This window comes from Hippocampus zosterae, chromosome 3 (genome assembly GCF_025434085.1).
Source record: "Hippocampus zosterae strain Florida chromosome 3, ASM2543408v3, whole genome shotgun sequence".
Lineage (NCBI taxonomy): Eukaryota > Metazoa > Chordata > Actinopteri > Syngnathiformes > Syngnathidae > Hippocampus > Hippocampus zosterae.
In genome coordinates, this window is record NC_067453.1 from 22,427,987 (window position 1) to 22,553,857 (window position 125,871).

General features: G+C 44.4%; 3 protein-coding genes across 3 annotated transcripts; all 3 read left to right on the plus strand.

Moving 5' to 3' along the window:
* The first annotated feature begins 1,237 nt into the window (after positions 1-1,237).
* LOC127597459 (high affinity choline transporter 1-like) lies at positions 1,238-4,696 on the plus strand. Its single transcript, XM_052060502.1, is given in 8 exon segments — positions 1,238-1,321; positions 1,463-1,618; positions 1,793-1,941; positions 2,088-2,234; positions 2,912-3,065; positions 3,210-3,427; positions 3,528-3,786; positions 3,789-4,696. Coding segments are annotated over 7 exon segments (1,389 nt in total). The 5' UTR covers positions 1,238-1,321; positions 1,463-1,485; the 3' UTR covers positions 4,118-4,696.
* A 3,210-nt stretch (positions 4,697-7,906) lies between these two features.
* igf1ra (insulin-like growth factor 1a receptor) lies at positions 7,907-99,675 on the plus strand. The gene is made up of 21 exons (XM_052060527.1): positions 7,907-8,980; positions 20,228-20,794; positions 71,026-71,326; positions 72,740-72,876; positions 74,148-74,292; positions 76,397-76,605; positions 76,682-76,808; positions 77,286-77,521; positions 78,241-78,408; positions 80,218-80,425; positions 84,797-85,077; positions 85,144-85,286; positions 86,629-86,794; positions 86,872-86,974; positions 87,844-87,914; positions 87,988-88,217; positions 89,335-89,439; positions 89,519-89,678; positions 89,790-89,919; positions 92,933-93,067; positions 97,094-99,675. Exons 1-21 carry the CDS (start codon positions 8,881-8,883, stop codon positions 97,587-97,589), a joined length of 4,218 nt encoding a protein of 1,405 aa, XP_051916487.1. The 5' UTR covers positions 7,907-8,880; the 3' UTR covers positions 97,590-99,675.
* A 1,273-nt stretch (positions 99,676-100,948) lies between these two features.
* Positions 100,949-109,146, plus strand: synm (synemin, intermediate filament protein). The gene is given in 5 exon segments (XM_052060474.1): positions 100,949-101,751; positions 102,437-102,757; positions 103,638-103,762; positions 105,084-105,163; positions 105,240-109,146. Coding segments are annotated over 5 exon segments (2,883 nt in total). The 5' UTR covers positions 100,949-101,271; the 3' UTR covers positions 107,117-109,146.
* The last annotated feature ends 16,725 nt before the right edge of the window (positions 109,147-125,871 follow it).

The window sequence follows — 125,871 nt, forward strand, 5'->3', positions numbered from 1 at the left end:
AAGGTTATGAACAGAATCGGTGACAAAAATGAGGAATTTCTCCATTTTGAGACAAATAATGTTTTTTTTTTAATCTTATCTTGTAGGGCGGCCTGTTGAGGTGTGGGATACTCAACCCAATGTTATATTGAGCCACATTTGACCTGAACCCCCAAGGTTTGATCTTTTCTAGAACTCACACGTTCATATTTTGAGAGCATTGTTTGTTTGTTTATTGAACATAAAACATATACAGTAATAGTTTGACAGAAATTAAGGTAGATAAAAAAGTAAAAAGAAAGAAATCAGTCTTCATTCAACACAGTTAGGTTCAAGGGAGTAGGATGAAGTAAAAAACTTATCTAGTCCTACCCCGTTATGTGTTTATATCTACTAAATCATTTTTATATCAATCAGAAAAGAAAAAGTAAGAAGAAGTCTCCATTAAGGCTCATACTTTACCCTTAACCGTGATAGTTTTACAACTTTTGGTTTGTATCGGGATTATATACATCCTCACCCTGGCACTCTTGGGAGTTTAGAATCATAGCCACTGTCACAAGAAAAAAAAAAGCTTTACGGGCGTAAACGGGACAGGCGTGTATGAACACAGAACAGACTCTGCAACTATTTTTCCCCTTGATCTCAAGCGTCAGCCCTGAGGCGTGGAAGCCTTTTGGTGTACAAATGTGCTGTCACACTGAACGGGTCTGGATGGCAACCAAAAGGAGGATTTAGTTCCCCAGACATGTTGCTGTAAATTGTAGCAGGGGGCCCGGGGGGGTACTTCTATTTTCATTATGTTGCTTCAAGGTGCTGCTGTGGGAAGTCAAACACGAATCACTCATTTAAATTGTGATATTTGATTATCTAAATTTGACGTCTTGAAACTGTCACACCCATTGGGTAAACCTGTTAACCTTTTGTTTGTTATATCGGTTGGCAGTGAGTGTTTGTAAAGCATGGCAGTGCATGTGGCCGGACTTGTGGCTGTGGGGGTCTTTTACGTGGTAATCCTGCTGACCGGGATCTTGGCCTCGCGCAAGTCAAAGCAAGTGGAGAAGAAATGCTCGGGCAGAAAGAGCGAAGTTGCCATCGTCGGAGGGCGCAATATCAACATCGTGACTGGCGTGTTCACCATGGCAGGCAAGACTTTTGTTTCATCTCACCTTGGTGATGAAGGAAAGTTTTTTTTTGTTGAGTTTTTCCACCGCTGACTTTGTTTCAATGTTTTCTCTCAGCAGCCACTGGATTTGGGGACTGCCGAGGCTGTTTATTCTCCATCTCGAGGTCTCGCCCTGGGCATTTGGGCCTCTTGCCTATTTTTTAAATTTTTTAACTGGTAGGTATCAAAAGAAAAGCATTTGTGTTTATGCAGGCGCAAAAGGAGGTTTCGCACAGAGCGCCATTGAAGTTGAGAGCCGCCACTGTTTGTTGTTGTTGCGAGAGACTTATTGGTCTTGTTTGTTTTGTGTTTTTCCAGCAGGGTTGTTTTTTGCCAAACCGATGAGGTCCAAACACTACTTGACCATGTTGGACCCATTTCAGGACCGCTATGGCCAATTTTTCACGACAGCAATATTACTTCCTGCTCTGCTAGGTGATATTCTGTGGGTGGCCTGCATCCTTGCTGCCTTTGGTTCGTAATGATATTCAAATGCGTTTTCACTCTCACTGTCAGAAGAAAGACGTGTCCCAGGTGTCCACTTTCAAAGCCGAACTTTGCAATTAGTTTATGCTCTCTGTATGACGGCAAAAGCGATTGTGCCACATGGACCTTTGATTAAAAATGAAGTTTTGATTTCCATTCCAGGGGGGACGATGAGCATCATCCTGGGTCTGTCATCGACAATCTCAATCCCGATCTCCGCGGCTATCTCCATCAGCTACACTTTTTTAGGAGGCCTTTACGCAGTTGTGTACACCGATATCATCCAACTGTCCTTCATATTTGTCAGTCTGGTGAGCGCTCAAGAAAAATGGACAGAGGTTGTGTGATTGCAGTGGTTCTTGAAAGGAATGTCAAGGCGGCCTTTGTTTGGAAATCCAGTTTTGTTTGTTTTTTCACATTTTGCTTTGTCTAACAAGTGTTTGTTTCTTTCTTGTAGTGGCTCTGTATTCCATTTATGTTTCTCAATCCTGCGGTGACTGGTCCCTCACAAATGACCAATTTCAACCAGTCAAACAGCCTGCCCTGGTTAGGACAGGTGAAGCTGGAGGACGCAGGAAAGTGGACCGATTACTTTTTCGTGTTTGTCAGATTCTTTTTATTTTGCCAGAAGTCTTCATATCAATGTAATCGATCGATTACACTCAATATATCATACACATTCCTCCCTGAGCCATCACCTTATCGTGTTGGAGGGGTTTGTCTGTATGAAAAAACCCAGGAGACAAGTGGTGTGGGGCTTCATTCCTCTTGCAGGGTTGCAAATGGCAAACAGGTCTAACGTGAGGGACCAGAAAAAGCCAACTTGGTCATAATTATCCCCTCGCGGCTTGACGGCTGTCCATTGGTTGTCACTCCGGTTGACGGTAGGGCGGCCTTCTGCTCAGGATTGCATCGTTTGGCTCACGTGGGCGATGACAGTGAGACCTGGAGGGCGAGACTAGGAAGAACGGCCCCTCTGATTAAAACCCAAGCAACGTTCTGTTCTTGAACTTGTGTGCTCATCACAGATTGTCCATCTCAAACACCATTTTCACATCTACGGTACTTTGAGGGTGTCCGCGTGTGCACTTGTCATCGACTAGCAGGAGAAAGGACAATCTGGGGTCTCTGACCTATCGTTCCGTTTGCAAAAGCACAAGGACAAACTTGAACTGGAGCTTAATACACAATTTGCAGTGCCCTTTTGCTTGACGTGCTTACGCGCATTCCTGATAAGAAGTGACATACTTGATGAAGTGAGCATGCTTATATGCGCTGTAGGGTTTTGGAGGACTGGCTTCTCAGGCTCTATTCCAGAGGATTCTTGCAGCATCCTCCTCGGCCCGGGCTCAGGTCACCTGTTTTGCTGCTGGCGGCTGCGCTTTTCTGATGGGAATCCCCTCGGTGATCATTGGAGCTGTGGCTGCATCTGCAGGTACACACACACACCCTACAACACTCCACGATGCGACTAAGAACATAGGAGGCAGGTGTCATCATTTTGTCCTGGATTACAATGATTTCTTCTCCATTTTTGTCTCTGTATGTTCCTCCTCCTTGCTCTGTCCTTCTCGGTAAGACTGGAACCAGACAGAATACGGTCTACCCCCACCTTATGAGCGTGGAGAGGCCGGGTATGTCCTGCCACTGGCTCTGTCCTACATCACACCCGCCTGGGTGGCAGTGTTGGGCACTGGCGCCCTCGCAGCAGCAGTGATGTCATCCATGGACTCTGTGTTGCTGTCATCTGCTTCCATGTTCACCCAAAACATGTACAAGTCAACCTTGAGAAAACAGGTGTGTGTGTGTCCCTTCGCGTGCAGTATGTGACTAAAACAGCATCGCGCAATGCAACACAACTTTTATGATATTTTCTTTCTTTTTTTTTTCACAACAGGCATCAGAAAGAGAGCTGAAGTGCACGATCAGGATGAGTGTGCTCCTGGTGGGCCTGGCTGGAACCGGTCTGGCCTTTAATAAGAGCAGCATCCTTGCTCTATGGGTACTAGCTAATGACACACTCTACTGTGTTGTGACACCACAGCTGTTCTGTGTGGTGCATCTTCTCTCTGGCAATTACTGGCTACGGTGCCTCAGTGGCTACGTGATAGCTCTGCTGCTGCGCTTCCTGAGTGGAGAGCCAGCACTCGGGATTCCTCTGTGCTGCTCTTCCCGGGCTGGAGGGAGGAGGATGGCGTCATCACGCAGTACTTTCCCTTCAGGACATTCATTGTGTTCATTTCTCTGGCGGTCGTCGTCTTCATGTCTTGGCTGTTCCAACTGGCCTTCTCTCGCCAGCTCGTTCCTCAGTCCTGGGATGTGTTTGATGCATTCAAAAAAAAAAGGGGAAGCAATAGAAGAGGAGAGGACCCCAATACCAATCTCCAAAAGACTAAAAGAATGATGTCTTTAATTCAGGTTATAGGCTCACGGTATCTGCCAAACCTGAGTTTATGCATATTCACGTGCACCTTCGTACTTATTTGATATACTGTCCATTCTTCTACAACGTATTACATATTGGAGTGAATGGGAACCCCTGATCTTTGGGCTGACACACAAAATATCAGGGCAACTTGTCTTAATGTGGACGTCCCCATTCAACCCACAGCCTTTTTCATTCACACACAGTTCTCAAGACTTTGAATTCCAACTGATCCATTGTCCACTCGATGTGATTGATTTATTCCTCAAGCGTAACCTTCTAGATTTTTCAACTATTTTAGGTGTTGTGCTCATTAAAAATTCACCTTTCCTGTGTGGAAATTTTTACTTTACAAAAAATTAAAAATTTAAAATACTGTTCATGTTTATACAGCGCTGGCAGTTTCGTTGTGTCACTCTGGGGTGGTGGGGAGCCGAGATGCATGGAACTGTAATGACTCAGATGAGACAGCAGAGGGCGATAGAAGAACGTCGGATGGGTCTGTACGAATGATGAAGAGCAAGACGTGGTGCCGCTGAAGCTTTCATAACACTATTTGTTTTTATTTATCGATGCTTTTTTTCCTGTTTTTCCACTACGAATTGGGAATCTTTATTTTTTTAATCAGTTTTATTTGCGTCTGCCATTGGTACTCTACCTCTCACATTGAGTTATAGGATAAACGGTAGCCAAGTGGTTAGCACGTTGGCTTCACAGTGCAGAGGTACCGGGTTCGATTCCAGCTCCAGCCTCCCTGTGTGGAGTTTGCATGTTCTCCCCGGGTCTGCGTGGGTTTTCTCCGGGTGCTCTGGTTTCCTCCCACATTCCAAAAACATGCGTGGCAGGCTGATTGAACACTCTAAATTGTCCCTAGGTGTGAGTGTGAGCGTGAATGGTTGTTCGTCTCTGTGTGCCCTGCGATTGGCTGGCAACCGATTCAGGGTGTCCCCCACCTACTGCCCGGAGACGGCTGGGATAGGCTCCAGCACCCCCCGCGACCCTAGTGAGGATCAAGCGGTTCGGAAGATGGATGGATGGATGGTTCTGCTCGTTGTTTGTTTGTTTCTTCAAACCACGTTGTACACGGTAACTGTGGTTGGAAGAGCTGGACCTGCGAGAGAACCTGGTTCTGGGGACTGTGAAGGCGTCTACGCCAGAGCATTGCTGCTGCACCTGGTCAGGTTCCGCTTTGAAAGGTGAGCTGAGACATGACTAAAATGTATCACTACAGAAGTTATTTGTGTGCCTTATCCACTCAAAGGTATTTGGCCAAAGAGAAAACAACATCCACACACAGTGGCGTTTTTCAACAACGTCTTTATCCACATGAAATATTTACTTGAAGTCACCGTTTGGTGCATCGAACACATTAAATGTCAATACCAACCAACTCCAAGTTTGTGGACAATACTCACATAGAACTTTGTGCTAATGTGCTTACGTTGCAACAAACCACCGGGTATTGGGGTTTTTTTTGTGCGCGGGAGACCTAACATTTTAGTATTCGACAAACTCAGACAAGAATTGCCGCAAAATTTGGATTCGATCGTCAATAAGTGTTTTTTTTTTCAGTCAGCTGCAGTAGAAGAAGACGTTATGCTCATAAAATGAACAATATTGACGCCGATCGTTCTCATACTAGTAGGGTGCGGTTGGCGTTGTCATATCCAGACATGTTCACATAAAGTTTGAAGATTGATTGCGATTTTATGACATTGAACGTCATGTAGCTTCTTTCTGTAAGCGTCCCAGTCATTTGGTTCTCTACAATACAATACAATACGATACAATACAATACAATACAATACAATACAATACATGCTGATTTATATAGCGCTTTCACAACAGCGGCAGCTGTAACAAAGCGCTTTACAAAACAGTTAACATAAAGTAAACTAAAGAGTTGGTTGTGGATTTCTGCAGGAAAAAGTCCTCACCAGCACCGATGAACATCCAGGGTATGGACATAGAGAGGGTGACCTCCTACAAGTACCTTGGTGTTCTTCTGAACGACAAACTGGACTGGTCTACAAACACGGACACCCTGATTAGGAAAGGACAGAGCCGACTCTTCCTACTCAGGAACTGAGGTCTTTTGGGGTTCAGGGGTCACTCCTTAAGACGTTCTATAACTCGGTGGTGGCTTCGGCCATCCATTATGGCATTGTCTGCCGGTCAGGCAGCATCTCAGCCCGGGACAGAAAGAGACTGGAGCGACTGGTCAGGAAGGCCAGTTCTGTCCTGGGTTGCTCCCTTGACACTCTGGAGGAGGTGGGCAACAGAAGGATGCTAACTAAGCTAAAAGCTATAATGGCCAGTCCCTCCCACCCCCTCCAGCCCGCCCTGACAGCACTTGGTAGCTCCTTCAGCCAGAGACTGTTACACCCGCGCTGCAAGAAGGAGAAATACCGACGCTCGTTCCTACCGACTGCTGTCAGGCTGATGAATAAAAAATAACAATCATAATAATAATAATAATTAAACTATGTGTAGGAAAATTGTAAATACTACTGAGATTTATCCATTGTGTTCATATTGTATTTAATTGAAAGATGTTTGTTGTTTTTTTTTCTCTTTCTCCTTTCTTCTTTCTACATACATTCTTGCTGCTGGAGGCTGTAAATTTCCCCAGTGTGGGACGAATAAAGGATATCTTATCTTAAAATAATAAACACAACACATAACATAAAACACGGACAGTCGTGCAGTCCTAACCACTTTTCCGTCACACGCTTTGTTGTTTGAGGCGGTTTGAGATGAAAGAGGAGAGAATCAAAGTGTCCTTTAACCAAAGGACTCAAAATGTGCACACGTCGGCTACAAGCTAAGTTTCAAAGTCAACAGGAAGCTGTAGCATCCATTGACGAAAAAAGAGATTGGTTCACTTCTCCTGTCCCATGGAAATCCATTTCAATTCCAAGCGGCGACTCATGGTTCTAAATACGCATCGGCGCTCTTCGCCAACGCTCCTCTCTCCTCATCCTCAACTTCAGCGGCCATCCATCCAGCCGCACCAACGCCAACTGTCCAACAGCGCTGACATAGCCACTGAACAAATCGGGATTGTGAAAAATGCTGCCTATTACTGGCGCAAAAAACACAAGCGCCCCAGGTCTGTCCAGCACCGACAGTCAATGGCGCCGACATTCCTCCCAATCAAAATCTGTGCTGGTACAGGCGTGCTGCTGAGAAGGCGCAACCACCAAGATACTGATACACAGATACTGCTCCTTTGACGAACGTCGTGGCCAAAAAGCGCTGAAAACAGTCCATTTTGATTCTACAATGATAAGTAGGTTTGTTTGTGTGCTATTTCTGCTTCAAGCTAAATTAGTGTTTCCAACCTCTTTTAAACTAACTGAGACAGTGTCCAACCTCTTAACAAAAATGCGACAAACTTTCTTGTGATACTAAACTACAAATGCCACAAATATTGGTGGAAACAATGATACTGAGACACAATCCTTCCGCTAGTGCGATTTCGTCCATCTACTCGTTACCCTGAATTGTCTAACCCATGGGTCTCCAACCTTTTTTGCCCCACAGACCGTCATTTGCGATCTCCAGCAGTTTTTTTTACTCATTGTGTTTTTAGCGTAATCGGTCACGTGACGCAGAAGCGTGGCTTGACGTGTGTCAAGCGTGACACAGACGGTTGTAACGGAGAATCCGGTAATTTTTCTGAATAAAACACCTTATTTATTCCGAAATAAATAAAACGGAATTAAGACAAGTTCTTTCTGTGCGGCCCGGTACCGGTCCGCGGACCGGCGGTTGGGCACCCCTGGTCTAACCAGTGAGGACAAAGAGCCTACTACAGTACTGCACGATTCCTCAAACTGGAAATGGAATGGATGCCCATCCCAATAAATGCTCAACTCAACCCTGACGTCTCAGCAATGGGAATCCATCCCTGCTGGGAGTGAAGTCCACGACGCTTTTTCCACCCGGCCACCTTTATCCAGAGCACTACGCGTGTGAGCGAGTTCGTGCGTACACTAGTGTGTGAGAGAGAAGCCGACTGTTGTTTACAGCAGAGATTCCACGGGAGACCCACTAACACACACACGTACGTTCTCACTGTGGGATTTTAGCAGCTGCAACGTGGACTTGTTTTCACCTCTCTCTCGACGACTAAAGAAAAAAGACGTCGGTAGCGGGAGAAGACGCGGTGTGTACCCACGCGTTCAGCCCCAATCTGTTGTTGCGTGGCACATTTTCCTCGAGCCCACCCTTAAACCTTCACTGGCACGACCACGACGGGCACCGAACGCCGGTGCTGCTCGCTTGCTTTGCTTCCTGGCGTCAAGTCATCCACCACGCGGATTTTTCATTCATTTTTTTTGACAAACAGTATCACCACACAGCCGCCACCCTTCTTCATTTTCTTCTTGGGTGTTTTTTTTTTTTTTGCTCCACGCGTCTACGAGAGATTTTCACGCCTGGCTGCTGATGATGAGGATGGTGGGGATGTGGGTCGAATTTAAGTGCTGATATATTGTGAATCGAACCCAATTCTTAGGCCTTGTTGTTCTTGGAAGAAGACATGGAAACTGAAGACGGGGATTACCATCATCATGTTGCTGCTCTCATAGCAGTCAGTGCACCTTGGAGGAAATAATACTAGATATTTTTTTTCACAGTATCATTTTTTTATATTTAAATTTATTATTTTATTATTTATTATTTTAAAATCCAAGTGGCCGAGGAGCCAACCCAGACATTTGGACTACAATTGTTTCGCCTCAATCGTTCCGGATACCAACATCCTCTTGGATTTATTGTTATTATTGTGATTTTTTTTTCTTCAAATGAAATAAGGAAGATGAAACCTGACAAACTACTAATGGGCAACAGCACTGTCTTGCTTTGGGCTGCGTTGACGACCCTTTCCTCCATATGCATACGGGCTTCATATGGTGAGAGTAAGTGTGCCCCCCCCCCACTCTATTTTTCATTTGATGTTAATCTTTCCAATTTAACACCATTAGTGAGTAAACCAGCTGGTGAGAAAACACCTTTTTAATAAAAGCAAACATCTTCAGTGATTAATGTCCTAAATATAAACATACATTTAAAGTTGATATTATGATTTTTACTATTATTATTATTGTAAATGGAAAAACGTGACGTGAAACGGAGCATTGGCTGGCCATGCGGTGCGTTCACTTTCCTGTGCAATCGTAGCAAAATTGTGCTTCAACGCGTGCAAGGTCGCCCGCGTTTCACTCTAACAGTGTGTTCCTATTATCAATATAATGACGATGTTTAGGATTGTCATGATTTGAAGTAGTCATGGCAATACGACACATTTTACATTGCCCTTGCTCTGAGAAGCCAAGGATGACTCTGCAACATGGATCTGAAGGTTACTGCCCGGACGGACCATGTGGCCATTTTGCTGCGTTCAGGGACACACATCTGCTCTCCCCCTCCTCGCACATTGACTAGATGATCTTAATGAGCAGATTCAGCCTTGCATCAATACCAGGTCACGTTTTATGTCACCAAAATTGACGCCATCCATTCTAATAATTGAGCCCACCCCACCCTGCACTTTCACCCAAAGAAAGATTAGAAAAAATAACACATGACTCCATCACTGTTACCTTCACTGTACTCCAAAGTCTCCATGTTGCTGCATCGCCCCTCAGTCTTGAAATTCGCATTTAGACCACTGCTTGAGAGCTTGTGTGTTGGGCAGATTTGTCATTGTAACATATGAGGATAAAAAAAAACAATACAATACAATACATGCTGATTTATATAGAACTTTCACAACAGCGGCAGCTGTAACAAAGCGCTTTACAAAACAGTTAACATAAAGTAAAATAATAAACACAACACATAACATAAAACACGGACAGTCATGCAGTTCTAACCACTTTTCCATCACACGCTTTGTTGTTTGAAGCAGTTTGAGATAAAAGAGGAGAGAATCAAAGTGTCCTTTAACCAGTGGATCAGAGACGTCATGCTCAAAATGTGCACACGTCGGCTACAAGCTAAGTTTCAAAGTCAACAAGAAGCTGTAGCATCCATTGACGAAAAAAGAGATTGCTAGAAATTACAAAGGTATTGTATGTTTATTGTATGTCATTGATTTGCCCCGTGGTTGGCAGTCGACCAGACCATGATGCACTCCGCCTTTGACTTTGATGGCATTGTTATACTCCACAGTCTCCACTTTGCTGCAACAGCCTTTAGCATTCGGGAAACCCTGATTCTCTGCTTTTGGTGTTGCGTGGGGCCTGTGATTGGCTGACGAGTAGTCTCCACTTTGCTGCAGTGTCCAAGCAATCTCTCAGAGTACTTGACACTCCCTGGTGTATGATATCAGTACACGGGGGTTCTTAGACCAGTGTTGTTTTAGTTGGAGCGCAAATTTTCTTCTGTCATCTTCTAGTCAAAAATGTATTTACTTGGCAACAAGGGTTAAGCGCAGAATTTTTTAAACATTTTGTTTTCCTACTCTTTCATTCATGTGCACATTCTGGTTAAATTGAATTAATCAAAAGGAAGCCTACGACCCGGGAGCACTGACAAGACCTTGGAAATAGGGCATGTAAAAATAACCACAGGTTAAAACAGATGTGTTTTTGTTGGTTGCAAGTGTGTGTGTGCGTGTTTGTGTGTGTGTTTGTGTTGGCATGTGAAGCCTTTAATTGGCTTCTGCTGTTCACACCACTACTATTAGCTGTTATTAAATCGATGGCCGCCCGTGTTTCACCAACAGCATCGCGGGGTCATTGGGGCACCTTTTGACGGATTTCGTGAAGCGCCCTAGTGTTCTCCACTCAATTATTTATGAAAAGGATACGTTGCTCCGGAAAAGCTAGAATGATTGTTGAAATAATCACAAGGTGGTTAGCACGTTGCTAGGCACTCCTGGTCACCTTAATGAGGGCTCCGAAATCAGCGACTGTTCTTGTGAACCAAAAGGCCACAGAAGCCCACTTTGCACTGTAGTCGAAAGGTCTAAAAGAGTTGAAATGGGCCGGTTTAACGTATTTCAGGTACACAGCAGTAAACTGCCACACTATCAATGACCAGACTTTATGCAGGTGCATCTCAGCAAATGAGAATATTTGACTCTACTTAATTTGACTTAATTTGACTCTATCATACAGTTCAAAAAGTGAAACTCGCATATGAAATCGTTTTACTATGCACAGAGTGAAATAATTGAATTTCTCATATTTTTGTTGATTATTGCCGACAGTTAAAAAAAAAAAAAAATTCACACAGGGAGCAATGAGATTAGCTTGGAAGAAAAACTGTCAAAATGATTTAGAAATTAGCAAAGAAATGTCACTCTGAAAAGATTCATGTATCTTGGAAAAGTATGAGTTTCACATTTTCACTATTTACCCCTGAAATAAATTGAATTATTGAAGATGCAGTGTTTCCTCACCCATTGTTGTTCACTATTTGTAAATTAACATAACCACTGATGTTTAAAAACAAAAAAAATTAGTTAACCTACCCATCGCTATTCGCTGAATAACTCACCATATTGCTGTTTTTTTACTCAGGCCATAGCCCTGTCGAATATAAAAATCAGCTGCAAGCGTTTTGTATTCGTGAAGTGAACAGCCCATTACTTGTGGTGCCCACGTGACACTCGAACGTAACGACCGTACATGACGGACATTGTTTTCATCTGTTCACCCTTCACAAAGTAAGCTGCTCTGTATAATTGGTCATTTGGAGCAGTTTTTTGACTGAACATCTTTGTGTGAATGTAGCGAAGCTGTTCAAGTGTAAAAATAATTCACTTCAAAATAAAGTACTCGAGTGCTCAGCGTTTGGTGTCCATGAAACAACCGCATCAATATGTAACAACAGAGGAGGCCGTGACATTCAACAATCTCCTGGGAAGAAATGGCCGAGTGAACTAACTTTGTTTAATTCGTAGCACACTGCCAGAAGGTTTAAAGCTTTATTTATTTTTACTCTTGTCTGACAAATTCAGTTTTGGGCTCACATGTCACACTCCCGGACGATGTTCATTGAGAGTCACCCTGTTAGTTAGCATGTCTGATTCTGACCGATGTGTTCAATACTGTGTGTGCGTGTGTGTGCGTGCGCTCGTGTCAGAGTGGGCACGTCGGTTGACGCCAAACGCTGTCCTCCTGGGGATGCCAGCTGAGCCTTTCAATGCTTAATTAAACACTTGATTTCAAGTGGAGCGTACGCCTCGCTCGGGTTCGGTGCGTCCTCGCCGCCACCCGCTTTTATGGACTGCGGCGCCGTGTGCAAGATGACTGCAAGCTCCTTCTCGTTGTGCCACATGAAAGCCGAATTATTGTCCAAGGTGAGAAGTATTTGGATAGAAAGAGTTTGGAAAAGGGGTACTGGATGTCTGGCTGGTAAATGAATGAAGGGAAACCCCTGGAGTTAATAATTATTGTACAGTGGTACCTCTACTTGCGAAATTAATTGATTGTGGAAGAAATTTCTTCACTCGAAAATTTTGTAAGTAGAGGCGCGTTTTCCAGGTAAATGCCCTCATCCGTTCCAACACCACACACCCCCAAAAATGTTTTTAAAGCATAAAAATGCATCACGATATGTAGCAAATACATGTTACATTTAGATTATTGCACAATAAATGAGAGTTGTGCACAATGTAAAAAATAATAAAGAATTTAAAATGATGGTGATTTAACTTTTAACTGCATCCTCATCGGGGTTTTTTTGCCCTCTTTAGTTCATGTTCTCTCTCAGAAGTGGTTTTTGTGTGGCGTTTTGTAAAGAACCGATCCAAGGACTATCGGAACGCCTCGTGGCCCAAGAGGGAATGACGAGAACACTGCATGACACATATATCTACAAGCAAACACATTTAGTAGAGGTACATCTTAGCCAATGGGATGCCAGGTAATAGCCAATGACAAAGCAGCTATAAATATGTTGTGTTCAGAGAACTCGGAGCTGCGACTAGCAGACCATCCTGTATTTTTACCTTTTGTTCGTATCTTGAAATTTCTTTCATAACGAGGCAATATTTTCCTGTTGGGGCGTTTCGTAACTTGAACATTTCGTATGAAGAGATGTTTGTCAGTAGAGGTACCAGTGGACACGTTTTATTATGCTAGTTATCGATCTGAAATTAATTTATTTTGTTTGGGCAGCCCTTTTAGTTTTAAGTTCAGTTAACTTCATTTGACTTTTCGGGTGGGAGAGCAATCATTCATAAAAAGGGATTAGTGAAGGGAACTGAGGACACATACCTGAGGTGCCCCCATGTTCAAGATGAGAGTTGAGATGTTGTTACCCATCCTGACCTTCCAAGCAGGATGCGATAATGTTCACAAATCAACACAATATTTTATGTTCATGTACCATTACTTCCATTGCACAGATCTTTGTCGTGATCCAATGGCGTACGAAATAGTGATTGAGTAAGACATGGAAATATTTCACATGCGTGCTGGCCTTCCCGACAGATGGAGGATCTTTGTCGTGCCTGCTAGTGTTATGTTACTGTTTTGGGTTGTGGTGTGGGCCGTGCGAGCTCCCCCCATGCCCTCCACCCAGTGTTTGAAGTGAGGTCCGCTGAGGGGAAGTGACCCAACAGACCGGCGGTCAGATGACTTCCAGTATGCCGAGGATTAGAGCCAGCTGATGTGGCAGGTGTTAAGGGGGTTTGATGGGACGGGACTGTCCGTCATGACATTCCCGTTACACGTCCGCTTCTTGGCCTCTTCCTTTTCGGTCACGTTCTTAAAAAGGATCAAATGGCCATGTGGTACATGTGGCAATCCACATGAGCGGCTTTTGCACTCTTTTCGAAATAGGTCCTGCATGCTTTCGCGCTTTTGTCAGGCGCTGACGTCACTGCTCACGCCAATTTGGAGGGGGCTGTTGAACTCATTTTCATCACGGGCCACATCATAGTTCTGTTTTGCCCCTGGTAATGAGAATATTCCTGAGAAAGTATCCGTTCCAACACCACACCCCCTTTTTTTCCCCTCTTTGTATTTTAATTTTATTCTTATAATATTCAGCCCTTACACTCATGTACAACTTTATTTAGTGATACCGTGGTAAACTGTTTTTGAATAACAACAACAACACTCAATATACTGTACTTTTTCCATGTTGGTCACCATGGAACAGTATTAGAGACAGGTGGCTCTCTCGTACGGGAGGCTCAGTGCCTCTCGGTTTGTCAAAGCATCAGTAAAATTTGTTGCTCCTTGCAGAGGATGAAGAATAAATACCTGTGAGTATTGTTACATTGTCGGTCTACATGTGTTGCAACACTGTTTGTGTTGAGATATCCATTGCTTGAAAGGTAACCGTGCGTCCACACAAATGCAAAATATTAGCCCGTGTATATGGAGTTTGCCATATTATGTTGGCATGAAGGTAGCTGAGGCAAAATGATTTTATATAACACAGTGGGGTTTTTTTTTTTCTCGGAATACATTATTTTGAAACATTACGATTTGATGCTCACAATGCATCTTCATTCTTATAACATGACTTTTTCATCCCAGAATTTTATGACTTATTTGTAATCCTCATGCCAATACAACCTTTTCCGTGCAACGTTACCATATCTTTTTCGGCATGATTACGACTTTTATTCTTTTAATATACAGTATAAAATTTAATATACAGTATAAAATACAGTATTACCGTCAAAGTTCAAGTTTAAAAAATGTTCATTATAAATGATTACATTTTCCAGTAAAATGACACCTTATTCTTGTATGACTAGGATTTCACACTTTTAATAAAACTCCACTCATAATATTAATATTACATCTTTTTTTTCTTAACTGTGTTCATAATATTTAGGATTTATCCTTGTACCAATTCAACTTTTTTTTTTCAATGTGTTGTCAATGTCGGACTTTTTCTTCACATTTCAACTTTATTCTTGAAACATTAGTTTCACTCTCAGATGTTATTCATCTGTCATCTGCTGGTTTTTTCCTCCCAAATGCTTTTTTTTCAACTAGGGAAGGAAAAAAACCACAAACAATCACAGTGATCAGAAGTTGTTGCCGCAGGCTTGCACCTTGACAACATCATTTCCGTTGTGAGGTGCCCGAAAATGAAGGGCTGTGCTTGAACTCAACATGACGCGAGAGAAGAATGCGGCTCCTCATCTCGCCTCACTTTCCAGCTGCATAGGATGCAATTATGTGTTTTCCCAGAGTGCTCTGTGTCAGCTGCGTGATGACAAACAGCAAAACAATTTTGCTGTCTCGAAGTCTATATTTGACCCCGAGACGTCGCTGGCTGCAAGGGATACTAATTTAGTATAAAAATAGCTCCCCTGTTTATTAAGATTCATTAAGTCATTAAGATTGCTTGTGATTAGCGTGACGCGGCGGGTGGGTTTACAAAAAGGGCTTGTGTTTGTGATGGACACCGGAGTTTGGAGGAGGAGCTGCCGAGGACTTGGGGTCAAGGTTTATCAATCGTAAACATGAGCATACAGATCTCATTACTCCCAATGCGACGAGACTGGCATGTTTACCCAGTGGTGTGCGGAGCAAAGAAACGGGACACATTCAAGTTCTTCCAGTTTATGTCAATGAGGAGTCAGATTTTTACCGATTTAAATTTTTTACCATTATTTACAACAATTTTTGTGATATTGGTTATGCGAAAGGTGAAGACGGTGCGGAATTACTGTTAGACCATTCAAGTCATGCATTCTGACGGCTCATTTAAAATGTTGATTAATTTCTAACTTTTTTTTTTTTAATGTACATCCTGACAAAAGGGACATTTCAAACATGCGGTCCATTTTAGATGAGCTCGGGCTCAGAGAAGGCGACGGTGTTTCTGGGTGATGTTGATAAATGGCTTTTGCTTTGCTTCGTAAAGTTTTAAGTTGCATTTACGGATGTAGCCCTGGACTGTATTTACGAACACTGGTTTTTGGAAGTGTTTCCGAGCCTGACGGATCGAACGTCACGGGCATTCCAATCGTGGTTTAGATTAAAAAAAATTGGTGGGAAAAAAACCCCAAACTAAAACATTTCAAAGCATATTGGGATCAGAAGTTGGGAATTTGCACCGCTTTTTTTTTTCATCATAATTCAGTTGCTCCTCACCCCCCACCCCAAAAGCGAAGGTTGGAAAAATTGATTGGACCTGCGTGCGGCCATCACAAACGCCTGTAGCCTTAAATTCTTGCCTCTTCCATCCCCGTTTCAAGGAAATGATTGGAATTCCTTGTGGCTAACGTGCCTAATGAGGGCGGGGAAGAAGGCGGGGAAGATTCATCCTTTCCCTTTAGGATTCCATTCCAGCCACCCCCCCCCAAAAAAACATGTAATATCACCGCTTTTTTTCCCCCTCAACATTAGGATTTTATTGTCCTCACATTACAACTTTTTGCTTCTCAAGTTTATTTTTGTGCTTACACCCTTGTAGCGATGTTTACGGAACCAACGGAACTTGTCTCTCCAGGCACCACCTTACAAACATTGTCATTTAAAATACTATATGGAGGGTAGCGGTTGTTTTTATGGGAGGGTTGGGTGGTCCCTTACTTTTTAGACGTGACGGCCCGGTAGTCCAGTGGTTAGCACGTCGGCTTCACAGTGCAGAGGTACCGGGTTCGATTCCAGCTCTGGCCTCCCTGTGTGGAGTTTGCATGTTCTCCCCGGGCCTGCGTGGGTTTTCTCCGGGTGCTCCGGTTTCCTCCCACATTCCAAAAACATGCATGGCAGGCTGATTGATTGCTCTAAATTGTCCCTAGGTGTGAGTGTGAGCGTGGATGGTTGTTCGTCTCTGTGTGCCCTGTGATTGGCTGGCAACCGATTCAGGGTGTCCCCCGCCTACTGCCCGGAGACAGCTGGGATAGGCTCCAGCACCCCCCGCGACCCTAGTGAGGATCAAGCGGCTCGGAAGATGAATGAATGAATGTAAAACCATCGAAATGTTGAATGGCCTTCTCATATTAGTACATGTGCACATCAAATTGATGGACAACTGAATTGACACCCTGAACCGATTGCCAGCAAATTGCACAGCACACATAGACAAACAAGAACCATTCACATCTCAACTTTATTGATCGCACATTATAATGACACATTTTAGGACAGATTTGAGCAACAATCATGAAAGTTGACACACTTGATTTGTTTTTGCGGGCCACATCAAGTGATGAAAAGGGGTGAATCTGGACCCCCGGGCCTCGAGTTTGACACCTGTGGTTTCGTTTATATCGGTAAGCCCTCCCGATAGCGTCTCGCCCAACTGAAAAGGTCTTACTCGCACCATGTAGACTCTCGAGCAGACTGGCGGTGTCCAAACTGTGGCTCGGGGACCGCTTTTTAGCCCGCCATCTATTTTATAGCAGCCCGTGGCTGACACTAAAAATAAACTGTGATATGAGCTGGAATACAATTTAAGAAAAAAAATCATTAAAAAAAGGGGGTGGGGGTGTTGGGGTTGAGAACGTTAGACATATAGCTGTCGAAAAAGTAGGGGTGTCGAGAGTATTTGACTGATGGATAAACTTTTCTGGACATGCAAAAACACCAAGACATTTTCAGCGACTAACAGAATTTCTCTTCAACAAAGTGTGGAGAGCAAAGATATGTAATTCCTCCGCTTTCTGCTTAGTGTCTCGGTTTTCTGTATGCGGACTTCGAGGGGAAAACGTTTGAACAGCCCCTCTCTAGCTGCTCCAGAATGACCCCCCCCCCCCCCACTCCGAGTGTAATGGCCTCATCAGGAATTGTGGGGTCGGGGGGGGGGGGGGGGGGAAGAAGATTTCTCTTTACGAACAAACAAAATTAGCCTTTGTTTGTGAGGGGTTTCATCCCCTTCCACATGTTTTTACCCTCCGGCTCGGAAAAACTGTAAAGGAAAAAGAATTTGAACCTGGGGGCCTCAAGTTTGATTGCAGCGAGTCAGTCGGACTCGATGTGCTTTTGTATGGGAGGGGTGCTTTCGCTCTTAAAGCAGTTTAGCGGGAAATACAAGCTAATTCAGCTCATTCAAGTGCCGGATAACAGACCTTATGTTTATGTTGACGTTGTGTGTTTTGACTTGATGGCATGGTGAGGTCCAGTCGCTCTCCTGGGAGAGACACACACACACACTTGCTGTGACACTGTGCAGCAGTTAATCCTTCATAAGAACTTAACAGGTTTAAGCAAGTAGCTCATGCGTCGCCGGTTGTTGAGCGCCGACTTTCGACATGTGGTTAAACAACCCGAGGCGCTTAAATCTTTTCTTTGAATCTTTCGTAAATGTTGTTGATACTCGATTGCTTGATTCTTCTTTTATTTCTGAGTAGCCGTCATATTTTCGTTTGAGCTTCAAGAATCTTAATGTAGGTGGATTGTACAAATGATTTATTTCGGGATGTCCCGATCATGCTGTTGTGGCAGCCGAGTCCGAGTCAATTCGGTACTTAAAAATGGATGCACTTAAAAAAAAAGGGCGCCAGCGAGCGGCATTGGCCACCTTCAAAATAAAAGCGCCATAACTAATGCATGCACTGAGGGGGCATCACTGTACTTTAAAGCTCACTGTAATGTCCTCACATATGTGAACGGAGAACCGTAGTTGGTGCTTGACCGGCTGGCCGTAACTACCGCTTCCTCACCAAAACCTCAAGTAAAAGCCAATGACGTTATGAGAAAGCAGTCCAGCGTTAATTCCCGTGTTGTAATCGATAGGGCCAATGAAAAGGGAGACTCAATTGACATCCATAATGAATGGCGCCTTTTATTGCGAAGATATTTGTGTGCTCGAGTGTTTACGCGATGCCTCCGGGCACGGCGGTGTCAAGTGACGAGGAGCAATTTGGGTCTACTTGTCGTCCGAAATAATCAACTGCGTGTGATGCGGAGCGCTTCGACAAGTTTAACACATCAATAATAACCACACTTTATTATTCTGATGACTTGCTTCTTTAATACAGACCACCAGAAACGTAATCTGACCCTAAAGGTTTTCCATTTGTCTCAATGTGTGGTTTACTTTCTCTTTGAGGGAATCAATTACTGTAGTCAAGGTAATGGCAGTCCTCGGGCGGTGCCTTCAGTGGGGGGGGGGGGGGGGGGGGGGGTGTCTGACTCTACTGGCCTAATCCACCCCTTATAATACTAATAATAACATACTAATACAATAAGAATAATGATAAATAATATACAAAAAAATCACGTTAGCAATCTGTAGAGAGAGAGAGAGTCTCTAATCTATGCATCCAGCATTACTGAAAAGAACAGTTTCTAAATGCGGTTAAAATGAAGAAAAATGAATTCCAGCACAGATTTTCAGAAAACATTGAATTGAGATTTTGTCAGCAAATGATGCAGTGGCGGCCGATGTAGCATTTGGGCCTTGAATTTTAACACCTGCAGTCTGAATGAACAGTCCCAGAAAATGGTTCGGATTAAAAATGATGCTGATCCAACGCAGGGTTGATACAATAAATGACACCCCACCTTCAAACGATTTAGAATGATCAATATCACTCACTCAAACTGCAAATGTATCACAAACTATGTTCCCCGAACACTTTACTCTCCCCTTTATTAAAATAAATTGATTACATATTGGGGGGGAAAAATGCACCAAAAGTGCTGATGCTTTTGCACAATCAGGTGAAGACTTTCCATAACTTCCAATGATAACCCGGGCCAAACTTGGCACCCCCCCTGCCATACAATCTTGACTCTCAGTCAAGATTGTATCACTTCATCTTACTTCCTTGACACTGCATTACGTTCCTATTAGGCAATCTTGCAATTTCAGAAATGGCACTAAAACTGCCAATAAGTCATCTCTGTAAAGCACCTTGAGTTCCATATTTTAATCTATGAAAAGTGTTAAGTAAATAAAATTGCTGTGAGCTGCTGCAGGCCACAACTCCTTTCCTAGACACTCAAACACAGATTAACAGGCCACCGCGGCGCCGAGCATCATTATCTAGATCACGCCCCTTAAAGGCACACATCTAACACATGAATACTGTGCATTGATAACGCATGACAAAAGTAGCTCCTTTTTATTTTATTTTTCTTGATTTTAAAAAAGACATCTAAAAAAATGGATGTGCTTTGACTGGATTAATGCCATTTCAAGCGTTCTAAACTTCAACTGCTCAAGAATTCATCATTTCCGCTGATATCTGTCCTTCATCGTCCATTGACACGTGCTCCTCTCTTGTTTTGCAGTCTGCGGTCCCAGCATCGACATCCGGAACGACGTCAGCGAGTTCAAGCGCTTGGAGAACTGCACTGTGGTGGAGGGTTACCTGCAGATCCTCCTCATCAAGACCAACAACAGCAAGACCAAGAACCAGGAGGTGTTCCGCTCGCTCAGTTTCCCCAAGCTGACCGTCATCACCGACTACCTACTGCTTTTCCGCGTACCGGGCTTGGACAGCCTCAGCACGCTGTTCCCCAACCTAAGTGTCATCCGCGGACGCAACCTGTTCTACAACTATGCCCTCGTGATCTACGAGATGACCAGCCTGAAGGACATCGGCTTGTACAACCTGAGGAACGTCACCCGCGGGGCCATCCGGATCGAGAAGAACCCCGAGCTGTGCTACTTGGACTCGGTGGACTGGTCTCTCATCATGGACGCCGAGTTCAACAACATCGTGAGTGGGAATAAGAAGGCCAAGGAGTGCGATAACGTTTGCCCCGGCATCATGGAGGACAACCCCCTGTGTCAGCAGACCAGTTTCAATAACAAACAGGAGTATCGATGCTGGACCTCCAACAGATGTCAGAAAGGTAAGCGCCGTTTGCCGGTTTTTGTTTCCTACGATCTCGGCAAACAGCGACGGACAAATCCCTTCCAGCCGCGCCGTGTTTTCCCTTCATTTCCGTCCTCGCCTCGCCAGTGCAAACATCTGCGCTCTGTTCATTATAGGCATTCCTCGTTCCTTTGGATTCCGGCTATTTATGGAGCGCGGCGGTATAGAGCCGCAGGTATTAGAGAGGCCTCCGCCGCTCTGCCAAGAAACCAGCTCGTTTACCTGTCTGGATCTTCTCGGTTAAATATTTGCTTTAGGGAAATGTTTTTTTTTCTTCCTTTTTACGATTTATGAAAGGGGGCATATTGAAGTATCCCGTGGAGGGTCATCCCTGTTTTAACTTTGGCCCAGTGGTGAGGTCATGTCTTCAGAGGAGGGGTCAAATGACTCCCCACCTATTCACGGTTCGCTTTTAACACATTTTTGTGTGTGTGTGTGTGTGTGTGTGTGTGGGTGTGTGTGTGTGTGTGTGGGTGTGTGGGTGGGTGAATGCAATTTTTTTGATGAAACACTCACCCCTACGCAGTTTCCATTAAATTTTTGTGCCCTTTCTGTAAAGCGCTATGATGATTCGAAATGACACCAAAGAAATCATGATTGTGTCAAGCCTAATTTCGGTATCTGTATCTTCTGGAATATTTATGGTTTGCACTACTAGATTGATATTGAGAATTCTCCAATTTGGGGTTTTTGGAAGGGCTCATTTGCAATTCATCCAGATATATGGATGACATTGAATTACCTTGACTCTTGAAAAGTTCCAAAAAAAATCAGGCCCTGTCTCCGGTTTCACCTGTCAACAACAAATTGGATGTACCGGTACATGCACATAATAACAGGCCCCGTGAAAAAGTGTCAGTGGCTCGTGTGTGTAAATTGAATGGGATGTCAAGCATTTTGGTTCGAAGAAGCCATCTTGGGGGAAATTCCAGGGTTTTGTCCTTTGAGAGAAACCCATGAGGAAATTCACGCAAACGAGCCTCAATCAGAAGCACGTATCCTCCATGAATGGGCAATGCCACATTCCCGAGCTCTTTTGTGGCTCCATCATAGCTTCCAAGTTAGAGTTGATTGAGTTGCCGCAGAGTCTTCTCTTCTCAGCATATTATGTTCCTCTTCCTCGACTTGCTTCCTTTGGCCACCCATGCACTGTTTGCAACATTGTCTTCCGGAGGTCAGGGATGATTATTCAAGCGTACGGGGAGGGGCACGCACTTTTTTTCGTTTGCACCATAAAGAGGCCAATGGTGGTTTGTTTTTGTTTTTCTTAAATTAGGGGTCCTTCTGTCTAGTTTCAAAAGCCTTTATATGCAAAGAGTCATCCATTTGGATCCACTAAAGATTCTTCACAATTTTTATTGTAAAGCATCGCCAATCACAAAAGAGTTTGTTGAATGAAATCGTAATATCTAATGTCTCACATATGTCAAAGATCAATTCCAGAGAGACTCATTGAGAGATTGTTTTTGTCTGCAACTTTTGTCTTTACCTTGGTCTCCTTTTCCTCTCACGTCCATCATGCTGGGAAAACATTTCTGTCAGAGACCTGTTTACTGCTCCCATGGTCGGTTGGGAGTCACAAACAACCATCCCCCGGTCTTCTCCTCCACGCAGCCCTTGGAACAAAGAGTGGAAATCAAGCTAGCGACCTTTCCCTAGTGACTTCCCCAGTGGGTTCCCTGCCGTATTTTATCGTGCTTTCAGTTGATTTGTGAACGTGGTGGGCTGACCCACGTGCTGCTATTGATTGTTTTCATCCATAAAACATTGGCCACGGAATTAAAAGATTTACGTTGCTTGAAAATATATATCTTGTTTGAAGTCTCGCCTATCCGCAAACTGCGACCATGTTGTCACTGGTGCTTTTGAGTTAACGCGACCTTGGAGTCCCGTTGGTTTCTTCCGTCCGGGAGGTGCGTCTGGGTTGTTATATGGTGAAACCCTGTGTTGTTTTGTCACGCAGGAGGATGTTTTGAAGAGAGTTCTCAGAGGCCCGGGCCAAGGTCAGGCTAAACACATTCATCTAGAGGGGCCTTGAAGTCGCGAGGCCGCAGATAAAGATTTGAGGGAGGGACACTGTGGGAAACTGAGAAGCAGCCGAGGAAGACACTGCGGCTTTAGCTTAGCAGCAACAAAGCCGTATTGTGATGTTACAGGCCGGGTGACATATATTTAGCAACATAGTATGGGGAGACTTTCCCTTGAAGGAGACCTATTTTACATGAATCAATTTCCTTAAGTGTGAACTGAACGCTTTGACTTGTGCCTGATGAATATTTTTTTTGTGAACGCGCTCATCCTCATCAAGAGTGTCAGGTTTCGTTAGATTTCCAGGAGGAAAACGCCCGGCTAAGCATACGGTAAACGAGCCTTCATATGTGGGGGGATATAAGGACCTCATTTGTAAGTTATTTTGCAACCCCAAGCCATGGAGCCTCGCGCGTCATCAAAATGAAAACCATGATGGTAGCGTGGAGGAGAAAAATAAGGCCGTGGCGGTTTCCTCCCTCGGGGAATCTCTATTTGTTGCCGACAAATAGTAAGGTTAGCCACCATTTGTTTGTCCCTGGTCGGCATAAGACATTAGAGCATTTTTCCTTTTGGTTTCGCGCAAGGGGGCGGGGCGCGCTTTGGTTTCAGGTGTGCCGTTGTTTTATGGTCGCCTGAAGACAAAGTCGGCGTGTGTGACAGCTTGTTTCTTCCTACATTATATTAGCGCTTGCACAATAAAGACAACTGTCCCGTTTTTGTTTGAATTGCGCAATTGAAGGGGCCCTGACATGAAATTCTCTGTTGAGGTTTTTGATCATAAATGTGTGTCCCCCATTCTAAGTCCCCAAAGTTGTGAGAAAAACAACCCGTGTTTCCCCTTGCCTAAGGCTGTTTGGATCACCATAGCTCAAACAGTCCTATCAAATGGGCTGTTTGTCCTTGCCGTTTATTTAGCCATCGAATATCCCTGAATAACTCCCAAAGCATGTGTTTGTTTGTGCCAAACATTTTGCTGAGGACTGTTTCAGCAATTTGCGTCAATATGAATGTGGATGAGCAAGACATATTTCACTCACATTGATATCAACTCTCTCTGGAACAACAAGTAAACCTGTCCAAGTCTATTTTTCAAATAATTTCCTTCAGTCTGTGAAATATTGCCTTTGAGTCGTTAGCTTTGGAGCTAACAGCCCGGTTGATGCAACATCAATGCTAGCTGAAAGCTGGTGAGTAAGTAGCACGTCTTGCGTGACTCCTTCCCAGCCCTGAAAGGAGAGAACAGAGCTGCTTCTTTACAAATGTATTTCATGATGACAAACACGGATGTGAAAGACTCAGGCGCACCTTAGCCCCAACCAACTCATTTTGTAAACAGAAGCCAGCCATGCCCACCAAAATCCGATCTTGATCATGCTAGGCTCACAGTAGACCTTACTGGTGGAGTCTGTAATTTTGCAACAAGGCAGAATTTCACTCCAAAAAGTGTTTTGATCTGGTATTAGGGCTTCTGGAAGATGGTTATTGTCGTCGCTGCAAACCTCATGTAAGGGTCCCTTTAAACAAAGAGCATGTAAGCAACACATTGTTTGTCATGAAATGGTAGGCTGAAACGTTGCAACTGCCTACTAGTGTGGACAGAATGGGTGGCAACAATGGTGAAATGCCAGTATTCTGACGGAAATGGCTCAACCAAAGCATAAAAATAAAACCCAAATTGCACTTTGAACTACCTTCTGTCGAAAATGAACGCTACCAATTCCGCATGTCCCCTTTTAAAGCGAATTCCATGTGACAAATGTAAGGAGGAAAATAAACAGTCGAAGATTCCTTGGGGCAGCCGCTTTAAACACTTCATATAATGGCCTTCTCCTTCCCGCACACGGACACGCACGCACGCACGCACATAGCAACATAATTGGCTTATTTTTCTCCGGTGCAGATCCTTCCTTCAAGGGCATGCGGGGGTTTTCCTCGTCAATACGGTCCAGCGTCCTCTTTAATTACACTCCATGAGGCGAGGAAGCACGCTGTCTGCCTATATAGCACACTGCCGTAGCCTCCGGCCTTCCACAGCTCATTCACGGCAAGTCTGCTTGCCACATGTTTGTCCACTCACCAGACAGCACGACACTTTTCAGAAATGATGGCGGGCACACTAAGGCGAGTTAATGTTCTAACCGGGTGCTGGACCTTTGTGGGAATGTTGTGCGGAGTGGCTGTGGACTGACAAGGCGTGTGAAAAGAGGCTCAAAGGGGGGAAAATGTCAGACAAATGTCAAGTATACCCGTTCGACAATAAGCTCTCGCCAACGCCAAGCACTCGTAGGAGTGAAAACAGCCTCGTAAGAAAAGAAATCCTTGCTCCCAGTGCCTCTGCTTGTGCTTGTCAGCCGGTGCTCTGTGTCTTCCTGCTGTGAAAATCCCCAAAGTTGTGCAGATAAAAACAACATTCGAGCAAAAAAGTCAGGGTTTAAAAAAAATAAAAATAAGTCATCTGTAAAATCTCCAAAAGTTGTGAAAAAGTTGTGAAACGGCCACAAACTAAAAACCAATGTAATACAGGTTAAAATAAAACGACTTGTCTTTGAAAAATAAAAAATAAAGGTTCTGCGATGCAAATCATGAATTGCGTTGTGCCTTCGGCTAGGCATTTGACTTTTCATCCATTATCCGAGCCACTTCTCCACACGAGGGTTGCGGGCATGCTGGAGCTTCGGCACGGTTCACCACGAACTGGTTGCCAGCCAATCGCATAGACAACCTCTCCCACTCCCACAATTTAAAGTTCAGGTAACCTACCATGCATGTTTTTTGGTGTATGGGAGGAAACCAGAGTACCCGGAGAAAATAACGCAGGCATGGGAGAGAACTTGCAAACTCTTTTAATGGCTGGAAAGAGTTAAAAAAAACAAAAGAAAAAAAAAAACTTGTCGCAAACCATCACTCCCCTGCTTGTGTCTGTGATTGTCTTTGTCAGTCAGCACTCTGCTGCTTCCCCTCGCTCGTCTCCTCTGCACGCTTCTTATCAGGAGCTGTTAACATCTCCGCCTGTCAGATAGCGCTTGTCCGAGCACTCTTCATCTCCGCGGCGCTGGCCGACTGGCTTGTTTGCTCAGGCCTTGGATCCTCTGACATTACATGCTGTTTGCTTTGAGTTTGGAGTGGGGGGTTGGGGACGGGGGGGGCACCAGGAAGTCAGGTGGTAGGGGGGGGGGTGCCCTGATTAAAAAGTGTCTGGCCTGCTTCAAATAGCCTTTTCAGGTCCTGTTTTTGCCTCAAACGAATCCTAAAGCTACATTGTCGGAAAGTCATTCACGATTACACGGGGCCGCTTCTCAGGGCGGGTTTCTCGGCAAAACCTTTTCGCATCCTTTCGGCCACAGTGGTCCTTCATGAAAATGAGTCAATTTCCACTTCAGGAAACTTTTGTTTATTTATGAATTGATAATTCACCACCACAATTAAGAGCATTATATGATGAACCAACCATCCATCCTTTATTGGGATATCTTCCAAGAAATCTCTGTGGTGGTCTAGTAAGAAAAGGTGCTCTTTTTACACAAGGGAGATGTTTAATGCTTGACTTTTTTGGTTTGTTTGTTGTGTATGTGTCTGTGTGTCCTTGTCTTGAACCCGAAATGAAGTCTCTACAGCCTTAAAGCATTTTGCAGCCTTTGCTGTTAAAAGAGCCGTTGCGCTGACCCGGGAGAGTTTTGTTCATGTTTATGTCTTCCTTGCCAGAGAGCCACTGGATATCTCTGGGCTGAGCGCGTCGACCTAACGTCATTTTATAGTACGGGAGGGATTTTTTAAAACATTCTTTTAACAGTCGGAATGTGTACTGTCTTGTTTTGTGTTCCATATGGAGACCCAAATTTCCCCCAAATTATCCAGCAAATATTTTAGAGTTGCAGAGATGATGTTGGTAATTATCTTCGTCTGTTGTTTTAGGAATCGCATTTGTTGGTGTTTTTAGCACACTAAAGTAAGCAGTGCTGTTAAAAAGAGTTACTGGAAAATGCACCTCGAGGAGCCAAACTGAGTAGTACTTGTTGATGGATTCATGGGGCTTCCACATGATTTATTCTCGCTGTAGTGAGACTGGGCTCCCTTCATGCCTGTTTTAAAGATTTCGTGATCTTGGAGGTGTTACGATTTTTATGTGTTTACGCTTTGCTGGAATGGGAGTTGTTCAGTCTTTCAAATAGGATTCCCATTCACTGAGTCGTGAGAGAATACACAGCCTGGGCTTTAATTCCGGTCAGCTATTTGCTTTTTGACATGCTGTTGCCGCTGATGATGATTATTGCTCTCATTTTTAAGAAATGTTACCAGATCCTGTTCAATCGTGTCTAAGTGGTACAAGTCATTCTTTACTGTAAACTCTTTAAATGTATGTATTTTTTATAAGTTGAATATTTTGCGGCTAAACATTGTTGCTGTGTTTTGGCGATGCAGTATTATACTCCACAGTCTCCACTTCTGCAGCTGGCCCTTTGTCTCCTGCTCCTTATTGCAAAGTCAAAACGGGACACTGTCATTCTCAGTTGTCCTCATTTGTTGCCATTTCTCCTTCCAACCGAGGCATTGAACGCTGAGTGCTTTTTCTCACGTCTATCGAGCCACCGTAAGTCTGGCGTGCTATTTAAAACCGAGGACCCCCTTCATAGTTGAAAAAAGGAGCATCATTGGAGTGCAGCGTAATAACAATGTCTTGACAGACACTCGTCTTAACTATGAAGAGGAATACTACTTTGCTAAAATCATCTGAAATTTCCAACAAGGAAACGTGAGAATGAACATCCGATGGCCCATTCATGCAGCGTTTGCACTCTGCTCCATTTAGTCGGCGGCGTGGGCAGCCTGCCAGCATTAATACCAAAGATCTTCCGCTCCATCATCCGCGCCTGCCACCTGACAGACATTTGACCAATTGGATCCATCGTCTTCTCCTGGCGAGGCCTCCTCTTGAGATGAGGGGCTTTTTTTTTTTAACACACAAGTGAGTCATGCAAAAATTATAGCGTTTGATGCGTATGTCCTCCTCTGGTAATTCTCACCTGGCAGGGCGATACGCCCATCTTGATTGAGTTCTTTAACCCGAGAGATTCCATACGATGAGAGAGAAAAAAAAATGGCTAAGAAAATGTCTTCCCCTATTGATGTTGACCCCACACACATCAAAATTTGCCAAACTAATGATGAAACTGGTCTAACGTTGACTAGTTTCCGAGCAGATCAGGCAACCCCCCCCCCCCCAAAAAAAACAACAACTCTTAGAGCAGGATAAAGGTTCAAAATAATCTTTTCGAATCATCCGATCATCAAGCCTTTGACACTTTGATGCGATGGGGCTAAGAATACTCAAACTTGGCCGGATTATCAGTGTGTTTGTACGCCGCCATCTTGTATTGGGTTTTGTCCTGTTTACAGTCTTGCAAACAAAAAAGGGAAGATGTCCATTTCACATGGTTTATTTTGACGCCCGAAACCCAACAGGGACTTGGAAGGGATCAAGTTTACAATCCGCATTGGACCAGAGAAATCCAACTGTGTTGTGAAAGAACTCTTAAATTCCATTGTGACATACAATCCTCAACTTAAGTCACTGGTACCACAAAAAAAATAAAATAAAAAAAATATATATTCTAGACCCTTTACTTTTTTGAATCTGTCCTTGAGGTTTCTTAGTCATGTACTGAGTAGATCCATCCATCCATCCATTTTCTGATCCGCTTTGTCCTCATAAGGGTCGCGGGGGGTGCTGGAGCCTATCCCGGCTGTCTTCGGGCAGTAGGTGGGGGACATCCTGAACCGGTTGTCCATGTCGTACCACTCACACCCATAAATGTGAGTGCAAATGAGAGGACAGTCCAGGAAAATAACCAAGTCTTCAGGGCTGTGGAAAGCAATTAGAGAGGGAGCCCCCAAACCAAGTCCCTCCGACGCGTGTCTCGGGAGATCAACACCACAACACATGCATGTTTGTTTATCAGAGTGGTCTGGAGTTGATGTGAAGGCTGAATGGTGACAGAGGAATCCTTTTCAGACGCTTCACCATGAAAACGCAGAAGAAGAAGAAAAGAAATGCTACTAAACCCCTCAGCAGAAACGGACTTTGGGTTGCTTTTGGGTAATGTTTGAGTTTGATGGCATGTTAGCGAATCATTTTCGATGACACAGTTATAAAGTGTGTCAGAATTTGAACAGCGGGCCTTTTCATGCAGATGATGCAGTGATTACTGCTGCTTTTTCAACCCTATAAATAAGTTCGTTCAACGGTTTGATTAGCCTGTTTTCATTTTCATGTCTTAACTTGAACTTGACCTCGCTTTTAAAGACCCCGCAAAGGCTCGCACACAGAACGACTGTTTATTTCACACCCCTGCACCCCCCAACAATCGTTGCCTACTGCAGGCATCCAGTCACCGCGGTGCCATCTGGTTGTGAGGCGCTGAGGCTGTGACTCATCCTACTGCTTTCACCACTCATTCACAAGACCGCTTGAATCGCATAACTTCCTGTCGCGGAGTTGCGGGGGCCCTTGGCGGTCGTTCTCAATCCTGCTTTAAATTGCAGGAAGCACAAAACGCGGCGGCAGTGGGCTGGTGGGTTTTATTTGTCGTCCTCTCATCATCCGTGTCCATCCTGACCCCCCCCCCCCCCCCTCCCCAGAACCCAACGCATACTTTGCTTTCATCTAACACACTCATTCACACATGGCCGGGCCAACTTGACTGTGACATAACATGTCTGTGCATGATTTCTGAAAACAGTAGTAACGAAAAAAAAAGATCAATACAATCGGTGTATGTGTGTGTGCGTGTGTGGTTTGTGTGTGGTAAGAAGATTTTGTCGCGCTACTTGTGGTTGAAATTCATTTCATTTCTATAAATAGAATCTAGCAGAGTATGTGTCGATAGGATATGTCTGAATGTGAAGCTCTTTTTAAATTGCTGCTTTGTTTGTGAGCTACAGTTCAGCCAAGAACTATTTGCGGAATATTTCAGGCTGAGCAGGGAGCAATGTCTACTTAAAGATGTCACTCTGCGTCATCTCTGATGTGTCACAAACCTCAGAACACCGAGACACCCCACCTATTAAGGCTTCCTCCACTGTCCACATGTCGTTACCTGAAAATAAGCTAGCCAAAATAGCAATAAATCACTCCGCTAGCCTCTCCTCCTATTGTAGGAGTTTGACTGACATGATGGTGGCTCTCGGATAGAACTTTATTTTTAATTCAGTGTGTCCTGACGTCCTCTTGCCATTGCTGGCCGGCATGGTATGGCAAGTGTTTTTGTAGAATAGATGAATCTGAAGTGGTGCCTGTACCGCGGTGTGCTAGCTAGTGATTTACTCTTTAGCATCAGCAGTCACTAGCATTGACTTGTGTGTCTCTATTGGACGTCACTTTCACGTGAATTATTCATCACTGAAACACGAACATACAATGTCTAGTGTTGTGCCCGTTGTGGTTAGCGCTAAAGAATTTGAACTTTGGGCCCTGCCTTGGGATAAGCGCTATTGAAAGTGGTTTAACATGAGTTTAGTAAATGAATGTTTGTCCAGTTCTTAATATCAAATCAATTTCACCATAGTCAAGCTTCTAACTACTGTTATCACAATCACAAGATCAACGATTTGGCAAATTTCATGGATGCCCATGATTGTGATTGTGATTGTGATTGTTTGCAGTTACGGGGAAGATTGTGCATATGTGAAGGAATTGCTCTTGGGCGATAGGCTGCATGCATTTCCAAGTCAGAAGACTATCCATAAAATAATCCTTTGTCTAATGTCGATCAAAATGACCTTCACCTCCCCCTTCCTGTTCCTCTCTAGTCTTCTTGGGAGGGCTCCCTCGGGGGTCCGGTGCAGTTGTCAGCGCACTTGCTAATGGGCACAGGTGGCGGCCTCCCCAGCTCTTTTGGCACGGGCATCATCTCCTTGGCCAGCCGCCTCAGCAAGCCAGTGGAAAACAAACACAACAGAGTTACACCAGTTGTTCCTTTGTGGGAGTTGGTGGTTTTGCGGGGATGCAGGGGGATGTTGAGGTGGGAGGCATCAGCTCTCAACTTTGAAACGTGTCAAGTACTGCTAATGAGCCAACCATTGTTCTTTTCCGTCCGTGCCTTGAGTCACAGAGTGATGACATGCTGCCCGTCATCCCTTCCCGGGTCCAAATAGGGGATGAGAGCTGCGGTGATGTTTTCACAGTGGGAACCTTCGCAGCTGTACTGCACCGTGCTGCCGCCTGACAACGGCTTGTTACTGTGTCAGATAAATATAGAGGTCTCTGGAGGTCCAACCATCCCCTCCTACTGGAGCTCCTCTGCCTCATTTTAATTCCTCTGCATCTGTTCGAGCAGACCTCAGTGCTTCCTGGCATTTTACAACACAATGTGGTTACTACTCAAGGGGCGCCTGGCAAAAATTTGGACTTGCTGTAAAAATTTTAAATCCTTAAAAAAAACGATGGCAAACATGGAACACTACTCCAGCAGGGGAACATATATGGAAGTGAAGTGTTCCACCTGGGTTGAAACGCACTCACACCTGGAACGAGTAGACTTGAGGTCACTTTTCAGGCGGGTTTGCACTTGCCCTGGTTGCTTCCTTTCCGTCGTTTCACTTGCCTGACGTGACATGACTGATGTCGGACCGGCCCACACCCAACACGCAAACATCGCCATCACATTCCAGTTTTTATGACCTATTCGATGGTCTGTAGGCAGATGGATTAAGACAGGAATGTTGTCAAATGCTCAAAGTGGTGCCTTGCTTTTTTTTTCCAGAGAGGAGGAAGTTGCATAAAGGCAAATTGCCTTGACTGTTTTTTGTTTTTTTTTTCTTTCTAACCCGTTGGGTTTAATTTATTGTTCCTGGGAACATGACTCTTGTGTTTTGTTGACACAGGAAGAGGTGATTCGGTTCTTCCGGAAAAGGCATGCGCTTGCTTGTGGAAAGCATGTTGTTTTTGCATTCCACCTGGCTCCCTGTGTAATGCGTGCTATTATCCTCCTCCTTTGTTTCTTCCTCCTCCAGTATGTGGGATCGTGGTGTTGATGCTTCTGTGAAGGAAAGCCCCTGGAATTTTGTCCAATTTCTGTTTTTCTGTTGTTTTTTTTTAACCTTCAAGTTTTCTGTTTGCAGGAACAATTTTATATGGACCTCATACAGTCAATTGTGTCAATGTTCATTTGTTCCTTTGTCTGAAGTTTTTGCAACCCCCTCCAGTTTATTCCTATTTACTTTATTTACTATTTACTTTAAAAAAGACACCATACTTTTCAGTAGAGTGACAGAATTCCGAAAAGGGGGGTGTGGTACTTGCAGCTTAATTTTTTTTCAACTTACAGTACTTCTAATGGGTGGGTTTGTTGAAAGCAAAAAAAACCCCAAACATTTTTTCCCAGATGTATACAATTTAAGGGGTGGAATTTGTGCTAAGAGCACTACTATGACCCTCTAGATTTTCACCTTTGGTCGTACGTATGTCAAGCACGTCGAAGAAGAGCTATTAGGCATGCTGGATTCTGTTGCCGCTCCCAAAAGAGCCAGTTAATTGGCATTGCGTGCGTCTGGAGTGCTCGCTGACGTAAAAAAAAATCAAATAAATAAATAAAATACAATAAAAGGCAAGGCAGCTGCCCCCTTCAACCCGGTGAGGGGGCTCAGAAAGCATACGGTGCAGCAGACCCGGAATGCTTTTAAAGTTTTTACACCTCTTTCTTCTCCGGCCACTGCTTTTATGATGAGCAAAAGCGTCAAGTGGTGATTGGCACTTTCCAGGCATTTTGGCCTCAGTGGAGGAAGTGATTCAGGGTTAGCTTTCATTTGAAGTCAAGGCGAAAGAATACTTGTTAAGGTGATGTTCTTTATTTTTGTTAACTCGGAGGAAGTAAAATTTAAAGTGGCATTATTATTCTGAATGCTTCGATTTCGATATTGTCACATTGATGGATGGATGATTGATCGAGAGCTTGACAGATAGCTGCGTAGATCATTGATGGATGGATAGCTCGGAACAAAGATAGATTTCACAGGTTTGCCCCGGGTGTAATTATCAGCTCCGGTCCCGACACGTAAATACACCTCCACAATGTCTGGAGGCGCACATGTCTGTTGCCGTGGTGACAGACACGTCCACACTTGGCCTGACAGCCTGCTCGAAAGTTCCGTTTGTCCCCAGCTGGCGTCACAAAAAGGAGCACGCACGCCGCCGTGTGTTTCATTGATCGTGTTGATTTATGGTGTGAGTACTCTTTTGACTACTGTAGGAATTGGGGCTGGGAAACAACCGTTATATTTCGAGGAGACCAAGTAAATCGAGATGAAACGCGTCTGCCACCACTTAGCTGGACGATGAGCCGCGTTGCCTCAAGCTTACCGTCAGTGACTCAAGGCGCAACATGAGGTACACCTCCATTGTCCATTGCAGTGTGGGCGAACCACATTATATTGTTCGATGCGTCAACAAAAACGTGCCTTTTATGCGGTGGCTGGCTTCCCCCATTTGAGGTTGACTCAGGGACTAGATAACCTATTCAAAAATATCTATGTGATAGATAGATATACCGTTACCATCGAGAAATTGAAACTGAAAAAAAAACAGTTCATGAATGTGAATTGTAAAATGATCGCTAAAAATAACTGCAATACAGTGGGTTTCAAAAAAGATGAAGTACGGTATAGCGGAGGTTCACTGAATAACATTTGCCAGAATAGAAATGACATTAATTGGACCTGTCTGCCCCCTTTGAGGCCATCACTGCATAGAAGTGCCCCGACAAAACAGGCAAATTTTCGGCAAGACTTAAAAAAAAGGGGGGGGCTCAAAAATGAATGATGACACCTGTAACGTAAATTAAACCTAAAAGGACTGTTATCATTTTTAAGAAAAAAACAGCGGAATTTTTTTTTCTGAAATATTTTTTTTTCCGGATATCATTACTAAAAATAAAACAAGAAGCATAACAGGTGGCCAAGAGATTTGGGGAAGTGTTTTAATGTATGATTAAAAGAAAAAAAATCTTATCATTGAAATAGGAGGTGCAATTTTCTCATGCGCTTGTGCTCTTTGTGCAGGTGTACCTAATATAAAAAAGCAGTATGAAATGCTTCTCCGTGTGTCTGTCTTTCTTTTTCCATTTGGTCAGGCCCGCAGACACGCCCGTTGCTGGAATGCGAGGCAGTTTTAACAGTGGAAATACTTCGCCGATGACTGGCCCGCTTTGGGGTTATTGGGCTGTATAGATTGAATCGGGATATTGGCAGCGGGCCCCTGAGGGAGACTCGGCGGCATGCTCTCTTTTTATGAGTCAACGGAGGAGGTCTCGCGCTGTCTGGCTTTTGCGGTGGACGCGGCTGCGCCTGGATGTGCAGACATGTCGGGATGGGCGGCGAGGAGCCTAAAATGGACAAGGGAGACCATAGGTGGAGGCGGAGCGGGGGGTTCTTTGGGGTCTGTCTCCTCTTGGCAAGCGAATTGGATGGGGTGAAGCAAAATACGCGCAGCGCGTTGACAATGGAGCCCTTTGTCCTCGGTCTGCATCGCCGCTGTAAAGTCTGTTGGAAATAGTTTCCAGCTTATTAAAACACTTCCAGACTCCAGCACGTTTTCCACTTAATCGCTTTGCATTCTCTGTCATACTCGTGTCGTGTGCATTGGGAGAGAGAGCCTTGGAATTTGTTTTACCTATTTTCACTTTTGGGTGCAAAGAGTCAGGCTGACTTTTTCGTCTTTTTTATTTTTGGGCCATTTACTCTTCCAAAATTTGAACCGATTTCTTTCATTGATCGTTTGGGGGAAGGTGAGCTTAATTACCAGCAAAAGTAGACAAACTAACACCTGATTGAACATTTCAGATCGACTGAAACAATCTGAAGTCGTGTAACCCACCCACCGTCTTTAAATGGTCTTTTTGGAGTTATTTTAGACTGCCAGTAAAACCTTACTCCTTATTGACACTGGACATTAAGCGTTCCATATCAAAATCTTCAAAAACACCAAAGCCAACATCGCGGTTCATTATTTCCTCCACTGACCGTAAAACGACGATTACATTGGCAGAGCCATTAGGTGTCCGTTGTACGATATTGACACTTTGCCGTTGAGTTTATGTGGGGAAGTTATTATTTCTGCCATCACCTCAGAATCAATAGCCGGGAAATAATGGCTCTGCGTTATTGGATCTATTGCTTTTCATTGCACATGGTGGCAGTCTTTACTGGCGTTAAGTACTCGTCTCATTTCTTGTTCCCTTTTTGCCCGAGACCTCAGGCGAAAGGATTGTAAATCTACTAATTGACTTTTTAAAGCGTCTCACTCCAGTGGATCCAGGCAGGAAGGAAGGAAAAAAAAAGTTTCGACTGGAAGTAAACAAGACATAAGGATGTTATTTACGTGAATGGATCCTGTGTTTTCACTTTGACAGTGAACAGTAGCTGCACAACTCTCCTGTTTTCCCCACTTCAAATTAGTATCGGGGTAAAAGACATGCCACATTAAACATCAGTTTGAATTAGTACATTTTAACAAACTACAAAAACGGAGGTGAATAAGGGTCCCTGTATTTTGTACTGTGTGCAGCCTGGCGTCAGGAGACATTTTTATTCAAGAGGAGTCTGAGAGCAACATTCTTGCTTCTGTAAAATATGAATTACGCAACAAATTCGACTTGTTTTCCCCATCCCTTGTACTGCCACTTGCTGTCGAGTGAAAATGACATCATGGTGCCTCAAAGGCTTGCAAAAGTCACATGACTAAACCCAGAAAACGAGTGAACCGTGATTGGCCGTTTTTGAGCCCTGAGCAACTGTGATGTCATTTTCAGTTGACGACAAGTGGCAAAATGGTACCTTGTCTTGATTAGTTAGGTTGAATAGAACATATTATTGTCAAGAAAATGGGTTACTTTACTTTCCTTTTCAAGTAGACAACGTGAAGGACACTAATTTTGTCACCCAAGTTTTCTATAAGGAGGCAATTTCATTTGAGAGGATATTGTGGGCAGCAATAAACCACGCTTCTGCGGCAAAATAAAACACTGCGGAGCAACACGGTACGCTAATTGTGTTATTTAAATTTAATCCGACAGAAGACTAAAGGCAGCGAGAGCACAAACTATTGTGATAATATGGAGACTCTGCAGAAATATGATACACCAATTTTGTGACCTTCGCGGTTGGTCACCCCCCCCTCCCCAAAAAAAATATTATTGGGGAGACTTAGGGCACCGAGAAAAAATGGGCACTGTGGCATCATTTCCTAGCGGTATGTATATATAATATATATATATATAATATATATACATACACACATATATTATTGATTTATTTATTTATGGATTTCATTGAAGAGGAGACTGAGGGAAGCAAGAAAAGAGACCACCGTGCCAAAGCGGAGACTGCGGCGCAACAGGTTCCACTCATTTTCCTTTTTTCCAAAGGGGTTAGCCAAGTTCATTGCTGCGCCTGGTCTCCCTTCTGGCAATATGACATTCTGAAGATTCCTGCGTCTGCGAGGGAGAAGAGGAAATGCACCAGTGAGAAAGAAAGCCTGGAAGACAAGGGAGAGATTATATGCTTAGATGAGCCACTGTCTTCCATATTGTCACGGTTTTGCTGTTATTCACTTATAGCTGTCACGGCTGCCTGGTGAAAGTATGCGTTGTTCCGAATACATGTGCGACATGCAGACGGTGGTTTGAGTTCAGGGCTTTGTTTGGCACAGCGCGTGTGAGTGGAGGGGGGAGAGGGTAAAGGAGGGTAAAAGGGGGTTGGGGGTGTCGAGGTTCCCTTCACTGTTTGGCCCACGCTGGGAGGATTTCTTGGAAGAAGGCCCTTTGTTTCCCAATCACTCGCTCATGAGCGAGGGCCATCTTTTCTTTGCCTGTCAAGTGCTCAGCCTGCTGGAGGTCCATATCGGAGTCTGTGGGAACGTTAGTCCCGTTGACGCAAAACGACAATTTGAAAAATGAAGAAGGGCTTGTTTGTAATATCCCAGTCCAGTAAAGCTGACTTACACAATATGTCGGAGTTATCCTACGTTTGTTTAAACGTGACGAGGAATTAATGCAATGGAGAAATGGGGAAAGAACTTCTCCATCCATCCATCCATCCATCCATCCATCCATCCATCTCTCCCAAATGGGGACATAACAATGCCAACCCTGCTGCCAACCAAGTCAAGGGGGACGGAATCATTTTCCTTGCTTAAATCTGTAACTGGGTTAGCTGTACCTTTCTCTGGAAGGTACAACTAACCCAGAAGTACACGCTTCGACCTGCTAATGCCTCTTTACCAGCATGGCTCGACTCGATGACACCTCTGCGAAAGTAAAACTTCCTATTTTTAGTGAACAATCAGCTGTTTTTTTTCCCCCTAAGCATGATTTTGTGACTTTCAAACTGCTGCCTTTTTCTCACTGGCCAACCAGATGTGTCACTGCCATCACTTGAGGAGCTAGCTTGATTGAAAGCATTTTAATTGTCTTGTACATGAAATGTGCAAGACAAATAAAATACAAATGAACTTGCCTTGCCTACATGTGACTGTAGGTCAACACAGTGAGCTTAGTGGGTCTACTTCACCCTTTGCGTGGGCTTGCACCGGGATCTCTGGCTTCCTCCCACATTCCAGAAACATTGCATTATGTTAGGGGTGTCAACCTCATTTTTGTCGCGGGCCACTTTGGAGTAAGCTTTTCCCTCGGCCGGCTGTTACGACAGTGAAAGCGAATAAATGTTTAATCATCTCTTCGTATAACTGATTTGAAATCACTCAAGTCAACTATTTGTTTGTTAAATTAGGTTTAAAGTTTCTTATTTTATTCCAGACAACGGTCTTTTTTGGTGACGTTTCTCTTCAACTCGGACCTGTCACGTTGTGCCCGAGGCTTAGTTTAAAGTTTCTTATTTTATTCCAGACAACGGTCTTTTTTGGTGACATTTCTCTTCAACTCGGACCTGTCACGTTGTGCCCGAGGCGATGAAAGATCGCCTCGTGCACAACAAAATAACGAGGTGGATCCCCAGGTAAAGCAGACACGAAAAGATCTTGTATGAACACAAAAAGTCTTTAATAACGAACAGAAAGAGCCCGACAGGGAAACGGTAACAAAAAACGCTGGTCAAATAAGGACCAGGGAAGAAATAAGGAAACAACAGAAAACGCTCGCAGAAAAACAAAAGGCGAGGAAGGTCTGATTAGACTATAGACTAAATATACAATTTTGGGACTAGAGAGAACGCAAGAATAAACGGCCACAAGGCTAGAAGGCAACGAGAAATCAACTATAGAGGTTTTAGCGCGAGAGAACAATGGCACGGCGTGGAATTCTCCGGCAGTGAGTGGACTGCCCGAGCCTCTTAATAAAGGCAGATAATCAACCCGAAATGACGAACAGGTGTGCAGTTGGCGGAGGGAAAAGCCCGCCCCCTGCTGGAAGACACGGGATGTGACAGGACCAGGCTGGCAATTTCGGCTGTCACTTCAGCCTTCATCCGAGCTGTCACTGCTTCCTTGTGACATGCCTTAAAAACAGCGTTTGTTGTTTGTTCCGTTATTGTTGAAGTGAATGTAACGGGTTAACAAAATTATTGCATATTTATTACACGTGACAATTTGACATTTCAGTACAGATTTTAGCAAGGATCATGCAAGTTAACAGGCATGATTTTCTTTCACGGGCCACATAAAATGATGCGGTGGGCCGGATCTGGTCCCCGGCCCTTGACTTTGACACCCGTGCATGATGTCAGCTTGACTGAATCGTATAAATTGTCCAGAAATGTGAATGTGCGTGTGAATCATTGTTTGTCTACGTGTGCCCGGCGATTGACTGGCAACCAGTCCGACGTGTACCCTGCCTCTCGTCCGATGTCATTTGGGATATCCCGCAATCCTAACGGGGACAACTGCTATGAGAAGATAGGGGATGACTCTGCCTGCAATATTTTCAACACCTGGATCATCAGTCTCCAATGGAAGCTTGACCACTTCATTGCTGACTCTCCTCGCCCCCCGCTGGAAAGGAGGACCCAAAGACCAAAATATGGGCAGCCAGGGAGCAAGAAGGCTCTCTTTGGTAAACGGAGCAAGCAAGCCTGACTCCTTTGGGCTGTCTTCACTGACCGTCGCAGCAAACCGAGAGGGCCAGGAGAGACTTTGCGGGTTCGCCGCGGGAGGTGGGGGCGGGAGCGAGGACTGCAGGACACCAGACGCGTACATGTGTCGAGACTAAGTGGGGTTAAGAGCCTGTTGTTGCATTACGGCCCTCAATTAGGGCGAGAGGGCAGTGGGAGCAGAGGGGATGAAGAACCCATCAAGCTTCGTCCGAACTACGTGCACTGACACGACCCGTGAAGTGTTCCACTCCCACGCACACAGGCAGACCTCTGAGCTATCACAGGCAATTAATGCAGTCATTCATCTTGCAGCTCCTTCTGGTTAGCACCAGTGGAAACATAGGCCGGGGAAACGGGGAAAGAGGACGACCAGATGATGAGAGAGAAGCTAACAAACTCCGTTCCACTGAGTGAACCTGTTCTTTTCCAGCCCAATAATGACGCCAGTGTTGAAGAAATTGCGCTGCTGAGGCACACATTACGCACGCACGCTCCTCTGCGTACGTGTGAAGGATGGCCGTGTGTTCACACAAGATGTGAAGGGTGCTAATAAAAACACAGTTAACAGTTTAAAAGTATTAAGTGATTTGGGGGGGGGGGGTTGCAAAACACTCAAGGCCTTAAATAATTCTTGAGTTTCATCGTTCAAAGAAAACCGACTCGTTCGATTGTTTTTAAATTGGAGTTGTTTGCTCCATGGGGGCGCAGCTCAGGGGATAGATTCATTGGTTTGCTTCCCCAGCCCATGTTGAAGTCTCCTAGGTGGAGAAGCACAATAGAAGTGAAAACCCATTTCCCATTTCATCATCGTAAAAACTTGAGCAGATGTCGATTGATTTGTCGGAAAGAAGATCCTGACTATCAGAAGAGTTTTGGCACCGAAACTAAAATCTTGAGAAGGTGTTTGCAATTGTTGACCTAGGCCAGAGGTCGGCATCCCAAAATGTTGAAAGAGTCATATTGGGCCAAAAAACTCAAAACAAAAAAATTAAAAGCCATTATAAGCCTTTCATGAAGGCAACACATCCTGTATGTATCTATATTAGCTACATCAGCCTATTATCAAAATGACTCAAGTTAGCTACAAATAACTTGAAGCCCTCGCTGTGAGACAATCATGTCAAAATATTGATCAGCTATCTCCTGAAAACAAAGCGTGATCTCAAATCCAAGGTCTTTAGCCGAGCATGTGTTCTTTGCTGTTGTTGTGATTGGATTTTGTCAGTTGGTAGGGCAGATGGGGAGGAGGGGCAGCGGAAGGTCGGGGCGCACTTTGGCGTCTCTCCGTCAAGTGTTTGGGTGTGCACGAGTGGCTTTTGAGTCTCTCTTTGGGCAGACAGACAGCTGGTCAAACAGGCTTAGGAAAGCAGTAGGCAGTAGGGGCTTTGACTTAAGCCCATTAGGGCCCTCTTTATTACCCGTTGGTCAACTGCCCCGATTTGAAAATTGTTTTTACGCTGTCGTCAGTGGTAACTCTGTGCTCTTTTGATTCGATGCTGCTTCTGAAGGCTTGTTTGGACACTCGGAAGCCAAACCCGAGAAGTGAAGTCGCTCAACGTAAAATGTGTAGGCTACTCAATGCCGGGTGTGGTGGAGTTTGTCATGATTGAGTGTGACAGAGTGTGCTGAGAGGGTGCGGTGGTGGTGGTGGTGATGGTGGTAGTGGTGGGGGCGGGGGGGGGGGTGTCATCGGTTGCTCTGTGGGGATGTGTCACGTAGCACGTAGGCTTGTGGAATGCTGGTCCACCATTCGCCTTGCTTTGCCTCATGCTGGGTGGCCCAGAGAGAGTGGAACCAGAAAGTTCTATAGCTTAGCTCTTAGTTAGCTAAAGGCCAGCATGAAGTTTTCATCCCTCAAAAAAATGACTCACTTTTGATTGAACACTTTAAATTGTTCGCAGCTGTGAGTTTGTCAAGTCAACAGTATTTATAGAGCACTTTCAAACAGCCATCGCTGCATACAAAGTGCTGTACTTGGAGCAATGTAACTTGCACAATAAACAGTAAGACAAGTCGATAATAAAGGTGGTAGAAAGCACCAAACAGTAAAATCAAGAACAAATCTAAGTCTCATGCTGAATCGAATGCCAAAGAAAACAAGTGAGTTTTGAGGAGGGCTTTGAAGATGGGCAGCGAGGAGGCTTGCCGAATGATCAAGTCAAGTCAACAGTATTTATAGAGCACTTTCAAACAGCCATCGCTGCATACAAAGTGCTGTACATGGAGCGATTTAACATGCACAATAAACAGTAAGACGAATCGGTAATAAAGGCGGTAGAAAGCACCAAGCAGTAAAATCAAGAGCAAATCTAAGTCATGCTGAGTCGAACGCCAAAGAATACAAGTGAGTTTTGAGGAGGGCTTTAAAGATGGGCAGCGAGGAGTCTTTCCAAATGTTCAGTGGGAGGTCATTCCAGAGAGAGGGACCAGCAACAGAAAAGGCTCGATCCCCTCTGAGCCTCAGTTTAGTTCTTCAGTGGGAGGTCATTCCAGAGCGAGGGACCAGCAACAGAAAAGGCTCGATCCCCTCTGTGTGGGAATGGCAGTTGGTCGATGCGTGCGCTGCAATCGACTGGCGACCAGTCTACTTGCCTGAAGTCATCTGAAATCATTTCCACTTACCTGAGACACGAACGCGGACAAGACTTCGAGAAAACGGAGGATTGCACATTGTCGAAGATGTGGCAAATCCTCCAATACAGACCTTGTGGCCGTTGGCGAGAATGACACAACATCTAGAGGGGAACAGACGTCTGTTTCCAAATACACATGACTGCCATTCAAATGACGGGAGTGTAACTGTATCTTAACACACGTTCAGATTTATTTCTTTTTTTCTTACTTTCAATCAGACTCATCGGAGTAGTCAAACAGACGACACAGACTGGAGCTGGAGCTCCATCAGAGTGCTCCAGTCAGTGTGTCTTCCCGGTAGCTAAGTTCACGATGGCTCCCGTTCAAGATCTCGTGTCCCTCAACCGCCAGCAGCGCTCTGGTGTATTTCTGTGTCTGGCTGCACTTGCCTGGGTCAATTAGATCCTGCTGGTGATTAAAGGGAGTGTACTTTCTGGGAATACCCACCAACCTACGATTTGAAATGCTGGCTTTATAGTTAAAATAAATCTCTTGAGCCCAGGGGATTGATGGTTTGTCATTTGGACCGCCGGTGGATCAATGTACAGTGGTACCTCTATTTACGAAATGAGTCTCTTCATATGGAATTTTCAAGTTACGAAACGTCCCAACAGGAAATATTGCTCCTTGTTATGAAAGAAATTTCAAGATACGAAAGGTAAAAATACAGTATGGCCTGCTGCTCGCAGCTCTGAGTTTCCTGAATGCAACATACTTTTACCATTGGTTATAATCACCTTCCTGGCACCCCATTGGTTATTATCATCTTCCTGGCACCCCATTGGCTAAGAGGGATTTCTACCGTATGTGTCTATGTATGTAGATGTATAGATAGATACATAGATAGATATGTGTCGAGGCAGCGCCTTTGTCATTCGCCCCTCGGGCCATGAGGCATTGCGATAGTTTTACGTAAATGTGAATCGGCCACCAAAAGTGTTCACCAGTCGGGCGATCGCTCACTATGCTCGTTTGCCTTGAACATTTTCGAAGGATTGTTCAAAGTCGACAAAAGCAAACGCACTTAGATCAGTTGTTTCCACTCAACTTCATTTTCTAGTTAAGAAATCTCTTCCAAAATGAATTCCGTAAGTAGTACTCTTAGCCCACTCGGGGCGTGGGGAGTGGCGATCTTGGCGATCAATCGTGTGGAGCCACGTCACATTTCGCCGCTTTCACCTGCGCTCGTTGTCCTTCAAGTGTGGTGGTCACGCTGGTTTGGATAGATCTGCTCCATGGCTTGGAGTAGTTCAATGATTGAAAGTTATTCATGTCGGATGAATGCCGTTTACTTTTAACGCATCGTGGAGGGACACTCCCAAACAGCGCGAGCAGAGCCAATGGCAGGTTGAGGTTCGATTGCCCTTTCAGACTCCCAATAGCATGCGAGGTGGACATGTAATCTAGGCATTGTCAGATCATTGCCCTCACATGGTCCTTGTAGCGGAGGCTGTTGTGGTCCCGGCTGCCAGCTTCGAGACAGGCCGCTGTCAGTTCCCTTAACATCTGGATCCAATAGTCGCGGCTCCCTCCTCCTCGTATAAATAGCCAGGCAGCCGTAACCACACTATGCACTGCCGCTTGGATGCTACTTCATTTGTTCTCCAGGCCAGCCCTTTTTTTGTTTGAAGATGCCATCTTAAGTACGGCCCGCCTTGCCACCGCTCACCCTTGCAGCGCATACTCCCGTCGTCACATCTCGACACGCCACCTTCTGAGCTCGCCGTCCCGAGCTTGTGGTGGGATGACGCACATACGCAGACAGAATGATGCCGGTTTGTACTGGGCTGTCGGAAACTTTGAGTGGTGTGGTGCCAGATTTGAATCCAGATAGAGTGGACGATGGGTGGGAAAGTCCTGCTTTTGCATGAGCGACAAAATGTGCTTCATGAATGACATCGTTATCATTGGCTGTTGTTGAAATGTATTGTTCCATAAGAACCACATAACACTCTGTTTTTTGGGGTTTTTTTTTAACCAGTGTGTGCATCCTGGTGACACTGTGTATATTTTAAGGGTACCCAAACTCACTCGGTTGTGGCCACGGGAAGAAACAATTTGGCTATTTTAGTTCGACGCATCCATTTCAGGCTAATTCCAGGGCTCGTACTTGGAACAACTTCTGCGAGGGGAATCTGCCCAAGTGAGCCCCTATCGGAAACGGGCCACTTTCACCGATTGACACAAAATTGGGTGGACGTGCCGAGTGCACAAAAAGTCTCAAAGACCCATGCCCAATATTTAGACAAGAATTCGCTAGTATTGATTTTAAGGAGCCCATTTCGGACAAATTGTACAACTCGTTACTTTGTTGAACTCCTGCTGGGAAATTTGATCTGATCAGAAGCAGGTATCCGAGACAGACGGGAGACATTAGATGGCAAAGCATTTCAAAAGATCTTTGATATTTGCTATCTCATATGGGGGAAGCGTGACATCAGTGTTTGATGTTCATTTGCGGGTGTCGCCATGATGAGGTCTTGGTTATTTATTTTACATGGATGTAATGCCACCCAAAAACCAGTTCCATGACATTTGTTCCAAGCAGAATGGTTTGTATCGGTGAAGGAGTGTGTTTATTACATTTTATTCAGGCAACATGTGCTACCATTGACGACATTCAGAAATGCAAAATCGCGGGCTGCATCCTTCCTATCTCGGCTGCGTGTGTCTCTTGAGTACTGGACTGTTTACCGTTTGTGTGTGTGTGTGTGTGTGTGTGTGTGTGTGTTAAGAAGGGTGGTGGTGGCTGCTACTTGAGTGAGGTTGAATTTGTCTGCTTATGGAGCACCACACTGCAGGCTGGTATGCAGGATTGGGAGGGGGACAGATGCATTAGCACCTGTGCACTCAGTCACCTCAAACCAGACACACAAACACACACACGCACACAGTGTAACACCCACGATTGCACCCTGTGGTGTTGCCTGAGTGGCTATGGCTTTCGGGTGTTGATCGGTTTCGGTAGAAGTCACAACGGTGCTACAGTCACTTACAGTGAAAGTTTGACAAAGTTGTATGATTGGGAGTTCTTCAAAGAATAAGAAATTCTCGAACAAACAAAATCATGGACTGTATATGGAAATTGTGGGAAAAAAGGTATCTCAGCTTATAGCTTCTCTTTCGAATTTGTCTTCTTCTTGTCAAATGAAACAACGTGAAAAATCCAACCTACCAAAAAGTCATATAAACAAGTAACATGAACATAAACGCTCAGACATTTGAACTTCTCAAATAGTTTCCTTTGTGGTAACTCCAATATCAATATCTCTTTGTCAGGAACTGAACAAACGGACATTTTCCAGTAAATGAAACGCGTATACGATGAAATTAAATCAATATTGAATCAAATCTCTTCTTTTTTAAGAAAATGCAACACGTCTTATTTTTAAGATGATTGCAGCAGCAATTTGATCAGTCTGAATATTATGCATTAAAAAGCCCAAGAACAATTTATTTTATTTTTTATTTTTGGGGGGTTCAAAAATTGCTAACCATGTATCCACTAGTCAGAGTCTAAGCCACATTTAAATGTTTGCGCAGTACGCACGCACATCCTGTCCCTTACATAATATGTGACCTAAAAATTCTAAAACAAAAAAACAGTTACAGATGTGCCGTTGCTTGAGTGTGATGAAAAAAAAAATGTGATGATGGTATTGGAATACCCTCACATCTGGATCAACCCTGGGGTGCCCCTGCATTGTGTCAAACTCCACGTGTGCAGTCTCATTCAATTTGCACCTTCCTTTTGTCCCAAAATGCACCTCCCAAAAAACCCCGCCAAAACAGTCTCCCTACTATTCTTGGACTACAAACAGCATGTGGAAAAACAAGTTCCAGCCTCACGTCGCTTTGAACGCGTGCCTCCGCTCGGCGTGTGATGTGGTAAGAACGAAAACATGGAGATTGCGTTCCAGAGGATGCAACTTGAGATTGTTGTTCACCCCCACCCCTGCTGCACTCCCCTCTTGCTTGGCCTCTTGAGGAGGAACCACCCTCTTGCTCTGCTGTGGGCCAAGAGGTTATCAGGTTTGTTTGAGGGGTGGTGCTTTTAAGGTGGAAGAGGACCAGGCTAGCATCGGCGGGCTTGGATGGATTTTGATGGAATAGGGACATAAATGGAAGAAATGGAAAGGGGGGAGGGATAAAACAAACAAGTCCCTCTTGGCACAGTGCTGCCCGTGACCCCTCAACCATGAATTCAATGCCACCAGCTGGAGTGAAGCTTTATGAATGAGGGTGGGCGGGGTGAGGAGGAGCCTGGGGTGGTCCTACACACGCAACACATACATAACACACATCCGGTGCCTGCTCACAAGGCCTTTGTGTGTGTTAGGGTTGCGTTCAAGACTACGTTTGAGGTGTTTATCTGTATCTGTAACTGTATCCATGCTATTCGTAATGATCCGCAAGACCCTATCTCACTCAGGTGCGAACAATCGGGACTGTTGCCGAGGGTAGGAAAAAATGCGCGTTCACGTCAGGGTTTGTCGGGGTTCATCTGGGTTCCTTCAAGGTCGTAAATGTTTGCAAAACGTTCACCAACAGTTTTGGTGATTTTTCTTGTCGCGAGGAAATTGTCAACATGTTCACAGTTCCTTAGCGACAGGAAGAAAGTACAGGCGAATGAGAACGCAACATTCGCTGCCTTCAAAAACATTGGGATATGGTCTTTAGAGTCCGTATTATTATTATTATTTATACTTTTTCCAGTAATTACTTTCTTCAGACATCTGATTGGCTACTCCAATTAGGGCCAGTTACCGTGTTTTCTGCACTATAAGGCGCACCTACAAGCTTTCAATGTTCCCAAAAGCCGACGGTGCGCTTTATAATCCGATGTGCCTTATATATGGATCAATATTCTCATTTCCTGGATGGAGTATTTTAAATGTTCATTAAAGCGCTTGATTACAGCTGCAGCGATTGTGAAAGCTCTGTATAAATAAAGCGGTATTATATTGTACTCCCTTTGACGTTGCTCCATCTCGTGGATGCATTATGCCACCGCATCCACTATTGTAACTTCTATTTTATACGCCTTATAATGCGCTGCGCCCTATATAAGAAAACTGTTTTAAAATTGGCCATTCATTGAAGGTGCACCGTATACTCCGAGGCGCCTGAAAGTGCGGAAAATACGGTACTTTGAGTCTCATTCATTTGCGCCGCATTGCGAATGCAAAGACCTATTCTAATAATATAGTGTCTGTGGAGTATAGACATATTTATAGATGCAGTATATATAATGCATGGAAGTGCATGATACAAATACAGTGCGTGTCGAGCTGCCGAGTCATATTGATCGTTGCAATCTCACCGCCGGCGATTTTGCATCGTCCGCCGCCAGACGCCGACAGAATGCGGCCGTCTGCATGGAGTTTGTGTTCGGCAGGTCTTGCCGCACGCCATGAAGACGCACACCGGAGCGTAGATCGTCCACTCCTCCCGCTTGGTTGAACCTCTGAGGTCGAACGCAATCCGGTCCGGGACTCATTTTTTTTATTCATCCATCAAATTTTTTTTTCATACTTGTCTTCAACCTGGTTGAAGAAGCCAGCTACTGGTGTGGACAAGTATTAGGACAAATTCAAATTCACACCTGCGTACATTTTAGAGCAGGGGTGGGTCAAATATTTGTGCTCAATGGCAACATTTCATTTTCTAAAACAAACAGATTCTCCCTTGATTTCAAGTCTGAAATTGTTTACACTCTAAAGTACTGAATTTCAATTCATATTTTCCAGACCAACTGCATGAGAGCAGCCGTGTGTGGGAAGGATGACGGGAATATTTTTGTTGTCCCCACTAAATTATTAACATTGAATCTATCCATGACTGGAATACTTATCTTGGTACAGCCAGTCAACTTATGAGAGCGAGGTCAGGGATATCGCAGCCTTGACATCGTCAAGACGATCCAAATCTCTCCCTACCCCCTCCTAACCTCTCAAACCTTTTACCGTACAACATTATGTAGCAGGTGCTATTAGGAAGTGAGTCATCTGTGTAAGTGATGAGCGCTGACACACGGCGACCGCGTGGACAGGACGCAACCGCCACACGCTGCTGATGCGCAAGGACATTGCTTACCTGAGGTGGGAGCAAGTCACATCTGTCCAAGTCATAAGTGAAATAAAATCAGTCTCCAGTCAATTTCAACTTGGGGCAAGCAAGCCTTAAGTCAAGTTTTGCAACCTTGCCCAGTCACAACAAATATTTGCACATTAGCCACTTGGCACTCGGTGCCTGTACATGGTTAGCGCTTACACATTCACAGGTCAGAAATCGGCCTTTTTGTTGTATATTATGTTATTTTAAACGCATAACCAAGAGGAAGCTTACGTAATGTTTAACCAATTTGGTTAGCGAAAGGTATGAACCTAATGAACCGAGCTTACCTGTCTCTGTGGGCGCAATAGTGATGAATGAAGTTAGAGGTGATAGTTGTTGTGTCGACTGAGATTCTCTTTTCCAGATTTTACCAAAACCGTGTCACGTTGTGCCCGAAGCGATTGACAGATCGCTTCGTGCACAACAAAAAATAAGGAAGTGGATCCCCGAGATAGCAGACAGAAAACGAGATCTTGTCAAAGAACAGAAAAAGTCTTTAATACGGAACACAAAATACCCGACAAGAAGAATAACAAAAAGCGCTGGTCAAATAAGGACCAGGGTACAAATAAGGTGACAACAGAAAACGCTCGCGGAAAACAAAAGCGAGGAATATCTGAATAGACTATAGGAATAATTTAAATACAATCAATAATTGGTACGACGATACAATTGCCAAAAGGCTAGGAAGCAATGAGTAATATTAATTTAGGTTTTACTTTCGCGAAGGAACAATGGCGCGGCGTGGAATTCTCCGGCAGTGAGATGACTGCCGGAGTCTCAAAATAAAGGGGGGTAATCAGCCCGAAATTACGGGCAGGTGTGCCGAATGGCGGAGGAGAAGACCCGCCACCTGCTGGCGGACGCGCGACGTGACAGTACCCCCCCCTCAATGGACGCCTCCCGGCGGCCTACCCGGTTTGGAAGGGTGTGCAGTGTGGAAGTCGCGCAAAAGGGATGGATCAAGGATCCAGGAGCGAGGCACCCACTGCCGCTCCTCAGGCCCGTAGCCCTCCCAGTCGACCAGATACTGGAACCCCTTTCCCCTGCGCCGAGAGTCCAGGATGGCACGAACCGTGTACACCGGGTCACCGTCGACGACCCGCGGAGGGGGCGGCGGCGTGGGAGGAGGAGCCAAGTCACTGGAAGACACGGGTTTGAGTAGGGAGACGTGGAAGACGGGGTGAACCTTCATGGTGGGTGGTAGCCGGAGCTTGACTGCAGCTGGGCTGATGACGGCCTCGACCTCGAATGGTCCAGTAAACCGGGGTCCCAGTTTCGCAGACGTGCCGGCCAGGCGAAGATCCCTTGTTGCCAGCCACACCTTCTGTCCCACCACGTACGAAGGAGCAGGGCGCCGGCGACGATCCGCGATCCGCTGGTTCCTGGTCGCCGTGCGGGACAACGCAGCCCGGGCCTCCTTCCACACGCGATGGGCCCGCTTAAGGTGGTGCTGCACAGAGGGGACCTCCACCTGCCCCTCCTGGGACGGGAACAGCGGCGGCTGGTACCCGTAGGCGGCCATGAAGGGGGACCTACCCGTGGCAGAAGAGACGAGGGTGTTGTGCGCGTACTCCACCCAGGGTAAGTGGTCGACCCAGGATGAGGGACGGTGAAGGCACACACAGCGGAGGGCTGCCCCCAGATCCTGGTTGGCACGCTCGGCTTGTCCATTGGACTGGGGGTGGTACCCCGAGGTCAGACTGGCCGTGGCCCCGAGGGACCGGCAGAACCGCTTCCAGACGCGGGATACGAACTGGGGCCCACGGTCCGAGACAATGTCCAGTGGAATACCGTGGAGGCGAAAGACGTGCTGGATAAGGAGGTCGGCGGTCTCCAGCGCCGAGGGCAACCTGGACAGAGGCACAAAATGGGCAGCCTTGGAGAACCGGTCCACGATCGTGAGGACGACGGTCCTCCCACGGGATGGCGGTAGGCCCGTCACGAAGTCCAGGGCGATGTGGGACCAAGGACGAGGCGGAACGGGCAACGGCTGGAGCAACCCCGCCGGGGGCCGGCGTGAGGACTTGCCGCAGGCGCAGGAGGTGCAGGCACTGACGAAGTCCGTCACGTCCCTCCGGAGCTCCGGCCACCAGAACCGCTGGGCGACGAGTTGTATAGTCCGGTTCACCCCAGGATGACATGCGACCTTAGACCCGTGTCCCCACTGTAAGACCTCCGACCGCAGCGACGGAGGCACAAACAGCCTCCCCGTGGGGCATTCTGCCGGAGCCTGAACCCCCTCCAGAGCAGCTTGGATCCGCTGCTCAATCTCCCACTGCAAAGACCCCAAAATGCACTGGGCCGGGAGAATGGCCTCCGGAGACCGGTCCTTCTCAGCGGGGTCGTGGAGACGGGAAAGGGCGTCAGGTTTGGTATTTTTGGACCCTGGGGAGTAGGTAAGGATAAAATGGAAACGGGTGAAGAACAGGGCCCACCGGGCCTGACGGGCGTTCAGTCGTTTTGCGGAGCGGAGGTACTCGAGATTCTTGTGGTCCGTATAAACTGTGAAGGGCTCCTTCGCCCCCTCGAGCCAGTGCCGCCATTCCTGTAGGGCGGCTACCACGGCCAGCAGTTCTCGATTACCTACGTCGTAATTCGACTCGGCAGCGCTGAGTCGACGGGAGAAAAAGGCGCAGGGGTGCAGCTTCTGGTCGACCGGAGAACGCTGGGACAGCACCGCCCCCACCCCCGAATCCGAGGCGTCCACCTCTACGACAAACGGGAGATCAGGGACAGGATGTTGTAATACCGGGGGACTGGTAAACGCCGCCTTTAGGTCTTTGAATGCCGTGTCCGCGGCCGGGTCCCACCTAAAGGGGGCCTTAATAGATGTAAGCCGGGTCAAGGGGAGCGCTTTCTGGCTGTAACCGCGGATAAAACGCCGGTAGAAGTTTGCGAACCCCAAAAAGCGTTGTAATTCCTTACGGCTTGTTGGAACCGGCCAGTTAGTGACTGCCTGCGTCTTGCTGGGGTCTGCCCGTAACTTGCCCTGTTCGACAATGAAGCCCAGGAAAGAGATGACGGGTACATGGAATTCGCATTTCTCTGCCTTGACGAAGAGCCGATTTTCTAGTAACCGTTGTAACACCAGCCTGACATGTCGCTGGTGTTCCTGCAACGACCGGGAGAAAATTAAAATGTCATCGAGATAAACAAAACAAAAAATGTTCAACATGTCTCTTAACACGTCGTTGATAAGATTTTGGAAGACGGCGGGGGCGTTTGTCAGCCCGAAAGGCATGACTAAATATTCGAAGTGACCTAACGGGGTCTTAAAAGCCGTCTTCCATTCATCACCCTCCCGGATGCGGACCAAATGATATGCACTGCGTAAATCAAGTTTGGAAAAAATAGTGGCCGTTTGTAAAGGGGCGAAGGCGGAGTCCAGTAATGGTAGTGGGTACTTGTTTTTAATCGTGATCTCATTAAGCCCACGATAATCCACGCACGGTCGCAGGGTCTTGTCCTTTTTCCCCACAAAGAAAAACCCCGCACCTAATGGTGATCGCGAGGGTCTAATGAGACCTGCAGCGAGCGAGCTGTTTATATACTCCGTTAGCGCCTCGCGCTCGGGTTGGGACACCTGATACAGCCGTGAGGTCGGCAACGGAGCGCCCGGCTGCAGGTCTATGGCGCAATCGTAGGGACGGTGCGGGGGCAAAGCGCGTGCGCGATCCTCGCTGAAAACCTCACGAAGGTCCCGATAGCAATCTGGCACTCCGTCAAGGCAGATAGCTTCGGGGGTTTCGACACTGGTTCGTTCATGTTCCCGGATGGCCGATCGTAGACAGCGTTTATAACAATATTCGCTCCAACTGCCTACTGCTGGGCGCTCCCAGGAAATTACGGGGTTGTGGGTCTTGAGCCAGGGCAACCCAAGAATGACCGGAGCATTACGGGACCGCATTAAATAAAAACGGCGATGCTCGACATGGTTACCGGAGAGGCGGAGTTTCAGTGGTTCTGTTCTACACGTAACTACCGCCAGGGGGCGCCCATCGAGATCACAAACCCGCTTCTTATTAGCCAACTCCTCAATACCACAACCCAACTCGGACGCGAGAGCTGTGTCCATAAAACATTCATCCGCCCCCGAGTCTACCAGGGCTCTAACCCGCAGCGACCGGGATTCCCCAAATATCTCCCCCTCGAGTTCCAGTCTGTTGGGATTTCCCGGCCGGGGGTCGATACGCCTTGGCTCGGGAGGTACTACGCGGGGTCGCGACTCACAGTACTTGGTGTAAGGGGAGGGCGGCGACTCCGGATGGCCGAGAACAGCGTGCGGACCTTGTTGGGCGCTGTCAGACATGGCCCGATCGCTGGGTCGACGCCTTCTCTCCTCCAAGACAGCGTCTTCGCCACCGAGCTGCATCGGCTCCTCCGCGGTATGCCGGGACGGGAACCGATCACCTCCACGTTCCCGGTCTCTCTCCCTCAGGCGGTTGTCTAATCGTAGGGAGAGATCGATCAACTCCGCCAGGTCGGAACTGTGGTCACGGGTCGCCAGTTCATCCTTGAGCTGGGGATTTAATCCATGGCGAAACAGCCCACACAGCGCTCGGTCTCCGTAGCCACTCTGGGCGGCCAATATCTGGAACTCGATCGAGTAATCCGCCACCGATCGCCTTCCCTGGTGGAGTTCGAGCAGCCGGCCCTCCGCCTCTCTGCCCCGCACGGGATGGTGGAACACCCGGCGGAACGCCGTAACGAATTCGTGGAGCGAAGACCGGAGGCTCGGCTTCGCGTCGCTCGTCACCATCGCCCATGACGCCGCCGGACCTGTCAATAAGCTCATGATATATGCCACTTTAGCGGCGTCATTAGCATAGACGGAAGGCTGTTGGTCGAACACGAGCGAGCATTGGTGGAGAAACTGTCCACACTGCCCGTGCTCACCCCCGTAACGTGGGGGGTGTGGAAGCGAGGACTCCCTCATCATTGTGGGGAATGATGCGAGAGCCTCAGAGGTGGTAGGGCGAACCACGGGGGGGGGGGGTGCTCCCCGTGTCTCTACCTGTACCAAACGGGGTTCGAAATTATCGAACCGATGAGCCAGCATGGAAACCGCGCTGCGGAGTTCCGAAAGGGCTTGGCCCTGCGGACTCATCTGTTGCTCTTGTCGGTACAGAGCGGACAAGATCTTTTCCATGTCTGCGGGATCCATGGTGGCCGGAGAATTCTGTCACGTTGTGCCCGAAGCGATTGACAGATCGCTTCGTGCACAACAAAAAATAAGGAAGTGGATCCCCGAGATAGCAGACAGAAAACGAGATCTTGTCAAAGAACAGAAAAAGTCTTTAATACGGAACACAAAATACCCGACAAGAAGAATAACAAAAAGCGCTGGTCAAATAAGGACCAGGGTACAAATAAGGTGACAACAGAAAACGCTCGCGGAAAACAAAAGCGAGGAATATCTGAATAGACTATAGGAATAATTTAAATACAATCAATAATTGGTACGACGATACAATTGCCAAAAGGCTAGGAAGCAATGAGTAATATTAATTTAGGTTTTACTTTCGCGAAGGAACAATGGCGCGGCGTGGAATTCTCCGGCAGTGAGATGACTGCCGGAGTCTCAAAATAAAGGGGGGTAATCAGCCCGAAATTACGGGCAGGTGTGCCGAATGGCGGAGGAGAAGACCCGCCACCTGCTGGCGGACGCGCGACGTGACAAACCGCAACCCTTGAATCTGTATTTAGTCTGAAAATTGCATTACGCACGTGCACAAATATAACTTTTCTTGAAAGTTGTTGCTTTCTTGTTTTTATCTTGTTTTATTTCCCAGTATTAACTTTTTTTGCTGAACGGAAGAAAATGATTCAAAGATCAGGTATTCCTGCATTTATTTAAACTAAACAAATGAGGAATAAGATTCGCTGAGGTCAAAATGTGTTGTGATGAACCAGAACAACAAATAATTTCTCAAAACAAGCCATTTTTGTTGTTTCCATTGGCCTCAAACACATTTGAGTCCAGAACTGGTCAATCCGAGTTTCCACCGTCCACGTCAGTCCGACTTGAGTCAAATCATCTGACTCAAGTTCCCCAACCTCTTGTTGTTTACACTTCATAACCGGCCTCCTCCCGGAGACGATTCAAAAGTCTTGTTTATGCCGCATTAGACACACTTCATGAAGCCAGTGTGTGCCTGCTATCAAGGCCACTCTTTCAACTTGTTTTCATCCCCTGAGGGGCACTCAACTTACTAGTAACTACTGTGATTCAGGTGTGCCGACATGGTGTCGCCTGACCCCCCCCCCCCCCCCCCCCCAAACAGGAATGTACTCCTGCAGGAAAAAATGCTGCCTTGTCCTTTTGATTCCCGTATGGTTGTCTGGTGAAGCACTCACAATGGCTTGAAAAACAGAACCTGAGATACACTTTTGAATTGAGATTACATGCTGGAGTTTGACCAAAGAGCATAAAGTTCTTGGAATGAGAACTTAACAAATTAAGCTCTTCCTGTTAGCTAAAGTGATTTCAATCATGATGGGTGCAAAATCATTCACGTGGGAAAATCATCAAAGCGGTCCGGCTCAAATTTTTTACTTGCTCTACCAGTGATCCACAAATTGGTGGTCAATAAAACCCGCCATGAAGCGGGCATCAGACTCGTGACATACTGGGGCACTGGGCGGCTACTTTTCAGATATTCTAATGTTGAATAAAACAAAAAACTAATTTGCTCCTAATTGCTCCTTGTGGAGGTGACTCACATGTTACCACATGATAACATCAAACTCCTGGATAAACAACGAGCTCAGTAGAGTACAGTGCAGCCCTGAAGAGGTGGGCCGCAGACTCAGGCACACACACTCACACACACACACACACACCACACACAGAACTCCTCGGAGGGGGCAAAGGGGCGCAATTGCGCCCTAATCAAACGTCCACAGGAAAAAGTGCTTGTAAATGTGGCTGTGGAAAAAAAAAGCCTGGAGTTTAAGGCGGCTCTTTGATGCCTTTTCTTTGGAGTGCTAGTTAAAGGATGTGTTCGCCTGTTTCCTGTGTTTACGCCGTCTCGCTGTGTGTATCTTTGCGTTTATGACTCGTGTGTGTAATTGATGGCTTAGCAATTGCGCGGCATGCTCGCATTCCCGCCATCCGCCAGCTATTTGCCCCCCCCCCTGCCCCCACCACCCCAGTACAAAGTGTGTGTTATGCACACAATCAAGTGTTCTCGTGCGACAATTGGTGATCCAGTAGGTGTAAATCCACTCAATGTGTAACTCGCCAATAAGAAATATTTAACAGCAGGTTAAGATAATATTGTGCTTTTAATTTTAGTATGACGTCGGCCCGGTAGTCCAGTGGTTAGCACGTCGGCTTCACAGTGCAGAGGTACCGGGTTCGATTCCAGCTCCGGCCTCCCTGTGTGGAGTTTGCATGTTCTCCCCGGGCCTGCGTGGGTTTTCTCCGAGTGCTCCGGTTTCCTCCCACATTCCAAAAACATGCGTGGCAGGCTGATTGAACACTCTAAATTGTCCCTAGGTGTGAGTGTGAGCGTGGATGGTTGTTTGTCTCTGTGTGCCCTGCGATTGGCTGGCAACCGAATCAGGGTGTCCCCCGCCTACTGCCCGAAGACAGCTGGGATGGGCTCCAGCACCCCGCCCGACCCTAGTGAGGATCAAGCGGTACGGAAGATGAATGAATGATGAATGAATGAGACTGATAAGATGATTAGGGTGCAGTGTACATTAACACAAAAAATATATTCTTAACATGTACAAAGACACACAAATGGTTGTGTGTTTTTTTTTCTCCTCGACACTCCTTGGATCTACTTGGGACCTGTCTTAGATCTACCGGTAGATCAGGATCTACCTAATGGGCACCCATGGTCTAGACGAAACGCGCATGAATAATGACTTGAGCATGGCAAAATTATCCGACAGCTTGACGTGGGTCCATGAGGTCCTGAAACGGTGCCACTAATGGTGATGCCAGACAGGTGCATCGGGAAAGCCTCTGCCACCTGCTGGACATTAACAGAACATGATCATCACACCGTTCAATGTAGGTACCCCCATGACGTTTATATGACCAAATGTTCAGGTGAGAAACGGAGTCTTATTCGGGTTGTTCAAAACCCGAATAAGATCATATTCAAGTTTTTGCGTGCGTTTATGGCTTTTCAAAACCTGGTGTATGAAAGGGTTTTATTGACTGCATGTCAACGTCGTCAATATGAGACGCGCCATTTGAAATGTACATGTCAACAGACAAGCCAGTCCCCAAAAATTGGATGTAGAGTTGAAATCGGAATCGGTGCACTTTGTCCCGCAGTGTCAATCCAGACATTCAGACGAAGGCGGTTGCATTCATGTATCCAATTTATGGCACACACAGTCTTCCTTTTGTTATTTGGCAGACTGCTGCTTTTGGGGTCGAGCTTCCGAGCCATAAATATAGCCTCCAGCCCGTCATTTGTGACTGCATTTGACGTGTAATTTGACGAGGGCAGAGACGGATAGTAATTAACAACACATTTGTGAAAGAAACTATTGTATCCAGGCTCAGCCGAGAGATGCAGTTTGCACGTACAGAATCAGCTCTGGTCGACACTGCAGTTTCTCTCTCTTTCTCGGCTGTGAGAGAAAAAGAATTATGTCTTGGAAACAATGTAAAAGGGAATAAGAGACCCTTGGGTTGAGAGGATGCAATCACAAGTTTGAGACTTATTGCCTCTGTCATTTTGGGAAGTTGTGTTTTAGCCCGCTGTAACTCAAAAACGACTTCACCGTGAAACTTTGTGGAGAGTTCAGGCAATTTGACAAGAAAGAAATATGCATTGGGTGATAGATTACACCTACATACAGAGGAACCACAAAGCGTCAAACACACCTAAGCTGGGACATTTTGAAATTTGACCAAAACATGCCTATAAAACTGCCTGAAGTCTCAGAATTTCATCCAAGATTCAAGCGTATCACAGCAGAACTTCTGCCTCACAGTTTTGAGGATCTGGGTTCGAATCTCGGCTACAGCCCAACAGTGTAGAGTGTGTATGCTCTCCCTATGCTTCCGTTGGTTTATAGAAGACCGAATTGTCCGTAGTGAAAATGAGTTTCTCTTTGCCCTGGTATTGACTGATGACCAGTCTAGCAGTCATAGTTTCCTGCTGACCTGCAACACTGTGAATCCTAGACCACAAGTTCGAGAGCGTGAGGGGATCGATTCGTGGTGTGTCTTGCTTTTTCAAGGGCTTTTGTGATTTATATGCACCATATAACAAATTTTCTAGTTTGGCTGGCCCTGTAACTTGTATTCGTATATTAAAATTCAAACTCTGACTCACACACCAAAAAATCTGTGTTCCTTAATCATGTTAACGCCCGCGAACGAGTTCCGGCTGCATCTTTCTATGGATTTTTTTTCCTTTTTAATTTAATGGCTTATTTTAGCTAGAGTCCAGTGTCACATTGTGGCCGAAGGTAGAATACTGGTGATTTATTGTGTGTTTTGGTGCTGTAAATTTAAAAATATAAAAAATACAAATATATGAAAAAAAGTCTCATTGTGGCGGATGCCGCATGCTAAACTAGCGAGCTTGCTGGGGAGACGGTCCCTTCGTTTGTTGTAGCTCGAGGAGGCAGCAAACTAACAACATACATCACACATCAACACAGCATCTTCTCTTTCTTCATTTTCTACTTTCTTTTTTTGGTTGGCTAATACTTTTGGTGCATTACCGCCACCTTCTCAGTGCGTGCGACAATATTAACTCATTCAGTACCAGCCAATTCTGGACCAAGTCTGAAAAGACGTCTAAACACGTCTTTGGGAGTGAATGAGTTAAATTAGTTAATTTTTTTTTTTCCCCAAGATGGCGCCCGAGTAGGCAGCCTTCGGCAAGTGCTCTTCAAGAGCCTTGCTTTTTTGTTCTTTTTTGCTGTTTTTGTCTTTTGTTTTGTCACATGTTGTTTGTTGTTTCATTGTGTGGACCTGATATGGACTGTTTTCAGCGCTTTTTGGACACGATATTCGTCAAAGGAAAAGTATCTGTGCTTGGTGTTTGCGCCTTCTCGGCAGCACGCCTGTACCAGCACAGATTTTGATTGGGAGGAATGTCGGCACCATTGACTGTCGGTGCTGGACAGACCTGGGGCGCTTGTGTTTTTTGCGCCTGTAATGGGCAGCATTTTTCACAACCCCGATTTGTTCAGTGGCTGTGTCGGCGCTGTTGGACAGTTGGCGTTGGTGCGGCTGGATGGATGGCCGCTGAAGTTGAGGATGAGGAGAGAGGAGCGTTGGCGAAGAGCGCCGATGCGTATTTGGAACCGTGAGTCGCCGCTTGGAATTGAAATGGATTTCCATGGGACAAGTTAAGTGAACCAGTCTCTTTTTCCGTGAATGGATGCTACAGCTTCTTGTTGACTTTGAAACTTAGCTTGTAGCCGACGTGTGCACATTTTGAGCATGACGTCTCTGATCCATTGGTTAAAGGACACTTTGATTCTCTCCTCTTTCATCTCAAACCGCTTCAAACAACAAAGCGTGTGACGGAAAAGTGGTTAGGACTGCACGACTGTCCGTGTTTTATGTTATGTGTTGTGTTTATTATTTTACTTTATGTTAACTGTTTTGTAAAGCGCTTTGTTACAGCTGCTGCTGTTGTGAAAGCGCTATATAAATCAGCATTTATTGTATTGTATTGTAAATGATTTACAATGACAACGGGATTGTCTTCCCGGGGCCCTGGAATGGATTCAAGGCATTTTATAGGGGGCAATTGATAATATATACTACTTGTCACTATATATACTATTTGTCACTTTTTGTGGGGTGCTGTGACCACAGATTTTTCTTATTTAAAATATGTGCCTCGGCCCGATGAATCCGAGGAAATGCGGGCTGCTCTTGTTTTCTTGTTTGAAGACCAAAGTTTCTAGCTGAGATCCCCATCCGAGAGGAGGGGAAATGGCCCCTCGGGCATGTGTTTACGTTCTCCCGAGTCTCTGCACTGCAATCTACCCCCCCCCCCCCCCACCGAGAGTCGCCCCGCCACTGCGGGGCCCCCTGTTGATGCACTCCTACTGCAGCAGCTCTGCCCGTTGACTTGCGTGAGGTCCGTAACGGTGCAAAGACAAAAGCGTATTTTCAAAGTCGTCCGCGACCTGGAGCCAGGAAGAGGAAAAGGAGGGGAGTCGAATTTGCCCACTGTTTTCAAACTGCGTCTTTATGTCTCTCCTGACCGAGCGTGCCATGCCACTTCACAATAGAGGCCATTGTTTGTTTAGCGGGCCTGAGGGTGGCGGAGGGGGAGAAAGCATTGGTATTTTGTTTCATTCCTTTCTGCAAGTCTTGTGTTCGACATGGTGGGGGCTTTGTATTTCCTGTGGTTGGGAGGGAGGGTGGAGGGGGTGCCCAAATCCTTGATTGAACTCTTGTCATCATCTTTTTAGACTCTGTGTGGCTTCTACTTCAGGCTTCATTTCTGAATTTTTGGGGGTCAGACTTGGGTATTCTGATCCAATATTGATTTCCGATATTGATCCGATAACAGGCAAACAAAACAGTCTAGTCTAATATTGGTCTCCATCCAAAATCTCCAAAATTAGCACTCGTGTCCAAGCAGTCCATTCCAGACTTCATAATTTGGGTGGTGGTCAAGGTACAAGACTTGTTCTCCTAGTTACAACCAAGTTATTGCAATTCTTAAGGCCTCGGTGTCCAGTGTGCATCAGCCCATGATTCTTTTTTCCGCCGGTAGTCCAGTGGTTAGCACGTCGGCTTCACAGTGCAGAGGTACCGGGTTCGATTCCAGCTCCGGCCTCCCTGTGTGGAGTTTGCATGTTCTCCCCGGGCCTGCGTGGGTTTTCTCCGGGTGCTCCGGTTTCCTCGCACATTCCAAAAACTTGCGTGGCAGGCTGATTGGACGCTCTAAAATTGTCCCTACGTGTGAGTGTGAGTGCGAATGGTTGTTCGTTTCTGTGTGCCCTGCGATTGGCTGGCAACCGATTCAGGGTGTCCCCCGCCTACTGCCCGAAGACAGCTGGGATAGGCTCCAGCACCCCCCGCGACCCTAGTGAGGATCAAGCGGCTCGGAAGATGAATGAACGAATGAATAATAAACGGTAATCTGTACATCAAATCACACTGAAGTGACCGTGCACACATTTAGTCAACCTAACCTACTACAAAACTACTGGTTACTCTAAAATGGTTCAATGATTTTGTTGTTTACGATGATACTAGTGCAGCGTGTTATACCGGAGACAAATTCCTTGTGTGTTCTACATACTTGGCCAATAAAGATGATTCTGATTCTGATTCTATCACTTGGTAGATCTTCTCCCGATCTTCAGACTAGCTTCCACTCATGGTGTGGAAGTGCTAAGATGTAAATTAATTGACCATTTAAAAGCTTGACTTTGTTGTGTAATTTCACATTTGATGGGTGGACAGGCACTCCAGAGTTCCAACTACAGTGGTGCTTTGAGATAAGAGTTTAATTTATTCCAATCGCTCGTAACTCATATCTCAAATCGTCTTTCCCCATTGAAATGAATGGAGGTGCTCTTAATCCGTTCCAGCCCCCCCCCCCCCAAAAATGGCAAAAGGGCGAAAAATTTTGAATACAGTTTTTGTCACATGTTGCGTCAATTGAATGGCCATTCTCTTGCTGCCTTCTTTGGCCACCTGAGGACAGTATAAAACTGACCGATGTTTATACTGTACAGGAGAGACTTCTCAGCTTGTCCTAGCTCCTTGCTGAGGATATCGAATATGTGACTGTGAATTCTATTTGCTGAATGTCAAAATATGTTGCTGCAAATTTTGTGTTCGAATAACAGCTGCTTAGTTATTTGTGGTATTTACAGATGCACTGTACTTCCTCTTTACATCCTGGCACCCGCCACTGACCATATGAGCACAGAGCGATTTTGTGTGGTTTGTTATAGAGCATTTTGGTTCCCTTCAAAACTAACGGAACTAACGGAATTGGGGGGGGGGGGTGGGGGGGGGCAGACCAACTTAATGATCCCAAGTGACTCAGAGCAGACAACTGTCGGTGCGAAAGCAAACGTCAACTTTCACAATGCAGTGCAGTATCATTAAGGGGGAAAGTGTTACACAAACACATCCACTCAGCATGGAGCTTCCTTCCCACCGGAACGAAACAACTCTCTTTTATAGTTTGCTCTTGTTTTTCTTCTCTCTTGCTCCTCCTCCTACTCGTTGAACAAGGGTGGCCATGTGAGCCGCTGAGGTCTAGAAGAGGGGGCCGGCCAAATGAAAGAGTGCTTGTGAGCCGTGAGACGGAGCCTGGGGAGAAAAAGACAGGAACACCCAGATCAAGTGTGTGGTGGTGGTGGTGGTGGTGGTGGGGGGAGACAAGGAAGGAGGCAGTGATCTCTGAAAAAACGAGGAGGTGTAAAATGGGGTTGGAGCCATGATGTCACCGGGACCCAATTGGAAGTGCGCACCATGGAGCATTTAAGGCCGTCAGCTGTCCGGCTGCATCCACACATCAAGTTACCTCGCGTGCATCTTTGCCAGCATTTTGACCACTCGTTCCAAAGACGTCAGCCTATAGCCGCGTAGATTTCATTGCTAGCCGCTTCAGCCATGTAAATATCGTGTGACTTTATAACCCGAGTGTGACACAATGCGAGCCACTAATGTATCGACCAGAGCGAGGAAGAAACGTGACACTCGACAGTGTTGCATAAAGCCATTACCTTTTAAAATGAGACACTATGTTGACCTTCTCTTTGCAGTCTTCTTTTTAGACACTTTGAGCCTTGTTATGGCGTGAAGTTTTCCATACCTAAAAGATTGTATTTTTAATCAAAGAAAACCCCATGTGAATATCTTCTGGTCTACTTTTCACCATGGATTGTGCCGCTCCGCAGTCTGTATTACGAATATTTTTTGAGGTGCTCGGGCTGTGCCCACACATGCAAGAGCAACTTAACTGAAGGAGACGCAACAGTTGCACACTGGACCGCGCAGACCTTAACTAGCTGTCATATTTGGCAGCGTCATTGCCCAATTACTAATAAGGCAAGGCTATCATGAGCCCAGTCTCTCATACTCCGTAATTACTTTTTACTGGAATTACGCCTTCATGTTGACTTTAAGACGTGTTTAATTTTACTTCCTTTTTTTTTTTTTTTTAACGGAAACAGTTCAATGAGACTCCTGGCTTTCTGTATTAAGGCATGTAAAGAATGAGGGGAAAGAGCAGATTATTGTTCAAGACTGACATGCATTTTACGCCACGGGTGAAATGGAAGCAAATTGGATTGCCCTTGGAGTGTGTTGGACCAAGCTCGGACTGTTAATTCCAGGTCTTGAATGGGGCCAATGTCAACAAGACCGCCAGCCTCCGAGCTTTAAACTGCCTCCACTGATTGACCATTGGAAGAACAAGGCTGATGTTTTTTCTTTTTTTTTTCTCAGAGAAAGACAAACTGCCGATGGGTCGCCCCGCATGGATAAGGCACCGTACGCTAAGCGCGTTGGATCGATACCTTGTCTTTTCCCTTTTCCGTGCGGGAGCGTTTTAACTTGTCAGACCATTCCACTTAAAAGGACGAGCAATGGCGCTTTGAGTACCACGAACAGATGTGAATGTGAAGCTCGACGGCCTCACATTAAGCACACTCGTGTTCGTTGCCTGGTGGAGATACTGAAGATGGAAGAGGATAATGTGAATGCACAGAACTGAGGTGGCAGACGGTCATGAATACAGTGAAAGGAAGGCTGAAGGGCGGGGGTGAGGGTGGCGGGGTGCACTGGAGTGATGCTTTATCGCCACAGTCTGCCTCCATGCACCAGCAATCTACCTTCTGTCTCCTGAAAAAAGGCTTTAGTTAGGACATGTAGAGACTGCAGTGGATGCCATCACGATGTTCCGTTTGAGACGCTGTCTTGTGTACAACTTTACCCTCCAGGGTCACATCTGTTTAGTTTGAGGTGGGGGGGGGGATTTCTTTGGTTGATGACATTTGTACTTATAATCATAATACATTTTCTTTGTGGGCGCCTTTCTAAGCACTCAAGGACACCTTAAAACAAGCAGTTAAAAACACAAATATAATGTTGCACCTAAGTCAGATCGTTTCATTTTAGCGGTAACCTAGCACTTGACCGAGAAGCGGGCCTTGACCCTGCGTCAGGTGTGACATACTGTCGACGGGTGTAACAGAGAATCCGGTCATTTTTCAAAATAAAACATCTTTCAGGTTCCGAAATGAATAAAACGGAAGTAAAGTTATTTATTCTGTCTGTGCGGCCCGGTACCAAATCACCCATGGACCGGTACCAGTGCTGGGGACCACTGGTCTATTCCACCAACGTATGCTAAAACAGTCCTAAAGTCAGAATTACAGTATTTGTATGAAAAATATTCCTTGGTCAGAAATACAAAAGAGGTGGCCCGGAGGTGCAGGGTTCGATTCCGGCTCCGGCCTTCCTGTGTAGAGTTTGCATGTTCTCCCCATGCCAGTGTGGGTTTTCTTTGGGTACTCCGGTTTCCTCCCAGGCTCATGGAATACTCAAAATTTCATCATTCATGTTGTTCATCGGTGTGCGCCCTGCGATTGGTCGGCAAACGGTTCAGGGTGTCCCCTGCCTACTGCCCGAAGACATGTAAGGATAAGCGGCACAGAAAATGGAACGATGGATAAATATGAAACAATCACAAAACTCAGAAGTATTTTTACGCAGATGCACAAACCAGTACCATCTGGTTTCGAAACACCGTATGTTGGGAATGGCGCAGCCTGACGACGCACAGCACAGACTGTTTTCAAGACACCCGAAAACTGTGCTTGATGAAACATTTTAACCTTTTTTTACATGTCGTTTCTAAGAACAGATGTGTTTATCCTGAACGCGATTTGAAGTTGTTTGTTCGGTCCAAGTGTTCGAGTCCACAACGGTCCACCAGACTCGTGGCTCTCTGAAAAGCTTGTTTGTTGTGCTACAGGTGCGTCCACAGCCAGGTGGCTGCAATAAAGTAGTCACGTTGTACAGTTCCCGAACAATGCAAATGTGAAGCCTGTACTCGATTGAAAAGCGCCGTCCTTTGTGGTGGTCTTCCTGGCTGCATTCAGAGGTGTGTAATTAGCGTGCGATTTGCCAAAGGCCTTGACGCGCTCTAAGTGATGCAGATAGCAAAGCGGCCCGCCGCCAGTTTTGCACCCCGACCCGGCTCCAGCCGTGCTCAAGTGCTTGCCAGGAAACACAGCGCATTTAATGAAGCAAATCTGGGAAGTCGGGTATTTTTAGAAGTACGAAGGAAACACCTCCAAATGTGTGAAAAAGAAAACGGTTCCCCTTTATGGTGCTTCGCTCATGCTTGGGGATTGAGTGACGTTCTGTGGACAAAAGCTTTGGAAAACCAGAGTGTTAAAAGATGCCAAAATGTCTGATATTTTTTGCTGCAATATCATGTATTTTACCGCCCTTTGTTGTCCATCCTATCCCCTCAAAAGTATTGACACCGATGCCAATTTCCGCATTGTCTCTGCTTCACAAGTCTTCGTTTTTCACCCATTCATAGCTCCCCGTATTTTGTGTTGATGACAAATCTTGTCTCAAAGTAGCTGTCCAAAATCCTGAAATGGGAAAAAAATTTATTCCATTTGTTTTGCCAGCCAGGAAAAACTTCAGCTGGCTCGTGAACCTCATAAAGACAAGCATTATAAAATTTGGATGAATGGATATTTTTGATCTGGAGTCAAACAAATGGTACTATCTTGAAAGTTGCATATTAGATCCAGATGTAAATACCTGGAAAGAACGGATTAGCCGTCGATCGCTTGCCGCATATTCGTCTTTTGATGAGGAGTGCATAGGAGGTCGACATAAATAACCAGATCACTTGCAGACGGCTTTCAGGTGACAATATTAAATCATTATTAAATAAAAAGGAGTTGAAATCTGGATCTGTAAAAGTCATGCCGATATGAATCTTCAGAATGAGGGCTATCCAATGTACGGTGGCCGTTTGCCACAGACGTGAGCGTGAGTGTGAGTAGCGTGACTGCTGAGTGGTCTCTGTCGAGGAAACTAGTCCACACTTGTGGACATTTCTGCCAAGTCAGACCTTCAGGGATTCACAAGTGCAGACTGTCCATGGAAGGCAGGAGCTTATTTTTAGTAGGACGAAAGTTGAATGCATTGCAAACCTTTTTATTAAAAAAAAAAAAAAACATCAACAGACAAAAAAAACAAACAATCAGAACGTTTCAATGCGGTAATGTCATCAACACTTTTTGCCCTTAGCAGCGGACGTGAAAAATGGACTTTCGACTTGTGTGCCAAGAATAGTTTTTTTTCCAAGCTCATTGCTTGAAATAAAGTCAAATTTGATTTCAGTTCTTAAAAAAGGAACATATTGTGTGATGAAGTGTGTTTGCTGTGCGACGGTGTTGATACCTGCATCCTGTTAGCGGGTGTATTCAAAGTAAACCGCTGTGGGCCCTGGCCTGAGGGTAGAACTTTGATTAGTGTGTGTGTGTGTGTGTGTGTGTGTGTGTGTGTATGTTGTTGTGATTGAAGGGGGGGAAATGCCACGCATGCCTGCACACACAGCACCAGCACATAGTTGGGTGAAAAACACATTGCAGATCTTTATTGGGCAGGCGAGTGGAAGAGACCCCGGCCACCTCAGGAAATCACATCATGATACATTACAGCAGTGCTTCACAACTTTATTGAGCCAAGTCATGTATTTGAAATATCTCCAGGTACACCCCCCCGCCCCCCCCAAAAAACAAATAAGTAAATAAAATCAATGGTCTTCTCCCTTGTTTGATGTTTAGTTTGACAGTCGACTTACAAGTCTAAGCCCTGCTGTATTTTGAACTGCTCGAGTGTGATTTGCTAATTTCCCACAGTGCACCTCTCGTCGTACACTGCGTTATAGTGCGTCACGTGATGTTGTTGATGTGATGAGGTGAAAAAGAGCATTTCAGATGGGATCCGTCTATCCTGAAACTCGAGCCTGGATGCGCAACTGAAGCCTCAGCTCTGATGTGGTTTCCCTTTGGCTCAGAGCGGAGGAAGCCTCGTCTTCGCTGGCTGTCTGGTCTGATGTGGTTTTAAACAAGTGCAACGGGGCGCCATCAACTGAGCGGAGGGGAGGGGGGGGGTTACCCAGGGAGGATTGGGTTGCCGGATAAGGATGTGGCCTGATGAATAAAGGGGGGGGGGGGTAGCTCAGCCTGCTGTCTGCTATTATATACCACTTTTTCTAATGTCCCACTTGTCGGCTACCAGTAACCTGAGCCCACCAGCTCCAGCAGCAAGTGGGGAGACTCAACGTTTTTTTTTCTTCCCGGATTCTTTCCTCCCAGGTTTTTCTTTACCCCCTCACTGAAATCTGTGTAAAAGCCGCGCTTAATCGCCATGGTTACAGCTCCTCCCTCCTCCCTCGTCTGCACTCAAATCTACCCCGACCAGAGTTGTTTACCACCTCTGCGCCAGACTCAATAACATGTCAGTCATTGGGATTAGACCCTCCCCCTGTCCGCCCTCCATTGGCCCCCACAGGAAGCTCCCGCCCTCGTTCCCTGACACCCGCCCACTCCACTCCGCTGCCGGCGCCCCTCAGTACGGCCATAGTCAAATATGATTCATTACATACTGTCTGTCTGACACAAGCAGGCCATGCTGAGCTTTTTCACCATTTTGAGGGGGATTTTCATTCGAGTAGATGAGTTTTAATCATTTGCTAAAATAGACGTCAGCCTACTCAGACTATGAGTAAGCACTGTAGTAGCTTGACAGTGGTGTGCTCGAGGAGGGCATCCAGCTGCAACACAAACCGGCCAATAGTATGAAAAGACACAATGCAAAAAGCAACAAATTGAAATGCACTGCTTATAGTTTGACCATGTTCACAACGTTGTCTGCATTATTGCATTATGATAGCAAAGTTTGGATGGATGTATTGGGTCTTATTTGAATTTGCATCAATATGTTATGCTGTGCAAAAAGCCTCATTGGTTTGAACCCCCTACTACCTGACGTTTTTCTTTTTTTTTCTCTTTTTTTCATTGTGTTTTACAGTGCATGTATCGACTGCAATGCCCTTTCATGTGGCAAAGGAGAGCCACAGTCAACAATACATTTTTTTCAGAAATTTGAATTTTCAAAAAAAAGTTTTTATACGATCTTTCTATATTGCGCCTTTTCACCTTTTGCAAGTGGGTCTAGATGGGTTCGCATATACTTTGAAATGCGTCCTGAAGTCTTGTTTTCAACTGCTTGTATTGCCGGGACAAGCTGCTTGTGTTTCTGTGTTGTTGTAGTAAAACATGGAATGAACATTCTCCGCAATCCGGAACATTGTGCATACCCTTCACATAGTCCGCTGGCGAGGTGAAAGCTTTGCAACCTTCCCTCACAATAAACTTTAAAAAAATCAATTAAAAAAAAGCGACATTCAAACAATACTCGACACTAGTCTCTCCCTCGCCCCTCCTCTTCCTCTTGCTTTCCTTTTTAATGGCACTTTGCGAAGACAGGCCTGAGGATTTGAGAAATTAACAAAATACATATACGGCACTTAAAAAAAACAATATTTGAAATAAAATTAATAATTGGGCAAAATACAGAGTTTTTTTTCAAAGAACTGTAAATGTACAGGATTTTTTGGCCTGTACAAATTGCCATTCCATCTCGGTCTAATTGAATATCCACTTATGGTCGTAAAAGAGAAGGATGCCACTTTATGTGACTCAGGACGTCTCTCTCCTTTGAAGCAGTGGAAAAGCCACAATGCCCTGGCCGTTTCCAGTGTGGAAATCGGGGCCGCATTTGGCTCGTCCATAAATAGAGAATTGTATCCTTGACACCGCGGCTTGTTTGGTGACACATTGAAACCGGGTTGACTTATATGGATTTAGGACTTGCTCCCTTTGTTCCGCTTTTCTTCTGCTGTGCATGTTTGGAATTTCTATCGCTTGAGGAATCTACGGAGATGACCCTGCAGTTAAAATAAATAATAAAAAAATAAGGGGTTGGGGGGGGGGGGGTCCTGCCTCCAGCAAAGGAGGCTCGTTATACTTTGTCTTGGCTGCCCTCTGTTGGTTGCATTCCAAGAAATGGGAAAAAAAAAAGTTTTGATCTGGCTGCTTTAAACACAAAGTCAAAAACACAAAGTCAAATTAAAGGACTTCTGATGGGATTTAAATTACGTGGACATTTTGTATGTTGGTTGATTATGATGGACTGTAATGTAGTGTAAGAATATAATAACGACGACAATGTTCACAGCATTCGACGGTTAACATTGCTGGAGCAACCTCCTTTGCCACTCAATCGTGTTCTGTGGGATCTTTTCCTCTTGACCAAGCTCAAGGTGGTCATCAAGGCATTGACCCAATCGAGATTGTGGTGACGACAAAGCTGCGGAGGAAACCGTAAGAGTCCTTCCTTCTGGGGTTGCATGAAAGCATGGCAGAGGATTTAAAAGTGCGCTAGACTACAAGAAGGATTACTTTGAAAAGGAACAGTGTAGTTTAGGTCGTAATTAATTAAATTTGAGTTATTTGAGTTATTACTTCTTTGACACTAGTCCTTGAATTTTTCTGAAATCCTTCCCTGTGGCATAACAATCATAGGCTTGTGTTGTCAAAATAATAGCTCTCAAAGCCAAGTAATGTGTGATGTAACAACCACAATCTTGAGTGGTTGAAAGAGAAACCTCCGTGTGGCATACCGATCACCCGCTCATATAATTTGAAAAATTGCTCAACGCTGTGTACGTTATAACAATCACACATCCATGCCATGTGTAGCACTGCACTCAGCGCTTGTGCGGTAGAAACACACTCTCAAAAGCTCTTTGTTGCATCACAGTCACATTCTTGTGTTGTCCAAATAGCTGCATCAGAACTACGTGTGGCATATCAACCGTGCGGTCATGTGTAGTTAAAAAAATTAGACAAAGTTATGCACAGCATAACAAACACACGTTTGTGTAGTTGAAACAGTCCCTCGCAAAGCAGTGTTATCCCACAAACACAAGCTCACGTAATTGGCTGGTACTGAATGAGCCAATTCTGGACCACGTGTGAAAAGGCGTTTAAAAACGTCTTTGGGAGTGAATGAGTATGTGTTGTCTGTCACATAGTCACGTAGTTGAAACAAATACTCAAAGCTACAATGGTCTATCAACCTCACACTCATGTAGTCGAACGAATCTTTCCCAAAACTACAGCAGGTTCGGGATAACAATCATACACCTCTGTCGGCAAAACAAACACATAGCAATGTGTAGCTAAACATTCAAACTCTTGTTGTTGAAACATCCATCCATCCATCCATTTTCCGGGGGGGTGCTGGAGCCTATCCCAGCTGTCTCCGTGCAGTAGGCGGGGGACACCCTGAATCAGTTGCCAGCCAATTGCAGGGCACACAGAGACAAACAACCATCCACGCTCACATTCACACCTAGGGGCAATTTTTTTAGAGAGTTCAATCAGCCTGCCACACATGTTTTTGGAATGTGGGAGGAAAGCCGGAGTACCCGGAGAAAACCCACGCAGGCCCGGGGAGAACATGCAAACTCCACACAGGGAGGCCGGAGCTGGAATTGAACCCAGTACCTCTGCACTGTGAAGTTGACGTGCTAACCACTGGACTACCGGGCCGCCCCTTGTTAAAACAATCACCCACAACAATATTTTCTATATTTTATATTAGACGTGGTTGTAGTCAAAACAGTCATGCATGGCATAACAATCATGCGCTCACCGATTCTCTGTGTGAAATAGGCATACTTTATATTGTTGGGAATGTAATGTAATGTAATGTAATGTTCAATAAGTATATAAAATAAGATCCAATCGGATGCGTTTGTAGTTTTCCCCCTCGTTTTGGAATTCCCCGTCTTTGCTATTCGATTTAACTCATGGTGAGAAAGAATGGCAATATCAGAGAAAACTGACAAGAGTTGTAGCAAGCCTTCCCTCCCGCACCCCCTGTTCCCGCTCCGTGAGGCCAAAGTGAATTTGACACATTTGGGAGTCGGCAGCATTGCTGTAGTGCACCGTCACATGGTGAAGCTGCACAGATGTTTTGTAAAGCTGCATGAAATATTCATCTGGCGAGATTAACTCGACAGCCGACTCTCATTTCAAAGGAAGGAAATGAGCGTGGTATCATTTCCGCTTTGTTTTGTGACTAGACGGGACATATTTTTACCCGATGACATACTTTCATCAATATACCCCAAGGATTGAGAAGTACTCGACCTACGACATCGCTTGTGAAACTGAACTGGCCTTTTTTTTTGGGGGGGGGGGGCTTTGGAGGTTGCACAACACCTGCGACAGTAATTGACAAGTGAAAGTGTGCCGCTTGGTGATGGACCGCCACCTCCATGACTGTAAATACAGTCCGTGCTATTCGTCTTGTTTAGGCTCACGTCATAATTTGCGTTACACTAGGTCACCCACTCTAGTCGCCATGGTTACAAAACCCATACTTGGCATTCGACTCCCAGTTGGGCAGCGGGGCTACCCCAAGGATTGTGAAGTACTTGGGTTGTATTTCCACTCATGGAGCTGGCGCGTCATCACCAAGTGGCACACTTTTACTTGTCGATTTGTCTCACAGCTCTTGTGCAACCTCCAAAGACCAAAAAAAAAAAAACAGGGACCAGTTCAGTGTCGTTCCAGTTCAACATTTTTTACAAACACTGTCAAATACAATGGTGTGTGTGCTATGTGTGTGTATTTCCCTCTACACTTTCACCAAGCCGCGGTTGTTCCGTTTTATTGGCCCTGTGGAGAAATTTGTCTTGGAATAATAACCCAACACCATAAACATACATACAGCAACACAAACTAGTCCCAAGGGAGGGGTTACATGGGGATGTGCGGTTACATTTGCGGCAATGACGTCTCAACTCTTGCCTTTCCCTGATGGTTGTTTTACATTCCGTGCAAAAAAGGCCTTGAGCAAGCCCCATAAAGTGCGCTATTGATAACGCCCGACTACGCTCCTCACAACAAACAAATGAGTAGTTTCTATTATTCATGACGCCTCGAAGCTCGATTTGAAACGCACGAGGTCATTGATTATTCCCCACCCGTGTCTGCAGGAACATTATTGCGTTATTTACGAGAGGGCAACTTCACCGACGTTTTAGTGTATACAATTACCTGCACACTTTTTTTTAAATTTACCTTCTAAAGTGGTGACCCATTTTATTTAAGAAAAGAGCAATATAACTTATGGATTACGTTGTCAACCTGCCGATATTTGGCTATTTCCTGACTATATTTACAAAAGAGGTTCTTGTGCCGTGATCTAATCTCTTGCCGCCGTCCTCTCTGTGTCTCCTCCAGTATGTCCCAGCCACTGCAAGCAGGCATGCACCGACAAGGGCGAGTGTTGCCACAGCCAGTGCCTGGGCAGCTGCACCGAAGCCAACAGTGACACCGCGTGCTCCGCCTGCCTCCACTACTACCACGAAGGCCGCTGCGTTCCCGACTGCCCGCCTGACACGTACAAGTTTGAGGGCTGGCGCTGCATTACCATGGACCTTTGCTCCCAAGTGCACCTGCCCAGCGATGTTCACTTTGTCATCCACGAGGGCGAATGCATGCCTGACTGCCCCTCTGGCTTTGCACGCAATGACAGCAACCGGTAAGGAACAACACCTTCACTTCCGCTTCAGGTGGTGCCCATTCGAACACGCCATGTAGCGTGCTCCTTGAATCACACACACACACACACACACACACACACACACACACACGCACGCACACACACACACACACACACACACGTCTTTTTCTTACCTAGCACTATTTAGGCAACAAGGCAGTCAGATGGGCAAATATTGAACCGATACTAGCCTTATTTCAATGTATCGATACTCATAAAGGATGCCGATACAAAAGCCACCATTACTTAAGGCAAAAAAAATTAATAAATCTGACATCAAATAGGGTCTTCTTTTCGTCATGTGCGACTGAAAGTCAGAATGGTTTTTGTTCATCATTATCTGTCATCGTGTGACTTAAATTGTTATATAACTAAAGTATTAGTTGTATCGGTACTTAGTATCTGTATTGGTGAGTATTCGAGTGAATAAAAAAGTGCTATCGAACATCCTAACAGTGATGGAGAGACCTTTTGTGCACGAGGGCCACATTTGGCTTTTAAAACAGACAAATTAGCTTGGTCATTTGTAGGCAGGGTGCAGAAATATTACAGTTAAAAGGGACTTCAAAATAACAATTTTTACTTCTACTTCTTTGTGTTTTATGATGACTCATCAAACTTTGCCGCAATGACGAACTGAAATGTTTTGCAATTCGATAGCATCCATGGGATGTGATCAATTCTTAAAGGCGTCTGGAAATGGCCAAAATGGTCGCTTCCACGCAAAATGGCGGACTTCATGTGTATTTTCTGGCATTACTTCTTGAGACCTTTTGGTGTATCTTCTCATGATCGACACACCTACCAAATTTCATGTAGCTGTGTGACACTGGAAGCAATGGCGATTCATCAAATTTTGTTGCCAAGCGGAACCAAACTGCAATGGCGCAAAATCAAAAGTTTTGCAAGTTAACATCACCCACCTGTCTAGTCTTGTCTCATTTGGTAGCATTCAGACATCTCGGGGAGGGGTTCACCTTTAAATGACCCCGGAAACTGCCATAAAGACCATAAAATGGCCACTTCAAAACAAACATATCTAACTTTCTGTGTTTATTCAGACATGGCTTCTTAAGCCTTTTTGGTGCGTCGACGCACGATGGACATGCCTACCAAATTTTCGCTTCGGGGGCCATTTTTTTTCTTCCAATATTTCACAAAGGTGAACCTGCTTGCAAAATTATCACACCGGTTGATACAAGTGTGAGGTTTAGCTGTGAACATGAAATAAATATATTTACCCGAGACCTTTCACATCCAAGAGGTTGGACCAAAGTCCTCAGAGTATGGGACAAAAGTTCCCGTCATATACAGAAAATATTAACACAATGACACCTTGCCCTTGGCCACTCATTGATCCCTCCGCTGAATTTCTGCACTTTCTCTTTCCAGGATGATGTGCAGCGCCTGTAACGGCTTATGCGATAAGGTCTGCTCAACCTCCATCATCGACTCTGTGAACGCCGCTCAGTCCCTGAAGGACTGCACCGTCATCGCCGGAAATCTGGACATCAACATCCGCCAAGGAAGTGAGTGAGACGCGGTCATCCCAAAGCCTGACCAGTGGACAAATTGTGCAGGCTGTACTCGTCTGCTGCAACTTTGTGTCCTTTAAGTTGAAAACAAAAATAAGTTGGTGTTGCAAATGCAGCTGCATACTTGACGAAATGGCTGAAAATCGCGATCGACCGGTAGCCCACGTACTGGTCCCAAGTCGATCACGAGGGTTGTCAGGGGAAATGGGGGGGAAAAAATGGTGGGTCTGTGTGCGAGTTATTAATATAAATATTTTTTTTGTTAGCGCATTCTATCAGTTTCACTTACACAAAAAAAGTATTTGGAAAATAAAATGTAAAAAAAGCAGGTCACCTTTAACCAATGGTGGCACATGATCTGCACCACAGGAAGTTCTTCGGTCCGAAAAGCGTTGGCCACCCCTGCTTTAGATAGTGTCATGTCCATTGGTTGACAAACTTTCACAAAGGGCCACCAATGGGTCAGACGATTAATTGAAGTGTCTTTCCTGATATCGATTTTAGCTTCTCTCACGCTTTAAAATGTTTGCTTCAAAGAAAATGAATTATGTGCAGAAAGGCGCATGATTCATTTTATGTTTAAGTTCCCATTGTTGTGAAAGTGAAGGCACCACCTCAAAAAAAATGCTTAGCTCGCCAAATACAAAAGCACCTGCCCTTTAAATATAGGGAAATAATCATTTTTGCACATAATGATTCAATCAAAATGTAGTGCGCACAAAAATGAACCTTAATAAATGATTCAATGCAACTGATTGAACTTCAAAGTTAAATACGACTAAAGTGTACTCAGGCAACGAGTTGTACCGATACCACACTTTGAGAATCCTCGGTGTAGAAAAAAAAAGAAAGTATAACATGGCAATTGAGCAATTCCCCACAATCAAACTATGTCAGTTGCAATTTTTTCAATGTTTTTTTTTTTTTTATTTATAGTTGGCGACTGCTGGTTTTCAATCAGGCAACTGTCGGCCAACCCGCAGGGCCACCTAATATACATTTGACAGTCTGTGCTACATGTATCATATGATTTCATTAGGATGACTCGTCTCATATGATGAAGCTTAAACACACGAGTGCCTAATTGGGCGTCTGCGTTGAGCGTGGGCGTCACAGCATCACAAGTCCCCCGCTTGTTGTCCTAATATGGCTTTCATGTGCTGTGTATGTGTGTGTGTGTGTGTGTGTGTGTGTGTGTGTGTGTGTGTGCGTGTGTGTGCGTGTGTGTGCGTGTGTGTGTGTGTGTGTGTGTCTGCGGTCCCCAGATAACATAGCGTCTGAGCTGGAGAGCTTCATGGGCCTGATCCAAACGGTGACGGGCTACGTGAGGATTCGTCACTCCCACACACTTGGATCCCTGTCCTTCCTCAAGAGTCTGCGTTTCATCAACGGGGAGGAGCTCATGGACAAGTAGGGCTTGTGTGTGTGGGGGGGGGAGGGGGGGTGCAATGAAGGGACCCGATTCTGACAACGTTATCAAAGAAAGTACATCAAGTTGTTGTCGATTGAGTGTTAGTGTGAATAAAGTACATCAAGAGGTCACGTTGACAGCAGTTGTTGGCGACATGAAAATGTTTATCAAAATGATTCCAGTGTTCCTGTGAGTCCTGGAAATTGTACATTAAGGTTTGAAGTGCCGACGTTTTAAATAGAGTGGTTTACTGGCCAGCAACGATTTCTTTTCATACTTCAAGCCATCTGACTGGCTCGCTCATTTGACGAATGTGAAATGATGAGTTAAATTACGTAGGAGGAGGCTCTCTCTTACTGTATATTTCTATTTGTTGTGCCGGATTTGCTTATTTTTTAAGGGGGGGGGTCTAAATCACACTGTGAAATACCTAAAATTTGAAGTTGTGTTTTTTGTATGACAATATTGCGAATCACTATCAGTTGCATTGAATGAAATTCACGCTATAAATAAAATTTGATTGCCTTTGTGATGAATAAGGAAACCCAGCACAATAAATTCATCATGTAGGGAACAAAGCCCCACAAAATTTGATGTAATTTTTACCAATTTATTCACAATCCTTACAGTATTTTTTAACCCTTATAAATGAGGTTTTTTTTAACATATATTTTTTGCATGAAGCTAAAGTAAATGACCAAACAAATGACACAAAACGTGCGTGTTGTTTTTGTTTTTTTAAACTACAATATATTTACTATATAAAATGAATTTGGTTGTCTCTCTCTGGTGCGAGCTTTTCATTGGAAAAGGACAATATGTGCATTAAGACGTAATTAAAAATGATTAATATAAAGCCTACATTTGCTTTAAAAAGTTTGAAAACAGCTGGAACTTGCTGCCTATCAGTCACCTCCTCACTCGGATATCACAAGTTATGAGAAGAGGATGTTTCTTTTTTTTTTAATGGTCAGTGGTGTCATGGGAAAGTCAGTTGCCCCCTTCGCATAGTCCCTCCCGGGGTAGAGTTTCATTCCGCGGAAGGCTTTTGAGGATGGCAGGCATTCCCTTCATTCCGCGGCTCTTGAGCTCGAGTATGTTCCAGGCAGTGGACGGAGTGAAAATATGACTGCATCATCTCAAGTCAACTCCTATGCAAATGTAGACTTGCACTCCATGATCTGAGTCTTCGGTGCTGCTGTTGCAGTGAACCAGAAAAAACGCTCAGGGAGAGGCCTGCACCAATCATGTCACACATGTGGAAATGCATTTTTTCCCCCAATACAATGCATTGCTATTTTTCGTTCTTAAAAGCGAACCACCTAACTCATTCACTGCTGTGGATGTTAATTTTCTTCAACTGGAAACTCACCATTTACTGCCACCAACTAAGCATGTTCGTCAAGTACATTTTTCACCGAGTAGGCTTGAAAGTGGGTCTCGCCTACCTCAGTGTAATAACGAACAGATGACACGGATCCCTGCAGATGGCGGCATATGATCTCTTTGGATTTGTGATCAGCACAGCTTCTGAGTTGAAGATAAAGATGAGGGTGTGAGTCGTTGTTTATGAGGAGGATAAATGCCAAGACGAAAGTTGAGTAATTGTTGCAACTTGATACTCGATCTTAGTATCTACTGTGTATGTATGGAGTAGCTATGTGTTGCAGTAGTTGGTAGAAAATATTTTTCGATCAATCAGCATTGGTCACAGCGTGTTTCACAGTTAATAGTCTTTTTTGTTGTTGTTGTTGTTGCTTTATAATTTGAAATGTCACCAAAGCACGCAATAGTAAGTCAAAGTCACTGTTCTGATTGACATGTTTTTTTTGTTTTGTGTTTTTGTCACAAGGAAGCTTTTTGGCATGTAATCAGTGTTTTTGGTCAAAACCACCTGTGGTCTACTGTTAATTCATAAAGAAGGAAAAACACTCGAAACAAACGTTCATGCTGTCATCGAACAATGTTGTGTTCATCCTGAATGCTCAGTCAATTTTGCAGCAAAATTTGGGACTGGAACTTTGATGACTAGCAGGGATTGAGTAAAATGATTCATCTTCGACAATATCTCCAATTTAAAAGTGCCTTTGTGTCTTGCATCAGGTTGTATTCCTTCTCTGCCATCAACAACCAGCACCTTCACAACCTGTGGGACTGGACCCAGCACAATCTGACCATCCGGGCGGGACGTCTCTTCTTCCGCCTAAATCCTAAACTCTGCATGTCCGAGATCCACGCAATGTGGGAGAAGACCGGCGTCCGGGACAAGCCGGAGGAGGGCGACTTCCGCAACAACGGCGAAAGAGCCAGCTGTGAGTTTTTCTGGCAACCCGCGACACGCGGGCAGTCAGTGAACGTCTCGCCGATCGCCCTCTGTTATCGTTGCAGGTGAAAGTCACATCCTCAAGATCTTGTCCAACAGCACGTCCAGCTACACCATCCGTCTGACATGGGAGCGCTACCAGCCGCGGGATTACAAAGGCCTTATCAGCTTCATGGTCTACTACAAGGAGGCGTAAGTGCACCAAAAGACGGCTCATTATCCTGTATTACACACTGTCATTACGTATAAATAGCTCAACATTGAGGCTTGATGAAGGGTTTTCGATACAAAGGCCCATTCTATGTTGGGACGGCATTTGTTTAAGCTTGCTTTGCATAACTATGCGCGTTTTGTTTAGTTTTTTTTTTTCAAATCTCATAATGATCGCCTTGGTATTTGCACCATCGGTGTTTATTTTCTTACATCCCGACCGTGATTGCTGCTCAGAATTTTGCCAGGGCGTCCTTAAGGCATGGAATGCTTTTTCTCCCCCCCCCAACCCCTTTTCCTTTGGCAGTGACAGCAAATACGCATTTGTAAATAATGAGCTAAGAAAAGCTCTTTCAAGTCGGATTGGTGTCTGCAGACATACCCTAGAATTAGTTTTATTTTCGAACTAAGGAACGAGCAGATGTCATTCGGGGCCGTGTTTTTTTGCTCCCTCGCCAGCCCTTCTCAGAACATCACCGAGTTCGACGGACAGGATGGTTGCGGCTCCAACAGCTGGCACACGGTGGACGTCGATCTTCCTCGGGACAATAATACTGACCCGAAAGTCGGTATTCACCACCTCAAACCCTGGACCCAGTATGCCGTTTTCGTCAAGGCCATTACCCTACGGGTGGAGGACAAACACATTCCAGGCGCGAAGAGTGACATCATATACATTCGCACGCGCCCATCGCGTAAGTCCCAGACACCACACTAACGTCCCACTTCTGTATGCTGCTATCACTCTTGATCAGAGTTTTCCAACTCGGGCCAACATTTTGTATTTGAAGAACCTCTACAAGTTAAGTGGTGGGACAACAAGAGACTGGAAGAGTCACAGAAAGGCATGAAATTGGATGTTCTCGGAAATGTATCGATTAATTCACATTTGGGTGTTTGTTTTTTCAAAACTTTGTCTAATTCTAGAAAGCTCATTGAGGTGAATTCCTCATTTTTTAATGACGTGCAAAGGAAATAGCACAAAAACTAGGACTGAACAAGTAATACATTAAAATCAAAATCGCAATGTATTAAAATGCAATTTCCAAATCGTAAAGTCTGCAATTTTAGTGAGAAAAAAACTGTAAGAAAACACAGTTTTGTTTCATTTGGTCATATGGCTTTATTTTTCATATGTCTGTATATTTTATTTAGAATGTACTGTATCTTGGTAAGTTCAGTACAAAAAAGTCTATCCAGTGTGTGTGCAAAATTTACATACAATTGTTTTATGAAACATATCGATTTATGTTTACAATGTACTTGTTAGGTCGAATTTTGTGAAGTCACCTGATTAAATACTTAAAATAGTGCAAGTCAAAATGCTTAGAAATGAATACCTCTCATTGAAGTAGATCAACTGTATGATATTAATTAAACAGTTGTTGGCAATCACCGTTCTTGTCCGCCGCAGTGCCAACAGTGCCCAAAGACCCCCGTGCCTACGCCAACTCCTCCACCAAGCTGCTGGTCAAGTGGTCGCCGCCGCTCTTCCCCAACGGCAACCTGACCTACTACCTGGTGCGCTGGCAGCAGCAGCCAGAAGACCGGGAGCTCTACCTGCACAACTACTGCTCCAAAGGTCATTTTGAAATCTCTTGTGTGACCCGATGAAACCCCAACGAAAGCAGGCCACACACATGCCACCGTTCAAGCCAATAGAACAGCTCGATTTTGCGGAACACAGGGGAGATGACTGACAGGCGTCTGTAAATCTGCAGTTGTTTTGAGTTACAGTTTTGTCGTTATGTTTGACCTTAGTTCAATGTCACTTGTAAAATGAAGCAGGAAGTCATGTCATCTTTGGTAGATGTCCCCTTGAAATGAGGAGATTGAGGAGCTTTGCCTCATATTCACCCAAAATATTTCTACCTCCTCCCACCTTGCCACTCTGATGATATAAGATGATAAAAAAATGATGATAAAAATGAAAGCCCGACATGCGGGACTATATTTATTTCCGTCAACAGTGGAGCCATGCGATGTCTTGCTTTGTACGCATGCATGTTCCATTGGCAGTCACGTTGAGTACATGAGTACATCATATGATCGGATTTAACAAAAAGTCCGAAGGCCCGGTTGCCAATTCACGGGTGGAGGAAGAGGAAAATATGATTCCTTCAGCAGACAAGAGACACTGCAAGCACTTTGAGAATATCAAGAGATACAATTTAATAAAAACTTGCATTCAAACAGACAGTCCAAATACAACCAACATGTCTGTTTCTCCTTAGGTGAAGTCATATTTACACACAATCAGGCATTTGGTGCAACTGCCCCCTGCCCCAATCTGGTCTTTCAGTAAAGTCATAATGTGTATTTTTCTAACAGGCAATATCATGTAAATTAGCCACACCGCTGCTCACAGTCACATTTTTGGAAAATTTCAGCTCACCAAAAATGTACTTGATTGTGTAATTTCCCACAGCCAGGCACTCCAGAGACCCTACTATTTGCAACCAAGGAATTAAAAGTCTGTTTTTGTTTGTTTGTTTTTTAATACTAGGTCCCCTTGAACATCCCTTATTGTGGCTGGCCCTTCTTTTGGAATAAGTGTCACAAAAAAAAAAAAACTAACAAAACACAAAGTGCAAAACTTGGCCAGACTGAATCCTTTGATGTCAGAACGCAAACTAGTGAGACTTTTGAGTCATATTTTCCCCTAAAGCTCCAATGGATTTCCAACTTGAATGGCCTCAGAGCAGGGGTGCCCACACTTTTTGGACTGAAGATCTATTTTTCGATCAATTAACCTCCCGGGATCTACCATTACCGGCACGCGCGCGCACAAATGCACGCACGCACGCCATGATGAGAAACAGCTTGAAACTGAGGCATGCGAAGCACCTTTGCAGCCTGTTAACTATCGTAGCTCACACGTACCATTTTCAAGTGCTAGATTCCTATTCTTTGCCCGTGCCCTCTGTGAATTGTACACGAAGCAAACTCTGAATGAGAATAATGACGATAAAAGATAGACCGCAACAGCTCTGATTGCAGACTGCTGAGCGCTATCAACTTCCGGTGAAGTAATCACGCACCATTGTAAATTCAAGATTTACCTGCTTTTTTTTATTTTTAAAACATTTTTTTGTGTGAAAATGAGACTGATAGAATGATTAGGGTGCAGCGTACATTAACACAAAAAATGTATTACTAACATGTACAAAGACACACAACTGGTTGTTTTGTTTTTATTCTCCTCGACACTCCTCGGATCTACTAGGGACCTGTCTTAGATCTACCGGTAGATCAGGATCGACCAAATGGGCACCCCTGCCTCAGAGACATTTTGACTTTAGGTTCGCTGTATCAAGATTTAGTAGCCCTGTCTATGGAACTCTTCCAGGAAACTATTGAAAAAAAAGCTACTTTCTCTCATCCAAACTAGATCTGAAGATCCCAATCCGGATCCCGGCGATGGGATTTGCCGATATGGAGGAGATCACCAAGCCCACCAAGTCGGACCTGTCTGGGCCCAAGAAGGGTCCATGCTGCGTTTGTCCCAAAACCCCAGAGGAGAAGGACCGGGAGAAGGATGATCGCGTCTTTTTAAAGCTCTTTGAGAACTTTCTTCACAATGCCATCTTTCTGCAGAGGTACATTTACAGTCGGGGGTGGGGAGGGGGGGGGATTGCTGGGAGCAGGGTGGAGAGCCATTCCGGGCAGGTTTCGAGAGTGCAATTTATCTGCCTTTTTGTTGCCATGACAACAGGTGGAACGTAAGTGCATTTGGACGTGGCAGATTTGGGGGAATAAACAAACAAAGGCGTTGACAGAGCTGTGATTAAGCATTCTGAAGGGACTACTTTGGCTGCTCACTCTTAAGATCGCTTAGTCGTCTTTGTTCTCCCGCAACAGCTACCGACATCTGTGCTGTGTTAACTTTGCTGGTGGCTGCGGCTGTGTCGCGCCATTTCAAAGCCTTCCGCTTTCGCGCTCTTCGCATTGACGTGGACAAACGCTCCAGATGTCTGCAAATGGCTTCAAACGATCACAACCTCGATGCACTTGTCGGTTAATCTGATCAGCGCTCAGGAGGTATTTTATAAATCCGTATTGTAAATGAGGCAGCCCGCACCACTAAAGATCATTAATCCAAGTCTCGTCCTTTTTTTTCTTTTCTCTCCCCCGATGTTTATTTGGAATTGGATCGATGTGGCTTTCAAAAAAGAAATGATTTTAAAAAAAGCTGACTTCTTATTGTAATGAACTTATATCTTCCACCCTGGCTGTCTGTTTGGATGTTTTACATTGTAGCTGCTCTCTTGGAGGAAAATTCTGCAGCTTGTTGCTCCAATCAGATCTCAACATTTCTAATGTTCATTTTTATTTTTTATTTTTTTGGGGGGGGGGCGGCTCCTCCTCCATTATAGTCTCAATCAGTTATACTTTCAGTCGAGGTGCATCACTTCAGCATCCTTCCTTGAGGTTAATTACTACTTTCCTATTAGCCAGGGCTTTAGCGCCATCTTGTGGGATCTGAGATTTTTATCGACACAGCAATTTTTTTTAAAAATGATTTAGTAACTTTGTCAATAGCAAACTGTGAAAAGATGCCCAGTGCACATTGGCTGAAGGGAGCAAGGGAGCAAGATGAAAGAGACACTGGAAACACGGAAAGCACCAAGGACAACATGAGTCTGTCACTGGTCTGTTACAAAGAAGAATTAAAACAAAATGGATAGATGGAAGTTAAGTTAGTTTAAATCACATTTGTTGATTTAAACTTAATATGGTTCGCTTTTTTTCTGTAACAAATATTCTAGATTTTGTTTCAAAATAAAATAGAATGTGTTGATTGGGGGCAGGGGGGGTGATGTTTTTATTTACCAAAATATTTTAACACTGTGATGCTGCGATATTTTACACCGCTATCCTGAATTCAATTCAGTCGGACTGTTTGTGTAATTTAAAGCCTGATCCCCAGAACTGTGAAGCAAACGCCACTATCCACCATTGAAAAGAAGCTAAATGGAACCTGACTGGTTCGTTGAACAACTCTCCGGGTGCATTTATCCAAACTATAGTGGGATTCATTGTCATCCTTTACAAGTGTGTGTTTCTTCTCTCAGCTCAGCTTCATGCATCTGTCCATTGGCAATGAATATTTTTATTTTTTTCCCCCTGCTGGGGCCTAGGCATTGTCAAGAAATGTACATCTGGATTGTAAAATAATATGGAAAGAGCCCCATTGCAGTGTCTAGTGAACTCCAGAAGACAAACACAAAGTAGGAAAAACAGACAAAGATGTTGGCTGCGTGCAACTCAGGCCGACGCAAATAATGTGTTCCCTGTTGGGCGGAGGTGTCGTCACGGCTTTCCTCCTAGGATTCCATGTCGTAAAGGTAGCGTCTTTTTTTTTTTTTTTTAAGCGGGTCATGTCACGACACTGGCGTAAGTAAGTCACTTAGCAGTAAGGTCAAGCGGCAGTCAGCTGAGGACTCGCTCATAACTGACACCATTAAAAGGGACTCCTGGTCCCACAACCGAGACGAAAATACAGTAGCACATTTGAATATATACTTCACTGCCCTGTTATATTTGTAGTGGCTTTCTCTGGATTCTACCACACCAGCTATAACTGCCAGGGAGGAATGTTTGCGTGTGTATGAGAGTGTTTTTTCCCAGGCATCAATCGTCCTCTTGTCTCTTCAAAGATGTACCCTGCTGCACTTGACTCGCGGTCATGTCAGTATTCCCAATTGAAAATCTGACAAAGGGCTCGTGAGGCAGGGCGGTGGCCGACTGGTTCCTAACATCGTCACACTTTTGGCTTCTAAATTGGGGGCATTTTGTTGAATTCCAGAGTAAGAGTGTGTCAAAGAACCATGCATTGATTTCACCTATAATGCTTAAAAAAATGGCAGATAATCCTGTTCAATGTCGGGAGAGGGTCCTTGAGACTTTCTCTCCCAAGGATTGTCACTGAGTGAGACGACAAGGTTAACAATAATATGATTTTTTTTATCCGAGGGTTCTGTCTTGACCTCGTCAATTTTCTCAGTGCCAGGATTCATATAACTTTTTTCCAAATGGTCATAAATAAGACCTTTTTTTCCCTTGAACAAATCATTTGGAGCCAACTGGCCTGCGGTGTTCACAGATTACTGTTAGCTCAGAGCTGTGCTGCTGTCAGGACCTGTTTGCCCTCCGTGATGATAGCCTCAACCTTGGGCTAGACGGAAAAAAATAATAACTACCAAAACTTTAAATTAAACCTGACAGAACAACCCAAAAATGAATTAATAACAAATGTAAATAATATTGTAGTGACATAATAGCACTAAAAATCAATAATATCAATACCTGATGTGAAAAAGACACTTGTCTCTATTAATAATATTACTTGTTTTTCACAGATTTGGAAGAATGTATGCCTCTGAGTATTGTTATTGTTATTGTTATTGTTATTATTACCGGGCTGTAAGTACTATATACTACACTTTTTTTAGCATGTCAATGCGATACTACATTGAATGTCAGCATGAGCACTAGCTAAAATGAAATTTCTTGTATTCAAAAATACAATATGTAATTCATTTTGTTATATGTTTAGTCAGTCTTATAGTAAATTCCAACTGGGGCGTCATTCAAAAGTTTAGAGCACATTCGAGCAGGGCACGATAGCATTTGTCATTTGCTTGCTAACCAAGCAACATGTTGCATTCAGGGTGCTTTCAAAACACAGGAACTTGTCACCACACCGCACGTCGTTCGGCACATTCATCTTTTTTTATTCGATTACGATGTTTTTATGATCACGAAAAGACCAAATCGAAATCTGGATTAAGTACCAATGAATCGCCCAGCCCCACCTGGCAGCTGGCCGGCTCCAGTCGGCCGTCGTTTCCATTCAGCCAATTCCAATTTGTCATTATGATTCAATAGCCTTCATGTTTGGGTTCCCCCGCTCTCCCCTGCTACCAAATAATCTGTCTGCCTCGCTATGATCCGTCTGACCTCATCCGGCTGCATCGCTCCGCAGGGAGTAGTATGCAGCATCTGGACAAATGGCACACAAGCGCGCGTACACGCACACGCACGCACACACACACAAACACACACACACATACTGACGCGCACATGTAAGCATGTCCAGCGAGATGTTTAAGCTTTGTCTAAAACGCTCCAAACAAGCAATTATGATTAGCTATAATTTGATTTTCCACAACAGTTAAAGAACCACAGTCAAAGGCAAGAGTCAATGTTCAAAATGAGAAAATAACATTCAAAATTAGAGATTAAGGAAATATTTGAAGATTTAAAAAGGACATAATGAATACTCCAAATAAAAGTGCAAAGCTTTTGATTTTTGAGACAAAACAAGGCAAGGTTGACAGGTAAAAAGTTGTATACATTCCTGACTAAAGTCATAATTTACGATGTACTTGATTGTGAAAGACGTGTTTTATCATGACGCAATTAATGTTTTAAAAAAGGAAATACAAAAAAAAATTGAAGACTAAGATTTCTGATGTTCAAGATCAAATCTCGCAAACAGTTTTTTTTCTTTTCCTTTTTACAATGTTTGCTTGATTTCACTTTTGTCAATTTATTTTTGTATTGTGTTCTATATATGTTCCCAAAAACCCCCCTCTGTTGCAATTTTGGTAAATGTCTTATTTTCTCACAAATGTTATTATTTATTTATTTATTATTATTATTTAAAAATTATTCACAAATACTTATTGCTGAGTCCACACAGGTGTATGTTATTACTACAAATTCAATCTAAAATGGTGAAAATGGCTTGCTGTCTTTGACGACAAAATGTTTAACAAGCATGCCGTTTTTGGGGTCTCCTGAAAAGAGTTTATTTTGGAGGTAAAAGAACTGTGCCCGACCCCAACGATATGTAACTTTATTTTCGTAAGATTATAGCATTCGTCTCGAAAACAAACGAACATTTTCCCAGAGTATATATTACAAAATCCTCTCCAATATTTGACTTTATTCTTGTTTTCCAGACCTCAAGAGCGACGTCGTCGGGACCTTTTCGGCCTGGCAAATGGCACCGCGACGCATGACGGCCAAGGCAGGGGCAATGGCACACTCGGCCTGAACAACACACAAGGGATCCCTCCGATAATGGAGTATCCCTTCTCTGAGGACAAGAGCACCTCAGAGGCTTTAGAGATCTTCAACTTGAGGCCCTTCACCGTTTACCATATCGACATCCACGCCTGCAATGAGGAGGTCGGCCACTGTAGCGTTGGCGCCTTCGTCTTTGCCAGGACCAAGCCTGCAGGTAGCAACCTATACGAATAAAAGAGATTTATTTCGATGTCACACTCACTTCTAATTTTGGGGAAAGACAAAGCCGATGACATTCCTGGCAAAGTGCTCTTCGAGAGGAACGACAAGATGGAAGGTTGTGTGTTGCTCCATTGGCCCGAGCCCGTCATGCCCAACGGCCTCATCCTGATGTACGAGATCAAGTACCGTTTGGGTGCCGAGGTGAGTCACGAGCCACGTTTAGTCAGTGGTGGTAACTCGCAAAGTCCTAATACTTGGTGAGCATACCTAAGCAGATTTTTCTGGACTCGAGCATTGATTTTTCAGAATACTCCCATCATTTGAAAATAGCTGCCCGTACTTTCTCCTCCCTACTTTGTTACTTTTTTTTTCCAGCCTCGGCAAATGATTGTGGGAACAAATGCACAAGACAATGCCTTAACTCAAGAGTACCCCAACCTATATTTTTTGTCTGTCACTTGGTTAATTTGTTTGTTTATTTAATTGCCATGATCTGAGGTCCACATAAGTTTCAGATATTTTTGGAAAAAAAAGAAGAAACCTTTAGTAGGGACCACAGATGGGGGAATCCTCTCTTCCAGAATCGAGGCTACGATGGAAGTTGTGTGGGAAACACATAGTATGGTGCCATACAATGTAAACTAAAACATCATTTAACATATTGTAGCGTAGCAAGTAGATGCCTTTGGGGAAGTGGCTCTTCTTCAGGACCTGGCCCTGTCCATCGTTGCAGAATTCTCCATAGTAATGCCTCCGGGGAAGTGGTCCATCCAAGATATTGTGAAGCGGCTTTAAAACAGGATTACGTGGGGTAACTAAATGCAAGAGTATAAAGATAAATCTTAAGTCAAGATCTAGATATACACATATACAGCTCTAATTTCCACAGGTAGGGCTTTCCAGTGTAATGGACCCGAATAGAGAATGCTTGAGAACCTGCGGATGGCGTTTTAACACTCTGAGTCACCAAAGTACCAGACCAGCATTTTGTGAGCCATGTAATATTTGTAATGTGTGTGTGTGTGTGTGCGCGTGTGTGTGTGCATGTGTGTTTATGAGTAAAATCAGAACACTCACAAGGAGCAACTCCAATTCTAGCACTTGATGTCATTCACTAGGCCACACCCCTTAGAGCAGTGGTGTCAAACTCATTTTGGTCGCGGGCCACATTGTAGTTACGGTTTCCCTTGGAGGGCCGTTTTGAGTTTTGGGAAGCCATATAAATGTTGAATCTCCTCCACATATTACATACACAGCACACAAAAAATTGATGAATAGCTCGTTTTAAAATCAGAAGTCAAGAAAAATGACTGATATTGCCTATTACATATGACAGTTTGAAATTTTGGTTCAGACTTTAGCAAGCATCATGGAACTTGACGTGCTTGACTTGCTTTCGCGGGCCATACAAAATGATGTGGCGGGCCACATCTGGCCCCCGGGCCTTGACTTTGACACCTGATGTCCCTAAAAACTCACAAGACCACGGCATGTCTCCTTTCTAAGCACAGTCTATCCCTTCATGGGCTTTTCTACGTTTCAGCCCGAGAAGCACGAGTGTGTATCTCGCGAGCAGTACCGCAAGCACCGTGGAGCTCGCCTCAGCAACCTGGGCTCAGGAAACTACTCGGCATGCGTACGTGCCACGTCTCTGGCGGGCAACGGCTCCTGGACGGAAAGCGTTTCCTTCTACGTGCCTCCGCCCAAACGTAATATAACGGTGTGAAACGGTCATGAGGAGGCCGGTATTCGATCCATACTGATCACTCTCGTCGTGTCTTTACAGGAGGCAATGGTGTGGCGCTGTATCTGATCATCATCATTCCCATCATTGTGATTCTCTTCATCGCCGGACTCACCACCATCCTCTTCTTTGTTAACAAAAAGAGGCAAGTATTTTTCATGGGCTCATCATATCCTCTTATGGTATACAAAGGGTATGAAAATGTTTGCCTTCAATGGCCATGTTGTTATTTATTTTATTTATTTAATTTTTAACAAGTCAGATTGTTCTGGTTCTTTGTACCTGTTTTTTGTATGTACAGTTTTTTTTTAAAAGAAATTGAGTACATTTTTATATATTTTAAGTAATGATTTTTACATGTTTAATATTTTTAATATGTAACAAATAATGCAAAATTAATACTTTCTAATTCCAAAAATTCATTTTGATTTCGTTTTTGACAGTTTGTGCTACTTTTTTTTTCTTTTAATTTAAGGACAAGTCAAGTCCAAAATGTTCTTTACAATAATATGTTTAATGTGTCTAAACACAACATTCGAGTTCATATTGTGTTTGTGGAATATTAATTAAGCAGCAAAATCCACTTGCCGTTCACTGAAAATCACATCTCAGTTGCTCAGGGATCAGGTAACGACTGATCCCATCTCACCTGTTTTCTGAGTTTGGTCATGTGATATTGGCAAGCTGAGCCGTGATTGGATGCTTAATTCATATTCCACAAACGCAATATTCATCAGAATACCGTCTTTAGACTAGTGGGGCCTAAAGAAGCTCTCCAATGATGCTTGTGTTTTTTCTCATTTTTTGCAAGCTTTTTTTTTTTGGACAGGTTCACGTGAGTGCTAAAAAGACTAGATAAGACTTTTCTCTCAGGCCCCGATCGTCAATCACATTTTTTCATTTGTTTAGTTTCTCAGTGCCGCTCAGTACCTAATGTTCCTGTGGTCTAGTCCAGCTTCTGATCGATTGCTGAGTCAGTCCACATTTAAACCATGTTGTGCATTGCGTCAAAAGGAATAGCGATCGACTGGGGAACGGAGTCCTTTACGCTTCAGTCAATCCGGAGTACTTCAGTGCCGCAGAGAGTAAGAAGCATCCTAAACACGTAAGATTTCCTTATTAGGTACGTGCCTCTGACCTCCTGCCTTGTTGCGACAGTGTACGTCCCGGACGAGTGGGAGGTGGCGAGAGAGAAGATCACCATGCACCGGGAGCTGGGCCAGGGCTCCTTTGGCATGGTGTACGAGGGCATCGCCAAGGGAGTGGTGAAGGACGAGCCCGAGACGCGAGTGGCCATCAAGACTGTCAACGAGTCAGCCAGCATGAGGGAGCGCATCGAGTTTTTGAACGAAGCGTCTGTGATGAAGGAGTTCAACTGCCACCATGTGGTAAGCACCCTGGGAACACCCTCCCCCCAGACCCCCTTCGAGGAAAAAAAAAAAAAAACGCCTGACGTTGGTGCGGATGAATCATTGTGGCGCGACTATAAATAAACATGACATCAAACGCGGAGTCTCAAGATGTTGCAGGAGGTCGGCGTGTCGCGATCATTCCAGTTTTTACAGACTGCAGCAAGTAGCAGCCTCCCGGAGATGTAACCCTTAATCAGGGCGATCTCTGATTCATCCACTCGACTGAAGACGTTTTGTAATGCACTTTGTCCGCGGAAGGATTCTCTTACAACTCTTCTCAAATGCTTGGGCTGTAAGAAATAAATCACAGGAAAATCGGAGCGCTGTTGTGTGCGGATTACTGTTTTTAAGACGCGTGAAGGAGGCGCGTAATTAACATTCATCCTTAATTTGGCAGCAGGCGTGATTGGATTGAGACAGGAAATCAGGCTTCACTGCGTCTTACCTCAAGTTAACCCTGATTTATCACCCTCTGCTGTACACTTGTACATCCCGGACCGGTGGCCACTAAATCACAGTATGCACACACATAGACCTACACACACCCCATATGGAAAATCTGAGTGGAAAACTGAAGGAAATTCTGAATGTGAGGCGGAAACGCTAAAAATGGTCCACATTGGGTCCATATGAAATACAACAAACACCATTTGGCCAAAAAAGACAACAAAAAAAAAACAGAAGAGCTCTTGAAGGCGGCTGCCAGCTAGGGTGCTAGCTATACAAACCCCGAACCGTAATTCTTAGGTTAGCTTAGTTTTGGAAAGCACCATCGGTACCACTTGTGCAATCCCTTTCTCACGACATTTCCCACTTGACTCACGATTGACCTTTTTCCAGTGACAAACGCAGGTACTACGAAAACTAGTACCTGCTCAGCCAGGTTTCTTTGTAACATCCAAGGATACACAACCAAAATCAACTGCTAGCATTCGCTGATATTGTTCCTTATTTCTGGATATTGTAGTATTGTGCTCTAACTTGACTGCCCTTTAAACCATGGCAGTTCCGTGCATCGGAACCAGCCGGTTCTGATCGATGGCGATATTGTGCTTGATCCTTGACGTGTGTTGCTACGTCCTGATTGGTGCAGGTGAGGCTTCTGGGCGTGGTCTCCCAGGGACAGCCCACCTTGGTGATTATGGAGCTGATGACCAGCGGTGATCTCAAAAGCCACCTGCGTTCTCTTCGCAAAGAAGTAATCGTTCTTTTTCTATGTGGTTTGTTTTATCGTTCTGGCATGAAAAGGTCATCTCACCTGTGATTCTCTCCTGCAGAACACCAACGTCCAGGTCTTGCCCCCGCTCAAGAAGATGATCCAGATGGCAGGGGAGATCGCCGACGGCATGGCATATTTAAACGCCAACAAATTTGTCCACAGAGACCTAGCGGCCAGAAACTGTATGGTGGCTGAAGACTTTACGGTGAAGATTGGAGGTGAGTGAGAAACTTCAGGGCTATGCGTGATTTAGATGTCCTTTCAAAATAAATGCTAGAACTTTAGTAAGTGCCTTTAGTCCCCAACCTGCCTCCTCCTATCTCCTGCAGATTTCGGAATGACCAGGGATATTTACGAGACGGATTACTACCGAAAAGGAGGAAAGGGCTTGCTGCCCGTCCGCTGGATGTCGCCCGAGTCGCTGAAAGACGGCGTGTTTACGACCATGTCAGATGTCTGGTAAGAGCAATTTTCCCAAAAATCACTTTTGGTCATACTGTATTTGTTGTCATGACATGTCAGTAAGACGTAAATATATTGGATTTTCCACACTATAAGGCAAACCTGAAAGCATTCAATTTTGTCAAAAGCCGACAGTTCATCGCATAATCTGAAGTACCTTACATATGGAACAATATTCTGATTTCTTTGACGTAGTGTTTTAAATGTTCTGTAAAGCGCTTTGTTACAGCTGCAGCCGTTGCAAAAGCGCTATATAAATTAAACTGTATTGTATTCTATTCTATTTAGTGCAGCTCCATCTAGTGGATGCATAACGCAACAGCAGCCACTATTGTAGCTTGTATTCTATGCACCTTATAATGCGGTGCGCCCAATATATAAAACAGTTTTCAAATCGGCCATTTGTTGAAGGTGTGCCTTATACGCCGAATCGCCTTATAAGTGCGGAAAATATGGTAATCTATGCACTCGTAGTCATCGCAGGCACGCCACTGCAACCTCACACTGACTTGTGAACTTGTTATTCCAGAAAAGCACCTTATTTGTCATGGAATGTTAGTATAACATTGAATGAGTGAAAGTTTGAAGTTTTATTTTCAAACTTCAACTAAAATTAAGTACCTAATTAACAAAATTGTTCATAAATTGTTCTCCATCTTTTGGTTAATATATAAAAATGGCTAAATTAATGCAAGAAATATTACAGGACCGCCAACGAGTTTGCCCCAGTGTTTCAGTTATGCGGAAATGTGCAAATTTTATGCACAGAAAATGAAAAGTAAAAACGGTGCCATTTGTGCACATTTTGGAAGCTGCAAATACAAAAAAAAGTGAAAGCACACATGATGGGCTTGTTTCTTTGGCTAAGCTACTGTTGCTCGGGACTTCTTTTTTTTGCGCAAACTTTCCAGATAGCGCTACTGATTGAGTATTTGTGTAGGCTGGGGGCAGGTCATATTAGGGACCCCTAAAATACAAGTATTTTTACCAGGATACACACATATGCAAAAATTGGTGAGTGTTCAGTTACGTGAATCTGAACTCCATGTTCAGACTAAAGTATCCGTTATTAGCCAACAGAATTGCTCTCTTTTGGGTTTTTATCTCCTTCTCAGGTTTGTACTACTCCAATTTAGTGTCTTTCTATGAACAGCAGCATGATTGCGGGGAACTAAAAGTGTTTGCATTTTATTTTGTTTCCCAACTCCAAATGTCCCATGTGTCAGTCCTTAAGAATGGCCTTAAACGCCTCCAGATGTTTCCCCAAATGAGCAGGTTGCCGCGCAATGGCAGACTCCCCTTGCACATTGCGAAAACGCATACCCCTGGTTTGATGTCGGACAGCGCATAAAGTTTGGCGTGACACTCCCCCACCTCTCAAGTGGTCGACTGTTTTCGCGTGAGCGTCTCTGTTAGCTCAAGCCTGTGTGTACTCGGCCTGTTGGTAAAAGTGCGACTTGCAAGGACGAGCAAATATTGCGGTCGCTGTCAGTCACGGTAAGAATTTCTCCATCGGTGAGAGAGGCTGGCTAGCAAAGTGAGGTGACGTTTACTGTGCAAACTCCTGACCTCTGATGGTGAACATACATAATTCGCAATATTGCCAGCTGTCACTTTGACTACATCAGAATACATCTGCTCATTTATAAATAGTCATTTGCTGAAGGTGGTTCGCAGCGCCTGCCGTATGTAACATTTTGGAACATTGTTTTTTTTCAACTGATCGTGACAAGTAAGCACAGTGGGCTTGTGGTGAGCATGTGTGCCTCACAATTCTGAGATTCTGCATTCCAAAATGGAGGAATAGGGTGATAAGAATAAGAAAACCTTTATTTGTCTCACAATAGAGAAATTCCCAATTTACAGTCGCAACGTTATGAAAGGAAGAAAGTAGAAGAACAAAAAGTATAGGAGCTGCTGTAAAGGCAGCCACTCTCGTGGCACCATCTTGATTGATTGATTGATTAAAATGAGTCATTTAAGTGTACAAGATTATTTAAATCAGGCGGCAGGGGCAGGGGGGGGAGGGCCCCATACACCAAATGTTATCATTATTCTGACTAATCACACTGGTCAACAACAAATTTTAATCAGAAATTTTACCCCAAAACTGCTTGCGGAATACTGATTTTTACCTCGCATTGTAATTTGTAGCTATGCTTCAGAAAAAAACTCCACCTATTTTTTAACCTATCTCTTAATTCATAAATTCGACTACAGAGATTTCTGTATGATATGTTATATTATTATTATTATGAAAATCGAATGTAATAGAGCAGGGGTGTCAAACTCATGTTTGGCGTGGGCCACATTTTAGTTGCCGTTTCACTTAGAGGGCGGTCATGACTTAAACGATAGAAGAAGTCAAGAATAACTATTGATTCAACTATTGTGTAAATTACTATCGTTAGGGGTTTGGTCACAAGAAAATGCTTACAATATATCTTATTTATTGTTATTTATGTATTGTTTATTACATTTGAGAATTTAAAAAATTGGTAGACATTTTAGAAAGGATCATGGTAGTTGGCAGGTTTGAGCTGCTTTCGCTGGCCACATACAATGATGTGGCGGGCCAGATCTGGCCCCCAGGCCTTGAGTTTGACACCTGTGTACTCAAGAAACATCATGGGCAGATTATGAATCAGTGCAAAAATATATATATCTCGAAAAGTGTCCTTGCATATCCATATCAAATTTGGGCAGAGCATGGCATCACGCTTTACTTCGAATCAGCCATTTTGTGTGAAATGCAGAATCCTTTGATTCAGGATTTCATCGCAACGAATCCTGAACGGAAGGTTTTTTTTGCATTCAAATTTAATGATTATGTTAAAGATTTGCCCATTTAAAATGGTATGCGAAAGCACCCTTGATTTTAGTTAGACGAAAGAGTGATGTTTAGTTGACTTTGTTAACCCGTTGATGTAGCAAACCAGATGAGTCTTAAAAAGTCCCCGTTCATTCCATCACATCACACGTGTGAGGAAATCATTTGTCTTGCAAACAGGTCGTTTGGTGTGGTGCTGTGGGAGATTGCCACCTTGGCCGAGCAGCCTTACCAGGGCATGTCCAACGAGCAAGTGCTGCGCTTCGTCATGGAGGGAGGACTCCTGGACAAGCCTGACAACTGTCCTGACATGCTGTGAGTCTTTAGCCCCCAAGCCATTTTTTTTTATGCAGCCTTTCCCAAGCTTTTTAAACCACACAGAATTAGCTCACCCCTCTTTTAAAAAAAAACATGTTTTTTGCAAACTCATGTTCACTCATGCAAATGATTATTGACGAAATAGTCCAAAAAAAATCTACAACCGTTCAAGGGGTGCGTACACCCCAGTTTGGAAATCATTTTAGCATCCTAAGTGTGCGATGAATCATCCACCCTTGATATCTGTTCATATTTGACCTATTTCAAGTTGTGGTCCGTTGTGAAGCTATCATGTGGTGTGCGCGCGTCAAGACGAGGCCCGGGGTTGGCGTCACAGCTTAAAAGCGTCCTGTTGATGACGTGGGGCCTAACCGGCCGGGGGCCAGAGAATGCAACGCCAGCCACCCCTCCACTCCAATGTCCATGCCAATCATTCCTGTCTGTTCACCATTGTGTGAGCTCATTCATTCATTCCTCACTTGCTGACTGGAGGAGGAGTTCTCAAACTTTTTGAGTCAAGGGGATAAATTTGGCCAAGGATCCCCTTATTATCCTCAACATAATTACCCCATAGGGCTGCACAATTAATTGAATGTTCATCACGACCACAATTTCGACATGATTATATTAACCGGATCGTTGGGACATTTCCATTCAAGCCATTCAACAGCCAGTGGTCAGCCAACCACTAAGGGGCGACCATGTGGTTAAGGCTTCATTAAGCGACCAAAATAATGAAGTGAAAGGGATTGTTGCCTGGACTTGTTTTGTATTCCTGGCAAGTGAGATTAAGTAAGATATTAGCATATTTATTCAATCAGCAACTGGTAAATTGTGAATTCTCAAGTAGGTTCAAATTTGTTTTAATTATTGTTTTATTGATCATTTATTTGAAAACTATCAACCGTTCATTTTAAAGTTTCTCGTTGCATTGAAAACTGTTGACTTATTGATTGTTGAAAATTGGAGCAGTAAAAATACTTATATTTTCCCCAAATGTGGCAAATAATTGGATTAGTGATCAAGATTACAATACAGTATTGATCAAATTGATTGCTGTTATAATTTTACCACTGATACCACGAAATGTGATAGGACTTTAAAAAACGGATTTTCCTGGATTTGAATTGTTCTGGATGTTTTTTTACAGCAAAAATAAAAATAAAAAGATTACAATGTTATAATGAAATAATATTTCTACAAGAAAAAAAAGTTAATCAAGTTTTATTGAGATAAGAAGGGGATATTTTAACAGGTGAACTAAAAAAACTTTATTCTCATACTACACAACATACTACACAACATAATCATTTATTGCTAGTTATTTAACGGGTCGCCAAGCTCTGGTTTGCGGACCCCCAGTTTGAGAACCACTGCGTCAGCAGACAAGGTCCATACATGCGTCTGACCTCAACGAGAAGGCATTCTGCTCACCCTCGGCTTTCCCTCCTACTCCCCTCGCCATGGCTGACCTCACCTTAGAAAGAGAGACACCAAGTCGCGGAAGAAGAAAGAGAAGAAAAAAAAAGCACGAGCTAATGTTGTGCAGACACAAACTTCTAGTTTCTATGGCAGCCTGTCCTGATTACAGCGGTGTGTGGATTGTGTTACAGAGGTGGTGTGCTTGGGGGTAGGGGGATGTATTCAATGGGAAAATGGCAGATTTCAAAAACAAAGCATTGAAAGGAGACGTTATGAATCCCCCCCTCCCCCTACCCGAGTGTCTATGACAGGCTTTCGTCAAAATCACCCCAGATTCGCGGAATACGGTGCGCTTTTCAGCCTCTTTTTCTAGCCTTGCTTAAATCTGGCTGTGCAAATGAGTCGACGAGTCACCGCACCCCTCTAATGCAGGGTTAATACCGAGCACAGCTATTTTGTTACCATGATGACCGGGACAAAGAGGCATTGCTCACTCTCTGAGCGGATACTACTTGAGGAAATGTGGCATCCCGGATTGGGTTCACGGCTTTTGTGGTGGATCCTTGTTAAGCCCGAGTTAAAAAAAAAAGAAAAGCACAAACGAACAGTAAAGGCACGGATCATATTTTCACTTATGGAGGCAACACTTCATTACAAAGCCTTCAAATTACACTGCAGAGGAGAACATGGAAAAGTCAAACAGGGAGTAGGGAGGGCGTAGCCGAGATTCGAACCCTGAACCTCTGAACTGTAAGCTCGACGTGTTCAGAGATGGAAACACAGGTAGATATGATGAATCTCTTTTGAGCTGTGTGCCTACGGCCAAGTGAACCAAGGGGGAGCAAAGAACGAAATAACCTTTTCCAGGTAAAATCCTTTTTGTACCTTTTTTTTTCAATGGTTCAGTATTGTTAGCATAGAGAGCTTCGTACTGTTCCGCCTTGTCCGGGTCGTCTCCAGGATCAGATAGCTCGGGGTTGCCGTCTCCAACCTCCCTCACAAGGACGTGCCAAACAGGACTCGTATTTAAATGATTTACAACGGAGAATTACGTCATCGCTTGCTGACGGCGAATTTGAGTGGGGACGGACCTCACTGGGGCACGTGCAGTCTGTCTTTTTTCACAGCACAAGCATAAATGTAGACAACACATTTGAAATAAAACATTTTGGGAACTGACACAATACATTGGGCTAAAATCAAACATTTACATTACTTGACGTAAATTTCAAAGCTCAAATTTTTAGGTGAGATGGATTACTTCATTTTTTTTTCCCCCAGTATACAAGTAACCAGGATCCTTTTGAATTGTGCAAAAACAAACTGCGGCGTTCCCTCACTACTGTGCTATTTGCTTATTGCGGATTTTCATTTGTGGCCATAATTTCATATATTGAATTGCTCTATTCAGGCGTGTTTTCTTGCTGCCACCTGCAGGCGAGAAATAGAAGTAAAAATTGTTTTCACTCGACCATTGGTAATGTTTGGCATTCCAAGTCAAGCTTCTGCCCACTCATGCGCTTTTTGTGGAATATCTTAAATTGTTCAGTGTGCCTGTTTATTCATCACAGTCAGATCTTGACAAACACGAATAAGTGTGTCAAATTTTTAATTTAGAATAGTTTTCATTGTTTCAAAAAAAAATAAAAATGTATCCAGTAGTGTGAGGGAGTATTGCTCGAACAAGCAAACTGTGACAAACGAAGACTTGACACATGAGTACTGAGAGTCTTTACGTTATGTAAGGTAGCCATTTGTGCTGTCGTACGGACCAACGACAGCTGTGCAAACGACGCGGGGAGTCATTTAGCAACGAGGTCATTAGTTGCGCAGTTATTATTCCTTTACGCCAAACCTGGGTAGAGTACGGCCTTGGGGGGGCTGGGGGGTAGGGGGGTCACATTCAGCCCACCCGCCGTCTCTGACCGGCCCGAACCGTAACCAAGAAGAAAATACAGTATGTGGTGCTTTTATTTTGGAAAGTTGTTTTTATGTTCTGTGCACACGTATGTGTGCTGGTAAAATAATACTTTGCGTTTATCATTTGCTGTATCGTGATACATCACTGTCAATAATTGATGATTGCACTGTTAAGAGACAAGTGCTGATTTTGGAGCAACGAGGATTCCGCCCGACGCCAGTGAACTCATTTTTTGGTGGTCCACAGTGCAGAGATACCGGGTTCAATTCCAGCTCCGGCCTCCCTGTGTGGAGTTTGCATGTTCTCCCTGGGCCTGTGTGGGTTTTCTCTGGGTACTCCAGTTTCCTCCCACATTCCAAAATGTGTGAGAAAAAGTGCATGGATGATTGTTCGTCTCTGTATCCCCTGTGATTGGGGGCAACCGGTTCAGGGTGTCCCCTGCCTACTGCCTGAAGATGGCTGGGATAGGCTCCAGTACCCCCCCCCCCCCCACCCCTGCCCCACGATAGGATAAGCGGGTCGGAAAATGGATGTTCTGTTTCAAGGGAAGATGCATTTTTTTACAATGGAGTAGAACACCGTCCTTAAACCGAGGATCCTCCTTGTATTGATTCTGGTCAGCGTATTGACTGGACTGCTCATTGGTGTGTGTGTGTGTGTGTGTGTGTGTGCGTGTGCAGGTTTGAGCTGATGCGGATGTGCTGGCAGTACAACCCCAAAATGCGTCCGTCCTTCCTGGAGATCATCAGCAGCATCAAGGAACAGCTGGAGCCGCCCTTCCGAGAAGTGAGCTTCTTCTACAGCGAGGAGAACAAGCCGCCCGACACCGAGGAACTGGACATGCAGGTGGAGAACATGGAGAACATTCCGCTGGACCCCGCCATGACCATCCAGCCCCCGGTCGCCGCCCCGTCGGCGGGGTGCACCGCGGGCGCATCGCCGCCCTCCTCGGCCCAGCAGCCGCCCTGCCCTGCCCCGGAGCCCGGTGGCCCTTTCCTGAGACCCGGCTCACCCGCCGCGGGGCCCTCGGACAGCAAGCATGCGGGACTGGCGGCCGCCAACGGGCCCGTGGTGCTGCTCAGGCCCAACTTTGACGAGCTGCAGCCCTACGCGCACATGAACGGCGGCAGGAAGAACGAACGGGTGCTACCGCTGCCCCAATCGTCGGCTTGCTAATATTGACCCCCCCTGCCCCCCGCGCCCCCAAGTCCTCGTACACAGGGTAACCCAAATCTCTCTTGCGTCTCTGTGAAGTGACTCCTTCGATAGGAGAGAGAGAGAGATTCGGCGTCTTTGTTTCGTCACTCCTTCGAGAAGGAAATCACGAGACTTAAAAAGATGAAATAACTTTTTTTTAAATCTGCCAGTAAAAGTTAACAGAAAAGCACTTTTTCTTGAGAGAGGATGTTGTGGCGTGTGTATTTATATACCATTTCTCTCTATAATAATTTTATTTTATTTTTATTTTGGTATCTTTTCACATCAGTGAAGTTTTGTTTGGCATTTCCGACAAGAAAAATTGTGTGACTGGGAGAAAGTGTGTTGTGTCTTTAAATGAAAATAACAACACTAAGTTGCCAAATGGAGACTGCGCTTCAGAGTAGAATTCACGTTGCATTACGTTTATCAACTAAAAATATAACAAAGTAAAAGCCAAGTTTTTAACCAAGGGAAAAAATATTTTCACACATCACTGAATTAATTGTTACTTTAATAATTGATTATCTGTTGATTATTTTGTCAATTAATCAATTAAATAGATTTTTAAATGCCATTTTAATCTTCTTCAAAAACAATGTTCAAATGTTTTATTATTATTATTATTATAAAATGTTTCAAATAATTAAATCCATTCTAAATTTAATTCAGTTGCGATTTTAAAATGACAATTAAATTTTTTGCACGTAATATTCTGAAGCGCAGCCCCGGCCAGACTCATCCCAAGCACCACTTGAGCATCATTTAGGGGACACTGTCAGACCGATTAATCGTTTCTTTGTCTTTTTATCACTTTTCGCGGGGTGGGAGAATCTCTGAATGTTCTGAACTCCTGTTCTGCAGCCGAGTAACGTTGCCTTCTTCAGACAGCAAACTCATTGCGCGGGTGACCAAACCGCACCACAGCAATCAATGCCGAACCCTTATGAATGAACAGACCCTCCGCTTGTTGGTCATTTCCCAGCATGCACTTGACGCAGCAGACAGGAAGCAGGAAGTGCATGTGACGATCGCACGGTGGACTTTCACCATTAACTGGACAGATTTTAAGTAGGTCTACACACACACTTCATTGGTTTGTCAACTTTTTTACATTTCGAAAGTGCATTTGCTTCAGACTGTGTGTGTGTGTGTGTGTGTTTGTGTGTGTGTGTGTATTCATGACAAAGCTGCTATTTATTCTCTTTTCTCTGATCCTTCAGGTTTGCTTTTCTCTCCACTACTTTCTTATCCACAAAAATCTGTTAATATATAAAATATATGGTAAAATGACAAAAAAAAGATTTTGGTAATGAAATGTGTTCTTTTAGAGATTTTTGTCAGTGTTTGTTTTGTTGGATGACTGTCTTATTTTATTATCCTTATTATTATTGTTATTTTTATTATTATTTGGAATGGACACCATAGCTCCGTGTGTGAGCTTTCTTCTGCACCCCCCTTTTTTTTGGGGTGCAGTTTTTGTGGTCTAGCACTGCGCCTCAGGGTGCAACTCAATCTCAGGTCAAACTTTAAAAAAATACTTTTCTCCTTTTCTCCACACATTCGTTTGTTGTCAAAATTCCTCCTCTCCCATCATCTTGCATTCTGCCGGTGCCTCCGTTTTTTTGTTTGTTTTGGGGGTTTTGGGGTTTTTTGTTGATAAGCCACATAAACCAAATGTTTGTTTTTAAAACCCAGTTGAAGCAATTGTAGGGCTAAGTGGGTCTTGTCATTTGCCTTAATCATGTTTATCACTTTTTTTCTGTTTTTAGTCACCGCAACAAACACTCCCGCCACCCTGTACAAAAGTTATTACTTCTTCTCAAACCAAATAAAGAATGGATTGAAGAGCAGAAACGATTTAATGATTAAAATGTCTTAAAATGGATGTTATATGTAATCTTGAAGGATTTTTTTCCTGATTTTTATTTTATTTTGGGAAATGTTACCCTTTCTAATTTTCTTCTTTAGATGTGATATTTATTTATTTCTTCAATAATACCAGTTTAAATCACTGTATAAATGCCCCCATGATTCAGTATAAAGATGACCTTTTTTGTATTCTCTTTGTTGTCCGTTTTAGTTTGTTTTTCCCTTTTACAACATTACAACACATTTACATTTACAACATTTGGGTGAGTGAGCATATGCATAGTATTGAATTGGCTGGCAACCATTTCGGGGTGTACCCGTGACCCTTGTGAAGAAAAGAAGATCAGATCATGGACAAACGGGAGGAAACGGGAAAAAATGGTCAACCCCATCAATCCATCCATTTTCCGAACCGCTTGATCCTCACTAGGGTCGCAGGGGGTGCTGGAGCCTATCCCAGCCGTCTTCGGGCAGTAGGCGGGGGACACCCTGAATCAGTTGCCAGCCAATCGCAGGGCACACAGAGACAAACAACCATCCACGCTCACACTCACACCTAGGGACAATTTAGAGTGCCCAATCAGCCTGCCATGCGTGTTTTTGGAATGTGGGATGAAACCAGAGCACCCGGAGATAGCCCACGCAGGCCTGGGGAGAACATGCAAACTCCTCACAGGGAGGCCGGAGCTGGAATCGAACCCGGTACCTCTGCACTGTGAAGCCGACGTGCTAACCACTGGACTGCCGGAAAGTACTAAAATATGGAAAGTACTGAAATACAACTTTTGGTTGCAATACCGCCAAGTACCACACGATGGCAGACATTTCTAAATTCTGCTGGATCTTATACCACCGTATCCTACAACCCGAGTATTTATTTGAGGCTTTCAAATGATACGTCGGTAAAAACAACTTCATTATTTCAAATGAAGTTGGTACGTTGGATCATAACATAAATAAAACAAACACATTGTTTTCAACTGATATTTAATTGAATACACGACAAAGACAAGATACTTAAAGTTCAAATGGTTCATATAAAAATTTTTGAGTGAGTTGATTTTGGAAAAAAAATGAATACGATAAATTCTTGCACTTATTTTTTTTATTTGGCATTTTGGTCGATTTTCTGTTCTTTTTTTTAATCAATGATGATTCTCATCTTTATTTCATTTACAGCGTGCTGGATTAATCAGAATGAGATTTAAGTATACCTTTATTTATAAGCGCCTTTCAAGATACCCAAGGACACTTTACAATAACAAAAAACACAAAACAATACGGCTTGAGCAAGGGCAGCCAAAACGCACCACCGTTCACTCAACCCGGAAGTCAGAAAGAATTCATTGTTGTAATAGTTTTGAATTTTTCATTACAGTTGGTTACTGTCATTTTGGTGTTATTTTTTTAATCAGTTAATTTTGTTTTGTTTTGTAACCGTTTTTAATGCTTTGCTTTAGTGTAAGTCGTGCAACTTGAGTGTGAAAAATACAGCTCTATGGATAGATGGATGATTGCTGGATCGAGAAGCGGGATGGATAGATAGACAGATGATAAAGATTCTGAGTCATCAGATGCCCGACAGTTAGTGAACGCACCGCAGCATCTGGGAGATTCTCTCCTTCAGGCAGGGCGATTCTCAAAAGCGGACACGCCCCTCCCGGTGCACTTGTCAAAGGGTGAGTGAAGGAGGGTGACGTCACACTTGCGTGCACGGACGCCCGGAGAAAACAGCTCTCGGACACAAACATTTTTTTTTTTGCATTTGCCAATCATTGTTGATGCCACAATGCTGCCATCAAGAAGAACTTTTGAGGCGGACAAGCAGCAGCTGCAGCAGCTCAACGGCCGGCTGGCTCAGTACCTCACCAGGACGCAGCAATTGGAGCGGGAGAACGCGCGTCTTCTGGCGGAGATTAACCAGCTCAGACAGGCCCAGGTGGCGGAGCGGGAGCCACGCTACAAGGCCGAAGTGCGCGAGCTCAGGCGGGCGATGGAGCGGGTCGCGCTGGAGAAGTCTCGCGCCGAGATGGAGCGCGAGAGGTTGTGCGGGGAGTTGGAGACCGTTCGCTCCCTGTGCAGCCAGCAGAGCGACGCCTGCCGGGACATCGGCGGGGAGCTGCACGGCCGCGAAGAAGAGCTCCGGGCGGCTCACCAGAACAATGCGTTGCTCCAGCAGCGTTTGCTGGAGCTTCAGAGAGAGTACGTCTTCTTGGAGGAGAAGCACCAGAAGCAGATGGGCCAGCTCAGACGACAAATGAACTCCCAGGTCAGTGGTAGTACTTTGTACTCCAGTACATTTATTCGTCTAAAAACTTTTTATTTGTACTCCCAATATTGGACAACAGATCTCTGAAGACAAGCGGTACATTGATTTAGAAATGTGGTTGGTAATTGAAGACTAGTCTAAATTGTCTGTTGGTGTGAATGTGGGGCGGAGCTACAGGGTGGCCATGGGTGGCCAAGCCCACTGTTACCATTTTGTGTCATTGTGCTTTTTAGAAATCTAAATGAGTGAGCCATTGATCGCAGTATCCAAAATGGCATCGGCCATCTATTACGATTATTCTGATTGGCTGCTTGACACACTTTTGACTTCCACTTTTGTATATTCCTACGTTGATGTGTGCTGAAGGGGCGTGGCCGAGTGATTGACATCAGGAGCCGAGTGATTGACATCAGGAGTAGTTCCTGTCGGTCGCTTACGCCACGTTTAGTACAGATATGTATGCAGTTCAGCGTTAGTTCTGCTCAATGCTCTTTGTGAGTGCTTTCATTTTGTAACTGTCTGTACAGCTGTTTTTTTGCACTACTTTTTTTTTTTCTCTACTCGAGCAGTGAAGTATCTAAAGCCCACTAGCAATGAGCTCAAGTCAGCCATTTTTTTGTTTGTTTGTTTTTTACACAAGTATACCTTTATTAAAGTGTGAGTGCTTTTGCCGCCTTTGCTGTAGGTGAACTCCAGGGTGGTCACGCAGAGTTACCATGGGCCTCCTGCAGCCTCTGTGGAGGAGGTGCAGGAGTACGCCCGCGGGATGTCCGAGGGCTGGATGCAAACCTTAGAGATGTACCAACAGAAAGTGGAGGAGATGGAACTGGCCATCCGGGAGGATCAAGCCATGTTAGGTGACCTGCAGAGAGAGAAAATGCTGCACACCTCAGAGCTGGACAAATTACGCTTGGATGCGGAGAAACAAGGGCAGCTGCAAATGCGTCTGGAGGAGCAACTGCTGCACATGCAGGAGAAATTCTGTCAGGATGAGGGCGAGTATCAGGTGAGGTCACTACATTAGGTACACATTTTCAGTCCGTTACCAAAGCCAATGCAACTGAACTGAAAACTCAGAAAATATTCGAATTCTTGGGCCTATGACTTCTCCAAGAGTTAATCGGGAGTCAGCCAAGGAAAAAAAAACCCAAACACAGCAGTTTGGAGTTTGCTACTTTCAAGAAGCATTGCTCAAAGTGATCCATAACAGCTCTCAGAATACCTACACTTAATATTTGCTAACTTATACAAAGCTGGAAATCCACTTAAGTATGTTGTCAGCTATCTAGCTTGTTGTCTACTTAGTTACCTAGATATCTATGTTATATATTATTATAATGTTAGATTGGATCTCAAAAGATTGTGCAGGTATACTTTTATTTTATTCATTTTTTTTCAAAGATAGCATTTGAAATGTGCAAAAAAAGCTCCTTGTGGCCCAGCCACTGCCTTTTAATGCAGTCATGTGAATCTTCTGTTGATCCTCACTGTCGTCAAAAGCGTGTAGCTTCCATCATGCCTTGCAATCCTTAAGCCTCGGCCATCTCGAGGGCATGTCCGCTTGCTAGCCGCTTAAGCCAATTAGCTCTCAGACTGAAAAATCCCTATTAGGCAGCCTTTTCAAGATTAAGCTCCACAAGCAGGACAATCAAAAGACGAGCGGCAAGATGAGTTTACCGTTTACAGGAAAAATGTTACGTTTTGATCATTGCCAACTCGTACGCCGCCTCAAGGCTTGGCAGCGGCATCCGAATACGTTCAATTCGGTTTGTTCGTGGATGACATGTTTCTCTTTCTGGTGGGAAGAAAAATCACAGGTTTAGACACAAATAGCCGAAGAAAAAGCAACCCAGCATTTAATATAGTCTCCTTGTTGTTCTCCCCAGATGATTATCGACCAGCTGGAACGAGAAAGGAACGCCATGGCAGAGTCCATCACGCAGAGGATGCAGGACCATCAGCATTTGCTGCGGGTCAAGATGGATCTCGGCATGGAGGTGGCAGCCTACAGGTAACAAGCCCTCATTGTCACCTCGTCAGTTTCCGTGTGAATTTCAAGTGGCACGTATCCCACAAGTGATGCGTGTACACTGACGGGACAGACGCACAAATGTAAGCGTGAAGGACGTGCGGTACATAATCCAAATATTCAGAACGCTTAGTCTCTTTAAATGAAGGTGAGGCCGCATTATACTTTAGAATTTGGTATAATCAAATCAAATAGACCATATTGGTTTGATGTTGTTGAACTTGACATTTTTAAATGCATTTAGTTGTGTTGTTTGGACAAAAGTGAGTGCCACCTGTCGTCGTACTTTGATGACTTCAAGCTAGCAGTGACACTGTATGCCTGACCTTGGCGTTTATGCCGCACTCACATCAGCAGATACGCATCAACATTTTTCTCCATTTAGATGAGGCCTGATTCCAATCTGAAGATATCCGATCCCATTTTTTTTCTTCTTAATGCTGCCGTGACGCGTATCGCAATTGTGTTACATGAACCAGACAATGTAGATCCAGTCCTGGTCGGTCAGAAGGTGGCACAGGCTAAATGTTTTGATGGTGGCGTTGTCACGAGTAGAATTTGCATTGGAATTTAAAGGGAAGCGTTGACGGGCCCGCTTTGTTGCTGTTATTTTTATCTCAGTCTGTTGGGAGGCACGCTCCGCGAGAGCTTCTTTCTGTCATTTGCTTGTGTTTGCTACTTGAAACATCCCCCAGGAGTGAAGACTAAGAAGCTTACACAGTGGTATTAATTAGATTACGATTGTTTCATTGTTTATTTATTTACTTTAAATGAGCATTAGTGTCTTCCGAGGCTTTTTAGCTTTCGAAGTTGGAGATGGAAGAGCGAGAAGATATCGAGTGCCTTGCACGGTAATTATCTTCGGTCTCATATTTGCCTACAAGAGAAGTGATCATCTATAGAACTGTATTGATCTGCAATTTTTGGATGCCTATGCCTCTTGTTATTCCGAATTACTTCATTTGTGGCCATTAACATGTTCCAAAACCCAACAATTTTTGCAAACGCGCTTATCCTCGTGTAAATATATGCGTTTTAAGAGGTCCTGAACACAAGACCCTCTGGAAACAGAAAAAAAAATTGCCCCAGAACCGATTGACACAAATAGATGGACAAAAAAGTCTCCAGGACCCATGCCTGAAAGTCAACCCTTATTAGTGTTAGTATAACTGTATTTATTTATTTAAGTATTTATTTCAATTTGACGTGCGCATTTAAAAAATGTTGCCAGATAAAAGGAGTGTGCAGTGCGAGGGCTTGCTCATTACTTCTTGTAGATTTAGCTTTGCTTATGTTTCTCTAGAGCGCTCTTGGAGGGTGAGAGAGTTGGGCTTCAAGATGCTCATCGAAGAATAAGCGAACACCAGAGGCAGAGGATCATAGGTAAAAGTCTGAACGTATTGACCTTATTTGAAAATGAAATACATTAGGAATAAATGTCACTCATGAATTGCCACAGATATCAAGATGCCTGCCCAACCCTACGCTCCAAGAACTCTCACCCCAACCAGACAGCACGTGGCCGTCAGATTCACGCCGTCATCTATTTTGAGAAAATCTCCCCTAGCTCCCTCAAAGCCTAGAAGTCCTTCCAGGGTTATTCCAATTTCACTTGCAACCAGAGCTCAGCATCAGAGTCCAGATTCCAGAAGGGACATGATCTCGTTCACCAAAGCCCGGGCTTCCACTTCTTCCACTGTTCCCGAAGATCAAGAAATCATCCAGACCGAGCGACAAAGCTCACTATCAGCAGCAGAGAAGATAAAGAAAACCGAACATGTCTCAAAGGTACGAAGCAAAAGCACTCCCACGGAGTCCTTCGCAGACACCCCCTCAGGTAGGGCGTTGTCACCACTGAGGAGGAGGAGCCTCAACATAAAACCAGAGACGGATACGGGCATTGAGGGCGCAGATGAACCGGATAAAGGAAATCTATGTGTAAGCGAGTCTAAGGATGAAGACAAAATCAAGCCCGCGATTGAGTCGAGTGAGAGAAAGGCTTTAGACGGTGTGTCTTTGGAAGAGCTCATTGAGACGGTGATCAAACCAGCTGGTTTGCAAGCCAAAGTTTGCTCCTCCGGAGAATCAAAGATGACCTATCAGGTGGAAAAAATCGAACAGGAGGACGGCTCGATGAAGACTCAGATCGTGTTACAGTCGAAGGTGGAGGAGGAAGTGGACCTTTCGGAGGAATCGGCCCTGGAGCAGCTTTTAAGCCAAGGGGTGAAGAAGGTTTCCCTGGAGGACATCGAGGACACAGCAACAGGAAGCATGATCAGGAACCTGCTCAGTGGCCTACAGGGAGAAGCGAACCTACAAAATAAATCTGTCAATGTCCAAATTATTGAGCAACCGGTGGAGTCTTACGATGAAGACGTTACTGAGAAGTCCAGATCTTGTTTTTATGAGCCCTCTGCATATTTCCAAATTGAGGAGATGGAAGAAGACCAAGACGCGCAAGTTGAGAGGAGTCGTTTTGACCCCGTGGAAAGGTCCAAAGTCGAACCTGTCCAGGCTCAGGAGGATAGTGAGTCTCTCTATTTCACCCGTGATCAAGAGCCCGCTGAGTATTTTGTCTCCACGCCAGACGATAATCTCTCTGAACCCAAGGAGGGTTGCAGCATTACCTCATACGGTCATTATGGGATGGTGGATGACTTGTCCGATGAAAGGTATTACCGAGATGACAGACTTCCTCCACAAACCAGAACCATCCTTGAAGAAAACGACGAGGACAGGTTGATATTAGATCCGCCTTTTCTCAAAGAGAGCATTCCCGAGTGCATTATTGAAGAGGAGATTCGTGTTTCCCCTATAGTGCAGGAGTCAATGCTTGAGTTCCTGCGAGAGGACTCCTTGGAGCCCAAAGAGCAACTAAGAGGAGCTTTGGAGAAGTTACAGGGCTCAGTCTCAGGCCCACTGAGGGAGGAGTTAGCTTTCCTCACCAAAGTAAGCGGTGAAAGTCCCCAGAACGTTGCCGTTGACATCAAGAAAGTGCAGCAGTCAAGCGAAGGCGGCACTACAACCATCGTTGCGGAGCTGAATGTCTCGCAAACGCTGGAGGACTCCGGGCTGCTGGACGATGACAGTTTATCGGAAGAGCAGATCATGGCCGCACTGAGGTCTTCCAACATTGGGAGCGCTTTGGAGTGAGGAGATGGAGGAGGATACAGCATCAGGATCTCCAAGGAACAGCATGTCGAACTCTCCGATGATTTTGACATTGAGGGGGAAGGCGAATCTTCGTCCCCTGTCACAGAGAGACAAATCAGACCGAGTCCGGCTGAGATGGAGGGACACAGAGGCCCTGCTGACGCTAGCTCCGATCAAGAGTGAATGAAAGGCGATCGTTGGAAATTTCAAGGCCCTAGAGATGGTCAAGAAGATTATATTTTATCAATGAATGCGTTGATTCCGAAAGCAGGGGTAGATTCGCTGAATAGCGTCGGTGTTCATAGCAGACACTGCAGCTCTTGAATTGTAGTACCCTTGAGGGGATTTGACATCCATCCATCGCTGTCATATGGAGGTATTTTATCAGTGGCCACCATTTTCGGATGATCTCCTCCACCGTCTTTCGGGGATTATTTCTCAAATTTTAAAATTAAGATCCCCTATTCACAACAACATGACCCGAAAGGTAGCTGAGCTCAAAACGTCAGATTGGTAGCTGTCTGGTCAGCTCTCTCAAGAGCGTAACTTTGATCTGCGGCTGATTTAGAAAAGATCCCTGTTGATGTTGAATGGCGTTCGACATGAGATGAGTGTTCAGTGTTTACTCCTCTGTTGTGTCCTCTGTTCAGTTTTTTTTCATCACTATTGATTTTCAGTTATGTTCCATTCTCAATATACTGTCGCTCAGATCCAAACAGTAAGTTTCATCTATAAATGCAATTTCTTCGATTTCGATTTTAGATTTCAATTTTGCTGATTGATTTGTGAGGACTATAAGGTATTGTCTCTCAAAACACGTTAAGGGACATATTAGGGAAAATTGACTACTTGCATGCAAATAATTTGGACTCTAGAGTGCCTACCCAAGTAAATCTTTTTCTGGAATACCTGTTTCCCAAAACGTGTTTGTGAGCGAGTGGTTCTGTTGCGGGTTTTTAAGTCCTTGTCTGCTGCATGCGCCACATGCATGGTTCAGTACTCTAATTGCCAGGTTTAATTCGGCAGCTTTGTGATAATGTGCTGGCTCCACGAGTGAAAATCCAATCAGTCTTTCTTTTTACACTCTGGGCTCAACAAGTTACCACTCGCTCGCTCTACAAAAGCCATCCACTTGTTGACAGACCCCGCTGTTGAGGGGTGGGGGACGGGGTGAGTATTGGCAAGATGACTTCAGAAAAGTTAGCGAGGAAGGGTTTAAAGGGACAGTGTGTACAAATTTTTTGATACTTCAATGTTCATTCAATAAAAAAAGAAAAAAAATCAATAATCTGCCAAAAATAGTTGTTGCATTCTATTATTTCGCCACTAGATGGCAAGTACATTTTACGCACTGTACCTTTAAAGTGTGTTTTACAGTAGCTCTTGATTGAGGTATTTTGATGAAAGCATGTCACAAACATGTTATGAAGGCCTCTGTCCACTGGACGCTATTTTAAATAAAAAAAATAGATTAAAAAAAAGACATTCCGAATATTTCTTAACCCTAAATGCATGTGTTGTATCTCACTGCACTTGCAGCTGAATTAATTGTTCAACCAACAGCATATTTGAAATATAACAACTAATATTAATGTTTTCACTGAATGATGTTTACTGTTTTATCATTTTCCATAGTCATTTCAAGTAATGGAGTAAAGTTCTGGTGATGCAAAAAAAATACAGACACACATCAGCTGCAATGTGTTTTTATATGCTTTTAGTTATTACTATTTTTTCCCTAACCTTTTACCGTTCAGGTATAATATGTTGGTTGTGCCATTCACAGTATCCGGTCACTCAACTTTCACTACTTTGTGACAAGGTGCAGTATGCAGTGTTTGCAGGTAGACGACTTTACATGCTTCTATTTAGTGTGACTCGGTATGCAAAAGAAAGCCATAGTCACGAAGAGGAAATGGTGGCGGCTTCTGGATCCTGTTCACTTGACACTTTGTGCTATCTGTGCTGGCTGGAAGGATCCTTACATAAGAGAGTGTGTTCATCACAGCTGACTATTTTTGTATTGGCTTAGCGGCACTGACCGGTCACAAGGTTTAATTGTGCTGTGTACACCTTCATAGGTCAAGTAATGTTCGTGCCCCCCCCCACCCCCCCCCGTTGAAATGTCATGTGTTTATTTCCTGTTTTAAGTTGACACACAATATAATTAAACATGATTTGAATCAATGCATTAAAACAGTTTGTTGATGCTTTTCAGAAGCCTATGTCAATCAAATCAAAACTTGTATGACAGAGATTCTCAACCTTAAGGTGCGGGTCGGCAACCCAAGGCTCTTTAGCGCCGCCCTAGTGGCCATTTTCAAAAATGTTTGAAAATGGAAAAACAAGGGGAGAATATATTTTATTTTAATGTGATTTCTGTCGGAGGACAAAAGAGACAAACATTCTAATCGTTTTCCAATGCGAGAAAAATGTCAAATAAATATTAAAATCAACATTTCTGTCAACGAAGAAATACGTCATAGCCTGCGCACCACGTTTCAATTAGCAAGGCGGGATACCAGGCATATGGCTGATGCAGGAAACACCGGCGTTTCATGTACAATTCACCGAGGATACTGGCAAAGAGTGGGAATCTGATGGGCCGAGAGAAACATTAGAAAACGATACGCGTGAGCTATGATAGTTAGCACGCCGCAAAAGTGGGCCTCATCCCTCCGCGTCAGGTCTCGACGAAGGTAGGCAATGATTACAACCCGTGTCCACTTCTTGTTTTGTTCACCTACGGGGCCGCTGTGGCTGTTGCTCACTATGCCATGCTTGTGTCTCATCATGACGCAATGATAAACATGTTACTTTTATTGGTTACAATCTCATTTTACTCACGACACATTTGCACTTCATAAAAGCGCTGTGGTATGTTTTCAGAGCGTTTGTTCTTTTCTTTCATACACTTTTAAGACCCCACCCCCCTCCCATGTCATTAAAAACGATGAACCACAGACTCAAAATACACTTGTATCTGTTGCAAAATATAGATACAAATACTGTGGGTTTACATCACCTAAATTCATGTTTTACCTTCTTGCGCTGTGTCCTGAAGAGCAATCTTGGTCTCCAGGGCACTTGAATTAAAAATAAAACACGTTAATGGCTACAGAGTGAAATATGAGTCGTATTCAGAAGGGAATAAACAGTTACAAAGAATACCGGAATGCACTAAACGTCCCATAAATAACCACTGTAGCACTTCAGATAACACTTGCTGCGCTTTGGTCAACAAGAGGAGCTCCGTGGGATCATAAAAAACACTCACTTTAAACCGTCAGATTATTTTTAGTGGAAACGTATTGAGGCAGGAAAAGGCACGGAGCTAACTTTTCCTACAGAGTGGGCAAACATTGTGTAATCGGGATTGGCTCCATCTGGCCTCTTGGATGTTTTCACCGTTGCTAGGGTTGATGTAATGGAAGGCCCTTTTTCGGCTGCACAACGCGGGAATGGGAGGGAAATGTCAGCATGTGTGTGTGTATGTATGGAGACAAGCATCATTGTTTTTTTTTGGTAGGTGCAGGGGTGTAGAACTTTTAGAAAGAAACTGCTGAGAGCAGGAGTGAAAGAAAGTTCAGGCATATTTCCTCGATGTCAGTGTTCAAAAATGTCCCATCAAACTTGGTGATGAGAGAATATACTGCCTGTCAGACTCTACTTGGATTCAATAACAAACCACCGTAGCAACGGGGCAGAATTTACTCACTTACTCATCCATGCCTTCTGTTATTTGATGGAAGTTTATTTTAGAGAATTTCTTCACCCTTTATCAGAAACAGAGATGGAGAAAACAATGATAAAATTCTCAAAGTGAAAACGAACATTTGAATGAATCCAGCTTTTTGTCTTCCAGGTAAAGACGCCTGACACCTCTTGCCCCAGACTTTACTCAGCAGTTAGCCTTTCACTTTCTAAAAGAGTGTTGGACCATCTGTTTGGCTTCGTCCAGGTTCAGGAAACACAAAGTCACCCTGTGTGATATTTTACACTCGGTCGGGCTACGTTGCTCATTGCCAGCTTCCGAGATTAGCTTGTGACTGATCGTAGCCCTTTAGAGAGGTTGGCTGAAATAGCTGATCTCCAGATCGCCATTTGACCATGTATTTTAAAATAGGGGCAGTTGCCCGGCCAAGCGAGGCCAACTATGGTGCCTCAAAGAACACTTTTTGACATCATATGCTTAAATATATATGGGTCATTCCAGAATTGGAGGATATTTTGACTTCCAAATTGTTTTTCTTGTTTTTTGTTGTTGTTGTTGTTGCTGTTTTTGCTGACCGAGTGGGCACCTTTTATTTATGTTATTAAAGGAAAGACAAATTAAACATGAAGTCTCTTATCCTGATCGTATGCATTAGACTGCAGGGGTGTCCAAAGTCGGTCCAGGAGGGCCGCTGTCCTTCCTGTTTTCCAGTTCTCCCACCTGTAACACACCTGATTCAAATGATCAGCTCATCAACCAGCTGTGGAGCAGCATTAGAACAATCCTGATGATGTGAATCAGGTGCGTTTCTCCTGGGAGAGCTGGAAAACAGACAGGACAGCGGCCCTCCAGGACCAACTTTGGACACCCCTGCGAGGGTTGCATGATGTAGAGGGAGACATTCAATCAAGGAACAATGCTATGAACATATGAAAAATAGAAGAGAGGACATATCTGCGCTGCACCCATTCTTTTGGAAAACTGTTTGATGACGTCAAGTTTGGCGGATCATGTGAGTCACTGCTTTCCACTTCTTCTGCTATGCTGAAAAGGTGATGGGAAAAGGACACAAGTTCCCCGAATAATAATTATTAAAATATTATCTATCCATCCATCCATTCATTTTCTAATCTGCCCCTCCACACAAGGGTCGCGGGAATGCTGGAGACTATCTATAGACTATAGTGTCTTCGGGCAGTCGACGGGCTACACCAGGTGTGGGCAAACCCTGCGGGCTGAATCCGGCCCGTTGGTCGTTTTAATCCGGCCCGCCGAAGGTTGGTCCACAATTAAAGTTTGATGTGAATGATTCCATTCATTTCATTTGGACTTTTAATGACAGGCATTTCACCGCCAGGTGGCGCATTGACTTGAAGTGGCAGAACACGGGGAGCGGGCGGGGGGATCTTTTCGACCACCTAGTACTTCTATATCGCTCTACTTCTACTGGTCTGATCACAACCCTTCTGCAGCAATGCACAGGCTAAAATAGGTCATCAACAACACGGTTGTCATTTAAAAAATATATATTAATACACTACTTTCAAGTTGAGGGCATCATGCCTTTTGGCCAAAGTCAGCGGGGACAGGCTCCAGCACACCCCTGCAGCCCTGTCCAGGGTAAGCGGTGTTGAAAATGGATGGACGATGATGATGATGATTATTATTATTATCTTCACTATTATGTCACAATAGAAATATATAGCTAGCCTATGTAATTTGGTGAGTCGCTCTCAAGAATTGGAGTTTCCACACTTTGTCTGGAAAAATATGAGGCCTCCACTGTGTTCTCCACTAAAGCACGTTCTGCAAAGTTCTGCAGAAAAAACACTGCTTGTATGAATAATGAATAATGGACCTCCAGTGGAGCTCAGCCAATCCAGCCACACCGTCCTTTTTGTGTTGCAGCTTGGCCCAAACACAGTGGTGATCTTATGAGCGGTGGACTTCCACAGAGTACATCTTATTTTGTGTCTTGTAAATTCATTCAGATTTTTTGTAACAATGAAAGACTTTTTTAATAGCTTCTAGATGTTACTCTTGAGAACAGATCATAGGTTTGACACTGCATTATATAACATATGCAGCTGCTTTGTTTGGTTCCCATAACAAACTGTTATTCAATCAAGCATATACGAAGGCAGCAGAAAACTCCTAATTAAGTCCTTGTGCCTGTCATTGAGGTGCGGCGCCTAACTGTGAATACAGACTCAGTATTGTGCTGCTGTAGCGAGGATGAGGGAAGATGTGAGGCTGCTCTTAGCGCCTGAGGCTGTGACTCATAGCAATGGCATGAAACTAGTGAGATCACATATTGTCAACACCGCTTGATAGGGGGAAAAGTCTTTGTATTGTACTGTGTAGATCGCTTTTTTCCCGGCCTGGTTGAGGGGCTGCATAAAAGAGGGAAGCGTGACCATTCAAACGCTCATAAGGGAGCATGGTAGAAATATTTAAAATGGGTTCATCTTGTAATTTGGAAGCCTGTCTTGTAAAGGAGACTCAGTCATATATATTTTTCAACCAGTTCACACGTGTCCAAACAACATCTCTGTGACATGATTTTGAATGAAAATCGGTTCGGAAAATGGATGGATGGATGGATAAATACATACTCAATGTGTGGGGAAATTATTCTGTCCATACAGTCTAGTTAAATTCAGAATGGTTTGTTGACAGACACATTTTCGGAAATGGGCAACTCAAAACTTAGAGATGAAAATTCATATCTGATGGGGTTGGTGGGGAGGGGGGGCTCCATAGGTCTGCATAAAAACAAAAGAATTTTGAATCAAATGACCGCTTTCAGTATGTCAATCATTAACTGTGGATTCTAAACCTTGCCGAATAACTTTTGAAACCAGTGTTCTGATTCTGATCCAGATATGGTTCGTAAAAAAAAACAAAAAAACAACCCAAAACAGCCCACTCTGACAAAACGCATGCCTTGATTTGGCGGACCAGTGAGTCAGGGTGAGTCCTTGACTCCATTATCCTTTGCAAGGACACTGAATCTATCAGGCAACCTTTTCAAGTCTTCTAATGGATTCTAAATGGAACACTGCCAAAGAGGCTGCGTTCTCACCACTATACTATGGTAAAACAGCACTGTACTGACACACAACCGTACATTGAAACACATGCTTTATATTGCCACGCAAAGCAATTAAAAATATTATCTCGTCACTCAATGACCTAGAATTGGTTTTGATCAGTCCAAGGGATGTGATCCTTTCCGTGCATCGCGAATACTGTCGTGCTCTCCTGTCAGAAACGGTGAAATATCTTGTCTGACGGACAACATCTAAAGGTGTAATGTTTTAGGCCAAATCTGCTTCGTGTTCCAGGCTTTGGTGTTAACATTCCTCTCCACCCTATCCACTGATTAGATCGAATTTAATGACACAGTCTTAGTCATTTGTTGATGAACACCAAAAATGCATTACTGTCGCCCTCTAGTGGTTATAAATCTAAATTCAGGTCTTCCGTGTCAGACTGTTGAATCATGTAACTTCATTTACAGGATGCTGCACTATCCCTGAAACTACACCCTTCTGACCCCAAATTAGGACGCTATTGTAGTTTAAGTATTTTGGTGCAATAAAATGGATGGATGGATGGATATAAATTCAACCTGTTTGTAGTTTGAAGAATAAATGGTTGCGCGTTGTAGTGTTCATAAACTACCTCAAGATGTCAGTATACGTAAGTGTTTTTTTTTTATACTGTTCTGTCTTGCTCCAACATTTTCACCTGCTGGAAGAAATGGGGAATGGTGCATTTTTTAATGCAATTTGTAGTACTGTAATTGGATTACCCATGGCAGTGTTTCATAAATTGTACTGCTATTGCATTTTTTTTTAAGTCACAGCACACCACCAACATAAGTCACAAAAAAACCCAACAACCCTGAAATAATATATTTTGTTGTTGTTGTCTCAGTGTACTTAATACACAGATTCAGTGTAAATAACTCACACCTGAATATAAGTCGCTGGATGAGCTAAACTATGGAAAAGCAAGAGTGATTCAAAGTCTGAAAAATACTTTTCTCTAAGTTGAGAAGTGTTGATTCAGTGTCTCCAAATTTTGGAGCCATGAAATCAAAAAGTAAAGTCACATGTGGCTTTAAACACCTGAATGCTGTATATAAAGCACATAAATAGCCACATTCACACCCTTCTATCCTTTCACAAGCCTAAATTCATCAAGCCACGAGGAAGAGGAAATGTCAAACAGTGCCAAACATCAATACCAAACAAACAAAAAGTCATGTCTCTGTGGCTACTTTGAGAAATTGGACTCCGGAGACAGTTTTCTCGGTAAACGTATTCTATATTAGACTAGCGGTGTGTCTGTCGCCACTTTTCAACTGGCCAGCATCATGTGCAAGACTGCCTAAGATAACTTCCTCCGGCTCCTTTGCCGTCGGTTGGTTCTGGCAAGCCATGAGAGGAGCCCTTTATTTGTTTGTTTGTCCCGTGAGCTTTTGGCTGGGCATACAGGGCGGCGCTTGGCCCCACTCCCTGCTGGGCCTTCTATTTCTGCAACACAAGTGGCTGGTAATGAAGTCGCTCGGGTTGGCATGCGCCCTCGGCAAACGCGGCCTGATCAGACCCCTTCTTTTTCTGCCTTGGCAGCCGCGCAGCTCTTTGCTCCCTCTGGCTTCCTAATTTAGTAACGGTGGGTAAAAATATGCGCTAACGAACAAGGTCTGGTATGTCAGGCTGCCGTCCAGAGACGACGAAAGCGGAGGGGGTGAGGAAAACAGAGCCGTGGGTGGGAGTTCGCGGCTGGCCCTCAGCGACGGGGCTTAAAGTCTCAGACCTTTCAGACGTTTGTGTGTGTTTGGTGTGCGCTCGTGGACAATCGGTGGATGTGTGGGGGTGGATGCTGATGGGTTAAAAGGAAAGCACTTAACAATTCTCACACTGGCCAAGGTGAATTCAAAAGCTTCCAATCACTCGCCTGTTTCTCCACTGAAATACGAACACGCAGCGGGTCAAGTGTTACAGACTGAACACAGGGTTGAACGGCAAGGCTCCCTTTTTTGATTGAAGTCAGCGAGCCACAATTATTCGTTGTCTTTTAAAGATGAATTATCGCATGATGGGATGTGTGAGTGACTCTTTTTTTTTTTTTTTCCTTTTCTTCCCCGATCTGCTGGGAAAACAGTCCGCAAATCGTAAACACGATTCCAGTGGGGAATGTTTACCGACAATCGGCCCATTTTTCTTTTCTTTTATTTCTTTCTCGATGGCACAAAAAAAAAGAAAGAAAGAAAAGGCTAACCTCAACTGAAGTTAATCTTTTTAATGTTGACGTGTCACAAGATATGCTGAGATTTTATGTCACTTGCAATTCAATTTCAAAGCGAGATTTAGGGTGATATTTTTCCCCTGCTGATGGCCCTTCTATTTCCAATGGCATAACATGCTTTTGTGATGATTCAACAATTGAATCCAAAATATTGGAATTAAAATGCTCAGGACTGGGGAACATCAGGTCCTTGCATTTTGTCTGAGACTTTGGCCAGTTCTCGAAACTGTTCCGTCCCATATACAGCTGGCAAAAACAAGTTGAGTGAAAGGATACACCCGAACACATTTATATAGCGCTTACACATCAACTGTTGCTGTAACAAAGCACTTTGCGCATTGCAGAACATATCACATAAAATAATAGTAAAAGAAGCAGTCTCGTATTTCTTTTTAACTTTATTTTCTAATTCACAAACAGAGGCAACTCATATATCTCCACCAGACTGTTCTTCTTCATCTATGACATGCAACATTGGATTTTTTTACATTTTGCCCTCCAACACGGAGACACCCCATAACTGAAATAAGTTGTGCTACAAGCTACATAGAAGTAAAACGTGTCGTTTGGGAACAAACATGCAGTTTGTTAAAATGTCTGTAATCTGTCATTTGTTGTTACTCTAAAAAGTGTGACTGAAGCAAAACGTGTTTTTTTTAACCGTGTTTGAATAAAATAAAATGCATTGCCTTACGAAATAATAGTATCTATGATGTATACTTTATAATAGTGGTGTCAAACTAATTGGTGTCGGGGGCCACTTCGGAGTTACGTCTTTCCCTCGGAGGTCCGTTCTATGACCGTGACCCCACAAATATTTTTCATTGTCTCATCGCATTATGATTTGTACACAACAAGTTAATGGATTACTAGTTTTGAAATCAGTCAACTATAATAGTTTGTTCAATTATTGCTCAAGTGAGTGTAAACTGGATAACAGAATTATAGCAAAATCTCATTTCTTATGTTGTAAACATGACAATTTGACATTTTGGTGCATATTTTTAGCAAGGATCATGCAAGTTGACACACATGATTTTTATTTCGCGGGCCACATAAAATGACATGGCGGTCCTGATCTGGCACCCGGGCCTTGAGTTTGAAACCTGTGCTTTATAAAGTACATCAAGTGTACCGTTTTCATACTAAATTGTAACAAAATAAGTTTAAAAATTATACTATAGGTATCTGTATACTTTTCAGTATAAGTTGATAAAATATCGTATTTAACCCTTCCAAGGACAGCAGTGACGACAGTGGACAGCTTATCATGGAATCGGGTAACATGGTGCATGAAAGGGTTAAAAAGTACACTTAAAGTACACTGCGTCTGTTTTAGTATTTAAAAGAAAATCACTTTTAGTATACTTGAATGAACTACTTTTTGAGAAATGTTCTCAGCTCAATTGCAGGATTTAATAGTGTGATCAAATGTTGATACTCTAGATTAGCAAGCACGCCAATTTGAGTACTTAGGCTGGGTCTGAAGAAAAGTAGTATTGGTGCATCCCTTTAACAAGCCACAGCAATGGCACGCTTAACTACTTCATTTTGAACATAACATTTGAACAGCTAACGAATCCGGGCTGAATCCTAATGTCAGTAATCAGTCCAGATTGGCATTGTAGAATTTCTTTTCCACATCATTTTATGACTGGGCTAAATTCTTTTTCGAAGCATCAATTTGGAGTTGCAGTCGGTATAGTATCACATTCATGTCTGTCACAGTTATTGTTGAAAACCACACACACACACCCACACACACTTACACACAAGTGTAGAATTATTACAGTTGTCACCACTTCCTGTGTAAAGTCCCCCTCCCCTCTCCCAACTCCTCCGCACCCCTCAACCACACACACACGCACATCTTTTGAACAATGAACATGTCCGTCACGAACATGACAGCTTTGAATGTTGACTCCGCAAACCGTGAGAACATTTCAAATGGTTTGGAGCAGTGAGGGAACTTCAGGAACAATCCGGTTCACCCAGAATTGTTTTGACTTTAAAATGTTGGTACCTACAGTAGTTCACCGCGCGGAAGTCACCAAACACAAATAAAGAAGGACCAATAATAAATGTGAATGATGTACACCTCGGCTGGACACAAACAAATCCAACCTAGTAGGAAGTGTGTGTGTGTGTGTGTGTGCGCGCATCAAGCTTTAAACCCGTGCCACCACGGTGTCATCGTTATTCGAATGCACTGACCACCGACTTAACGTCCTAGCTCGCTAACTCAACGGCCAACGCCCTCTTTTGGGAAAGTCGTGCGTTGTAACTCCCACCATATATCGTGTAACCGTATGCTAATGTCCTCAATTATGTTGTTTGTTTTCCCGTTTTGCCGTATCTGAACATTTCTTTGCGTGTAATGCTGTTTAGGAGAAGCAGAAACAAAGCTAGGCATCCTTCTTTTTCAAAGCTGTCCACAACAATGACATACCATTGTAGAAAAATGATAAGATAAGCTTCTCTTTCCAACCAGCAGCATTTTTCCATGCCAGTGCTAGTGTGAAACAATAGTGTTGCACACACACCAAATTGTCCTCCGCTTAGGCAAAGACTCCCGGTGGTTTAAACTTACATCTATCCCTCCCCAAACCTTGGCCTAATTTGAGGCGTATGCGGGGAAACAAATCTGCAATTGTTTCGCCCCGGACGCTTCTTCTCGCCTTTCTATTGAGTGTCAAAATCAAAGATTAGCAGGCGCTTTGGAGGTGATGTTGCAATTCTTTGTTCAGACAATGGCGCGCTAAACCAATAACTGTGTGTTTTGTGTGCCGCCAGCCTGTACGCTGCCTCATAATTGAAGTGTTAGCGTTGCATTGTGGCGACGGGAGCTTTATCTCTTTTAGCACTTTAAGCGGCCAGAACACGAACCAACAACTGCTCACCACGCCACGTTTGCAAACTGATTTTTCTTTGTCCCAACAAGTAAATAAATACATAGATGCAGCAAAACATGCCGAAACCTTTCCGTGGATAGGACTCCAACCGATAAGAGGAACGCTGCAGCCATAAACCTCTGCCAAGGAGCGTCTACTCGAGTTCCCACAAACAAACGGCAGAATTATTTTTGTTGAAGATGAGTTGTGGCATGGATCGATTGTGCAAATTGATCTGTGACATAAATCAATCAAACAATGGGTGCATTTAATAATCCATATGGTCAGTAATTAAGTATGATGAAGACAAAAGAAGCAGCTTTTGGTGGCCCGATCTTTTGACGTTTCAAAGGGCAAGTGCATCGACAGCCATCACACCGCTTAAGTGACATCCCGACACGTGGAAATATAAGTTTTGTGGCATAGGAAATAAGCAATTTCGCATTCCAATCTTTTCCCCCTTCTTGGACTTTCTGGCAATGCTAACGTTGTCCAGTTTAAGCCTGCTTCAACGGGTCAAGGAGCGGAACAGGGAAAGGAGACCGCGACCATATTGTGAAGTTTAACTCACTGGCAATGCTACTTTGTGTGGAAAGCAATTGTCATTGGCGTGGTCACCATCACGGTTGTGGTTATCCGAATCTGTGTTGCAAATTGGCAGCAGCCTATTTCAGATGATTTAAGACGAGAGGCAGGATACACCCGGGACTGGTCGCCAAGCAATTGCAGGGCATATATGGACATGCAGACCGCGATGCTCACTGGTTGAGCATATTAATCGATTATCTGTCGCTGGTTGCCCACAGTCTCCTGTTGAATACAAATTGTCAATAAAGTGGCTCATTGGTTGACATTGGCGATGCAATTGGAATAAATCAGTCAGCCGACGCTAGTTCAGGATTAAAGTCCTAATGATAGTCAATCTTAAAATGACCAAAAATAAAAGCGGTGGTCCCCAACATCTCCTTGTGCCGCTCACCCCCACATCAGCGATTAAACTAAAAGGTGGATGTACGTCGGCATGTGCATCAAAATGCGTCTGCGCTTCCTCTCTCAGATCTGCTGTCCTACACTCATCTGAGAAATTACCAACCTAACCCCCCTCCAGCTCAGAGTTATGCCGTGCGCCGAGCAGGATTTACACCGTGCACGAAAATAGAGCCCACTATGTCCGAGGTTGTTTCTGTCACAGTTTGTCTGTGAATGAACGCAATGAGAGGCAAAACGTCTGCCTGTGGTGCTTTGACCTTCTGTAGCTTTGCGGCTGATTTGGCTCAGGTCGGGTGGGCTCGTGTGATGCAGACGTATCAATAATAAAATAAAGGCGACCACCTCTCGCCCTTCACCCCGCTGCGTCGACTATGTGGGTCAAAGGCGGGTCTCAGTGCTGGATAGAAGAGATTGATGAGGGGGACCGGCGAGAGGTTTGGAGCGCCTACCTCACAGCGGCGCGACACGGGCGGCCTCCCCTGCACTTGTTCCCCGGGCCCCCTCGAGAGCCGCACCGCCTGGCGCTCTTTATATGACCTTCAAATTAGCGCTATTTTTCACTGCCTCAAACCCTTCCGAGTCCCTCCTGTATGCGGCGAGTTTCTCACTGTGGCTACCCCCCACACCCCGTCCCTTCCTTTTGTGGGCAATCCACAGAGCAAGTCGACAGAAATGCAAAAGGTGACTAATTGTCTCCCCGGTTTTGCGTTCAGGATCATGCACGTAGACCCACGATATTTTCCAAGGGGAAAGCCACCGTCACGCAAATTCACTTATACGGAGAATGATACACGTGGAATTTGGAGGCTCTAGTGTGTTTATGGGAGTCGCGGGAGGGGTCTTCCTCTTCCCAGTCGAACATCACTGTCAGGCCGGCCATCCATCACCGCGTCTGTGGTTTATGTCCACGCCGCAGGTCACCGCGATTCCACCCACCTCTCCCCTAAACCAGGCCTCATGCACATGAAGGTGCACGTGTAATTCTAATGGGTCACAGTGACTCACATGGTTACACTTAATAAGATTAGACTTTGCTTTTGATGGCATGGCTGATCCGTGGGGTTTTCTTTCTGACTCAAGACTATGATTTATGCTGTGACATCCCCAAAGACGCGTGTTTTTTTTTTCTGCCTGCGGTAAAAGGTGGTTTGTGAAGACAATTCCTAGACTCCATTTGAAACTTTTTAGGAGGGTGAGAACTGTTTACTACAGTTCTCATGTGTCTTAATGTCATTTACATGATTTTGTGTCACATATGACGGCTGGACATTAACCCTGGGGGCTCAACTTCTATATGCCCCTGTTAAAGGGTTTATATAATTGTAAAATGATGAGGAGACAACCTCATCATTTCACAACAATGATGAGGTTGACAACCAACATTTGACAACCAAGGTGACCTTGTAGTACAAACGACACACAGATTCCGCAAGGTTTTTATTGCACTGGGTGGAAGACAGTCAAAATTCCACAAAGTAGTACTTTGTAGTACCTCATGCCGCAGGGGTCATAAGACCCAAAAATGATGCTATTTGTACTTCAAACAAAAAGTCTTTGGAAAAATATACCACGAAAGTCACACAGAACTTGTGACATCGCCCAATATGTCAGTGTTTTTCATAACATGTCTTTTTCTTATTTGTCTTAAAATTAGAACAATGGAAGAGCTTGTGTTCGAAATTGGAGGTTGCACTGTACTTGCGGAAATGTGTGTTGTGTGGCAATGTCAAACTCCCCTTTTAAACCGACCTTGTGCAAAATACGGTATGGTGGCTTTTAGCATCGTCTCTTAAAACCCGTATAGGAGCAATCAAAAAAGGTCAAAAGGGAGTCATATAAGTATTCAAAGTACGTATTCTTCTCTCCAACTTCTCGCTGCTGTCTTTTGACTGGCGGCCAAACATTTGGAGGTAATTTTCCGCCTCTCACGACGGAAAATAAATGTAGCTCACGTATGTCGGGAGAGCTGGAGAGTACACATCAAGGGGAATCGAGCTGGAAAGAACAAAACAAAAAGTCATCGCGTTGGCTGCGGAGTGATAAGATGGTGTGAAAATAGGCAGGAGGACAACGAAAGGGGGGTGCATGAGTGATGGCCGCCGAGTATGGGGTCTTCTTGCTCCAGAAGGACAAACCTTGCCTGATTGATTGGCTTGTGCTTCAAAGAGCAAACCCGCACACACACACACGCACACACACATATGCCTTTTTTTCCTTATGATACCGTAATGTTGCTCGCATTTGGTTGACAGTCAAGATAAATACGCACAGCACGTGAAGCCAAAAGTCACAGAGAGTCACTGTAATGAAAAACCAGACAACTCTTCATGAAAGAAAGAAAAGGAAGATTATTATTTTTTTCCTTCTTCTTTCATGCTTGTCCTCATTGGGGTTGCGGGTGAGCTGGATGCATTGTTCTCCTTCACTCATAAGACTCACACAATATGGACAATTTAAGGTATTCAATAAACTGAAATGGGAGTAAACAAACAAAGAAGCCACACAACCGCTAACCACCTGCCACGCGTACAACCTACACACTCCTCGATGGAGTCCAAACCCAGAACTTTCTCAAGAGCACAAAACGCTGTTGCACCATGTCGCCCCTGACTAATGATTTGAGTTAACAGTAGATAATTCGGGAGGAAATTTGTCCAGACATACTTATGCTAGCACCCTATTGGATGTGCAATTTGCACTCTACAGGTGTTCTTCTTTTTCTCTGGCTGTTTTGATCGTGTCAGATTCATTCTACAACAATACTGTAAGACAAATGTGATGACCTTTTTAAAATGATGATTCTGCTTGGGAGGAGGAAAAGGTTCCACGGTGACTCAAGGGCAGGCAACATAGCGTGTTTAGCTTTGACATATTTGCCCCACACTGAGGAAATCCATGTTTGAATTTCTGTTAGAACATTGTGCTCCACGCTTGATTCGACTGGCGCTGTACATCAATTTCTGCGCATTTTCTTGAAACCTGTTTCTTGGATTAATTGCAGACTGCAAATTGGCCATCGATGTGGATGTGAGTGTGGAAGTTTTTGTGTATGTGCGCCCTGCGATTGGCTGCCGAACCACAGCAGGGTGGATCCCGCCTATTGCCCGAGGTTACCTGGGATATGCTCCACTTACCTGTTGTCTTATGGAGGGACAAGCACTTTTGAAAATGGATGGCTAGATGGATTTTGGTATGGTGGGATGAGAGACTCAAAGCGCAAAAAGAGTTAAATGACAAATTTTTCAAAAAAAAAGACGTTTTCCTGGTTTAAAATGTTACCAGGCTTTGGAATTAGACCGACTCGACCCCATTTGCATTCTCGGCCAAAGGTTTGTGTAGGTTTGGTGTAATTTTGCTAACTAACAAACAAAACAACAATTCACAACTAAAATACCGGGGGTCCTCCATTCATGAGAGGTTGCGTTCTTACAGCACCGTAAAATTGGAACACATCTCTAACATAAGCTAACCCAGTAGTTAAGTCATGTAGTTGTATTCGTATGATTAAAAACTACAGCAAAAGGACAAATCATGGTAAAAATAACATCGGGGGGGTGGGGTGGTACCATTGTCACCCGAGGACTCGAATTGCATACATTGCTATCAGAATGACAGCTTTGAATAAATCTCTATCGTACAACTACCATTACCTTAAAATGGCCAAAACAAAACGGGGGTCTGCTGCATTCAGTTAAGTGTTCCATCTTCTCCGGCTCTCCTAGCTTGACTTTTGTCCAAGCGTTGCAAGACATCCACAGTGTGCGCTTCACAGGAGAGCTTTTCATCATCTGGATTTTGGGATTGTTTCTTCTTGACCAATGTCCAATTTTGATCACGATCCATGCATCACGGTGCATTATCCACAGACGCACGTTATAAACCACCATCCCAGCGTTTGGTTTAGAGACCGCAATAGCAGCTGCTTGGCACGTTGAAGGCGGAAAAGACTTTACATGCTGCCTCCACATTGCACTTTTCCTTTTTGCCTCCTTGAACCCACTTCAAACAACAGTCAGCTTGTGTGGTGTCATGCCAGCCATGTGGATGGCGTATGCTAACTTTGCAATGGAGCTGGCTGGGTGTACGAAAGGTGCGGTGACCAGTAGCTCGTAATCATGTCCCTGACAAGGAACTTTGATGTGAAGTGTCAGAAAGGTAACGCATGGGCAAAAGTGAAAACCATTCAAGCTGTGGTCACATGAAAGCGCTCTTTGAGTGCTACCGTACAGATGGCCTGCTTCCGTTATCCATTAAATAAGAGCTGCTCTGCCATCTTCTCCCCGGACCAGATGTGCTACATCCAATGGGATCAAATCCGCTTGTCTTTAGTCTTTAATTGACCACCCGAGTGTTCGTTTGCTTAAGACTTGTCGTTACGGGCCTTGGAATGCCAATTTAAAAACTCAACTCCAAGGACAGATTATCCCATTTACCATCTCCAGACAATGTTTTTCGCCCGAGACAAGTCTTAAGTGGTGGAGCTAAGACTTTCACATGGGACTGGACCTCATCCTGAGTCAATCCTTTTTTTTCTCCCCCGCCCCAATGATGATCTTACACTTAGAAGCAACCCTTGTACATGCAGCCATTGCACGGAGGTTGCCTTGACATCTTCATCATAATTGCCCTAAATATCCCCATTAGAGGAGGTAGCCAGTATCCTCAATAACACGAGTCGTCCCTAATAGCACTGGTGCATTTAATTGCCTAGACTTTTTTTTTTGAAAGATTGCTTGACATCAGCGAGGCTCCCAGCGGGCCGACCCTCTTCATTCTCTGCCCAGCAAAGCATATCGTTATCGCAGCCGGCAAAGAGACCCGGCCTCTCCGCTCTTGGATAATTAACTGTCGAGCTTAACTGCATAATGAAAAAAAAAGGAGCATTGGAGGTACGATGGCGGACATTCGAGTGGGCCTCCAGGAGCTGGGACTATAAGACAATACTCGGGTCATCCCGCCATGCTGTATTCCAGCCAGGAGCAGTTGAACTAATATCGAAGGAATGGAAGTTGGAGCAGAGACACAAAAGCTTTGTGATGTTACGAAGGATCGTTTACATGGGCTAATTAAGCCCATATGCTAATTGTTGAGGAATCCTGATTAATTCATTCAGTTACAGTGCCGATATCAACTGTGCCCACTGTCCGTTCACTTGAAAGGTTTCAACCGTCTTTACTTTCACCTATCGCTTTGTCTGTAACAAATATGGAGATTCAGACAAGGACATAAGGGGGGAAAAATATAGTGTACAAAATGGCAATCAATGTTTAAAAATGTTTTCATTTTTTACCATGAAATACTGTAGCAAGGCCATGGAGGCCAAAATAAAGCTTTGGCTCCATTCTGTGCAATTAGTGAACAAATCAAGCGCAGCTTCTCTTGAATCGGTTCGATGGAGGTGGGGGAGAATTATTCTTCTTATTTTTCTTGAAAAGAGAGGCTAGAGCAACAATAGTAGCAGGAACGTAAAGAAATGCGAGCATGCATGTGGCATAATCACAACATGGTAGCCGTGTGCTCGTCTTTGTGTTGCTGTACGACAGAGATATCAAGGACAAGTGCATTAATGAGCACCTGGAGAAGAACAGCTTGCGTCTCGTGGTTGGCGTGACCGCGAGCGGGGTGCATACTCCCTCCGATGACGTGACTGATGGAGACGAGGGGTGTTCTGTCAGATCTGGGGCGCTCCCGGGAGCCGCAGTTTGTCTCAACTGACGATGAAATTGACTGGAAGGGGTCTCCGTGCCGCCTGCCGGCTGGAGAGTTGAGTCCACACTCCTTCCAGATGTAAACACAATTCCAGTGAATTTGGGGCATTGTGTTAAACAGAAATAAAAACTGAATATAAACATTTAATTGAAGACATTTCTATATCGGCCGGAAGAAATCAGCCGATTCTTCTGATTTATTGTAAATTTTCCAGTCATGTTTTGTTTAGGGTAATCCCTCATTTATCGCGGGCTTTACGTCCCATAAAGATTCTGTGCTAAGTGAAATCCATGAAGTCGTCATCTTTATTTTTG

Coding starts and splice junctions, on each gene's coding strand:
- igf1ra (XM_052060527.1), top strand. CDS start 8,881: ATGAAACCTGACAAACTACTAATGGGCAACAGCACTGTCTTGCTTTGG. Junction 76,606..76,681: donor CAACGGCGAAAGAGCCAGCT/GTGAGTTTTTCT, acceptor TTATCGTTGCAG/GTGAAAGTCACATCCTCAAG. Junction 86,795..86,871: donor CTACGTGCCTCCGCCCAAAC/GTAATATAACGG, acceptor GTGTCTTTACAG/GAGGCAATGGTGTGGCGCTG.